Here is a 114,981-nt window from a genome sequence, read left to right as displayed (position 1 = left end):
AGTTGTATACCTCCAGCTTTGGTCACACACCCCGCTGTGTACGCTGTATACACCCGTATACCCCCAACTTTAGTCACAGACCCCCCTGTGTACGCTGTATACACCCGTATACCCCCAGCTTCAGTCACACACCCCTCTGTGTACACTATATACACCCGTATTCCCCCAGCTTCGGTCACAGACCCCTCTGTGTACACTGTATACACCCATATACCCCCAGCTTCGCTCACAGACCCCTCTGTGTACGCTGTATACACCCGTATACCCCCAGCTTCGGTCACAGACCCCTCTGTGTACACTATATACACCCGTATACCCCCAGCTTCGGTCACAGTCCCCCTGTGTACACTTTACATCCATATACCCCCAGCTTCGCTCACAGACCCCATCTGTGAACACTGTATACACCCGTGTACCCCCAGCTTCGCTCACAGACCCCCTCTGTGTACGCTGTATACACCCGTATACCCCCAGCTTCGGTCACAGACCCTCCTGTGTACGCTGTATACACCCGTGTACCCCCAGCTTCGCTCAGAGACCCCTCTGTGTACGCTGTATACACCCGTGTACCCCCAGCTTCAGTCACAGTCCCCCTGTGTATGCTGTATACACTCGTATACCCCCAGCTTTGGTCACAGACCCCCCTGTGTACACTGTATACACCTATATACCCCCTTCTTCGGTCACAGACCACCCTGTGTACGCTGTATACAGTTGTATACCTCCAGCTTCGGTCACACACCCCGCTGTGTACGCTGTATACACCCGTATACCCCCAACTTTGGTCACAGACCCCCCTGTGTACGCTGTATACACCCGTATACCCCCAGCTTCGGTCACACACCCCTCTGTACGCTGTATACACCCGTATACCCCCAGCTTTGGTCACAGACCCCCCTGTGTACACTGTATACACCTATATACCCCCTTCTTCGGTCACAGACCACCCTGTGTACGCTGTATACAGTTGTATACCTCCAGCTTCGGTCACACACCCCGCTGTGTACGCTGTATACACCCGTATACCCCCAACTTTGGTCACAGACCCCCCTGTGTACGCTGTATACACCCGTATACCCCCAGCTTCAGTCACACACCCCTCTGTGTACACTATATACACCCGTATTCCCCCAGCTTCGGTCACAGACCCCTCTGTGTACACTGTATACACCCATATACCCCCAGCTTCGCTCACAGACCCCTCTGTGTACGCTGTATACACCCGTATACCCCCAGCTTCGGTCACAGACCCCTCTGTGTACACTATATACACCCGTATACCCCCAGCTTCGGTCACAGTCCCCCTGTGTACACTTTACATCCATATACCCCCAGCTTCGCTCACAGACCCCATCTGTGAACACTGTATACACCCGTGTACCCCCAGCTTCGCTCACAGACCCCCTCTGTGTACGCTGTATACACCCGTATACCCCCAGCTTCGGTCACAGACCCTCCTGTGTACGCTGTATACACCCGTGTACCCCCAGCTTCGCTCAGAGACCCCTCTGTGTACGCTGTATACACCCGTGTACCCCCAGCTTCAGTCACAGACCCCCCTGTGTACACTGTATACACCTGTATACCCCCAGCTTCAGTCACAGACCCCCTGTGTACGCTGTATACACCAGTGTACCCCCAGCTTCGGTCACAGACCCCCCTGTGTACGCTGTATACACCCGTATACCCCCAGCTTCTGTCACAGACCCCTCTGTGTACACTGTATACACCCGTGTACCCCCAGCTTCAGTCACAGACCCCCCTGTGTACACTGTATACACCTTTATACCCCCAGCTTCAGTCACAGACCCCCCTGTGTACATTGTATACACCCGTGTATCCCCAGCTTCAGTCACAGACCCCCCTGTTTACACTGTATACACCTGTATACCCCCAGCTTCAGTCACAGACCCCCCTGTGCACACTGTATACACCTGTATACCCCCAGCTTCAGTCACAGACCCCCTGTGTACGCTGTATACACCCGTGTACCCCCAGCTTCGATCACAGACCCCTATGTGTACTCTGTATACCCTTAGCTTCGGTAGCAGACCCTTCTGTGTACACTGTATACACCCGTATACCCCCAGCTTCGGTCACAGACCCCTCTGTGTACACTGTATACACCCGTGTACCCCCAGCTTCAGTCACAGACCCCTCTGTGTACACTGTATACACCCGTGTACCCCCAGCTTCAGTCACAGACCCTCCTGTGTACGCTGTATACACCCGTATACCACCAGCTTCAGTCGCAGATCCCTTCTGTGTATGCTGTATACATCTGTGTACCCCCAGCTTCAGTCGCAGACTCCCCTGTGTATACTGTATACACCCGTATACCACCAGCTTCAGTCGCAGATCCCCTCTGTGTACGCTGTATACACCCGTATGCCCCCAGCTTCGGTCACAGACCCCCTCTGTGTACGCTGTATACACCCGTATACCCCCAGCTTCAGTCACAGACCCTCCTGTGTACGCTGTATACACCCGTATACCACCAGCTTCGGTCACAGACCCCCTCTGTGTACGCTGTATACACCCGTATACCCCCAGCTTCGGTCACAGACCCCTCTGTGTACGCTGTATACACCCGTGTACCCCCAGCTTCGATCACAGACCCCCCCAGCTCTCTATCCCCCCTGTAGAACTGACCCACACGGTAACACTGCGGTCATCAGCCTCTCATCTCTCGTACATCTACTGATAACATAAGATGAACAGAATCCAGCCCTACTCACTGAATTCTGCCCGTAAGCGCAGCTCGACACCCTATTAATTCGACATTGGCGCCCCCACTGCTCGGCCGCTGTCCCTGTAATATCCTATAAATATAATAAAACCCAACACTTTGCCAGCTCAAATGGTTTAAAAATATAATAAACCCCATGTGCTTGGAGGCTCAGTTATTAAATGAATCCTTAGTATCCACAACCAGCGCCACCCAATTATGACACACCGATAACGCATTAAATATGGAGCAATCTGAGCCGGGTAACAGCAAGATCAGCTCTCATCCATCAAAGTGTACATCAATGTTTTTCACCCTGCCGCCTCATCAGGAGGCCCAATATAATGATGTCAGCTCATGATATATGATGTACATGTGTCCTCTATCGGAGGGTCCTTTTCAATAGCCACTTGCCCAGACCTCTCCTCAAACAGCCCCTCACTATCTGTTGAATGAACACAAAGATTCAATCGTACTGCACATGCTCCGCACCACAACATGTGTCCCACACTGGGACTCATAGATAGAAGCATACTGGAGGGCGCGTGTCATGATCCCAATGGCAGGGAATCACAAAAGGACAAGCACAAACGAGCTCTTGGGTGATGGAACCTGAGCTGACCGCGACCCTAAACCTAAACACACAAATAATAATAGCCGGGGAACGTGCCTACGTTGATCCTAGACGTCTCGCACCAGCCGAAGATCTAACTTCCCCTATTAGAAGAAACACAGACCTCTCTTGCCTCCAGAAAAATACCCCACAGAAATAGCAGCCCCCCACATATAATGACGGTGAAATGAGAGGAAGGCACATACACAGTATGAAAACAGATTCAGCAAAATGAGGCCCGCTAAAACTAGATAGCAGAGGATACAAAAGTAAACTGCGCGGTCAGCAAAAAACCCTCCAAAAAACCATCCTGAAATTACTTGAACTCATGTTCCAACTCATGGAACATGAGGAGCAATTACAGCCCACTAGAGCAACCAGCAGCAAAGAAACACGTATCTGCAAGCTGGACAAGACAAAAATAAAGCAAAGCGTGGAACAAGAAAATAAAAACTTAGCTTGTCCTGAAGATTACTGAAGCCAGAAGCTGAGGTAACAAAACACTCTGATAACCTTGATAGCCGGCCAGGAAATGACAAGAAAGCCCGGTTAAATAGGAAACTCCCATATCCTGATAGAACAGGTGGACACCAGAGACAGCAGAACACAAATCACGCAGCACCATCAGTAACCACCAGAGGGAGCCCAAAAACAGAACTCACAACAGTACCCCCCCTTGAGGAGGGGTCTCCGAACCCTCACGAGAACCACCAGGGCGACCAGGATGAGCCCTATGAAAAGCGCGGACCAAATGATCAGCATGAACATCAGAGGCAACCACCCAAGAATTATCCTCCTGACCATAACCCTTCCACTTGACCAAATATTGGAGTTTCCGTCTGGAAACACGAGAATCCAAGATCTTCTCCACAACATACTCCAATTCTCCCTCCACCAGCACCGGAGCAGGAGGCTCAAGCGAAGGAACAACAGGTACCTCATACCTCTGCAACAACGACCAATGGAACACATTATGAATAGCAAACGATGCCGGGAGATCCAAACGAAACGACACAGGGTTAAGAATTTCCAAGATCCTATAAGGACCGATGAACCGAGGCTTGAACTTAGGAGAAGAGACCTTCATAGGAACAAAACGAGAAGACAACCACACCAAGTCCCCAACACGAAGTCGAGGACCCACGCGGCGACGGCGATTAGCAAACTGCTGAGCCTTCTCCTGGGACAACTTCAAATTGTCCACCACATGACTCCAAATCTGATGCAACCTATCCACCACCATGTCCACTCCAGGACAATCAGAAGGCTCCACCTGACCAGAGGAAAAACGAGGATGAAACCCCGAATTACAAAAGAAAGGAGAAACCAAGGTAGGAGAACTAGCCCGATTATTAAGGGCAAACTCGGCCAGCGGCAAAAAGGTAACCCAGTCATCCTGATCAGCAGAAACAAAACACCTAAAATAAGTTTCCAAGGTCTGATTAGTTCGCTCCGTCTGGCCATTCGTCTGAGGGTGGAATGCAGACGAAAAGGACAAATCAATGCCCATCTTAGCACAGAACGTCCGCCAAAATCTAGACACAAACTGGGATCCCCTGTCAGAAACGATGTTCTCCGGAATCCCATGCAAACGAACCACGTTCTGGAAAAACAGAGGGACCAACTCAGAGGAGGAAGGTAACTTAGGCAAGGGTACCAGATGAACCATTTTAGAAAAGCAGTCACACACAACCCAGATGACGGACATTTTTTGAGAGACAGGGAGATCCGAAATAAAGTCCATGGAAATGTGCGTCCAAGGCCTCTTCGGGATAGGCAAAGGTGACAACAATCCACTGGCCCGAGAACAGCAAGGCTTAGCCCGAGCACAAACCTCACAAGACTGCACAAAAGAACGCACATCCCTCGACAAGGAAGTCCACCAAAAAGACCTGGCCACCAAGTTTCTAGTACCAAATATTCCAGGATGACCTGCCAACGCAGAAGAATGGACCTCGGAGATGACTCTACTGGTCCAACTATCCGGAACAAACAGTCTCTCAGGTGGACAACGATCAGGTTTACCCGCCTGAAACTCCTGCAAAGCACGTCGCAAGTCTGGGAAGACAGCCGACAAAATCACCCCATCCCTAAGGATACCAGTGGGCTCAGAATTTCCAGGGGAGTCAGGCACAAAACTCCTAGAAAGAGCATCCGCCTTCACATTCTTTGAACCTGGCAGGTATGAAACCACAAAATTGAAACGAGAGAAAAACAGTGACCAACGAGCCTGTCTAGGATTCAGACGCCTGGCAGACTCAAGGTAAATCAGATTTTTGTGATCAGTCAAGACCACCACACGATGTCTGGCACCCTCCAGCCAATGACGCCACTCCTCAAATGCCCACTTCATGGCCAAAAGTTCCCGATTACCAACAACATAATTCCGCTCAGCGGGCGAAAATTTTCTAGAAAAGAACGCACATGGCTTCATCACCGAGCAATCGGAGCTTCTCTGTGACAAAACCGCCCCCGCTCCAATCTCGGAAGCATCAACCTCAACCTGGAAAGGAAGCGAAACATCTGGCTGACGCAACACAGGAGCAGAAGAAAACCGGCGTTTAAGTTCCTGAAAGGCCTCCACAGCCGCAGGAGACCAATCAGCAACATCAGCACCCTTCTTAGTCAAATCCGTCAAAGGCTTAACAACACTAGAAAAATTAGTTATGAAACGACGATAGAAATTAGCAAAGCCCAAGAACTTCTGTAGACTCTTAAGAGATGTAGGCTGCGTCCAGTCACAAATAGCCTAAACCTTGACGGGATCCATCTCAATAGTAGAAGGGGAAAAAATATACCCCAAGAAAGAAATCTTCTGGACTCCAAAGAGACACTTTGAGCCCTTTACAAACAAGGAATTGGCCCGCAGGACCTGAAACACCTTCCTGACCTGCTGAACATGAGACTCCCAGTCATCAGAAAAAACCAAAATATCATCCAAATACACAATCATAAATTTATCCAGATATTCACGGAAAATATCGTGCATAAAGGACTGGAAGACTGAAGGAGCATTAGAAAGTCCGAAAGGCATTACCAAATACTCAAAATGGCCCTCAGGCGTATTAAATGCGGTTTTCCACTCATCACCTTGCTTTATTCGTATAAGATTATACGCACCCCGAAGATCAATCTTAGTGAACCATTTAGCCCCCTTAATGCGAGCAAACAAATCAGTCAACAAAGGCAAAGGATACTGATATTTTACGGTAATCTTATTCAAAAGACGATAATCTATACAAGGCCTCAAGGAACCATCTTTTTTGGCCACGAAAAAAAAACCTGCTCCCAAAGGGGACGAAGATGGACGGATATGTCCCTTTTCCAAGGACTCCCTAACATAATCCCGCATAGCAGTATGCTCTGGCACTGACAGATTGAACAAACGACCTTTAGGAAATTTACTACCAGGAATTAAATCTATAGCACAATCGCAATCCCTGTGAGGAGGAAGCGAACTGAGCTTAGGCTCCTCAAAAACATCCCGATAATCAGACAAAAATACAGGAACCTCAGAAGGAGTAGATGAAGCGATAGAAATCGGAAGTGCATCATCATGAACCCCCTGACATCCCCAGCTTAACACAGACATTGTTTTCCAGTCAAGGACTGGATTATGAGTTTGTAACCATGGCAGACCAAGTACTAGGACATCATGTAAATTATACAATACCAGGAAGCGAATCACCTCCTGATGAACGGGAGTCATACGCATGGTCACTTGTGTCCAGTACTGAGGTTTATTCATAGCTAAAGGTGTAGAGTCAATTCCCTTCAAAGGAATAGGGACTTCCAGAGGCTCAAGACTAAACCCACAGCGCTTGGCAAATGACCAATCCATAAGACTCAGGGCAGCGCCTGAATCTACATAGGCATCGACGGAAATGGATGATAATGAACAAATCAGAGTCACAGACAGAATGAACTTAGACTGTAACGTACTAATGGCAACAGACTTATCAACCTTTTTTGTGCGTTTAGAGCATGCTGATATAACATGAGCTGAATCACCACAATAAAAGCACAACCCATTTTTCCGCCTATAGTTTTGCCGTTCACTTCTGGACTGAACTCTATCACATTGCATTGTCTCAAGTGCCTGTTCAGAAGACACCGCCAAATGGTGCACAGGTTTGCGCTCCCGTAAACGCCGATCAATCTGAATAGCCATAGTCATAGACTCATTCAGACCTGTAGGCGCAGGGAACCCCACCATAACATCTTTAATGGCCTCAGAAAGGCCATCTCTGAACTTTGCAGCCAGGGCGCACTCATTCCACTGAGTAAGCACTGACCATTTCCGAAATTTTTGACAATATATTTCTGCTTCATCTTGCCCCTGAGAGAGAGCTAATAAAGCTTTTTCAGCCTGAATTTCTTGGTTAGGTTCCTCATAGAGCAAACCCAATGCCAGAAAAAACGCATCCACATTAAGCAACGCAGGATCCCCTGGTGCCAATGCAAATGCCCAATTTTGAGGGTCACCCCGCAGGAAAGATATAACGATCTTGACCTGCTGAGCAGGGTCTCCAGAAGAGCGAGATTTCAAAGAAAGGAACAACTTGCAATTGTTCCTAAAATTCAGAAAACTAAATCTATCTCCAGCAAAGAACTCTGGGATAGGAATTCTAGGTTCAGACATAGGAGCATGTACAACAAAATCTTGTATATTTTGAACCTTAGCAGCAAGATTATTCAGGCTGGAAGCTAAACTCTGGACGTCCATGATAAACAGCTGAGGTCAGAGCCATTCAAGGATTAAGAGGAGGAAAAAAAAAACAGCCAGGCTGCAATTAAGGCTAGGCAGCAAACTCTGAGGAGGGGGAAAAAAAAAAAAAAACTTCCTCAGACTACTTTTCCTCCTACTTCAGCCAAAACTTTCGGGCCAGCTATACTGTCATGATCCCAATGGCAGGGAATCACAAAAGGACAAGCACAAACGAGCTCTAGGGTGATGGAACCTGAGCTGACCGCGACCCTAAACCTAAACACACAAATAATAATAGCCGGGGAACGTGCCTACGTTGATCCTAGACGTCTCGCACCAGCCGAAGATCTAACTTCCCCTATTAGAAGAAACACAGACCTCTCTTGCCTCCAGAGAAATACCCCACAGAAATAGCAGCCCCCCACATATAATGACGGTGAAATGAGAGGAAGGCACATACACAGTATGAAAACAGATTCAGCAAAATGAGGCCCGCTAAAACTAGATAGCAGAGGATACAAAAGTAAACTGCGCGGTCAGCAAAAAAACCTTCAAAAAACCATCCTGAAATTACTTGAACTCATGTTCCAACTCATGGAACATGAGGAGCAATTACAGCCCACTAGAGCAACCAGCAGCAAAGAAACACGTATCTGCAAGCTGGACAAGACAAAAATAAAGCAAAGCGTGGAACAAGAAAATAAAAACTTAGCTTGTCCTGAAGATTACTGAAGCCAGAAGCTGAGGTAACAAAACACTCTGATAACCTTGATAGCCGGCCAGGAAATGACAAGAAAGCCCGGTTAAATAGGAAACTCCCATATCCTGATAGAACAGGTGGACACCAGAGACAGCAGAACACAAATCACCCAGTACCATCAGTAACCACCAGAGGGAGCCCAAAAACAGAACTCACAACAGGCGCGCCAAGTTCCAGAGAACATGCCCGGAAATGACGCGAAGTGCTGGAGCGCCCGGGCCAGAAGTGACGCGCATCCTCCATTTCGTGTCATACTCCAGCGCTGGAACGCATGGACCTGAAGATCACTTGCTCCCATACTGGATTGATGTGTCCCAGCATATACCTGTAGTGATCAATGCCAATGTCAAATCAAAAGGAACTGACAATAGATATATGGGAGAGTCTGTGGGGCCATATAGTACCAACAGCTTCCTAAAGTGGGACAGCCACCACCCAGCCCCCTCAGAAAGGTATACCCAAAGGGCAATTCCTTGGATTCAGGAGGAGCTGTGTTGTGAATTCTGTGGCTGAATTCACTCCTGTGGTCACAAGTGGTACTGCAGCTTCTGAGCTTCCTTCCTCAGGTGTTCTGGTGAGCTCATTAGCTGCTTCGTTACTTAACTCCACCTGATGCTGCTATCCTTGCTCCTAGTCAATGTTCCAGTGTTGGATCTGAGCTTCTCCTGATTGTTCCTGTGACCTGCTGCTCTGTATAGCTAAGTGCTTTTTTGCTATTTTGTTGCTTTTTTTTCTGTCCAGCTTGTCTTTTGTTTTGCTGGAAGCTCTGAGACGCAAAGGGTGTACCGCCGTGCCGTTAGTCCGGCACGGTGGGTCTTTTTTGCCCCCTTTGCGTGGTTTTTGCTTTAGGGTTTTTTGTAGACTGCAAAGTTCGCTTTACTGTCCTCGCTCTGTCTAAGATTATCGGGCCCCACTTTGCTGAATCTATTTCATCCCTACGTTTTGTCTTTTCATCTTACTCACAGTCATTATATGTGGGGGGCTGCCTTTTCCTTTGGGGTATTTCTCTGGGGGCAAGTCAGGCCTATTTTTCTATCTTCAGGCTAGCTAGTTTCTTTGGCTGTGCCGAGTTGCATAGGTAGTTGTTAGGCGCAATCCACAGCCACTTTTAGTTGTGTTTAGGATAGGATCAGGTGTGCAGTCTACAGAGTTTCCACGTCTCAGAGCTCGTTCTTTTGTTTTTGGTTATTTGTCAGATCACTGTGTGCGCTCTGATCGCTAGGCACACTGTGTCTCTGGATTGCCTTCATAACACCTTTCATTAGCAGACATAACAGTACTAGGAGCCAACTAATGATTCTCAATAGAGGGAAAGAAAAAGTTCTGACATCATTTTTTTTTCTTTCTCTGCTCTGTGTTCACTTTTTTTTTTCCCCTAGACATTTGGGTGTTTCTGGACACAGGTGTGGACATGGATTTTCAGGGTCTGTGCTCTTCAATGGATAATCTCGTTATAAATGTACAAAAGATTCAAGATACTATAGATCAGAAATCTATGCTAGAACCAAGAATTCCTATTCCTGATTTGTTTTTTGGAGATAGAACTAAGTTTTTAAGTTTCAAAAATAATTGTAAGCTATTTCTGGCCTTGAAACCTCATTCTTCTGGTAATCCTATTCAACAGGTTTTGATTATTATTTCTTTTTTGCGCGGCGACCCTCAAGACTGGGCATTTTCTCTTGCGCCAGGAGACCCTGCATTGAGTAGTGTCGATGCGTTTTTCCTGGCACTCGGATTACTGTACGATGAGCCTAATTCAGTGGATCAGGCTGAGAAAAATTTGCTGGCTTTGTGCCAGGGTCAGGATGATATAGAAGTATATTGTCAGAAATTTGAGAAATGGTCAGTACTCAGTGGAATGAATCTGCGCTGGCAGCTTTGTTCAGAAAGGGTCTCTCTGAGGCTCTTAAGGATGTCATGGTGGGATTTCCTATGCCTGCTGGTTTGAATGAGTCTTTGTCTTTAGCCATTCAGATCGGTCGACGCTTGCGCGAGCGTAAATCTGTGCACCATTTGGCGGTATTGCCTGAGGTTAAACCTGAGCCTATGCAGTGCGATAGGACTATGACCAGAGTTGAACGGCAGGAATACAGACGTCTGAATGGGCTATGTTTCTACTGTGGTGATTCCACTCATGCTATTTCTGATTGTCCTAAGCGCACTAAGCGGTCCGCTAGGTCTGCCGTCATTGGTACTGTACAGTCCAAATTCCTTCTGTCCATTACCTTGATATGCTCTTTGTCGTCGTTTTCTGTCATGGCATTTGTGGATTCAGGCGCTGCCCTGAATCTGATGGATTTGGATTATGCTAAACGTTGTGGGTTTTTCTTGGAGCCTTTGCGGTGTCCTATTCCATTGAGAGGAATTGATGCTACACCTTTGGCCAAGAATAAACCTCAGTACTGGGCCCAGCTGACCATGTGTATGGCTCCTGCACATCAGGAAGTTATTCGCTTTCTGGTGTTGCATAATCTGCATGATGTGGTCGTGTTGGGGTTGCCATGGCTACAAACCCATAATCCAGTATTGGATTGGAATTCCATGTCGGTGTCCAGCTGGGGTTGTCAGGGGGTACATGGTGATGTTCCATTTTTGTCGATTTCGTCATCCACCCCTTCTGAGGTCCCAGAGTTCTTGTCTGATTATCAGGATGTATTTGAAGAGCCCAAGTCCGATGCCCTACCTCCGCATAGGGATTGTGATTGTGCTATCAATTTGATTCCTGGTAGTAAATTCCCTAAAGGTCGATTATTTAATTTATCCGTGCCCGAACACGCCGCTATGCGCAGTTATGTGAAGGAATCCCTAGAGAAGGGACATATTCGCCCATCGTCATCACCACTGGGAGCAGGGTTCTTCTTTGTAGCCAAGAAGGATGGTTCGCTGAGACCGTGTATTGATTACCGCCTTCTTAATAAGATCACTGTTAAATTTCAGTATCCCTTGCCATTGTTTTCTGACTTGTTTGCTCGGATTAAGGGTGCTAGTTGGTTCACTAAGGTAGATCTTCGTGGTGCGTATAATCTGGTGAGAATCAGGCAAGGAGATGAATGGAAAACTGCATTCAATACGCCCGAGGGTCATTTTGAGTATCTAGTGATGCCGTTCGGACTTGCCAATGCTCCATCAGTGTTTCAATCCTTTATGCATGACATCTTCCGTGAGTACCTGGATAAATTCCTGATTGTTTACTTGGATGACATTTTGATCTTCTCAGATGATTGGGAGTCTCATGTGAAGCAGGTCAGAATGGTTTTTCAGGTCCTGCGTGCTAACTCTTTGTTTGTGAAGGGATCAAAGTGTCTCTTCGGTGTGCAGAAAGTTTCATTTTTGGGATTCATCTTTTCCCCTTCTACTATCGAGATGGATCCAGTTAAGGTCCAAGCCATCCAGGATTGGATTCAGCCGACATCTCTGAAAAGTCTGCAAAAGTTCCTGGGCTTTGCTAATTTTTATCGTCGCTTCATCTGTAATTTTTCTAGCATTGCCAAACCATTGACCGATTTGACCAAGAAGGGTGCTGATTTGGTTAATTGGTCTTCTGCTGCTGTGGAAGCTTTTCAGGAGTTGAAGCGTCGTTTTTGTTCTGCCCCTGTGTTGTGTCAGCCAGATGTTTCTCTTCCGTTCCAGGTCGAGGTTGATGCTTCTGAGATTGGAGCAGGGGCGGTTTTGTCACAGAGAGGTTCTGATTGCTCAGTGATGAAACCATGTGCTTTCTTTTCCAGGAAGTTTTCGCCCGCTGAGCGTAATTATGATGTGGGCAACCGAGAGTTGCTGGCCATGAAGTGGGCATTCGAGGAGTGGCGTCATTGGCTTGAAGGAGCTAAGCATCGCGTGGTGGTATTGACTGATCATAAGAACTTGACTTATCTCGAGTCTGCCAAGCGCTTGAATCCTAGACAGGCCCGTTGGTCGTTATTTTTTGCCCGCTTCGACTTTGTGATTTCGTACCTTCCGGGCTCTAAAAATGTGAAGGCGGATGCTCTGTCTAGGAGTTTTGTGCCCGACTCTCCGGGTTTATCTGAGCCAGCGGGTATCCTCAAGGAAGGAGTCATTGTGTCTGCCATCTCCCCTGATTTGCGGCGGGTGCTGCAAAAATTTCAGGCGAATAAACCTGATCGTTGTCCAGCGGAGAAACTGTTCGTCCCTGATAGGTGGACTAATAAACTTATCTCTGAACTTCATTGTTCGGTGTTGGCTGGTCATCCTGGAATCTTTGGTACCAGAGAGTTAGTGGCTAGATCCTTCTGGTGGCCATCTCTGTCACGGGATGTACGTACTTTTGTGCAGTCCTGTGGGATTTGTGCTAGGGCTAAGCCCTCCTGTTCTCGTGCCAGTGGGTTGCTTTTGCCCTTGCCGGTCCCAAAGAGGCCTTGGACACATATTTCGATGGATTTCATTTCTGACCTTCCCGTTTCTCAAAAGATGTCAGTCATTTGGGTGGTCTGTGATCGCTTTTCTAAAATGGTCCATCTGGTGCCCTTGGCTAAATTGCCTTCCTCCTCTGATTTGGTACCTTTGTTCTTTCAGCATGTGGTTCGGTTGCATGGCATTCCTGAGAATATTGTTTCTGACAGAGGTTCCCAGTTTGTTTCAAGGTTCTGGCGAGCCTTTTGTGGTAGGATGGGCATTGACCTATCCTTTTCCTCGGCTTTCCATCCTCAGACTAATGGCCAGACCGAACGAACCAATCAGACCTTGGAAACATATCTGAGATGTTTTGTTTCTGCAGACCAGGATGATTGGGTGTCCTTTTTGCCGTTGGCTGAGTTCGCCCTTAATAATCGGGCCAGCTCGGCTACCTTGGTTTCTCCATTTTTTTGCAATTCTGGGTTCCATCCTCGTTTCTCTTCAGGACAGGTTGAGTCTTCGGACTGTCCTGGTGTGGATTCTGTGGTGGGCAGGTTGCAGCAGATCTGGACTCAGGTAGTGGACAATTTGACCTTGTCCCAGGAGAAGGCTCAACTTTTCGCTAATCGCAGACGCCGTGTGGGTCCCAGACTTCGTGTTGGGGATCTGGTTTGGTTATCTTCTCGTCATATTCCTATGAAGGTTTCCTCTCCTAAATTTAAACCTCGTTTTATTGGTCCGTATAGGATTTCTGAGATTCTCAATCCTGTGTCTTTTCGTCTGACCCTCCCAGACTCCTTTTCCATACATAATGTATTCCATAGGTCGTTGTTGCGGAGATACGTGGCACCTATGGTTCCATCTGTTGAGCCTCCTGCCCCGGTTTTGGTGGAGGGGGAATTGGAGTATATTGTGGAGAAGATTTTGGATTCTCGTGTTTCTAGACGGAAACTCCAGTATCTGGTTAAATGGAAGGGTTATGCTCAGGAAGATAATTCCTGGGTTTTTGCCTCTGATGTTCATGCTCCCGATCTTGTTCGTGCCTTTCATGCGGCTCATCCTGGTAGGCCTGGGGGCTCTGGTGAGGGTTCGGTGACCCCTCCTCAAGGGGGGGGTACTGTTGTGAATTCTGTGGCTGAATTCACTCCTGTGGTCACAAGTGGTACTGCAGCTTCTGAGCTTCCTTCCTCAGGTGTTCTGGTGAGCTCATTAGCTGCTTCGTTACTTAACTCCACCTGATGCTGCTATCCTTGCTCCTAGTCAATGTTCCAGTGTTGGATCTGAGCTTCTCCTGATTGTTCCTGTGACCTGCTGCTCTGTATAGCTAAGTGCTTTTTTGCTATTTTGTTGCTTTTTTTTCTGTCCAGCTTGTCTTTTGTTTTGCTGGAAGCTCTGAGACGCAAAGGGTGTACCGCCGTGCCGTTAGTCCGGCACGGTGGGTCTTTTTTGCCCCCTTTGCGTGGTTTTTGCTTTAGGGTTTTTTGTAGACTGCAAAGTTCGCTTTACTGTCCTCGCTCTGTCTAAGATTATCGGGCCCCACTTTGCTGAATCTATTTCATCCCTACGTTTTGTCTTTTCATCTTACTCACAGTCATTATATGTGGGGGGCTGCCTTTTCCTTTGGGGTATTTCTCTGGGGGCAAGTCAGGCCTATTTTTCTATCTTCAGGCTAGCTAGTTTCTTTGGCTGTGCCGAGTTGCATAGGTAGTTGTTAGGCGCAATCCACAGCCACTTTTAGTTGTGTTTAGGATAGGATCAGGTGTGCAGTCTACAGAGTTTCCACGTCTCAGAGCTCGTTCTTTTGTTTTTGGTTATTTGTCAGATCACTGTGTGCGCTCTGATCGCTAGGCACACTGTGTCTCTGGATTGCCTTCATAACACCTTTCATTAGCAGACATAACAGAGCTGCTCTAGTATCCGGGAAATTCATAGACAAGCAGGTGAGATGTATGGCCGGATAAGGGATAAAGGCTATCCCCAATATATTCTAGATTCAGTCCGCACATTTGGAGAAAATAAGAATAGACAGTCCCTTTTACTGAATAAACAAAAGGAAAAAGAAGGCAGTTCCCAAAATGACATTACAAGGCTTATTGGCACGTTTCATAGAAAACATAGCCACGTCCGGAATGTACTTAGGATGGAGACATTAAGACATCCTAAGAATAAATCCAGACCCTAGGGAGATGGTGGGGACTACCCGCACGATCACCTATAGGAGAGGACAATCTATGAGAGATCATTTTGTACAGTCTCCACCAAAAACCTACATATGGGGGTAAATGGCTGGATAGGAAGACGTGTGGATTCTATAACTGTGGAGACTCATTTCTGTAAATGGATGAGATCCAACAAATCTTTCACAAGGTCATCCACTGGGAGAACAGAGGGACTTCTCAAATTATTAGACTGCGGGCATAGTCTACGTAGTCACATATCTCTGTCCCTTGGATTATCTAGGGAAAATGTTTAGAAGGAGGGAGAGTGAACCTTTGGGAGACATAAATGATCATGATACCCCACTAGCGAGACTATTGAGAGGGACACACTATGGGGAGATGAATACAATCTGCTTCTTTGTGATAGAAGTGGTCAAACCTAGTCCCGGGTGGGAGATCATGGTAGGAATATGCTGAGAAGAGAAATTGAGTGGATTTTCAGAATGGATTCACTTACCCTAAAAGGATTAACCCTGCTTTTCTGTTGGTCAAAAATGACCGACTTTGAACTTCAATATTCTTTAAAATAGAATAGACCCATCCTCATTTAAGTCAATCAACCACAAGTTTCAGAACCACATCTTGAACACCCCAAAAAATACCAAAGTTCAAAATTGGTCTCCCCAGACCAAACAGAACAGCAGGGTTAAGTGTACAGATATCGTATGCTTGTTTTTGTAAACATAACCCTTGTTTGGATCGTTCATCCGGACTTTCTCAAGCCATTTGCTACTTCTTTCCCTTTGTAGAGCCTAGAAAATGGATACCAAGTATCCAAGCACACCACTGAAAGGAGGTATATTAAAAATATATAATTTTATTCAAGGGTTTAATACACATAGTAAAACATCATGAATCAAAAAGTAGCATGAAACATGTAGGAGGAGATGAATAAGAGGAAAATACTGAAGCAAGTAAGAGTGGTGGAGTGGAATAGTAACAGGCTATGGGGAGGTGAATAGTGTTAAATATGCTTATTTTGCACATTTATTTAATCAGGACTATTTACCAGGTGCATTACTCTTAAAGAAAAATGTAATGATATTTTCATAAAAAATGTAGTGGTTTATTGAATTGTCCACAGAAAAACCACATTGCAACAAAACATAAAATAGATGAAATAGTTACGAACAGATTGTCCATTTGTTCCTATCAGTGTTTGTTCCACATCTTTCCCAAAGTTCTGAATGGTAAAAGCTGTCTGTCTGTGTGAAGTCTGAAGTCATCATGGCTACCAGTTGTTCCTTCCTACTGTGAATTGTCTGATGTCCATGGAAAATGATGGTGAAGGAAGGAAGTGACAGCCCCCATGTGACAGCCCCCTCCCTCCTAAGAGACGTAATTATATATGTCCCACAATACCACGTGTTCTCTCTATATGGTGATAACTTATACTCTGAGCTATATATACATAAATAGCTTTTGTAATGTGAGCGAACTACACTGTGTTCAGTACAGAATTGAGAATAAGAATAATTAATAATTAATATTTAACAATTTCCCCTTTTGAGAGTGACAGAAATTGATTGGAACCCTCAAAGTAAACATATTAACAAGATCTTCTTTCTTCTTTTCTTCTTCTTCTTTGGCAAAATAATTTAATGTTCATAATAATATAAATAATAATAATACTGTTATACATACTCAATAACATAATATGTTGCTTAGTATGTTATATATTTTAAATGATTTCAACACTCCAATTAATACGAATTATAGCGCTATTGATATGGTTTCAATCAGATATATATATAATTCTCCCACATGTATTCAGAGGCCCATCCCCCAGTTGCTGAATTACCACCATGTGTCCTACATGAAGCCCCCTCCTACAGTTGCAAAAAGCAGGTAAATCAGGTTTCATTGAGGATTGAGGGGAAGTAACTTTGCCAGTGGACAATAGACTGGTGACATCATTCCCCACACGTGTGGGCTTGACACACCTCCGGTAGCTGGAGAGATACAACAGAGGACATGTGCTTGGGCCCGGTCTCTTGCTTCCTGGACGATCAGTGATGAACTCCTACCATGCTAATGTAATGTATGACTTATGACTTTATTGATTGTGTGTTATTTTGAGTGACTTTATATTTATTATCTTTTATTAAGTAAATTCATTTTAGTTTATTCAATTGCCGTGTGAGCATTTATTTATTCATCACAATTCTTTGAATCTTAATAAAACAAGTGGTGTCAGAAGTGGGATTTTGTCTTGAATAAAAATGTTTGCAAAATTGAATAAGTTTGATAAGACTAGGAAAGCAGTTGAGAGTAGTGCTAGATCCTTGCTGGAATGGGTGTTGTCAGGACCGTGGACCCCAATGGCACAAGAATGTAATAAGTATATGGAGGGACAGCGTTTAGCAAATCTCCAGGATGTGGCTGCAAAATTTGATCTCTCAAGTTATGATGCAAAGGAGCAAAAAACAGCAGCGGCCGTTGGATTTGTCTGTGTCCAGGCACTGCAAAGTTTGCAGGAGGAGATTGATCACTTGCGTTTAGAGCTGCATAGTTATAGAGCAAAGGATCAGCTTGCAATCAGCTTTGAGAGATCAAGTGAAACAACATGACAAAATGCAAAAAAGTTTTGAAGAATATGTGATAAAAAAATATGAATAAGCGCAGGAGGAGACAGCAGCCAGTGTCAGATAGTCATACTGCACATGTTAGAACCATGATTGCACATGAGAAATGGTCAGATTTGTTAGAATGTGATGACTTAGAAAATGAGGTAGAATTGCATGCCAGACCTATTGTGGTAACAAAGACCAAGAGAGAAGTCACTCAGAGTAGGGAAGATAGGATGGATGCAGGAGATGCAGCTGTTGGCGCTGAATCCGCCATGACAGAGGAAACTAGAAATTATACAGCAGGAGAGCTAACAGAATTAGCTACCAGGTATAGGCAGCAAGCAGGAGAGAAATTATTAACATGGATTCTCAGGTTATGGGATTTGGTCATAGGAATTGCTAATATTTGTATTGATCCCATGGTGCGTCTAAAAATGAGACGTGCAAGGGACACTGCTGAGAATTTTTCCCTATTGCATTTGGTGAGGGATTCTGTGGCACAAGTGTATGATCCTCCTATTGAATTAATACCACAAACATGATGGGAGTCTCTTGCAGACGGTGTGCTGAGACTGAGAGAAATCGCATGTATAGGTGGTATAACTCGCAATCCTTTGCCAGATATGAATGATCATTTTGCTATTGTCGAGGATTGGAAGGGGGCCAGTGTTAGAAAAAATAGCTGTTCCTTATTTTTTCAAGTAATAATACGGTGAGAATAGGAAAGGAAAGCAAAATTGAATTGTGTGGATAAAATGTCCATTCAAAAAGTGGTTACAAAAAATGAAGAAAAAGTAAATTCATAAGTTCATAGCACACAAATCAAGTATTGGATTATAAGAGAGAAATTAAGCATAGGTCTTACATATGTCTTTGAGGCATGATGTGGTCCATGTGGAGAGTTCTCAAGAAATGAGAAAGTCTGCCCCCTACTGGTGCTGGGTCTCCCTTATATACGCTTTTGACCCATAGACTTCCATTGGTTACTATCTTTTCCTACCTCCTAAACACATATGGCGACCTACCGCTATGTCCATAGCTCATACCATATTAGCAAAACCTAGTAGCTTGCAAAATATTGGTTCTGTACATTGCCTCATAGTACATTATCTAAATATATTGTTTGTTAGTTACAAGTAACATAAGTAATCCACATATAGCCTAAATATGACAAGTATCCTTTTACTTTTGACATACAGAGAACAGATGTATAAGCCAAGATCTCCTGAATAGCTTGCACACACACACACTACCCAGAGCTTCTGTTCAATAATTAATATCTGTATATACGTTGCATTAATATTATAATTATTAATAAGATTTTACATTCCCCCCTGATTATGATTTGAGAAATATCATAATCAATCCTAAACTCTTTCTCTCACCATTCGTATCACATTCATTCTTTGTTCTGAAAACCTTGTATCAACATCTGTCTTGAATGTCATCTGAATTTTGGCGACTAAAATAAAATTAAATCAAAGATTATATTTTTCTTTTTAGCATTTCTCTTAGAATATCATCTTCCTTTTTCATTTCTGTCTTTATCTTTTTGTAAATATTCTTAATTTTACACATAATAACTATTTGATATATTATACACAGCAAAACTATAATAAATATAATAACAATCGGATTAGATAATACATTTCCTGCTGCCATTTTCGATGAAGACTGTGACCACCTAGTTACTGATTTTCCTAAATTTCTCCACCAAGATTCGCCTGACATACTCGTCCACTCATGTTCAATATCATTTAAATTCTCTTGCTCATATCTGAATACAATTTCAGCTTCTTTTAATTGTTTTGTTAACAAATCCTTGTCTTTATCTCATTTGTCCACATATTCCAAGGAAAAGTATTAATTTGGGACAAATTTAACTGTATTGGAAGGATTTTTAGATTTCTTGAACCTATTGACGTAATATTAATACTTCCTTCCTTCTTTGAGAGAGTTTTCACATTTCCCTCATGTGAGGCAGTGACCGGTGTCATATGCGAGGGTCGCTATGTGTCCGCCAGGATGTGCTTAGAAGCATATTAGATCCGCTGGAGTGCCCTGTGCTCACAGCAAGTTGCCTGTGAGACACAGGGAAGAATAAAAGTAAGTGTGAAATTTATTCAGGAAAACCTGGTATGGGCTTTTATTTTGAAACGGACTGCAGGATGGTAGTGGGTCCGGTCCGTTTCCTCCAGCCCAGATCTTATAGTGGCCCATGGCCATAGAATCTGGAGGATAGAAAAAAAAAACCCAGCAAGAGAGTTTGGGTGTGTCAGTCTGGTCTGGGATTCAGACCTAGCAGGAGGCTTGTGCAGAGCTCCTTCCGTGTGGAGAAACACGGGCCAGGCAGAGCCTGAAAAGCCAGACACCCCAGCGTACACAGGGGTGTAATACGCTCACGGCAGTGGACTGTGGACTGTTGTTATTTTTCCCGCCTGCATACCGAAGGACTTGTTTGTTTTCTTTTCCGGTTTGTGAGTATGCTGTGAAATAAACAAAACTTTGTTTGAACTTTATATGGGTCACTGCCTATTCACTGCACAGCAAGGACATCGCTACATCACACTCGATACAATATAAACCTGCTGTCAGATTTTCAGCATGTACACAAGATGAAAAGAATGCAGAAACAACTTCTTTTTCTGACATAACTTGGAAATCAATCTTATCAGCGCTTACTGGTGTCACCAAGTCATGGATCGTGTGCACATTCTCAACTCTGGCAGGTCATGAGGTATGATTATGGAAACATGAATGGTAAATGACTTTATCCTGTCCAGGTAAATACATTTGTGAAGAAAAAAAAGAGGTTCCAGCTTCTCCAGATAAAATCGAAAAGGCTTTATTGCTATAACATCATTAAAATATGAAGTGCTCCCGAGACATCACCATGACAGTGTAAAAGGCAGGCTACGCGTTTCGACCGACACAGCGCTCTTTATCAAAGCTAGTCTACTAAATAGTGAATGAGTATAAAAAGACCTATGGACCAATAGCATGACAGAAAACAATCATATGATCGGAAAGGTCCTATTGATCCAAAAATAACAAACCCAAACTGATGACAATTCACATAAATTAAAAATAAAGTTTTACTAGACTCAGACGCAATTGCAATAATAACAACGCATATACTAGTGACTTGTCCAGATCTTGTAAGAGATTGAATCAACGGGGTTATCCTAATTGGATGCTGGATCGAGCTTCCAAAATAGTTGCAAATAAACAACAAAATAAACTTATTTCATCTAACGTTTCGCCAGATAAAAATTCTGTCCAAAGCAATGTCGGTAACAAACCATTTGTTTGTTTGCAGTATAGCCCCCAGTTTAATGCAATCAAACATATTATCTCTAAAGCTTTACCTATTTTGTATGAGGATCCCAATCTTAGCCAAATGTTACAAGGGGGGGTGCAATATTGTTGCTAGGAGAGCACCTACACTAGGTAATATTTTATCTCCTAATACATTTGTTTCTCACAAACGATCTCAGACTTGGCTCCAATGCAAAGGTAGCTATAAATGCAATGCTACAAATTGTTCTACATGTAAGAGAATGGTTACAACTAAAATCTTCAAAGATTCCAATAATATCAATACATTTACTATACAGGATTTTATTAATTGCAATACGCGATATGTCATTTATAAAATAGATTGTTTTGAGTGCAACAAATCATATATTGGATGCACAATTAGGAAACTGAAGAACCGTATCTCTGAACATTTGCATGATATTTTACATATTGGTAATATCAACCGTAATATTTCTTCTGCAGCGAAACATTTTATAGATTATCATTTCCGTGATATTAGTTCTTTAAGAGTTACAGGTTTGGAAAAAATCAAGAAGCTGCTACGTGGTGGGGATCTGCACAGAACACTATTAACGCGTGAAGCATATTGGATCTTCAATCTGGGCACGAGATTTCCTGACGGTCTCAACAAGAAAAATGAATTAATGTTTCATTATTGATTTATTATTCAGGTGTGACATGTTCTTAAATTTTCGATTAATTATTGTCTGTATTTCATTCAAATTTATTTTTAATTTATGTGAATTGTCATTGTCATCAGTTTGGGTTTGTTATTTTTGGATCAATAGGACCTTTCCGATCATATGATTGTTTTCTGTCATGCTATTGGTCCATAGGTCTTTTTATACTCATTCACTATTTAGTAGACTAGCTTTGATAAAGAGCGCTGTGTCGGTCGAAACGCGTAGCCTGCCTTTTACACTGTCATGGTGATGTCTCGGGAGCACTTCATACTTTAATGATGTTATAGCAATAAAGCCTTTTCGATTTTATCTGGAGAAGCTGGAACCTCTTTTTTTTTTCTTCACAAGTGTGTTTCATCACGTCTCATCAAGGACGGTGTCCCGTGCTTCTCTGTGGGATCGGTGAGCTGGCTTTTTCCTCGTTTCATCTGCTTTCAGGTAAATACATTACCTTAGAGACAAAATTTAAGCATGAAGAAATGTTTAATTGTTCAGTGTTTGTACCGTCAAATGCAAAATCTGTGTACTGTAATTGATAATATAGCAATTGTGTACGACTAACAGGAATCCCCAGAACAGTTATAGGAACCAGGGATTCTTCTCTTCCCGACACTGGAATCAGTGATGTTCCTACACAAATGTTCTGTTCACATCCTAACCACTTATTTACCCACAAATCTGTATGATTTAATGCAAAATTATATTCTGTAGGCAAATTCCTCATTAGTCCTAAAGGTGTAATTCCACTTTGTAATGCTTGTGCAATCATTTTCAGATTGGTGGAATATTCAGTCTGAATTTCTAGACACGTTTTGGCCACTTGGGATTCCTGTTCACTTTCTATTAAAGCTAAAGTAGCATCTTGTAGATGTGACACGGAAGATCCCAATACAGCAGCACTGTCCAAAACCATCTTTTCAAGGACTTGATTCAAACTTTTCTGAATCTTTACCCCTTTACCTCCAATATATCCCACATTTTCCAAATCTGATTTAAGTGTATGTATGTCCATAGTGTTAATTAGACTTCCTACTGTTCCTAATCCCCCCGAAATACCTTCTAATAACACTCCCCTCTTACTTCTAACTTGTGCTGGGGTTCTTTTCCCATTGTTCTATTCCCATTTCCATGTTAATGAGATGTGATTGACACTGGGGATATCTAGAAGAGATTTCCCAATTAGACATGTTAAAAGTCCATATCATAGTCACAAACACTCCTTCTCGTAATAGGGTTTAGATTGGAATTGGTTAATTTGGAAAGGAGTAGATGGTTGAAATCTTGTCTGTGTGCATACATTATCTACTGCTGACCAAATATTCACATTTACATCTTTACATTGTTTGTAATTATTTTTCGTTAAAACGCAACATTGGTAAAGTCCAGAATCCTTAGGAGATGGATTATCTACAGAAAAAATAAAATTCTTATTCAACCATCTGACATTACCAGATTGACCTCTGTGTATAACATTTGTTGGACCATTTGAAAAACTTCCCAAAATAATCTATCTTTGGTCCATGTTAACAGAGATTCCGAAGGTAACTCTAACATTGTGTTGCATTTTAATGACAAGGGAGACATATTTTTTCTTGACTATCTACTGCTTGTGGGGTGACCCTTACTTCTGGAGCTATGGTATTTGTTACTGTAAAAATTACAGATACCTGTACTTGTACTGGTTCTCTAGTTATCTGGAAGTTCCATGTTTTTACCCAATCTTCATCTCCCTCTGTAATAGAAAGTAATGAAGGATCTAAAATGTTCCCAAAAAGTTGTGTCTTTAACCAAATATCTGTTTTGGATGTTCCAACTTTCCCTTTTGCGATCATATCATTTGTAATATCACCTGAGCACACAGCTTTTTCTTCACCTCTTATCTCTATATTCCAGTGTAACACATCTGAAGGATTACATTCCCATGTGCCTGTCTTATTATTGTGTACATAATCTCCTTGCAACTGTATGAACCCAGCCTCAGGTCCTGTGGTAGCTTGTAATGTTATGTTAGTGTCATGTATGAAGTGTAACTCAATACAGCATTTTACACCGTAACCCATGCAAATGTTTCCGGTAATATCTACTGAATTGTCCGGTATGTCTTCATCTATTAAGTTTTGTACACTTGATCCTCTTGGTTTCCTCGAATGTAGAGTTCTTTCGAAAGGTTCATTCACTTCACTAGTGTTGGTTCCACGATGCAAAATATCTTCTGCGTAGATCACAGTTGAAATAGTACAAAGTAGCAGAAATGTGATTCCCATCAAATAGTAGCTTTTCCTGGGAAATGTCTTCTCCTGAAGGATTGGTGTTGATTCCCTTCCATCAAGGCCATGGTGTTTCGTATTCCAGCTCTTATTGGAATCCATTTCTTCCTAAAAGAAATGCAGTATCATTATTTTGCAATATACAATTTGCACTGATCGACATGTACCCACACTCTTTGTTGTCTGCGGGTATTTTTAACCACATTAGATGCTCGTTGCATAAGAATCATGACTTGTCCCATGGTTTCTATGATCTCAAAGGGACCTTCCCAGTTACTTTCCCAAGGTCCATTCTTCCTGAAAGTTTTGATCATCACCTGAGCCCCTTTTTTGAATTTGGACTCATATGGTGGCTCCATTCTCTGCATCCTTGATGCAGCATGTGGAAGAATCGTTTTTAAATTTTCCTGCAACAATTGCAACCATTTGGACCTTGCAACAGCATCTTTTGAGGTGTGGACAAAAATGGTTCATGTGGAAAAATCAATGGCATTTTTCTTCCTATCATAAGTTCAAAAGGAGTAAACTGAGTTGTGGAAGAAGTTGTTCCTCTCACACTCAACAATACAAAAGGTACGGCATCAACCCAAGTATTGCCTTTGTGCAATAGCATCTTGGCAATTCTGGATTTTATTGTTCTATTCATCCTTTCCACAATACCAGCAGACTGTGGATGGTAAAGTACATGGAACTGTTGTTGTACCCCTAGAATAGTACAAACGGCTTGCATGATTTTTCCTGTAAAGTGACTTCCTCTATCGGAGGAGATCATCCTTGGGATCCCCCAAGTACAAAAGACATGGTTAACTAATGCTCTAGCTGTGGACAAAGCATCATCTTTTCTGACAGGTAAAATTTCAACCCATTTAGAAAAAAACATCTACTACCACCAATGCATTCCTGAGACCATTTTTACCTAATGGTAACGGACCAATGTAGTCGATTTGTAGTGTAGACCATGGACCATCTGCAGGTGCGGTTCGGAGTAGTGGCGGTTTCTGTCCTTTTGGTCTTGGATTAATTTGGGCACAAATGAGACATGATTGGACAACGCTTTGTACTGTCTCTTCCATCTTTTCCCAGTAAAATTTCTCTCTGAGAATGTCTAACAATTTCTGTTGGCCCAAATGACCCAAACTTTCATGATTATATTTTGTGAACTCAGCCTGTAGATGTTTTGGTACAACAGGACGCAACTCCCCGTTTAAGTCAGACTAGTGTTGAGCATTCCGATACCGCAAGCATCGGGTATCGGCCGATACTTGCGGTATCGGAATTCCGATACCGAATTCCGATACTTCCCGCGTATCGGATACCGGAATCAGAAGTTCCCAGAATTCAAACTGAACGCAGCAGCCAATGAGGAATGAATGGAAGTGTGGGCACATCCTGTTTAGCATGGTGGACATGTAAGTACTGGCAAGGCTGTGATTGGCTGCTGAAATGATGTCACTCAGCACTATAAAAAACGCTGCCGCCATTTTGTGCTCACTCTGCTGTGATTTCAGTTAGGGACAGGATGCTGTGTTCTAACTGAGGGCCAGTTGAGATAGCTAATTGCTTTATTTTGCTTTTCCAAGGCTAATTTAGCAAACGCTGTGTTCACTGTTCAGTTCACCTTGCTCTTGCCTTGCAGCGCTGTTTTAACAGCGTTCTGCAAGGTCTCAGTGTGTGTGTGTGTGTGTGCAGCTCACTCTGTAGTCTGTGTGCAGCCATATACCAGGTTGTATTCAGCTCAGGGGGGGTTCACACTGCCTCACACAGTTCTATCCATTGTCCTTTTTTGCTCATAGTGCAGCCTGCTGCACATTTTTTCTAAAAATTCCTATTAGTGTCTTTCCACCCGTCTCCAGCCAAATAGTGGAAAAACACTAGATAGGATAACCTAGAGGGGGGTTTTTGGGCCTTGCAGCGCCGTTTACGGCTGTCTGCACGGTCTCAGTGTGAGCGCAGCTCGCCCTGTAGTCTGTGTGCAGCCACAGCCGGTTGTATTCAGCTCAGGGTTTTGTCACTGCCTCATACTGTAAAATAACTTTTCCTTTTTTCAAATAGTGCAGCCTGTTGAAAAAATTTGTAAAAATTTCCTATTAGTGTCTTTCCACCCGTCTCCAGCAAAATAGTGGAAAAACACTAGATAGGATAACCTAGAGGAGGATTTTTGGGCCTTGCAGCGCCGTTTACGGCTGTCTGCAAGGTCTCCGTGTGATTTAAACTAGCTCTGTAGCCCGATCTGCACAAAAAAAAAAAGTAAAGTTCACCAAACACCACTTAACACTTGTGTAGGCCACATTTTATCAATAATAAAGTCTAGTCCACACTTTACAACATTAGTGTTTCTTACACCTGTTAGGAGGAGCATTTCAGGAATAAGAACACTAAGGCCTTAGTACTTTTCTGCTTATCTTTATCTGTCAACCAAGATGAAGAGGGCAGGGAGTAAGGGTCATGGGCGTGGGCGTGGAGCAGGGAGAGGAGCAGGGAGAGGATGTGGTGATTCTGTGCCTGCTGCTGGCACCGGTGACTCACCATCACCCAGTTTCAGCAGGGAACGGTCCTTCATGCGCAGCTTTGTCAGAGAGCGCCGTGCACCGCTGCTGCGTGAAGATCAAATTGAAGCCGTTGTCGGATGGATGGCAGCTAACGCATCGACTTCAATTAGTGCCACATCCTCTCAGGCACCGAGCACTGGAGAGTTGCAGTGCCTGGTCCTTTTTTGACATAGTTGCAGATGACATTTGTTTTGTCAAATGCAAGCTGTGTCATCAGAAAGTAAAAAGAGGTAAAAGTGTCAGCAACCTCAATACCACAAATACGTGGAAACATGTGCGGACCAGGCACGCGGTGGAGTTCCAAAAACACACTGAAGAGCTAGGCCAACCAACAGCGGCAGCTACCACCTCTTCAGCTCGTGTTGCTTCTTCCTCCAGCTCACGCACAGCTGGTTCGGCTTCCTCCTTGGATCGCCATGGAAGAACCTCTGGCACTGTTGTCCAGAGACCTAGTGTAATTCCACCCACAGCACCACATTCCCAGTCATCCTCACACTCCCAGCCTAGTCTACAGCCATCGGTAGTACACGCATGGGAGAAAAGGCGGGCATTCTCGGCAAACCACCCCCGAGCACAGGCTCTGAATGCAGGCATTGCCAAACTTCTGTCGCTGGAAATGCTCTCATTCAGGCTGGTGGAGACTGACAGCTTCCGTGACTTGATGGCATTGGCAGTCCCACAGTACAAGGTGCCCAGCCGCTTTTACTTCAGCAGGCAAGCTGTCCCTGCCCTGCACAAGCATGTGGAGGGACAAATAAAACACGCGCTACTGAACGCCGTCAGTAGCAAGGTCCACCTCCCCACCGATGCGTGGACCAGTCAACATGGACAGGGGCGACACCTTTCCGTCACTGCCCATTGAGTTAATGTTGTTGAGCCGGGTACAGACCGTGCGAGTGGCGCAGGACGTGTCCTGCCCACTCCAAGGATAGCAGGAATCCAGTCTGTACGCATTGACTCCTCCTCTTACACCAGTTCCTCAGATTCATCGCTGCAGGATCTGTCACAGTCCACCTCCACATGGACCCGTGAACGTTTACCTATGACCGACATGAGCACAGCCGTGGCCAAACGTCAGCAGGCCGTCTTGAAACTAGTTTCTTTGGGGAATCGAAGCCACACAGCGCAGGAGCTCTGGAATGCCCTAAAGCAGGAGCGCGATGTGTGGTTTGTGCCAGCGAATCTCCAGCCAGGCATGGTAGTGTGTGACAATGGCCGAAATCTGGTGGCAGCTTTAGGCCTTGGCAACCTCACTCACATCCCATGTCTGGCACATGTGCTCAATTTGGTTGTGCAGAGTTTTCTGAGGGACTATCCGGATCTTGATGCACTTCTGCACAAGGCCCGCCTAGAGTGTGCTCACTTGCAGCGTTCCAGCTTGGCAAGATCCCGCATTGCTGCTCTGCATGGTCGGTTTCGCCTTCCTGAACATCGCATCATATGTGACCTACCAGGTGGAATTCCACGTTACATATGTTGGAGCGGTTGTGTGAGCAGCAGCAAGCAGTAATGGAGTACCAGCTGCATCAGGCGCAAAGAAGTCGCAGTCAGCGCCGCTCAGACTTCACAACCACAGAGTGGGCCACTATGAAGGACGTCTGCCAGGTTTTGCGTCCTTTTGATTATTCCACGCGGATGGCAAGTGCAGATGATACACTAGTCAGCATGACTGTCCCCCTTTTCTGCTTGCTTCAAGAAACCCTGCAAGGGATAAGGGATGATGTGGAAGAGGTGGAGGATGAGGAGTCACCTTTTCCATCAGGTTCTGGACAGTCAGCGCCACGTGGCTCCTCACAAAGGGGTCAGCAGGGGACCCTTTGTGAGGAAGATGAGGAGGAGTCAATGGACGAGGAAGAGCTACGTCCAGAGGAGGGAGTTCCACCATTGTCCAGTGGTCAGTGTGTACAGCGAGGGTGGGGTGATGAAGAGCGGGCAGAGATCATGTCTCAAGCAGGGGACAGCGTTTCTGGGCCAGTTAGCAGTCTGCAGCACATGGTTGAGTTCATGTTGCAGTGCCTGAGAGACGACCGCCGCATCGACCACATTCTCAACGTGCCTGATTATTGGGTGTACGCCCTCCTCGATCCTCGCTACCGTGACAATGTCGAAAACCTCATCCCGGCGTTGACACGGGAGCGTAAAATGCGGGAGTACCACGACACACTGGTGAATTCCATCATCTTCTCCAGTCCAACTGAGAGGAGTGCTGCTAGTGCTTTACAAAGCAGCTCAGTGCGTCGAGGCAGTGGAGGAGGCTCTGCACAAAGAGGGAGCAGAAGCAGTGCCTCTGCCCAAGGCAAGCCAAGTATGGCACAACTGTGGAAAACTTTTGTGTGCCCGCCCCAAATGTCTACACCATCACCGGCGGCTCCAGTCAGCAGGAGGCAACGGTTCCGTCAGATGGTGACAGACTACATGGCTTGCCCTCTTAGTGTACTCCCAGACGGCTCTTCCCCGTTCAAGTTTTGGGTCTCTAAGCTGGATACATGGCCAGAGCTAAGCCAGTATGCACTGGAGGTGCTGGCTTGCCCTGCGGCTAGTGTCTTATCGGAACGTGTCTTTAGTGCCGCAGGTGGTGTACTAACAGACCGTCGCATGCGACTATCCTCTGATAACGTTGACCGGCTTACTTTCCTGAAAATGAACCAGGCCTGGATCTTGCAGGAATTTGCAACTCCTCTGCCTGATTAAGTAATTGGGTGTCATCCAGGTCTCCTGATGTGTTCATCTTTCTACCACCTGAACTGCTATTCCTGGGCTCCAACACCGCCAGTTGTGGCTCAGAAGTGCAGGCTGCACAGTAAAAACATACGACCCAGTGTTATTGGGTTTCAGTAACGTCAGCTGATCCCCAGCTGTGTAGCCGGCAATGTGTCCTGCGACCGCCACGCTGGCACAACAACCTAAATGTAAGGGAACCTGTCCCCCCCCCCTCGGCGTTTGTTACTGAAAGAGCCATCTTGTGCAGCAGTAATGTTGCACAAGGAAAAGGTAGCTCTTTTATTTTAGCTCCTTGCACACGCAGAACTTAACACTTATAAAATGTGTTCACTGATACCGTTATACCGTCCCGGAGCTGGGACTTTCCTTCATAATGTGACGCAGCACAGATGTCATTCCTACCCCCTTGGTGCCATGCGCTGCCTCCTCAGCGTTGTTTTAAGCTGTCACGGAGTCTGTGCTTTTCTGTTATCCCTTGGCCATGACCAGTTTGCGCTGCCTGTCTTCTGACATAATTTGGTGTCAGGATGGCTGCGCCTGTGCGCCCGTGCTGCACGAGAACCCGCCTCGCAGTGTCTTCTGATTGAATCACACTGCGAGCCTGGGATCCATGGGCATGCGCACTGCATATCTTCACCTCGGGCTCTCGCCCATCTCCCTCCGCCTTCTTTAGACTGTGCGCCGTCAGCTGATCCCTAATAGCATGCCACGGCCGTGACGCCGCACAGTCTGAAGAAGAGGGAAGGAGGGGAGTGAGAGTCGAGGATATGCACTGTGCCCGTCCATGGATCCAAGGCCCGCAGTGGGATTACAATAGACGACACTGCGAGGTGAGATCTGGAGCAGCGTGGACGCACAGGCACTGACAGCCTGACACCAAATTATGTCAGAAGACAGGCAGCGCAAATTGGGCATGGCCAAGGGATAACAGAACAGGGCAGGCTCCGTGACAGCTTAAAACAACGCTGAGGAGGCAGCGCACGGCACCAAGGGGATAGGAATGACAGCTGTGCTGCGTCCCATTACGAAGGAAATTCCCACCTCCGGGACGGTTTTACGGTATAAGGGGACACATTTTTAGTGTTTACTTCTGTGTTTGCAAGGAGCATAATTAAAAGAGCAACCTTTTCCTTTTGCATCCTTATTGCTGCACAAGATGGCTCTTTCAGCTACAAACGTCTTGGGGGGGGTTAAAGGTTCCCTTTCAACTTGCTCCAATCAGGCTTCGGCCTACACTCTGTTCCTCTGCTCCTCCTGCTGTCCCTGGGCTCTAACACCGCCAGTTGGTGCCTGGAAGTGCTGTCTGCACAGTCAACAGTCGCTCCTCTGTTATTGGGGTTCAGTAACGTCAGCTGATCCCCAGCTGTGTGTGCGGCAATACCTCCAATCTGCTCCTCCTGCTGTCCCTGGGCTCTAACACTGCCAGTTAGTGCCTGGAAGTGCTGTCTGCACAGTCAACAGTCGCTCCTCTGTTATTGGGGTTCAGTAATGTCAACTGATCCCCAGCTGTGTGTGCGGCAATACCTCCAATCTGCTCCTCCTGCTGTCCCTGGGCTCTAACACCGCCAGTTGGTGCCTGGAAGTGCTGTCTGCACAGTCAACAGTCGCTCCTCTGTTATTGGGGTTCAGTAACGTCAGCTGATCCCCAGCTGTGTGTGCGGCAAAACCTCCAATCTGCTCCTCCTGCTGTCCCTGGGCTCTAACACCGCCAGTTGGTGCCTGGAAGTGCTGTCTGCACAGTCAACAGTCGCTCCTCTGTTATTGGGGTTCAGTAACGTCAGCTGATCCCCAGCTGTGTATCCGGCAATGTGTCATGCGACCGCCACGCTGGCACAACTAAAATGTAAGGGGACCTGTCTCCCCCCCCCCCCTAGGCGTTTGTTACTGAAAGAGCCACCTTGTGCAGCACTAAAACTGCACAAGGAAAAGGTTGCTCTTGAAATTATGCTCCTTGCAAACGCTGAACTACACACTCATGTAATGTGTCCCCTCACACCGTCCAACCGTCCCGGAGGTGGGACTTTCCTTTTTAATGTGACGCAGCACAGCCGTCATTGCTACCCCCTTGGCACCGTGCGCCGCCTCCTTAGCGTTGTTTGATTCCGTCATGGACCCTGCGCTGTTATGTTATCCCTTGGCCATGCACAGTTTGCGCTGCCCGTCCTCTGACATCATTTGTTGTCGTCCTGGCTGCGCCTGTGCGTCCACGCTGCCCGAAATCCCACCTCGCAGTGTCGCCTAATGTGATCCCACAGTGGGCCTGGTATCCATGGCCATGCGCAGTGCATATACTAGCCTCTCACTCCCCTTCTTCACGCTTCTTCAGACTAGGCGGCGTCAGCTGATCCCTAATAGCATGCCACGGCCATGACGCCGCACAGTCTGAAGAAGCAGGAAGGAGGTGAGTGAGAGGCGATGATATGCACTGCGCATGCCCATGGATCCCTGGCCCGCAGTGGGATTACATTAGATGACACTGCGAGGTTGGATCTCGGGCAGCTTGGACGCACAGGCACTGCCAGCCTGACACCTAAATGATGTCAGAAGACGGGCACCGCTAACTGTGCATGGCCAAGGGATAACATTACAGCACGGGCTCCGTGACAGAACCAAACAACGTTGAGGAGGTGGCGCACGGCACCAAGGGGGTTGGAATGACGGCTGTGCTGTGTCACATTACAAAGGAAAGTCCCACTTCCGGGCTGGTTTGACGGTGTGAGGGGACACATTATATGAGTGTGTACTTCAGCGTTTGCAAGGAGCATAATTTTAGGAGTCACCATTTTCCATGTGCAGTATTACTGCTGTACAAGATGGCTCTTTCAGCAACAAATGCCTGGGGGGGGGGGGGGGGTTAAAGGTTCCCTTTCAACTTGCTCCACTGCAGGCTTCGGCCTACACTCTGCTCCTCTTTGATTCCCTGGGTTTCAACACTGTCAGTTTCCACCTGGAAGTGTTGTCTACACAGAAAAAACACTAGCTGATGTGTCAGTGGGGTTCAGCACCGCCAGCTGTTCCCCTGCTGTGTAGTCGGCAACGTGTCCAGCACAAGCCACGCTGGTACAACAGAACAAAAGCTGCCACCAGTGCAGGCTTCGGCCTACACTTTGCTCCTCTCCTCCTCCTGCTGACCCTGGGCTCAAACACCGCTAGTTTTTGCCCGGAAGTGCAAGCTGCACAGAGAAAAACACCAGCCAATGTGTTAGTGGGGTTCAGCACCGCCAGCTGTTCCCCTGCTGTGTAGCCGGCAACGTGACCTGCAAACACCACGCAGGCACATGAACTGAAATTAAATGACCCTGCCACCCACCCCAAGGTGTTTCTATGTATAACAGCTACCTTGTACAGCAGTAATGCTGCATTTGTACAAGGTGGCTGACTTTTTCTCCTTGCCAACGTGGAACTCAACACGTACAAAATGTGTCTCATTGAGACCATTCCACTGTCCCTGAGGTGTGACTTTCCTTTCTAATGGTACGCAGCACCACCCTTGGTAGCGCTGCCCATCTTCTGACATCATTGGTTGGCTGCCTGTGCCTGTGCGTCCGCCCTGCCCGACACAACCCCCCTTGTTGTCTCATATATTTTGGCTGCGAGGGTGTGACTGATGGGCATGTGCAGTGCATATGTTTGCCTGTGTTCACTCATCTCCTTCCGCCTTCTTCAGACTGGGTGGCCTCATGGCCGCGGCATGCGATAAGGGATCAGATGAGGCCGCCCAGTCTGAAGCAGGTGTAAGGACATGTGTGAGCGGCAAACATACTTACTGCACAAGGCCACGAATCCCAGCCACGCAGTGTGATTTTTTGAAAACACACTGCGGGCCTGGGATTCATGGCCATTGCTAACCGCACCGGCCAACATGAAATGAGGTGAGAAGACACGCAGCGCTCACAGCGCATGGCCAAGGGATCACAATACTGCTGACTCCTGTACAGCAAATAACAACGCTCAGGAATCTGCGCCCAGCACCTAGGTGTAAATTTTGACACCTGTGCTGCGTCTCCTTAAAAAGACAAGTCACGCCTCCACTAGTGTTTGACAGTATAATGGGCTAAATAGTGTACGAGTTTTATTCAGCGTGTGCAAGGAGCAAAATTAATAGAGCAACCTTTTACTTGTGCAGCATTAATGCTGCACAAGGTGTGGCTCTTGTACCTTGCAACACCTGAGGGGGGGTTAAAGGTAACTTTTGAAATTGGTTCAACTAGACTTCGGCCTACACTCTGCTCCTCTCCTCCTCCTGCTGACCCTGGGCTCTAACACCGCTAGTTTTTGCCCAGAAGTGCTAGCTGCACAGAGAAAAACACCAGCCAATGTGTTAGTGGGGTTCAGCACCGCCAGCTGTTCCCCTGCTGTGTAGCCGACATCGTGTCCAGCACAAGCCACGCTGGCACAACTGACCAAAAGCTGCCACCAGTGCAGGCTTCGGCCTACACTCTGCTCCTCTCCTCCTCCTGCTGACCCTGGGCTCAAACACCGCCAGTTTTTGCCCGGACATGCTAGTTGCACAGAGAAGAACACCAGCCAATGTGTTAGTGGGGTTCAGCACTGCCAGCTGTTCCCCTGCTGTGTAGCCGGCAACGTGACCTGCAAACGCCACGCAGGCACATGAACTGAAATTGAAGGAAGCCTGGTGTTTCTATGTATAACAGCCACCTTGTACAGCAGTACTGCTGCATTTGTACAAGGTGGCTGACTTTTTCTACTTGCCCACGTTGAACTCAACACGGAGAAAATGTGTCTCATTAAGACCATTCCACTGTCCCTGAGGTGTGACTTTCCTTTCTAATGATACGCAGCACCACCCTTGGTAGCGCTTCCCGTCTTTTGACATCATTGGTTAGCTGGCTGCGCCTGTGCGTCCGCCCTGCTCGAAACAACGCCCCTCGGTTTCTTATTTATTTTGTCAGCGAGGGTGTGGTTTATGGGCACGAGCAGTGCGCGGTGTTGTGAATTCTGTGGCAGAAGTGGTACTGCGGCTTCTGAGTTTCCTTCCTCAGGTGATGTGGTGAAGTCGTTAGGTGCTGCTCTATTTAACTCCACCTAGTGCTTTGATCCTGGCCTCCAGTCAATGTTCTAGTATTGGACCTGTTTCCTCCTGGATCGTTCCTGTGGCCTGCTGCTCTGCATAGCTAAGTTCCTCTTTGCTATTTGTTTGCTGTTTTTTTCTGTCCAGCTTGTCAATTTGTTTTTTTCTGCTTGCTGGAAGCTCTGGGATGCAGAGGGTGTACCTCCGTGCCGTTAGTTCGGTACGGAGGGTCTTTTTGCCCCCTTTGCGTGGTTTTTGTAGGGTTTTGTGTTGACCGCAAAGTTACCTTTCCTATCCTCGCTCTGTTCAGAAAGTTGGGCCTCACTTTGCTAAATCTATTTCATCTCTACGTTTGTCTTTTCATCTTAACTCACAGTCATTATATGTGGGGGCTGCCTTTTCCTTTGGGGTATTTCTCTGAGGCGAGGTAGGCTTATTTTCTATCTTCAGGCTAGCTAGTTTCTTAGGCCGTGCCGAGTTGCATAGGGAGCGTTAGGCGCAATCCACGGCTGCCTTTAGTGTGGTTTGAGAGGATTAGGGATTGCGGTCAACAGAGTTCCCACGTCTCAGAGCTCGTTCTTGTTTTTTGGGTGATTGCCAGGTCACTGTATGTGCGCTGACCTCTATGTCCATTGTGGTACTGAATTACCTTTCATAACAATACTGGAGGCCCTAAGTACTAATGATTCTCAATAGAGGGAAAAAAGAAGTTCTGAGACCATTTTTTTTTCTCTGCACTGTGTTTTGCCTTTTTTTTTCCCCTAGACATTTGGGTGGTTCAGAACACAGGTGTAGCAATGGACATTAAAGGTCTGTCTTCATGTGTGGATCAGCTCACGGCAAGAGTACAAAGTATTCAAGACTTTATGGTTCAGAATTCTATGTTAGAACCGAGAATTCCTATTCCTGATTTGTTTTTTGGAGATAGAACTAAATTTCTGAGTTTCAAAAATAATTGTAAACTATTTCTGGCTTTGAAACCTCGCTCCTCTGGTGAACCAGTTCAACAAGTTAGGATCGTTATTTCTTTTTTGCGTGGCGACCCTCAGGACTGGGCATTTTCTCTTGCATCAGGAGATCCTGCATTAAGTAATATCGATGCGTTTTTCCTGGCGCTCGGATTGCTGTACGATGAGCCTAATTCTGTGGATCAGGCAGAGAAGAATTTGCTGGCTCTGTGTCAGGGTCAGGATGAAATAGAGGTATATTGTCAGAAATTTAGAAAGTGGTCCGTACTTACTCAGTGGAATGAAGGTGCGCTCGCAGCTATTCTCAGAAAAGGTCTCTCTGAAGCCCTTAAGGATGTCATGGTGGGATTTCCTATGCCTGCTGGTCTGAATGAGTCTATGTCTTTGGCCATTCAGATCGGTCAACGCTTGCGCGAGCGTAAATCTGTGCACCATTTGGCGGTATTACCTGAGCTTAAACCTGAGCCTATGCAGTGCGATAGGACTTTGACCAGAGCTGAACGGCAAGAACACCGACGTCTGAATGGGCTGTGTTTCTACTGTGGTGATTCCACTCATGCTATCTCTGATTGTCCTAAGCGCACTAAGCGGTTCGCTAGGTCTGCCACCATTGGTACGGTACAGTCAAAATTTCTTTTGTCCGTTACCTTGATCTGCTCTTTGTCATCGTATTCTGTCATGGCATTTGTGGACTCAGGCGCTGCCCTGAATTTGATGGACTTGGAGTATGCTAGGCGTTGTGGGTTTTTCTTGGAGCCCTTGCAGTGTCCTATTCCATTGAGAGGAATTGATGCTACGCCTTTGGCCAAGAATAAGCCTCAGTACTGGACCCAGCTGACCATGTGCATGGCTCCTGCACATCAGGAGGTTATTCGCTTTCTGGTGTTGCATAATCTGCATGATGTGGTCGTGTTGGGGTTGCCATGGCTACAAGTCCATAATCCAGTATTAGATTAGAAATCCATGTCTGTGTCCAGCTGGGGTTGTCAGGGGGTACATGGTGATGTCCCATTTCTGACTATTTCGTCATCCACCCCTTCTGAGGTTCCTGAGTTCTTGTCTGATTACTGGGATGTATTTGATGAGCCCAAGTCCGATACCCTACCTCCGCATAGGGATTGTGATTGTGCTATCAATTTGATTCCTGGTAGTAAATTCCCAAAAGGTCGACTGTTTAATTTATCTGTGCCTGAGCACGCCGCTATGTGGAGTTATGTGAAGGAGTCTTTGGAGAAGGGGCATATTCGCCCGTCATCGTCGCCATTAGGAGCAGGGTTCTTTTTTGTAGCCAAGAAGGATGGTTCACTGAGACCTTGTATAGATTACCGCCTTCTAAATAAGATCACGGTTAAATTTCAGTACCCCTTGCCATTGTTATCTGATTTGTTTGCTCGGATTAAGGGGGCTAGTTGGTTCACCAAGATAGATCTTCGTGGTGCGTATAATCTTGTGCGTATTAAGCGAGGCGATGAGTGGAAAACTGCATTTAATACGCCCGAGGGCCATTTTGAGTATCTAGTAATGCCATTCGGACTTGCCAATGCTCCATCAGTGTTTCAGTCCTTTATGCATGACATCTTCCGAGAGTACCTGGATAAATTCCTGATTGTGTACTTGGATGACATTTTGATCTTCTCGGATGATTGGGAGTCTCATGTGAAGCAGGTCAGAACGGTGTTTCAGGTCCTGTGTGCTAATTCTTTGTTTGTGAAGGGATCAAAGTGTCTCTTTAGTGTTCAGAAGGTTTCATTTTTGGGGTTCATCTTTTCCCCTTCTACTATCGAGATGGACCCTGTTAAGGTCCAAGCCATCCATGATTGGATTCAGCCGACATCTCTGAAAAGCCTGCAAAAGTTCCTGGGCTTTGCTAATTTTTATCGTCGCTTCATCTGCAATTTTTCTAGTATTGCTAAACCATTGATCGATTTGACCAAGAAGGGTGCTGATGTGGTCAATTGGTCTTCTGCTGCTGTGGAACCTTTTCAAGAGTTGAAGCGTCGTTTTTCTTCTGCCCCTGTGTTGTGTCAACCAGATGTTTCGCTTCCATTCCAGGTCGAGGTTGATGCTTCTGAGATTGGAGCAGGGGCTGTTTTGTCGCAGAGAAGTTCTGATTGCTCGGTCATGAAACCATGCGCCTTCTTTTCCAGGAAGTTTTCGCCTGCTGAGCGAAATTATGATGTTGGCAATCGAGAGTTGCTGGCCATGAAGTGGGCATTCAAGGAGTGGCGTCATTGGCTTGAAGGAGCTAAGCATTGCGTGGTGGTCTTGACTGATCATAAGAACTTGACTTATCTCGAGTCCGCCAAGCGGTTGAATCCTAGACAAGCTCGTTGGTCGTTGTTTTTTGCCCGTTTTGACTTTGTGATTTCATACCTTCCGGGCTCTAAAAATGTGAAGGCGGATGCTCTGTCTAGGAGTTTTGTGCCCGACTCTCCGGGTGTATCTGAGCCGGAGGGTATCCTCAAAGAGGGAGTAATTGTGTCTGCCATCTCCCCTTATTTGCGGCGGGTGCTGCAAAAATTTCAGGCTAATAAACCTGATCGTTGCCCAGCGGAGAAACTGTTTGTCCCTGATAGGTGGACGAATAAAGTTATCTCTGAGGTTCATTGTTCGGTGTTGGCTGGTCATCCTGGAATCTTGGGTACCAGAGATTTGGTGGCTAGATCCTTTTGGTGGCCGTCTCTGTCGCGGGATGTGCGTACTTTTGTGCAGTCCTGTGGGATTTGTGCTCGGGCTAAGCCCTGCTGTTCTCGTGCCAGTGGGTTGCTTTTGCCCTTGCCGGTCCCGAAGACGCCTTGGACACATATCTCTATGGATTTTATTTCAGATCTTCCCGTCTCTCAAAAGATGTCAGTCATTTGGGTGGTCTGTGATCGCTTCTCTAAGGTCCATTTGGTACCCTTGTCTAAATTGCCTTCCTCCTCTGATTTGGTGCCATTGTTTTTCCAGCATGTGGTTCGTTTACATGGCATTCCAGAGAATATCGTTTCTGACAGAGGTTCCCAGTTTGTTTCGAGGTTTTGGCGAGCCTTTTGTGGTAGGATGGGCATTGACTTGTCTTTTTCCTCGGCTTTCCATCCTCAGACTCATGGCCAGACCGAACGAACCAATCAGACCTTGGAAACATATCTGAGATGCTTTGTTTCTGCTGATCAGGATGACTGGGTGTCCTTTTTGGCTTTGGCTGAGTTCGCCCTTAATAATCGGGCCAGCTCGGCTACCTTGGTTTCACCGTTTTTCTGCAACTCTGGGTTCCATCCTCGTTTCTCTTCAGGGCAGGTTGAGTCTTCGGACTGTCCTGGTGTGGATACTGGGGTGGATAGGTTGCAGCAGATTTGGACTCATGTAGTGGACAATTTGACTTTGTCCCAGGAGAAGGCTCAACGTGTCGCTAATCGCAGACGCTGTGTGGGTCCCCGACTTCGGGTTGGGGACTTGGTTTGGTTATCTTCTCGTCATATTTCTATGAAGGTTTCCTCTCCTAAGTTTAAACCTCGTTTTATTGGTCCGTGTAGGATTTCTGAGGTTCTTAATCCTGTGTCTTTTCGGCTGACCCTTCCAGATTCTTTTTCCATACATAACGTATTCCATAGGTCATTGTTGCGGAGATACGTGGCACCTATTTTTCCATCTGTTGATCCTCCTGCCCCGGTTTTGGTGGAGGGGCAGTTGGAGTATATTGTGGAGAAGATTTTGGATTCTCGTGTTTCAAGGCGGAAACTCCAGTATCTGGTTAAGTGGAAGGGTTATGCTCAGGAAGATAATTCCTGGGTCTTTGCCTCTGATGTCCATGCTCCCGATCTTGTTCGTGCCTTTCATATGGCTCATCCTGGTCGTCCCGGGAGCTCTGGTGAGGGTTCGGTGACCCCTCCTCAAGGGGGGGGTACTGTTGTGAATTCTGTGGCAGAGCTCCCTCCTGTGGTCACAAGTGGTACTTCGGCTGATTCTCTCTGTGAGTTTCCGTTAGTGGAGGAAAGTGGTACTGCGGCTTCTGAGTTTCCTTCCTCAGGTGATGTGGTGAAGTCGTTAGGTGCTGCTCTGTTTAACTCCACCTAGTGCTTTGATCCTGGCCTCCAGTCAATGTTCTAGTATTGGACCTGTTTCCTCCTGGATCGTTCCTGTGGCCTGCTGCTCTGCATAGCTAAGTTCCTCTTTGCTATTTGTTTGCTGTTTTTTTCTGTCCAGCTTGTCAATTTGTTTTTTTCTGCTTGCTGGAAGCTCTGGGACGCAGAGGGCGTACCTCCGTGCCGTTAGTTCGGTACGGAGGGTCTTTTTGCCCCCTTTGCGTGGTTTTTGTAGGGTTTTGTGTTGACCGCAAAGTTACCTTTCCTATCCTCGCTCTGTTCAGAAAGTTGGGCCTCACTTTGCTAAATCTATTTCATCTCTACGTTTGTCTTTTCATCTTAACTCACAGTCATTATATGTGGGGGCTGCCTTTTCCTTTGGGGTATTTCTCTGAGGCAAGGTAGGCTTATTTTCTATCTTCAGGCTAGCTAGTTTCTCAGGCCGTGCCGAGTTGCATAGGGAGCGTTAGGCGCAATCCACGGCTGCCTTTAGTGTGGTTTGAGGGATTGCAGTCAACAGAGTTCCCACGTCTCAGAGCTCGTTCTTGTTTTTTGGGTTATTGCCAGGTCACTGTATGTGCGCTGACCTCTATGTCCATTGTGGTACTGAATTACCTTTCATAACACCGCGGCATGCGAGAAGGGATCAGCAGAGGCCGCCCAGTCTGAAGCAGTTGTAAGGACGTGTGTGAGCGGCAAAAATATTTACTGCTCAAGGCCACGAATCCCAGCACCGCAGTGTGACTTTATGAAAAGGCACTGTGGGTCTGGGATTTATGGCCATCGTTAACCGCACCGGCCAACATGAAATGAGGTCATAAGACGGGCAGCGCTAACAGGGCACTGCCAAGGGATAACACAAGAGCGCAGACTCCTGTACAGCAAATAACAATGCTCAGGAAGCTGCGCCAAGCACCAAGGCGTTATTTGGGACACCTGTGCTGCGTCTCCTTAAAAAGACAAGTCACGCCTCCACTACAGTTTGACTGTAGAATGGGCTAAATTGTGTACGTCTTTCATTCAGCGTGTGCAAGTAGACAAATTAATAGAGCAACCTTTGACTTGTGCAGCATTAATGCTGCACAAGGTGTGGCTCTTGTACTTTGTAACACCTGAGGGGGGGTTAAAGGTTTCCTTTGAAATTGGTTCAACTAGGCTTTGCCTACACTCTGCTCCTCTCCTCCTCCTGCTGCCCCTGGGCTCTAACACCGCAAGTTTTTGCCCGGAAGTGCTAGCTGCACAGAGAAAAACACCCGCCATTGTGTCAGTGGGGTTCAGCAACGCCAGCTGTTCCCCCACTGTGTAGCCGGCAAAGTGTCCTGCAAACGCAACGCAGACACAAAGCTGCATCCAGTGCAGGCTTCGGCCTACACTCTGCTCCCCCTGCTTACCCTTTGCTCCAACACCGCTAGTTGGAGCTCTAGGAAGACAATCTTTAATAGGCAACGCATCGGGGTTCCAGCACCGCCAGCTGGTTCTCGGCAGTGTTTTTGTCATGGGTATTCCCTCGTGCCAAGCCTGGTTTCAGCACCGTCAGCTGTTTCCGGGTTGTGTCAAGCTCGCTGAGACACCTATGCTTGCCCCGTCGTGTTGCGGTCGGGTTAGCCAACTCCAGGGTGCCTCCAGTTTAGGAGCTTCCTATGTCTATGTGGGCTGCGTGAATTGGTAGTCAAGGCTGGTTCTGTAGTGCCAGTAGGCCCAGCTCCCCCTGTAGGACTGTTGGGGTTCAGTAACTGCGGCTGCCTCGCGGCCTAGCTGTTCTCTCCTCTCCTGTGGGCCTTCGGGTCCACCTCCTGGTTCCAGCACCATCAGCTGGTTCCGGGCCGAGCCTTTGGCTTAGGTGCCTCCTCCTGGGTATCCGAGTTCCGCCAACGCCAGGCGGTCCTTGGTAGTGCTTTTAAGCGCGGGCACCTACAGCTTAGTAACCGGGTTCCAGCACCGTCAGCTGGTCCTCGGTCGTGCCATTGGCTCTTACACACTGGGGCAACGCATCCGGGTTCCAGCACCGCCAGCTGGTTCTCGGCAGTGTTTTTGTTACAGGTACTCCCTCGTGCCAAGCCTGGTTTCAGCACCGTCAGCTGTTTCCGGGTTGTGTCAAGCTCGCTGAGACGCCTATGCTTGCCCCGTCGTGTTGCGGTCGGGTTAGCCAACTCCAGGGTGCCTCCAGTTTAGGAGCTTCCTATGTGGGCTGCGTGAATTGGTAGTCAAGGCTGGTTCTGTAGTGCCAGTAGGCCCAGCTCCCCCTGTAGGACTGTTGGGGTTCGGTAACTGCGGCTGCCTCGCGGCCTAGCTGTTCTCTCCTTTCCTGTGGGCCTTCGGATCCACCTCCTGGTTCCAGCACCGTCAGCTGGTTCCGGGCCGAGCCTTTGGCTTAGGTGCCTCCTCCTGGGTATCCGAGTTCCGCCAACGCCAGGCGGTCCTTGGTAGTGCTTTCAAGCGCGGGCACCTGTTATGTCTGCTAATGAAAGGTGTAATGAAGGCAATCCAGAGACACAGTGTGCCTAGCGATCCGTGCGCACACAGTGATCTGACAAATACCAAAAAACAAAAGAACGAGCTCTGAGACGTGGAAACTCTGTAGACTGCACACCTGATCCTATCCTAAACACAACTAATAGCGGCTGTGGATTGCGCCTAGCAACTACCTATGCAACTCGGCACAGCCTAAGAAACTAGCTAGCCTGAAGATAGAAAAATAGGCCTGACTTGCCCCCAGAGAAATACCCCAAAGGAAAAGGCAGCCCCCCACATATAATGACTGTGAGTAAGATGAAAAGACAAAACATAGGGATGAAATAGATTCAGCAAAGTGGGGCCCGATAATCTTAGACAGAGCGAGGATAGTAAAGCGAACTTTGCAGTCTACAAAAAACCCTAAAGCAAAAACCACGCAAAGGGGGCAAAAAAGACCCACCGTGCCGAACTAACGGCACGGCGGTACACCCTTTGCTTCTCAGAGCTACCAGCAAAACAAAAGACAAGCTGGACAGAAAAAAAAGCAACAAAATAGCAAAAAAGCACTTAGCTATACAGAGCAGCAGGTCACAGGAACAATCAGGAGAAGCTCAGATCCAACACTGGAACATTGACAAGGAGCAGGGATAGCAGCATCAGGCGGAGTTAAGTAACGAAGCAGTTAACGAGCTCACCAGTACACCTGAGGAAGGAAGCTCAGAAGCTGCAGTACCACTTGTGACCACAGGAGTGAATTCAGCCACAGAATTCACAACAGTACCCCCCCCTTGAGGAGGGGTCACCGAACCCTCACCAGAGCCCCCAGGCCGACCAGGATGAGCCGCATGAAAGGCACGAACAAGATCGGGAGCATGAACATCAGAGGCAAAAACCCAGGAATTATCTTCCTGAGCATAACCCTTCCATTTAACCAGATACTGGAGTTTCCGTCTAGAAACACGAGAATCCAAAATCTTCTCCACAATATACTCCAATTCCCCCTCCACCAAAACCGGGGCAGGAGGCTCAACAGATGGAACCATAGGTGCCACGTATCTTCGCAACAACGACCTATGGAATACATTATGTATGGAAAAGGAGTCTGGGAGGGTCAAACGAAAAGACACAGGATTGAGAACCTCAGAAATCCTATACGGACCAATAAAACGAGGTTTAAATTTAGGAAAGGAAACCTTCATAGGAATATGACGAGAAGATAACCAAACCAGATCCCCAACACGAAGTCGGAGACCCACACGGCGTCTGCGATTAGCGAAAAGTTGAGCCTTTTCCTGGGACAAGGTCAAATTGTCCACTACCTGAGTCCAGATCTGCTGCAACCTGTCCACCACAGAATCCACACCAGGACAGTCCGAAGACTCAACCTGTCCTGAAGAGAAACGAGGATGGAACCCAGAATTGCAAAAAAATGGAGAAACCAAGGTAGCCGAGCTGGCCCGATTATTAAGGGCAAACTCAGCCAACGGCAAAAAGGACACCCAATCATCCTGGTCAGCAGAAACAAAACATCTCAGATATGTTTCCAAGGTTTGATTGGTTCGTTCGGTCTGGCCATTAGTCTGAGGATGGAAAGCCGAGGAAAAGGATAGGTCAATGCCCATCCTACCACAAAAGGCTCGCCAAAACCTTGAAACAAACTGGGAACCTCTGTCAGAAACAATATTCTCAGGAATGCCATGCAACCGAACCACATGCTGAAAGAACAAAGGCACCAAATCAGAGGAGGAAGGCAATTTAGCCAAGGGCACCAGATGGACCATTTTAGAAAAGCGATCACAGACCACCCAAATGACTGACATCTTTTGAGAAACGGGAAGGTCAGAAATGAAATCCATCGAAATATGTGTCCAAGGCCTCTTTGGGACCGGCAAGGGCAAAAGCAACCCACTGGCACGAGAACAGCAAGGCTTAGCCCTAGCACAAATCCCACAGGACTGCACAAAAGTACGTACATCCCGTGACAGAGATGGCCACCAGAAGGATCTAGCCACTAACTCTCTGGTACCAAAGATTCCAGGATGACCAGCCAACACCGAACAATGAAGTTCAGAGATAAGTTTATTAGTCCACCTATCAGGGACGAACAGTTTCTCCTCTGGACAACGATCAGGTTTATTCGCCTGAAATTTTTGCAGCACCCGCCGCAAATCAGGGGAGATGGCAGACACAATGACTCCTTCCTTGAGGATACCCGCTGGCTCAGATAAACCCGGAGAGTCGGGCACAAAACTCCTAGACAGAGCATCCTCCTTCACATTTTTAGAGCCCGGAAGGTACGAAATCACAAAGTCGAAGCGGGCAAAAAATAACGACCAACGGGCCTGTCTAGGATTCAAGCGCTTGGCAGACTCGAGATAAGTCAAGTTCTTATGATCAGTCAATACCACCACGCGATGCTTGGCTCCTTCAAGCCAATGGCGCCATTCCTCGAATGCCCACTTCATGGCCAGCAACTCTCGGTTGCCCACATCATAATTACGCTCAGCGGGCGAAAACTTCCTGGAAAAGAAAGCACATGGTTTCATCACTGAGCAATCAGAACCTCTCTGTGACAAAACCGCCCCTGCTCCAATCTCAGAAGCATCAACCTCGACCTGGAACGGAAGAGAAACATCTGGCTGACACAACACAGGGGCAGAACAAAAACGACGCTTCAACTCCTGAAAAGCTTCCACAGCAGCAGAAGACCAATTAACCAAATCAGCACCCTTCTTGGTCAAATCGGTCAATGGTTTGGCAATGCTAGAAAAATTACAGATGAAGCGACGATAAAAATTAGCAAAGCCCAGGAACTTTTGCAGACTTTTCAGAGATGTCGGCTGAATCCAATCCTGGATGGCTTGGACCTTAACTGGATCCATCTCGATAGTAGAAGGGGTAAAGATGAACCCCAAAAATGAAACTTTCTGCACACCGAAGAGACACTTTGATCCCTTCACAAACAAAGAATTAGCACGCAGGACCTGAAAAACCATTCTGACCTGCTTCACATGAGACTCCCAATCATCTGAGAAGATCAAAATGTCATCCAAGTAAACAATCAGGAATTTATCCAGATACTCACGAAAGATGTCATGCATAAAAGACTGAAACACAGATGGAGCATTGGCAAGTCCGAACGGCATCACTAGATACTCAAAATGACCCTCGGGCGTATTGAATGCAGTTTTCCATTCATCTCCTAGCCTGATTCTCACCAGATTATACGCACCACGAAGATCTATCTTAGTGAACCAACTAGCCCCCTTAATCCGAGCAAACAAGTCAGATAACAATGGCAAGGGATACTGAAATTTAACAGTGATCTTATTAAGAAGGCGGTAATCAATACACGGTCTCAACGAACCATCCTTCTTGGCTACAAAGAAGAACCCTGCTCCCAGTGGTGATGATGATGGGCGAATATGTCCCTTCTCCAGGGATTCCTTCACATAACTGCGCATAGCGGCGTGTTCGGGCACGGATAAATTAAATAATCGACCTCTAGGGAATTTACTACCAGGAATCAAATTGATAGCACAATCACAATCCCTATGCGGAGGTAGGGCATCGGACTTGGGCTCTTCAAATACATCCTGATAATCAGACAAGAACTCTGGGACCTCAGAAGGGGTGGATGACAAAATCGACAAAAATGGAACATCACCATGTACCCCCTGACAACCCCAGCTGGACACCGACATGGAATTCCAATCCAATACTGGATTATGGGTTTGTAGCCATGGCAACCCCAACACGACCACATCATGCAGATTATGCAACACCAGAAAGCGAATAACTTCCTGATGTGCAGGAGCCATGCACATGGTCAGCTGGGCCCAGTACTGAGGTTTATTCTTGGCCAAAGGTGTAGCATCAATTCCTCTCAATGGAATAGGACACCGCAAAGGCTCCAAGAAAAACCCACAACGTTTAGCATAATCCAAATCCATCAGATTCAGGGCAGCGCCTGAATCCACAAACGCCATGACAGAAAACGACGACAAAGAGCATATCAGGGTAATGGACAGAAGGAATTTGGACTGTACAGTACCAATGACGGCAGACCTAGCGGACCGCTTAGTGCGCTTAGGACAATCAGAAATAGCATGAGTGGAATCACCACAGTAGAAACACAGCCCATTCAGACGTCTGTATTCTTGCCGTTCAACTCTGGTCATAGTCCTATTGCACTGCATAGGCTCAGGTTTAACCTCAGGCAATACCGCCAAATGGTGCTCAGATTTACGCTTGCGCAAGCGTCGACCGATCTGAATGGCCAAAGACAAAGACTCATTCAAACCAGCAGGCATAGGAAATCCCACCATGACATCCTTAAGAGCCTCAGAGAGACCCTTTCTGAACAAAGCTGCCAGCGCAGATTCATTCCACTGAGTGAGTACTGACCATTTCCTAAATTTCTGACAATATACTTCTATATCATCCTGACCCTGGCACAAAGCCAGCAAATTTTTCTCAGCCTGATCCACTGAATTAGGCTCATCGTACAGTAATCCGAGCGCCAGGAAAAACGCATCGACACTACTCAATGCAGGGTCTCCTGGCGCAAGAGAAAATGCCCAGTCTTGAGGGTCGCCGCGCAAAAAAGAAATAATAATCAACACCTGTTGAATAGGATTACCAGAAGAATGAGGTTTCAAGGCCAGAAATAGCTTACAATTATTTTTGAAACTTAGAAACTTAGTTCTATCTCCAAAAAACAAATCAGGAATAGGAATTCTTGGTTCTAACATAGATTTCTGATCAATAGTATCTTGAATCTTTTGTACATTTATAACGAGATTATCCATTGAAGAGCACAGACTCTGAATATCCATGTCCACACCTGTGTCCAGAATCACCCAAATGTCTAGGGGAAAAAAAAAAAAGTGAACACAGAGCAGAGAAAAAAAAAAAAATGGTGTCAGAACTTTTTCTTTCCCTCTATTGAGAATCATTAGACGGCTCCTTGTACTGTTATGTCTGCTAATGAAAGGTGTAATGAAGGCAATCCAGAGACACAGTGTGCCTAGCGATCCGAGCGCACACAGTGATCTGACAAATACCAAAAAACAAAAGAACGAGCTCTGAGACGTGGAAACTCTGTAGACTGCACACCTGATCCTATCCTAAACACAACTAATAGCGGCTGTGGATTGCGCCTAGCAACTACCTATGCAACTCGGCACAGCCTAAGAAACTAGCTAGCCTGAAGATAGAAAAATAGGCCTGACTTGCCCCCAGAGAAATACCCCAAAGGAAAAGGCAGCCCCCCACATATAATGACTGTGAGTAAGATGAAAAGACAAAACATAGGGATGAAATAGATTCAGCAAAGTGGGGCCCGATAATCTTAGACAGAGCGAGGATAGTAAAGCGAACTTTGCAGTCTACAAAAAACCCTAAAGCAAAAACCACGCAAAGGGGGCAAAAAAGACCCACCGTGCCGAACTAACGGCACGGCGGTACACCCTTTGCTTCTCAGAGCTACCAGCAAAACAAAAGACAAGCTGGACAGAAAAAAAAGCAACAAAATAGCGAAAAAGCACTTAGCTATACAGAGCAGCAGGTCACAGGAACAATCAGGAGAAGCTCAGATCCAACACTGGAACATTGACAAGGAGCAGGGATAGCAGCATCAGGCGGAGTTAAGTAACGAAGCAGTTAACGAGCTCACCAGTACACCTGAGGAAGGAAGCTCAGAAGCTGCAGTACCACTTGTGACCACAGGAGTGAATTCAGCCACAGAATTCACAACAGGCACCTACAGCTTAGTAACCGGGTTCCAGCACCGTCAGCTGGTCCTCGGTCGTGCCATTGGCTCTTGCACACTGGGGCAACGCATCCGGGTTCCAGCACCGCCAGCTGGTTCTCGGCAGTGTTTTTGTCACAGGTACTCCCTCGTGCCAAGCCTGGTTTCAGCACCGTCAGCTGTTTCCGGGTTGTGTCAAGCTCGCTGAGACGCCTATGCTTGCCCCGTCCTGTTGCGGTCGGGTTAGCCAACTCCAGGGTGCCTCCAGTTTAGGAGCTTCCTATGTGGGCTGCGTGAATTGGTAGTCAAGCCTGGTTCTGTAGTGCCAGTGGGCCCAGCTCCCCATGTAGGACTGTTGGGGTTCGGTAACTGTGGCTGCCTCGCGGCCTAACTGTTCTCTCCTCTCCTGTGGGCCTTCGGGTCCACCTCCTGGTTCCAGCACCGTCAGCTGGTTCCGGGCCGAGCCTTTGGCTTAGGTGCCTCCTCCTGGGTATCCGAGTTCCGCCAACGCCAGGCGGTCCTTGGTAGTGCTTTTAAGCGCGGGCACCTACAGCTTAGTAACCGGGTTCCAGCACCGTCAGCTGGTCCTCGGTCGTGCCATTGGCTCTTGCACACTGGGGCAACGCATCCGGGTTCCAGCACCGCCAGCTGGTTCTCGGCAGTGTTTTTGTCACAGGTACTCCCTCGTGCCAAGCCTGGTTTCAGCAACGTCAGCTGTTTCCGGGTTGTGTCAAGCTCGCTGAGACGCCTATGCTTGCCCCGTCGTGTTGCGGTCGGGTTAGCCAACTCCAGGGTGCCTCCAGTTTAGGAGCTTCCTATGTGGGCTGCGTGAATAGGTAGTCAAGGCTGGTTCTGTAATGCCAGTAGGCCCAGCTCCCCCTGTAGGACTGTTGGGGTTCGGTAACTGCGGCTGCCTCGCGGCCTAGCTGTTCTCTCCTCTCCTGTGGGCCTTCGGGTCCACCTCCTGGTTCCAGCACCGTCAGCTGGTTCCGGGCCGAGCCTTTGGCTTAGGTGCCTCCTCCTGGGTATCCGTGTTCCGCCAACGCCAGGCGGTCCTTGGTAGTGCTTTTAAGCGCGGGCACCTACAGCTTAGTAACCGGGTTCCAGCACCGTCAGCTGGTCCTCGGTCGTGCCATTGGCTCTTGCACACTGGGGCAACGCATCCGGGTTCCAGCACCGCCAGCTGGTTCTCGGCAGTGTTTTTGTCACAGGTACTCCCTCGTGCCAAGCCTGGTTTCAGCACCGTCAGCTGTTTCCGGGTTGTGTCAAGCTCGCTGAGACGCCTATGCTTGCCCCGTCGTTTTGCGGTCGGGTTAGCCAACTCCAGGGTGCCTCCAGTTTAGGAGCTTCCTATGTGGGCTGCGTGAATTGGTAGTCAAGGCTGGTTCTGTAGTGCCAGTAGGTCCAGCTCCCCCTGTAGGACTGTTGGGGTTCGGTAACTGCGGCTGCCTTGCGGCCTAGCTGTTCTCTCCTCTCCTGTGGGCCTTCGGGTCCACCTCCTGGTTCCAGCACCGTCAGCTGGTTCCGGGCCGAGCCTTTGGCTTAGGTGCCTCCTCCTGGGTATCCGAGTTCCGCCAACGCCAGGCGGTCCTTGGTAGTGCTTTTAAGCGCGGGCACCTACAGCTTAGTAACCGGGTTCCAGCACCGTCAGCTGGTCCTCGGTCGTGCCATTGGCTCTTGCACACTGGGGCAACGCATCCGGGTTCCTGCACCGCCAGCTGGTTCTCGGCAGTGTTTTTGTCACAGGTACTCCCTCGTGCCAAGCCTGGTTTCAGCACCGTCAGCTGTTTCCGGGTTGTGTCAAGCTCGCTGAGACGTCTATGCTTGCCCCGTCGTGTTGCGGTCGAGTTAGCCAACTCCAGGGTGCCTCCAGTTTAGGAGCTTCCTATGTGGGCTGTGTGAATTGGTAGTCAAGGCTGGTTATGTAGAGCCAGTAGGCCAAGCTCCCCCTGTAGGACTGTTGGTGTTCGGTAACTGCGGCTGTCTCGCGGTCTAGCTGTTCTCTCCTCTCCTGTGGGCCTTCGGGTCCACCACCTGGTTCCAGCACCGTCAGCTGGTTCTCGGCAGTGTCTTTTGCTCTTGTACCTTCTGCTCCCCATCCTGGTTCCAGTACCGTCAGCTGGTTCCGGGCAGAGCCTTTGGCTTAGGTGCCTCCTTCTGGGTATCCAAGTTCCACCAACGTCAGGTGGTCCTTGGCAGTGCTTTTTAGCACGGGTACCTGCTGCTTAGTAACCGGGTTCCAGTAACGTCAGCTGGTCCTCGGTAGTTCCATTGGCTCTTGGACCTTCGGCTACCCATCCGGGTTCCAGTACCGTCAGCTGGTTCTCGGCAGTGTCTTTTGCTCTTGTACCTTCTGCTCCCCATCCTGGTTCCAGTAACGTCAGCTGGTTCCGGGCAGAGCCTTTGGCTTAGGTGCCTCCTTCTGGGTATCCGAGTTCCGCCAACGTCAGGCGGTCCTTGGTAGTGCTTTTTAGCACGGGTACCTCCTGCTTAGTAACCAGGTTCCAGTAACGTCAGCTGGTCCTCGGTAGTTCCATAGGCTCTTGAACCTTTGGGTAGCCATCCGAGTTCCAGTTCCATCAGCTGGTTCTTGGCATTTTCTCAGCCTTCTTGTACCTTCTGCTACATTTCCAAGTTGAAGACCCTAAAGTCGACGACCCGGAAGACCACCCCAATGACGACGACGGCGGAGACGACGACGGCGGAGACGACGACGGCGGAGACGACGACACTGGAGACGACGACCCTGGAGACGACGACATGGAAGACCGAGAAGCAGAAGAACAAGAGGCTGCAGAACAAAGAGCAGAAGAACATTAAGCATAACACTTAATATCAGAGCAAAAGATATTATCTAAATTATATGCAGAAGAAGACTAAGCAGTGTATGGGGGTGAGTCCGTTCCTCCTCGTGGTGCCCCTGGATAAAGCCTGATGCTGCAGGCCAAACTGAACGCGGACAAATGTAACTTTTGTGACTGGCAGAACGGAAGGTGTAATCTTCCAACTTTTATAGATAACAACTACGGGAATGCCTGTCACAAATGAGAATATGATGAAGAAGTAGAATAGGAAGAATAATAACAGTTGAATAAAATGAATATGTAGAATAGGAAGAATAATAATAGTTGAATAAAATGAATATGAAGAATGTAATAAAAAAAAAAAAAAGGTAAAGGATGAAGAAGAAGATGAATAAGGTGAAGAAGAAGTTGATGTCAAAGATGCTGATGATGATGAAGATGAAAGTGTGGGAAAAGTAAAAAAAAAAGAAGGGGAAGGGCGTGGAATAGTGAAACATCAATATCTGACAAAATAAAAAAAATATTTACATAGTCAATATCTTTGTCACTTCGAACGTCTTTTAAAAAAACACAAAAAACATGCTATTCTATTTGATTGGGCTAAACCTCTATGACTTTAATGTCTCCGCCACCTCCCCAAATACATCCTGCATTATTCTTAGTTGTTTTCCTTCATGTAGAATGAACCTACAAGGAAAGAAAGGGTTTATTTTAATTCCGATATTTTGGTCCCATTGACTTGCATTGGGATCGGGTATCGGTATCGGCGATATCCGATATTTTTTGAATATCGGCCGATCCAATCCGATACCGATACTTTCCGATATCGGAAGTTATCGCTCAACACTAGTCATGACACAAAACCCCGTTTTCACAAACAAAGGGAGGTTTTAGATCAACCCGGGAAGCAACAAGAGATGTCTCTTTTTCATGTTCTTCTGCAAAAGAAGGGATATGCAGGTCTGTTCTTTGAACTGCTCTAACCTTGAGAGGTTCAGGTTGAAACACTTCTTCTCCTGTCAGGGCTGCCTCTTTGGCTGACCTATCTGCTGTGGCATTTCCAACAGATAATTCATCATCAGATTTTTTATGGGCAGGAACCTTAACAATAGCAAAACCATTAGGGGTTTTCGATGCTATCTCAAAAATTGTTTTCAGTGTGTCACTATGTACAAGAGTCTTATTAGAAGAATCTACATAGCCTCTTTTCCCCAATCTGGCAAATAATATGTCAGTGATCTCACAACATAGGAGCTATCACTGTAGATTACAATGGTACATTGATCATCAGCTTCGTTCAGCTGTAGTACCATTTTTATCACTTCTAGCTCTGCTCTTTGAGCTGAAAAATTACACAGTAATTTGTGTTTTACAACCTGTGATATTTTGGGATAAATAATGGCATATCATGAATAGTAGTGCCCATCTGAATAAAATCTGGAACCATCTACAAAAATTGGTTCATCTGTTGCCTCTGGGTTCCGTCTGAAAAGCGATGGACTAGGATCATGAAAAGACAAAACAATCATGAGTTTGTCCTTCATATTGCATCAACTGAGGAAGAACATATTTGGCCTTATAATCTACCTCAATTTGTTTTGGAGACAATGACAATAACCAATGAGCAAATCTCTGTGACACACCTGGGATATTGTTCTCAAAGAGAAGTTTTAGTGTAGAATGAGGAGTTTGAAAAGTGATTTTGTTGAACACAACAATGTGTTCAGGTGCTTTGACTGCTAAGTACACCTACCAAGTGTCTTGCACAGGTCTCAAAACCTCTTTCAACAGGTGAGAGAAGCTTAGAAAAATAGCCCAAAATTCTCCACTCTTCTCCCTACAACTGTAGCAGCACAGGAGATACAGATGTCTCTGATGTGTGTACTTGCAAAGGAAATGGAGCCGAAGGATCTACTGTGGACAATGCAGGTGACTTTTGTAAATTCATTTTCAATTGTTCAAATGAAGTTTGTTGTTCATCACCCCAAGGACCAAAGTAATTACTATTTTCACCTTTTAATAGATCATACAGGGGTCTGGCCTTGTCTGCAAAATTGTCAATGAAGTCCCTTGAATAGTTCTAACCCTAAGACCCATGAAATGTCACAATGCCTTCTATGATGTTGGAATTGGTAGAGAAGCAGTTGCCTCTATTCTTTCCTGCAGTAGCTGTCTTTTTCCTGGACTCAACAACACTCCCAAAAACCTGACCTTAGTTTGCATCAATTTGACCTTTTTGGTGTTCAATTTCAACCCTGCATCATGCAGCAGCTCAAACAATTCTGTCAGAACAGAAACATGTGATTCTTTATCCTCAGAAGACAACAGAATATCATCAACATATTGCAAAATACAATCTGGTCTAGAAAATCTAGATAATACCTTTTGCAACGCCTGATGGAAAACACTAGGTGACAAATGTGCTCCTTGAAGTAACCTACAAAACAGATATTGTTCATCCAAGAAAGTAAATGCAAACTTGTACTGACAACTCTTTTCAAGAGGTCAGTGCTCAGTCAGAAGGCTAATGAATACAGATTTAAAAAAACTGACCGTCACATCCAAACATAGACTAAGTGTGAACAGGTGCTGAACCTAGAGTCACCAACTCATATACAGTCAAATAAATAAGGCAGCACACTGTAGCACTAAAACATGCAAACATGAAAATTGAACTGCAATACTGCACTAGAAATATGAAAAAATGAGCGTTTAGCGCATAAATTGGCCAATTCATGTGTACCAGGTAGCCACATTAGGGCATCTCTCGTATACCAGGTCCTAAACTTTTTTTAAATCTGTATTCATTATCCTTCTGACTGAGCACTCCGCCTCTTAGCCACAGGTGTTTTAATCGCAGCAGGTCCATTACTCCTCCACAGAGAGAAAGAAATTTAGTCTAAGAGGTTTCACAGGTACCCATTCAGAAGAAGACGTTTATTCTCAGCGAGGAAAGGAAAGTTTAGGACCTGGTATACGAGAGATGCACTAATGTGGCTACCAGCTACCCATGAATTGGCCAATTTATGCGCTAAACGCTCTCATTTTTTCATATTTCTAGTGCAGTAATGCAGTTCAATTTTCATGTTTCATGTTTGCATGTTTTAGCGCTACAGTGTGCTGCCTTATTTATTTGATAGAATCAATTGATTCTGGAGGCAATTTATACGGACGTTGTGGTGGAAGATCTCGCCCTTCCACATTTACAACAACATCCTTCATTGTACCAACCTCATTCCTGAACAGAGCCCAAAGAAAAGGAAAAAGCTGTAAAATTTCTGTCAATACCTCATCACCACCAGTTTCAAGCCACAAACGATCTGTTGACACAACATAATTTAAGCAAATACTTCCAACATGGCTATAATCACTAGGGTCAAAGACTTCAGGTTTACAACCATTAGAATCTTTCCAGATCACTTGATTTCCTAGATCGACTACGCAACCGAATTTCTGCACAAAATCTGTGCCAAGTATATTTTCAGAATCACGACCATAGCAAATGTCAATTCCTGTTTTGAAAGAACTAGGTGTTTCCAACGTCACATTGGTAACCAAGGTTTCTGTAGTTCCACCTTTCCACTAAAACCAACAATAGTACAAACTGGTGAATCTGGTTGTAGCTTCAAATCAAGATTTGTAACATGTAATTGAGCTCCTGTATCAATAAGATATACAACATTCTGTCCTGCTAAATTTCCATTGATAAATGGTCTTCCACAGTCATCCAATGCAACGAGTCACAAATTCCAATGAATGGGGTGTAGGAGTAGTCTGTGATTGTCAGAAGATGGAGGAGATGGGAGAAGACCAATGTCCTTATTAAAAGCACTTGAAATTCTGTCTCTTATCTGTCTGATTAATGGTGCATATGGTGACTGCGTTTGTCTGTTGTCAGTCTGAGCAAGTGCAGAAGAATGTAATGGAGGTGCAGAAGGTTTGGTGGATGATTTTGGCATGAGTCCATTTTCCCTTCCAAGCTTACCTGTTCCTTGTGTACCTGTCTCTGAGTCTGCTCTCAAGAATTTTCTGCACTGCCATTTTAAGTGTCCAGGTATACCACAGAAATAACAATGGATATTGTTCCTTTGTGTAGTATTTTTACCTCCATGATCAATGTAATCTCTGTTCTTGGATGTTCCTGTGGGTCTAGGTTTCAGCTGACTTCTTTCTCATGAACTACAGCTATTTTAGTCAATAAAAACTGTTGCTTCTTGTAATGATGGCTGAGCACAAGCCAATTGCTCTGAGGCAGGATCTAAATATTTGAACTTTTTTACAAAAAATCTGATCATGGACGTTGGCTCCGCATGAGGCCTAAGATCCATCACCATCCTAAAGGCCTGTTCAAATTTTACCAAAAATGCAAATGGGTCATCATTAATATTAGTTTGTACATTTTCCAGAACATCAATTGTAGGAGTGGCTTCGCCGGTTGTAAACAATATTGATTGTTCTTCAAAAAGAGCCTGAAGACCCACCTCTTCCGACAAGCCTACAACCTGCAGTAACCACCGATCGACCAAACCGCTGCATGACCAGCTATACCCTCGCCTACTGTATTCTCACCCATCCCTTGTAGATTGTGAGCCTTCGCGGGCAGGGTCCTCACTCCTCCTGTACCAGTTATGACTTGTATTGTTTAAGATTATTGTACCTGTTTTTATTATGTATACCCCCCCTCACATGTTAAGCGTCATGGAATAAATGGCGCTATAACAATAAATAATAATAATAATAATTGTCTAAGTCAGTCTTCTTTTGTGCTATGCGTCAATTTATCACCATTTAATCTGTGTGTGGTCTGTAACCTTTTTCCCATATGTGAGGGTAACCATACTTTGAATATCTTATATTTTCGTTCATCATTAAGATTGAACTTATCTGTGTTTGATTAAAAAATGTCCGCACTATAAAAGGCATCCATCTTGTCATTGAAGTTTGGAATGTCTTTTACAATTTTCATTAACTGATCATGTATTTTCAGATTAATGCGTGCAGCTCTGTCATGGAATTTTTTTCTGTTGTAGTTCATCTGCTTGTAAATCTTCTACTGAAACAGCTGGATTTTGTATGTCTGGTACAAATGATGCGGCGGCATTGTCTTCCTGTTTGTTTGATCGTGTAACAACAGAAGCCTTTTTTATCTTGGTGCAATTTGGACAATAATTCTGCTCGAGTATCAATTTGATCTTCCAATTGTTCATTATGCTCTGACAATATCAAACAATTTGGACAATCGAAGTAAACCCCGTCAGACTCTTGTGTGTCACCTTGTGTGTCAGTATGACCAATCTCTTGTGTGATAGTACATGCTTTATGGATTTATGTTTCAGTTTTCTCAAAGACTAAATTATTGTACACTCGGACCATGTGCATTCCATTTTGAAGCTTTCTCTGTAACTTGTTTTACTGAGAAAAACCTCTCATCAATTTTAAGATTCTCTGCTTCACATTGGCTATACAAACTAGACCATAATTGTGCATCTGTATGGCTATGAACAAACTTAAACTCTATATTACTTTTCTTAGAATAATCATGAATAAAATCCATTTTCTCACCTATGGAATGTCTTTTCCTCTATTGGATTGATCCAACCGTCAATGGATGGTCCTCTGTGTCTTTACTGAAATCCTCAGACCTCCGTCTGGATGGGACACATGTAGCTCTTTATGGTTGGGGACACAAATCTTCACTCCTCTGTAGGCTCTGTCTGATCCTTGTGACATGAAATAGTGGAATTCCTGCACCTTGAACAACAGGTGTTTAGCAGAGCTCTCCTCCACCTGTGTGCAATCAAAAGGAATCCACCCAAAATAGCACAAAAATCAGATTTGGCTGGGCTCCCCAAAATGTTAGAAAAAATAACACTTTCTTACTTTTTTTTTTTTTTAAAGTAAGAGCACAGTGAGGATAGAAAGGAGAACAATATTGAATTGTGTGGATAAAACAAATCTTGTGTAATGTTTATTCAAAAAGTGATTACAAAAATGAAGAAAAGTAAGTTCATAACACCCAAAAATAAGTATTAGATTATAAAAGAGAAAACAAGCATTCAGTGGTTCTTGCATATGGTCTTGAAGTTGATGTGGTCCGGGTTGGAGTTTCTTAAAGTATGAGAGATCTCCTGAACAAGAGTTAGGTCGGCTTATATACTATTTTGACCCATAGACTTACATTGGTTTCTATTTTTCCTGTCTCATAACAACATAAGATGATCTGCCGCTATGTTCATAGCCTCTACCATATTAGAAGAACACTAGTAACTTGCGGAATATGCATATTAGTTATTTGTACATTACCTCATTTTGAAATGCTTAAGCATATAGCCTGTGACCTTTATGAACCATTTACTATCTCCAAATAGCCACATATTGACAGTTCTGACAAAAGCCCTATAGTTCTAACAAACAGAGAACAGACGTATCGGCCAAAATCCTCAGAATAACTCAGTCCCTCAATATACAGAGTATCTATTTGCTAGTTAGAACCTGCATATGTTAAGTAATCTATATTTTTTATTATTGAATTACTAATATTTTACAGTGTCTTATCCTCCTTCTGGAGTGTGTCAATGACTGCCTTCTAGACATCTGCCCAGTGAGCAGTCTTCCTCATGATTGTGGAGCCTACTGAAACAGACTAAGGGACCTTTTTGAACGTTTAGGAAGCCACTGCAGGTGTTTTTATTCTAATTTACTGACATAATGACTTTTGGGTTTTCATTGGCTATAGGATATAGTCATCAACAGAAATAAACGCTTGAGATATATTAGTCATTACAGAGTGATCTAAGAGTTTAATTTGTTGCATTGAAGAACTGAAATAAATTAACTTTTTGATAATATTCTAATTTAGTTAGAAGCACTTGTATGTGACTACTGTATGTAAAAACAATTAAGAACTTAAAAAAGCTTCTCCCCTGTGTGAATTCTTTGGTGGATAGAAAGAGATGGTTTCTTCACAAAACATTTCCCACATTCTGAAAATGAAAAAGGCTTCTCCCCTGTGTGGGTTTTCTGGTGGCTAACAAGATTCGATTTCTGGTTAAAACATTTCCCACATTCTGAACAGGAAAAAGGCTTCTCCCCTGTGTGGTGTCATGATCCAGTTCTGAGATTATGCTCAGCTCTCTTGTCTCTGGACTGGTCATGTGGGAGTTAATCCTCTCTTCCTCACCCTGGAGCTGGCTGAACTATTTAAGTCCTCTGCATCCATTGGGCCAGTGTCAGCTATAGTTCATGCTGCACGGTTTGAGCTCCTGACCTGATCCCTGTTATTGTGTTCCTGTTTGCCTCTGACTGCCTACACCCGTTTATGACTTGTTCTGACCTCTGGCCTGTACCCCGACTCCATCTCCGTCTCACGTTTTGGTTACCACGTTCCCGGTAGGTTCTGACGTCTTGCTTGTCCCCGACGATTCTCTGCTCGCCCCTTCTGTACCGCGCTGCTATCTCCGTGTATGACCTTGGCTTGTTTCATGTCCCTTTCGTTACCTGTGACACCTGTGTTGTTGCTCAGTGTTGCTGCGCTGTGTGTGCAACCTCCTTTCCTTAGCCAGCACCCCCTGGTGGAGATTGCTCTATACTGCACTACAGCAGCACATCACATGTGGGTTTTCTTGTGGCTAACAAGATTCGATTTCTGGTTAAAACATTTCCCACATTCTGAACAGGAAAAAGGCTTCTCCCCTGTGTGGGTTTTCTTGTGGCTAACAAGATTCGATTTCTGGTTAAAACATTTCCCACATTCTGAACAGGAAAAAGGCTTCTCCCCTGTGTGAGATCTATGATGTCTGACAAGAAATGCTTTATCTAGAAAACATTTCCCACATTCTGAACAGGAAAAAGGCTTCTCTCCTGTGTGAGTTATTTGGTGGGTAACAAGCTGCGCTTTCCGAATAAAACATTTCCCACATTCTGAACAGGAAAAAGGCTTCTCCCCTGTGTGGGTTTTCTGGTGGCTAACAAGATTCGTTTTGTGGTTAAAACATTTCCCACATTCGGGACAGGAAAAAGGCTTCTCCCCTGTGTGAGATCTATGATGTTTGATAAGACCTGATTTATCTAGAAAACATTTCCCACATTCTGAACAAGAAAAAGGCTTCTCTCCTGTGTGGGTTTTCTGGTGGCTATCAAGATTCGCTTTCCTGTTAAAACATTTCCCACATTCTGAACATGAAAAAGGCTTCTCCCCTGTGTGGGTTTTCTGGTGGCTAACAAGATTCGTTTTGTGGTTAAAGCATTTCCCACATTCTGAACAGGAAAAAGGCTTCTCTCCTGTGTGGGTTTTCTGGTGGCTATCAAGATTCGCTTTCCTGTTAAAACATTTCCCACATTCTGAACATGAAAAAGGCTTCTCCCCTGTGTGGGTTTTCTGGTGGCTAACAAGATTCGCTTTCTGGTTAAAACATTTCCCACATTCTGAACATGAAAAAGGCTTCTCCCCTGTGTGGGTTTTCTGGTGAATAACAAGATTCGCTTTGTGGTTAAAACATTTCCCACATTCTGAACAGGAAAAAGGCTTCTCTCCTGTGTGAGTTCTTTGGTGGGTAACAAGATGCACTTTTCGAATAAAACATTTCCCACATTCTGAACAGGAAAAAGGCTTCTCTCCTGTGTGAGTTATTTGGTGGGTAACAAGCTGCGCTTTCCGAATAAAACATTTCCCACATTCTGAACATGAAAAAGGTTTCTCCCCTGTGTGAGATCTATGATGTTTGATAAGACCCGATTTATCTAGAAAACATTTCCCACATTCTGAACAGGACAAAGGCTTCTCTCCTGTGTGAGTTATTTGGTGGGTAACAAGCTGCGCTTTCCGAATAAAACATTTCCCACATTCTGAACATGAAAATGGCTTCTTCCCTGTGTGAATTCTCTGGTGACTGACAAAATCTGATTTCTGGTTAAAATATCTCCCACACTTGGAACAAGAAAATCTATTGTCTGCTTTGTGAAGTTTTTGTTGCTTGAGAAATGACTTTTCTAGGGGAAAACTATTTCCATATTCTGAAAATGAAAATGTCTTCATTGTTTTAGGTGCAGTTTGATTTTTAATGCTTATTTTGTGACTTTGATTTTCCTTAGTAGTCGGTAATGAATCAGAAGACAGGACCTGTTCCAAATGATCAGATGACAGATCTTTGCTGTGAAGGGATGAAGGTATATTTGGAGTAATGGCATTCACTTCAATTGTATCCTGTGGGATCTCAAGATTATCTGATTTAAACATTGAAGATGTCAGCTGTCCTGCTGATTTCCTGGTACGGTCATCTGCCAAGAATAAAACCAATTGTTATTTTAGAAAAAATATCCTTGAATTCTATATTTTTGAACATTTCTACATAAACGGTCTGTAAAAATGGCAAGTTATGCAAAATTATTAAATTATTCACAAAGACAATGACAGTTTACTAGACTGTGCTCAAAACCACATTAAGCATCCATGCTTTTGGCAGTACTATAGTGAGAAGAAACCACTTATTTTATGGCATGTGTATCTCCTGAAGCACAATCTGGGCACTATGTGTTGGGTAATAACTTTGGATATTTGCAATTTTCACTTTCCAACATCTGGAAACTGCAGTGCAGTCAAAATAGTCACTATTTCTATAGATTAATTTATTGAGGGTTATAATTTACAAAATGGAGTCACTTTATAGGGATTTCATCAGATCTGGTTTTCTGCAATTTTGTCATATTAGAGATTCTGCAAATGGTGTGCCCCATCTCCTCTGCGATCTGCTCCTGCAATGTCTGCTTCGGACACCAGACGCGGCTTACTAATTCTGCAGGCGATGCAAGTAACAGAGGTGGGGTTGGAACCAGAAGCTCTTAGCGGTGCAGGCTCTTCCCAGCCACTAAGATTAGGGTGCCTGGTATCTGTAGTACCATCCAGTCTGGCAGTATAGGTGTGTGTGTATTCAGCTGCAGTAATCTCTTCCCTGTTTTAGCCAATTGGAAAGCACCAAACATTTTTTTATCAGATAAATTTGTATTAACGATAACAAGATTTACAACAGATCACATGTTCATTCATACTCATTTTATGTTTTACAGTAAATTAACCCCCCCGATGGAGATGATATCAGGAGCAAACAATAATTCGTCCATAGTTGACAATATCAAACAGAGTTCCAGTTTACCATAAGTTGTATTCTATAATACTATATACTGGTATAACATTAATCCTATCCAACCACGGCTGCCATAATTTATGGAAGAAATCTAGCTCGTCCCTCCTGGTGTAAATGCTTTTCTCAAGCTCAGTTATGTGGTTCGTTTGAGCAATGAATTCGCGTCTGGACAGAGGCTCCTCTCTAACCCAATATTTTGCAATCAGTTTACTTGCAGCAAACGATAATCTTGCAATTACAATTTTTGTCGTATTGTCAGTTAATATTTCCTCCACATACCCTAAAATACATATCAACGGATCCCTAGGGATAACGCACCCATACACCACTCCAATGCAGTTCAACACTACAATCCAATAGGAGGACTATCTGGGACAATGCCAAAGCATATGCAATATGTCCGTCTGAGATTGCCAACACCTTGGACAATCAGAGTTGGACTTCAAAAGCACCACACCTTACTACAGCTTGAAGCATATTGCCGGAATCTGCCAGATACAGCCTTGATCTCCTCTAGTTCAGTCCTCTGTGCTCAGCTCCTGGCTTGTGTATTTGTTTCCTGTTGTGACCCCAGCCTGTTTACTGACTACTCCTATGTCTCCTGAGTTAGTATTTTCTCTGGCCTCTTGGTTCTGACACGGTTATCTGTCTATTCTTCTTCCCATCTTACTCCACAGAACAGCAGGTAACACTTGGCTTCAAGCCTAGGGGTCTCTGTGTAAGTCCAAATCTGTCATGAACCCCAGAGATTCCTGACCGCTGCCACCAATATGTCACGGATTCACACCGTGACCGTCACCCCTACGTCACGGATCGGGGTGACTTTAGGCCAACAGACAGCTATCACATGTGCAGGGGGCTTATCTTAGCTATCCCTCCACTGCTACAATGCGATGAAAAAAAAACACACACAAGGCTATTGACCTCTTAGTTTACAGCAGGGGCTTATTTTAGGTATCCCACTGCTCTTCAATATACCACGAACTGCAGGGATTTATGTGTATCCCGCTTACAGTTCCACTTAAACCTTGCAGCTCTCTGGCGCCCCCCTTTCTGTCAGGTCAGATTAGGTACTGCACCTAGGGTGATTAGTCACCAGAAAGGCTGCCTGTTATGTACTGGCTATTGGGCACGCTGCAGCGACGCAATAAATTACTCCCGCTCAGGCAGGAACAATAATTATCAACACAGCATTCGCTACATTGACACCCAAACGCCTGCACACGGTATTGCTGCCACCAGCTTCGATTAAACGGGTCCGAAGCTAACCCAAAACAGTAGCGTAATTCCCTTCAGGAGACAGGGGTACTTTTTAGAACAGGAAGAACGAACTAGTATTAAATATTATACTCCGTAAAGTTTAGGCAGTGTTTATAGAAAAATATTACAAGGATGTTACAAAAGGAGACAATTGCAAATATGTACAAGGTAATTATAAAAAAATAGGGAATAACATGAGAAATCAACACTTACATGTGTTCAGAGCATTGCAGGCAACCAGGCTAGTGGAGTTCCCATACGTCCCAGTGCATTAGGACTTGCAGTCAGGGCTCTTCAGGTAAAAAACTGACTGCTGGAAGCCTGCCAGAAACTTATAACCTGCAGCCTGTGACATCACAGAAAGGGCTGAGTTAAGATCGCCCTCCTCTTTCTTCAGTCTTGGTAACTCTAACACAAGTTACTCTAATGGCTGTATCTCTGCTACAGAACATGTCATAATCATAACAAACCCAGCATTCATCTCGTATTAACGTGGGCATTCTAATGAGATCAAATATGTCCTATTTGTGATGCATAATTACAGAGAAATCCAAACTTTTTTTACCTGATGGAGTTAGAAGCTCATGTTTACAGCGGTTGACAGATCCACCGAGGGAGATTCCAAATATGTATTTATTATTCTCCTATCTTAAATCGTTTGCCTAATATCTTACAATAGCAGAACAAAGGACCCTCATGGATTCTAGAGTCTTCTAATCCAGTTCTAGATGGCAAAGCTTTCCAATGCAGCTATGCCGGTCATAAATTCCTCTCTTCAATAAAACTCCCCCACATACATTGGCAAGGCAAGGTCTTGCCTGAGTGAAAGGGAAGGGTTTTTTTTAGCCCACATCCTGGGCTGACAAGAGAAACTAAACTTATATGATATTTCATACAATATCGTGACACCTCCCCTTTTGGTGTGCGCTACAGAGGCATAACCCCACGGTATACCTCCATGCGCACCTCAAAAGGTTCACTCTTCCAATTACAGAAAGATGTAATTTATTCCACGCCGAAATTTTGGTCCGTATTTTTTGTAACAGAGGTCTTATATTAAGTTTTTTAAACCTCGTCAGAGGGAGGGCGATTTGTATCCCCAAATATTTAAATTTCAAAACTACCTTCAATTTTGCTGACATTTCCACCTCCCCAGTACCCCTTTCTACTTCATAAATGGGCATAATGCACGATTTGTCTCAATTTATTTTGAGTCCAGAAAATTCCCCGAATTCCTCAATTAATGCCACTGCGTTATCCAGATTCTCCCGAGTCTCCCAAAAATAACAAAATATCGTCGGCAAACAAAGACACCTTCTCCTCCTTCATTCGATAGACAAATCCTTTTAGCTATCGTGCATCCCTTATTTTAGCGGCCAGGGGTTCCACGGCTAGGGCAAATAGCAACGGAGACAATGGGCACCCCTGCCTTGTACCCTATGCAATGAGAAACTATCAGATAATGTATTATTTACTCTAATTTTTGCCACTGGAGAGGAGTATAGCAACCCCACCCAAGATATAAACTTAGGCCCGAACCCAAGGCACAACAAAACAGACCACAAGTAATTCCATTCCACACAAAGGCCTTATGGGCATCCAAAGACACTACTACTCTCTTTCCAGCATTTTCGGCTGGGATTTGCATATTTAAATATAGTGTCCTTAAATTGATTGCTGTAGATTTATTGGGCATAAATACAGATTGATCGGAGCTGCCTTGGACGCATGCTGACAGGCAACATGGGTACGCAGGACTTTGAGTGTCGCTTTTATCCCTAGGGCAGTGATATTTGGCTAATGAGTTTATTTAGAGTGATGTATACTCTCCCACATTAAGCTATATTAAGCCCTCTACTTTTTAGGATAATTGGTATAATGTTTGCACCTTATTTGCACTATGCACTTTTTTGCTATTGCATTGAAGTTTATTGAGGTGGAGATTTATGACCTGTTTGCCCAGCCTGCTTTTTCTCAGTGCCACTGTTTTTGTGTCCTTCACACAGAAGCTCTCTATGTGCCTTGTCATTGATAAGCTGTTTTTATCATGATTTTTTTGTGCTTTTCGTGTAATATCAGGTTTTCAATGAACTGTTATTTTATGAAATAACTCTTTTTGGACAGTGAGTATCTGTAGCCCTATATACCGGCTACTCACTGATTCCAAGATTGTAGACACCTGTGATGCTAGTTAGTGGACACACCACGATTTAACATGTCCCTTTTGTCACATAATTTTCAGGGGTCCCATCATTTCTGTCCAGGCCTGATTCATGAGTTTTAATTTATTTTTTATTCTGTGGAAGCATGGTTGAAATGCAATGTCTGACTTTCATTTGTTCATTTTCATAGATGTTTTATTTCTTATTACTTTTGTCAGATTCAAGTTATTTCTGTGACCATTGTGGGTTTTTCGTCATTAAACGAGGGGTACCAACAATTTTGACCACATATGTACAGATTATAACCCTCCGTGAATTAATTTATAAAATGGAATCACTTTATGAGGATTTCGACTATTCTGGTTTTCTGTCATTTAGTCATATTAGGGCTTCAGCATATGGTGTGTCCAATCTCATCTGGGATCTGTTCCTGCTGTCCAGCTGGAGTAATCTGCTCCCTACTTCAGCCAATTGGAAAGTACCACACCCTACTAAAGGTACCGTCACATTTAGCGACGCTGCAGCGATCTAGACAACGATCCCTATCGCTGCAGCGTCGCTGTGTGGTCGCTGGAGAGCTGTCACACAGACAGCTCTCCAGTGATCAATGATGCGAAGTCCCCTGGTAACCAGGGTAAACATCGGGTTACTAAGCGCAGGGCCGTGCTTAGTAACCCGATGTTTACCCTGGTTACCAGCATAAACGTAAAAAAAAAAAAAACACTACATACTTACATTCTGGTGTCTGGCCCCCGGCGCTGTGCTTCTCTGCACTGACTGTGAGCGCCAGCCGGAAAGCACAGAGGTGATGTCACCGCTGTGCTCTGCTTTACGGCTGGCGCTTACACAGTGCAGAGAAGCACAGCGCCGGGGGACAGACACCGGAATGTAAGTATGTAGTGTTTTTTTTTTTTTACGTTTACGCTGGTAACCAGGGTAAACATCGGGTTACTAAGCGTGGCCCTGCGCTTAGTAACCCCATGTTTACCCTGGTTATCAGTGAAGACATCGCTGAATCGGCATCACACACTCCGATTCAGCGATGTCTGTGGGAGATCCAGCGACAAAATAAAGTTCTGGACTTTCTGCTCCGACCAACGATGGCACAGCAGGATCCTGATCGCTGCTGCGTGTCAAACACAACGATATCGCTATCCAGGACGCTGCAACGTCACGGATCACTAGCGATATCGTTCAGTGTGAAGGTACCTTAAAGCTCAAAGCACACGGCCGGAATCTGCCAGAAACAGCGTTGTTCTCCTCTGGTTCAGTCCTCTGTGCTCAGCTTGTGGCTTCTGTATTTGTTTCCTTTTTGGAAGTGCATTTGGACAGCAAGGTGGCTTGCTGTAAAGGGAACTAGAAAAAAAAAATCTTTAAATCTTCAGCATAGCAAGTGTGAGCGAGCTGAGTGTGAGCTGAGTGTAAGTGTGAACGGTGGTAAGTGTGACTTGTGATTCAGTGACTTTGGATTCAGGGAGTTTCCAAGGGAGGAATTACTGAATTGCTGTCTGATTTTTATTAATACTTTGTATTTATTTTTTATTTTTTTTTATTGAACTGTTCTGTCTGGTGCAATCCCCATTAGGAAATGTGCTCCACTCTTGTTAATGCTATCCAGTGCACATCTTGCCACATGTATGCAGTCCTTGAGCAGCCGATCGAGGGTGCATACTGCTGTGCGAGATGTGAGCACGTTGTGCATTTGGAAACCCAGATTCTGACTCTAAATGTGCAGCTGGCAACACTGAGATCCATTGACAATATGGAGAGGAGTCTTCTGCTCACGGAGCAGACGCTCAATGGGACAGATGAGGTGGGGGGTGGTGGGATGGAGCTGCAGGATGGTGAAGTAGGAAGCTGGGTGACAGTTAGGAAGCGGGGTAGAGGGAAGAGTGCCAGGGAGGCTAGTCCTGATCTGGCACACCCCAATAAGTTTGCTAAGTTGGCAGATGAGGGGGGTGCCAGTAAAGGGGTAGCACTGCTGCAGCCAGGCATGTCCTCTGACAGCCGGAGGAGTGACTGCTCCAGTAAGGAGGGAAATAGGAGAGCAGGGCAGGCCAGACAGGTGCTGGTAGTGGGCGACTCAATTATTAGGGGAACAGATAGGGCAATCTGTCACAAAGACAGGGATCGTCGAACGGTGTGCTGCCTACCTGGCGCTCGAGTCCGACACATCGCTGATCGGGTGGACAGATTATTGGGAGGGGCTGGGGAGGACCCAGCGGTCATGGTACACATTGGCACTAATGACAAAGGTAGAGGTAGGTGGAAGGTCCTTAAAGATGATTTCAGGGAATTAGGCTGCAAGCTGAAAGCAAGGACCTCCAACGTGGTATTTTCCGAAATACTGCCGGTACCACGCCAGAGAGGCAACGGGAGATTAGGGAGGTTAATAAGTGGCTCAAGAATTGGTGTAGGAAAGAGGGGTTTGGGTTCCTGCAGAACTGGGCCGACTTCTCAGTTGGCTACAGGCTCTACGCTAGGGACGGGCTGCACCTCAATGGGGAGGATGCAGCTGTGCTGGGGGAGAGAATGGCTAGAAGGTTGGAGGAGTGTTTAAACTAGGAATTGGGGGGGAGGGTATTCATTTTATAGGCGGGGAAGATAGTGCAGATAGAGACCTGGGCACAAATAAGGAAGATGGGGGTGGCGGTGGCATGGGGGGTGGGGTTAGAACAGTTAATAATTTAAGAAATAGAAGTACAGAGAGGAACATAAAGTGCATGTATACTAATGCCAGAAGCCTCGCCAACAAAATGGGCGAATTAGAATTAATGTTGTTGGAGCATAATTATGACATGGTGGGGATATCTGAAACATGGCTGGATGAGAGCCATGACTGGGCTGTTAACTTGCAGGGCTATAGCCTGTTCAGAAATGACCGTACAGATAAGCGAGGGGGAGGGGTGTGTCTGTATGTAAAATCATCCTTAAAACCCATCCTGCGTGATATAGGTGAATTTAACGAAAATGTAGAATCCCTGTGGGTGGAGATAAGGGGAGGGGGAAAAAATAATAAATTACTGATAGGGGTTTGTTATAAATGTCCAAAAATAATGGAAGCAATGGAGAATATCCTCGTAAAGCAAATAGATGAAGCTGCGACTCAAGGAGAAGTCATTATTATGGGGGACTTCAACTACCCGGAAATAGATTGGGGAACAGAAACCTGCAGTTCCAGCAAAGGTAATCGGTTTTTGACAACTATGAGAGACAATTACCTTTCACAACTGGTTCAGGACCCAACAAGAAGGGGGGCACTGCTAGACCTAATATTAACCAACAGGCCAGACCGCATAGCAAATATAAGAGTTGGGGGTCACTTGGGAAATAGCGATCACAAAATAATAAGTTTTCATGTATCCTTTAAAAAGATGTGTAGTAGAGGGGTTACAAGGACACTAAACTTCAGGAGGGCAAATTATCAACGGATGAGAGAGGATCTTGGTGCAATTAACTGGGACGATATCCTGAGACACAAAAATACACAAAGAAAATGGGAGACATTTATTAGCATCCTGGATAGGACCTGTGCACAGTATATACCTTATGGGAATAAACATACTAGAAATAGGAGGAAACCAATATGGCTAATTAGAGCTGTAAGGGGCGCAATAAGTGACAAAAAGAAAGCATTTAGAGAATTAAAGGAAGTAGGTAGGGAGGAGGCATTAAATAAATACAGAAAATTAAATAAATTCTGTAAAAAGCAAATCAAGGCAGCAAAGATTGAGACAGAGAGACTCATTGCCAGAGAGAGTAAAAATAATCCTAAAATATTCTTTGACTACATAAATAGTAAGAAACTAAAAAATGATAGTGTTGGCCCCCTTAAAAATAGTCTGGGTGAGATGGTGGATGAGGATGAGGAAAAAGCCAATATGCTAAATGACTTTTTTTCATGGAAGTGCGGCGGCGTCTAAAAATCACTAAAATTGACAAATCTCCGGGCCCGGATGGGATACACCCTCGAGTACTGCAGGAATTAAGTACAGTCATTGATAGACCATTATTTTTAATCTTTAAAGACTCCATAATAACAGGGTCTGTGCCACAGGACTGGCGTATAGCAAATGTGGTGCCAATATTCAAAAAGGGAACAAAAACTGAACTCAGAAATTATAGGCCAGTAAGCTTAACCTCTACTGTGGGTAAAATCCTGGAGGGCATTCTAAGGGACGCTATACTGGAGTATCTGAAGAGGAATAACCTCATGACCCAGTATCAGCACGGGTTTACTAGGGACCGTTCATGTCAGACTAATTTGATCAGTTTCTATGAAGAGGTAAGTTCCGGATTGGACCAAGGGAACCCAGTGGATGTAGTGTATATGGACTTTTCAAAAGCTTTTGATACGGTGCCACACAAAAGGTTGATACATAAAATGAGAATAATGGGGATAGGGGAAAATATGTGTAAGTGGGTTGAGAGCTGGCTCAGGGATAGGAAACAAAGGGTGGTTATTAATGGAGCACACTCGGACTGGGTAGCGGTTAGCAGTGGGGTACCACAGGGGTCAGTATTGGGCCCTCTTCTTTTTAACATATTTATTAATGACCTTGTAGGGGGCATTCAGAGTAGAATTTCAATATTTACAGATGACACTAAACTCTGCAGGGTAATCAATACAGAGGAGGACAATTTTATATTACAGGATGATTTATGTAAACTAGAAGCTTGGGCTGATAACTGGCAAATGAGCTTTAATGGGGATAAATGTAAGGTCATGCACTTGGGGAGAAGTAATAAGATGTATAAACATGTGCTTAATTCTAAAACTCTGGGCAAAACCGTCAATGAAAAAGACCTGGGTGTATGGGTGGATGACAAACTCATATTCAGTGGCCAGTGTCAAGCAGCTGCTACAAAGGCAAATAAAATAATGGGATGCATTAAAAGAGGCATAGATGCTCATGAGGAGAATATAATTTTACCTCTATACAAGTCACTAGTTCGACCACACTTAGAATACTGTGCACAGTTCTGGTCTCCGGTGTATAAGAAAGACATAGCTGAACTAGAGCGGGTACAGAGAAGAGCGACCAAGGTTACTAGAGGATTGGGGGGTCTGCAATACCAAGATAGGTTATTACACTTGGGGCTATTTAGTTTGGAAAAACGAAGACTAAGGGGTGATCTTATTTTAATGTATAAATATATGAGGGGACAGTACAAAGACCTTTCTGATGATCTTTTTAACCCCTTTACCCCCAAGGGTGGTTTGCACGTTATGGACCGGGCCAATTTTTACAATTCTGACCACTGTCCCTTTATGAGGTTATAACTCTGGAACGCTTCAACGGATCCTGGTGATTCTGACATTGTTTTCTCGTGACATATTGTACTTCATGATAGTGGTAAAATTTCTTTGATATTACCTGCGTTTATTTGTGAAAAAAACGGAAATTTGGCAAAAATTTTGAAAATTTCGCAATTTTCCAAATTTGAATTTTTATGCAATTAAATCACAGAGATATGTCACACAAAATACTTAATAAGTAACATTTCCCACATGTCTACTTTACATCAGCACAATTTTGGAACCAAAATTTTTTTTTGTTAGGGAGTTATAAGGGTTAAAAGTTGACCAGCAATTTCTCATTTTTACAACACCATTTTATTTTAGGGACCACATCTCATTTGAAGTCATTTTGAGGGGTCTATATGATAGAAAATACCCAAGTGTGACACCATTCTAAAAACTGCACCCCTCAAGGTTCTCAAAACCACATTCAAGAAGTTTATTAACCCTTCAGGTGCTTCACAGGAATTTTTGGAATGTTTAAAAATTAACATTTAACTTTTTTTCACAAAAAATTTACTTCAGCTCCAATTTGTTTTATTTTACCAAGGGTTACAGGAGAAAATGGACCCCAATCGTTGTTGTACAATTTGTCCTGAGTACGCTGATACCCCATATGTGGGGGTTAACCACAGTTTGGGCGCATGGCAGAGCTCGGAAGGGAAGGAGCGCCATTTGACTTTTCAATGCAAAATTGACTGGAATTGAGATGGGACGCCATGTTGCGTTTGGAGAGCCACTGATGTGCCTAAACATTGAAACCCCCCACAAGTGACACCATTTTGGAAAGTAGACCCCCTAAGGAACTTATCTAGAGGTGTGGTGAGCACTTTGACCCACCAAGTGCTTCACAGAAGTTTATAATGCAGAACCGTAAAAATAAAAAAATCATTTTTTTTTCACAAAAATTATCTTTTCACCCCCAATTTTTTATTTTCCCAATGGTAAGAGAAGAAATTGGACCACAAAAGTTGTGGCACAATTTGTCCTGAGTACTCTGATACCCCATATGTGGGGGTAAACCATTGTTTAGGCGCATGGGAGAGCTCGGAAGGGAAGAAGCGCCGTTTGACCTTTCAATGCAAAATTGACAGGAATTGAGATGGGACACCATGTTGCGTTTGGAGAGCCACTGATGTACCTAAACATTGAAACCCCCCACAAGTGACACCATTTTGAAAAGTAGACCCCCTAAGGAACTTATCTAGATGTGTGGTGAGCACTTTGACCCAATAAGAGCTTCACAGAAGTTTATAATGCAGAGCCGTAAAAATAAAACAAAAATTTTTTCCCACAAAAATAATTTTTTAGCCCCCAGTTTTGTATTTTCCTGAGGGTAACAGGAGAAATTGGACCCCAAAAGTTGTTGTGCAATTTGTCCTGAGTGCGCTGATACCCTATATGTGGGGGAGAACCAGCGTTTGGGCGCATGGGAGGGCTCGGAAGGGAAGGAGCGCCATTTGGAATACAGACTTAGATGGAATGGTCTGCAGGCGTCACATTGTGTTTGCAGAGCCCCTAATGTACCTAAACAGTAGAAACCCCCCATAAGTGACCCCATATTGGAAACTAGACCCCCCAAGGAACTTATCTAGATGTGTTGTGAGAACTTTGAGCCCCCAAGTATTTCACTACAGTTTATAACGCAGAGCCGTGAAAATAAAATAAAAAAATTCCCCTCAAAATTATTTTTTAGCCCCCAGTTTTGTATTTTCTCGAGGGTAAAAGGAGAAATTGGACCCCAAAAGTTGTTGTCCAATTTGTCCTGAGTGCGTTGATACCCCATATGTGGGGGGGAACCAGCGTTTGGGCGCATGGGAGGGCTCGGAAGGGAAGGAGCGCCATTTGGAATGCAGACTTAGATGGAATGGTCTGCAGGCGTCACATTGCGATTGCAGAGCCCCTAATATACCTAAACAGTAGAAACCCCCACAAGTGACCCCATATTGGAAACTAGACCCCCCCAAGAACTTATCTAGATGTGTTGTGAGAACTTTGAGCCCCCAAGTGTTTCACTACAGTTTATAACGCAGAGCCGTGAAAATAAAAAATCTCTTTTTTTCCCACAAAAATTATTTTTTAGCCCCAGTTTTGTATTTTCCAAAGGGTAACAGGAGAAATTGGACCCCAAAAGTTGTTGTCCAATTTGTCCTGAGTACGCTGATACCCCATATGTTGGGGTAAACTCCTGTTTGGGCACACGGGAGAGCTCGGAAGGGAAGGAGCACTGTTTTACTTTTTCAATGCAGAATTGGATGGAATTGAGATCGGTCGCCATGTCGCGTTTGGAGAGCCCCTGATGTGCCTAAACAGTGGAAACCCCCGAATTATAACTGAAACCCTAATCCAAACACACCCCTAACCCTAATCCCAATGGTAACCCTAACCACACCTCTAACCCAGACACACCCCTAATCCTAATCCCAATCGCAAATGTAATCCAAACCCTAACCCGAACTTTAGCCCCAACCCTAACTGTAGCCTTAACCCTAACCCTAGCCCTAACCCTAACCCTAGCCCCAACCCTAACCCTAACCCTAACCCTAGCCCTAACCCTAGTCCCAACCCTAGCCCTAACCCTAGCCCTAACCCTAGCCCTAACCCTAGCCCTAACCCTAACCCTAGCCCTAACCCTAGCCCTAACCCTAACCCTAGCCCTAACCCTAGCCCTAATCCTAACCATAGCCCTAACCCTAGCCCTAACCCTAGCCCTAGCCCTAACCCTAGCCCTAACCCTAGCCCTAGCCCTAACCCTAACCCTAGCCCTAACCCTAGCCCTAACCCTAGCCCTAACCCTAATGGGAAAATGGAAATAAATACATTTTTTTCATTTACTTTTATAGCGGGTTTTTTAGCGGATTTTTATGAGTGGCTGCCGTCACACACTGAAAGACGCTTTTTATTGCAAAAAATATTTTTTGCGTTACCACATTTTGAGAGCTATAATTTTTCCATATTTGAGTCCACAGAGTCATGTGAGGTCTTGTTTTTTGCGGGACGAGTTGACGTTTTTATTGAAAACATTTTCGGGCACGTGACATTTTTTGATCGCTTTTTATTCTGATTTTTGTGAGGCAGAATGACCAAAAACCAGCTATTCATGAATTTCTTTTGGGGGAGGCGTTTATACCGTTCCGCATTTGGTAAAATTGATAAAGCAGTTTTATTCTTCGGTTCAGTACGATTACAGCGACACCTCATTTATATCATTTTTTTTATGTTTTGGCGCTTTTATACGATAAAAACTATTTTATAGAAAAAAATAATTATTTTTGCATCGCTTTATTCTGAGGACTATAACTTTTTCATTTTTTTGCTGATGTTGCTGTATGGCAGCTCATTTTTTGCGAGACAAGATGACGCTTTCAGCGGTATCATGGTTATTTATATCCATCTTTTTGATCGCGTGTTATTCCACTTTTTGTTTGGCGGTATGATAATAAAGCGTTGTTTTTTGCCTCGTTTTTTTTTTTTTCTTACGGTTTTTACTGAAGGGGTTAACTAGTGGGCCAGTTTTATAGGTCGGGTCGTTACGGACGCGGCGATACTAAATATGTGTACTTTTATTGTTTTCTTTTTTTTATTTAGATAAAGAAATGTATTTATGGGAATAATATATATATTTTTTTTTCATTATTTAGGATTTTTTTTTTTACACACTTGGAAATTTTTTTTTTTACTTTTTTACTTTGTCCCAGGGGGGACAATACAGATCGGTGATCTGCCAGTTTGCACAGCACTCTGACAGATCACTGATCTGTCTGAGAGCAGTGCAGCGTTACCAAGTGCCTGCTCTGAGCAGGCACTTGGTAAGTCACCTCCCTCCCTGCAGGACCCGGATCCGCGGCCATTTTGGATCCGGGACTTACTGCAGGGAGGGAGGTAGGAAACCCCCGGAGCAACGCGATCACATCGCGTTCCTGCGGGGGTCTCAGGGAAGCACGCAGGGAGCCCCCTCCCTGCGCGATGCTTCCCTGCACCGCCGGCACATCGCGATCATCTTTGATCGTGGTGTGCCAGGGGTTAATGTGCCGAGGGCGGTCCGTGACCGCTCCTGGCACATAGTGCCGGATGTCAGCTGCGATAAGCAGCTGACACCCGGCCGCGATCGGCGGCGCTCCCCCCGTGAGCGCGGCCAATCGCGCTGGACGTAATATTCCGTCCTTGGGAATTAAGGCCCACCCCACATGGACGGAATATTACGTCCAATGGCAGAAAGGGGTTAATCATCGACCTGAAAGGGGGACAAGGGGGCATCCTCTGCGTTTGGAGGAAAAAAGGTTTAAGCATAATAACAGACGCGGATTCTTTACTGTAAGAGCAGTGAGACTATGGAACTCTCTGCCGTATGATGTTGTAATGAGTGATTCATTACTTAAATTTAAGAGGGGACTGGATACCTTTCTGGAAAAGTATAATGTTACAGGGTATATACACTAGATTCCTTGATAGGGCGTTGATCCAGGGAACTAGTCTGATTGCCGTATGTGGAGTCGGGAAGGAATTTTTTTCCCCAATGTGGAGCTTACTCTTTGCCACATGTTTTTTTTTTGCCTTCCTCTGGATCAACATGTTAGGGCATGTTAGGTTAGGCTATGGGTTGAACTAGATGGACTTATAGTCTTCCTTCAACGTTAATAACTATGTAACTATGTAACTATGTGACCGTGGCCCGTTTACTGACTACTCTTGTGTCTTCTGATCCTGTTTTCTGTCCTTCCGGTTCTGACCCAGCTACCTGACTATTCTTCTTGCCATCTAATACCACAGAATAGCAGGTAACACCATGGTCCAAGCCTAGGGGTCCCAGTGTAAGTCCAGATCCATGTAATGGTGTTAAAGGGCGATGATCAAGGCAATCCTTGCGATATGGAAAGCAGAGAAGATAGTGCCAAGCATGTTCATGGTGGAGATCTTTTGAGCTGCCAGTTGACCATGAACAGTGCTCCAAATACATTGTGTCTGCAAACTATTCCAGATAGATCTGCAGTCAAACAGCTAAATGGCTCCTTCCCTTCTGAACATGGCCATGTGCCCAGAGAGTAGTGTACAATCGTATGTAGGGTATTGTGAGAAGCTGGAAAATTATCTGTAAGATCCATTTGTTTTCTATTATCCTTTGTGAATAATTCCAAAGTTATCACCACATAAAGTGACACACGTCAGATTGTAAAAATGAGGCCTGATTAAGAACACAAAACTGGAAGAGGATAAATCAGAGTATTCTGGACACTACTGTAATCAAAAACTGACTATAGACAATAACATCTACTGAAATGCTCAAACTGAACAGTCTCCATCAGTAATAAATGAGCAGCTAGTGGTGAAACCTCTCTGGGGGAATTAGAGCACGGGGCTCGGTGACTTCACAATCTAAACTATCGGAAGCTCCAATATTTTCTGTCAGATGAGTTTCAAGAAGAAATATTACACATTTAAAGAGAACTGTGTATAATAGTGCAGAGCGGAGATGTCTTAAAGGGAACCTGTCAGCAGGATTGTGCTCAGTGACTACAGACACTGTCAGGTTGGTGCCGTTATACTGGTTACACTGATACCTGGTGATGAAATCCGTCTTGTGGTTGTTGTTTAATCTGTATTTGTAGTTTTCAGTTAATGAGATTCTCGTGCTCTGGGGCGGGGATGTGGGCGGGGCTTTATGTGTTGCTCTGAGGTGGGGCTGTGGGCGGGGCTTTATGTGGTGCTCTTATTACATATTCATCTGTATTCGCTTATAGCAGGTCATAAGGACAATGGCGGCGCCTGTGCAATAGCATTTATAAGTAAGAGATAGATGATACTGGACAGGCGCTGCTGGTGTCATTTTGCTGGATGTAATTTTTTTTCTAAGCCTCACAATAGCCACAATATTATAGACATTATCAACAATAATATCAACACTATTATATGCATTATGTAAAAATGGGGGCAGGTCAGTGAGGGATCAGGGACCTATCATAGGCAAAAACCGATGAATATGTAATCAGAGTACCACAAAGCCCCGCCCACAGCCCCGCCCCAGAGCAACACAAAGCCCTGCCCACAGCCCCGTCCCAGAGCACAAGAATCTCATTAACTGAAAACTAAAAATACAGATTAAACAACAGTAAACCAAAGTTGAAGTTGGATCGCCTCCACATTAGGGCAATGGGGTACTCGGATCTGGGCCCTTCTTCTTCAGTACTCAGTGGGGATGTCACAGTGGCTTGACCCAGTCCATGGCCCTTTGAGGGGCGTCCAATAAAAGGACAACAGTTTATAGGATAATGTTCGTGACGCCACCTGTGGTATTCGGTCAGGATGACCGACGCTGCTTAGGAGTCCGCTGGGGTGATGTTATGGCAGCTAGATGGTATACCTTCCTTCAGGTGAAGTGTATCCCCAGGGCTTCCCAGAGTGTAGATGACGGATGGTGAAATAACGAGGACACAGGGTTGCAGTCTCTTTACCTTTTACTGAAGGTTCAGCATCCACAGTCTAGGATAGGGACCACAGGGCAGGCAGAGTCCGGCCGGTCTGAAGGCAAATCCAGAGTCCCCTTGTCCAGGAGGAATTCAATAGCCTTCCCCTTGTGCACAGTAACGTAGTAGGTCCCTACTTGCATAAGCTACCATAAGGTCCTCACTGATGTTACTCCTCTCTATCCCCCAGGTGGTGCGGATAGGACAAAACCCGTATGTCTGATGGGCTGAAGCGTGTTTATAGGGACCCTAGAGATGCCCCAACCCCCACAAGTTGCCACTGTGTCTTCTTAGGTATAAAGGTCGGACAGCCAACTTGGAATTAACTGTCCTGCCAGCCTCTGAAGTAATGGCATAGAGCTCTTTACTCCCTCGGTATTCTGGCCACCGGATCTGCACTTCAGATGGAGGCAGCCTGCTTCTAGCTGGTCTCCCCCTGATGTTTCACTCCTGTTGCTATGACTTCTTTTCTCACTGACTACAGCACAATTCCTTTCGTGTCCTTTCTTGGGATGCTGCCGCATGGGTTGCAGGTGCAGCTCCGTATCCTTCTTCCTCCTCAGACTTCAGTCTGGATCTGACTAGAGATCACCCTAGCCAGTTCGACCGGGAGACCTTTCCTCGTCGGTCTCCAGCCAGGAACTCTCGTCTCCTTCTCGTTCTGACTAACTTTCTAACCAACCCTCCAGTTTTACCCTATGTGAGGAGTGGCATAATAGAACCCTTAGCTCCCCCTGGTGGACTGGCGTGTGAAGTGTGTGTGTGGCTGTGATACCTGGACAGCAGATCTCCTTCATTGCCTTCAGACTTAACATCACTCCCCCTGGTGGAAGAACGACATTACTGCAACGAACCAGGACTCTGGGGCGCTGCACATTCATTTATGGTGGACCATTGGCGCTACTATGAATCCTGACCAGAAGATTAGAGAAAATAATATTGCTCCCCATTTCAGGAGAGATTGTGCAGTAATCTGAATTTCTTAGGATCAAAACCAATGTAATTTATGAGGTGGAGTGAATCCATGAAACCAGGGCTGGAGCCAACACATCTCCTGCAGGCGGGAATAAATGTATATTACAGCCATCAGCCACGCACAGCTCAGAGATATATCATGGCACCGGTGTGATGGGTTTATGTACAGTACAGACCATAAGTTTGGACACACCTTCTCGTTTAATGATTTTTCTGTATTTTCATGACTATGAAAATTGTATATTCACTCTGAAGGCATCAAAACTATGAATTAACACATGTGGAATTATATACTTAACAAAAAAGTGTGAAACAACTGAAAATATGTCTTATATTCTAGGTTCTTCAAAGTAGCCACCTTTTGCTTTGATGACTGCTTTGCTCACTCTTGGCATTCTCTTGATGAGCTTCAAGAGGTAGTCACCGGAAATGCTCTTCCAACAATCTTGAAGGAGTTCCCAGAGATGCTTAGCACTTGTTGGCCCTTCTGCCTTCACTCTGCGGTCCAGCTCACCCCAAACCATCTCGATTGGGTTCAAGCCTGGTGACTGTGGAGGCCAGGTCATCTGGCGCAGCACTCCTTCACTCTCCTTCTTGGTCAAATAGCCCTTACACAACCTGGAGGTGTGTTTGGGGTCATTGTCCTGTTGAAAAATAAATGATGGTCCAACTAAATGCAAACCGGATGGAATAGCATGCCGCTGCTAGATGCTGTGGTAGCCATGCTGGTTCAGTATGCCTTCAATTTTGAATAAATCCCCAACAATGTCACCAGCAAAGCACCCCCACACCTTCACACCTCCTCCTCCATTCTTCACAGTGGGAACCAGGCATGTAGAGTCCATCCGTTCACCTTTTCTGCATCGCACAAAGATACGGTGGTTGGAACCAAGCATCTCAAATTTGGACTCATCAGACCAAAGCACAGATTTCTACTGGTCTAATGTCCATTCCTTGTGTTCTGTAGCCCAAACAAGTCTCTTCTGCTTGTTGCCTGTCCTTGGTAGTGGTTTCCTAGCAGCTATTTTACCATGAAGGCCTGCTGCACAAAGTCTCCTCTTAACAGTTGTTGTAGAGATGTGTCTGCTGCTAGAACTCTGTGTGGCATTGACCTGGTCTCTAATCTGAGCTGCTGTTAACCTGCGATTTCTGAAGCTGGTGATTCGGATAAACTTATCCTCAGAAGAAGAGGTGACTTTTGGTCTTCCTTTCCTGGGGCGGTCCTCATGTGAGCCAGTTTCTTTGTAGTGCTTGATGGTTTTTGCAACTGCACTTGGGGACACTTTCAAAGTTTTCCCAATTTTTTGGACTGACTGACCTTCATTTTTTAAAGTAATGATGGCCACTTGTTTTTCATTACTTAGCTGCTTTTTTCTTGCCATGATACAAATTCTAACAGTCTATTTTGTAGGACTATCAGCTGTGTATCCACCAGACTTCTGCTCAACACAACTGATGGTCCCAACCCTATTTATAAGGCAAGAAATCCCACTTATTAAACCTGACAGGGCACACCTGTGAAGCGAAAACCATTTCCGGTGACTATCTCTTGAAGCTCATCAAGAGAATGCCAAGAGTGTGCAAAGCAGTCATCAAAGCAAAAGGTGGCTACTTTGAAGAACCTAGAATATAAGACATAATTTCAGTTGTTTCACACTTTTTTTAAGTATATAATTCCACATGTGTTAATTCATAGTTTTGATGCCTTCAGTGTGAATTTACAATTTTCATAATCATGAAAATACAGAAAAATCTTTAAATGAGAAGGTGTGTCCAAACTTTTGGTCTGTACTGTAGATTATCACAATCCTCCCTGAAGTTAGTCGGTTTTAATACAAATTGAAAAGTCAGAATAAAGGGAAACTCTGCTATTGTCCAGAAATTCACACTTGGCCTCACTGCACATTTAATGTTGTCCATCATAAAAGTGAAGTTTGGCCAGAAAGACTGGACCTGGTCTTGTAGGGACCATATGATCACATTCAGCAGCACAGAGCGGAGAGAAGGGAGATTCATCCGATAAGATCTCAGGGTTCTAGGAAGCCAACAGCATCATTACCCTCCGCTTTCTCTTACAGGCCCATCATAATATTTTTCTTCAAGTGATTTTCTATCTTGTCAGCACATTCTACGTACGCTGTCATTTGGCTAAACTAAATCTGAGCTAATTATCTTTTCTCCATCTCGCACATCTTCCCTACCTGATCTATCTATCAAAATAAATGAAATCACACTTTCTTCTGTCCCGGACATCCGCTGCCTCGGAGTAACCCTTGACTCTGCCCTGTCGTTCAATCCGCACATCCAAGCTCTCGACACCTCCTGTCGCCTCCAGCTTGAAAATATATCCAGATTCCGTCCTTTCCTCAGCCCTCACTCTACCAAAATGCTTCTGCATGCCCTAATCATCTCCCGCCTCGACTATTGCAAAATCCTCCTCTGTGGCCTATTTTCCAACACTCTCGCACCTCTCCAGTCCGTCCGTAACTTTGCTTCCGGACTAATTAATCTCTCTCCTCCCTACACTCCTGCTTCCCCTCTTTGCAAATCCCTTCACTGGCTCCCAATTTCCCAGTGTATCCAGTTTCAACTACTAACACCGACCTACAAAGCCATCCATAACCTTTCTCCTCTGAACTAATCTCTCAATATCTTCCCTCATGTAATCTCCGGTCCTCCCAAGACCTCCTTCTATCCTACACACTTATTCGCTCCTCACCCAATCGCCTCCAAGACTTCTCCTGAATATCTCTCTTCATCTTGAATTCTGTGCCCCAATACGTCCGACTATCAACCACATTCAGATCCTTCAGACAGAACCTGAAAACCCATCTCTTCAGGAAAGCTTACAACTTGTAATGACCACACGGCCACTTCAGCACCATCACAGCTACTGCAATCTTCGACCTACTGTCTCCTTCCCCATAACCCTGTAGAATGTAAGCCCGCAAGGGAAGGGTCCTCTCCTCTCTGTATCAGTCTGTCATTTTTAGTTTGTTTACTGTAAGTTATATCTGTATTTTGATGTAACCCCTTCTAATGTACAGCACCATGGAATCAATGGTGCTATATAAATAAATAATAATAATAATTTGGCTTTATGGTTCACAGATCTGGGCAGGTAACAGCGTCTCCTAAACCCAGGGGGTAGGTGGAGCTACCAGGTTGTAAGTTCTATAGAAAAGGGCTTTCAATGGCCAAAGTTATTTGAACAGTTTTGGTTGGAGGCGAATGTTGTGGTCTAGAGGCAAAATGGTGATCATGGTAATACGGCCGGACATCACCACCGATGAAGCAGCCACAGCCGGTGATGAGAAGAATCTGTGACCTCTCTGCATTTAGTGGTCACTACTCACCTGGGTAGCCATATGTGGGAATCTCCTCTTTACACCGCTCATCCCCCCTCACATACGTCTCTGTAGTATTAATATGGGTCAGATCTTCACCCTGAAACAAATATTGTAAAAGTCACCGACAGATGGAGAAGTCCCATCTATGATCAGCTCTAATCCTGCCATCTCCACCGTTCTCATTACACAAGTATAAAACATATAATACTGGTGGATAAAACAAGACTGAGCACAAGACCTTCACCGGCGTCTACACATCATAGGGGAGATCTCCTGACACCTTCTCTCCATCTACCTGATGATCCTGAGGAGCACTGGGATCTTCTTGGTTACAGTCCTGTGGAAGAAGAGGACGGCGACATCTCTCTGGTGTTGTCCTCTTACTGGATAGGTCTGGAGGAAACACATACAGGGAGTGAATTCATTCTTTACATACAGATAATTATAGGCCGTGTGTATTTAGTCCTGTCTATTACCTGGAGATGTGAGGGGCTGGGGAACCTCCATTATGACGTTCTTGTACAGATCTCTGTGTCCTTCTAAATACTCCCACTCCTCCATGGAGAAATAGACAGCGACATCCTGACACCTTATAGGAACCTGACACATACAATGATACCGTCATCCCCCGATCCCTTCATAGTGTAACTGTATAATGTCCCAGCATTCCCAGCAGTGTCACCTCTCCAGTCAGCAGCTCAATCATCTTGTAGGTGAGTTCTAGGATCTTCTGGTCATTGATGTCCTCATGGATCAGGGGGTGAGGTGGAGGCCCCGTGATTGGGCTCAGGGGTCTTCCCCATCCCTCAGACACAGGGTCCTGACAGCGATCACTAGAGGTCTTCTTCACCACTGTGTAATCCTGGTAATGGAGAGACACATTAATAAATCTCACTACAGACATTTCCAGAGTCCTCACCTCTCCAGTTCTGTCCATCTGTTATTCCCATAGATAAGAATGATGTAATGTGACGTCATCAGAATCTCTCACCTCTCCAGTAAGCCGGAAGAGGATCTCTAGGGTGAGGTGTAATATCCTCTCCGCCATCTTGTCTCTGTCCATATCCATCTTTGATGGGTAAATCAGGAAAATATTCTTTTGTAGAAGATCTTCACTGAGAGGATCCGATATTGTAGAGACCTGAATGAGAAGATGAGCCGATGTAACATCATAAGAATCCTGTAATAATACAATTACTGGAGATAAGGGAAACATATGAGGAGATTTATTATTTTACAGTATTTAGTTCCCTTCTTTACATCTACTAATAAATCCTATATATTTATGCAGCGCCCCAGAGATCTGGTCGTTGCAGTATGGCACTCTGCCACTAAGGGGAGTGATGGTACGTCTGATGGCACTAAAGGAGTTCTCCTGACCAGGTATCACCAGAACACATTACACTTCACACTCCGGCCACTAGGAGGAGCAAAAGGCTTTATTTATTGGGCCCCTCCTCACACTGGTAAAACTAGGGGTTGGATAGAAAGTGAGTCAGAAGCTGACTGGGTTGGATTCAGGCAACATCCCGTGGCAGGGGGTGTTGCAGGGAGAAGACACAGGGGGGTCCCTGTTAGGCGTGGGAACCTGGCAGGTGCCTAGCGAACAGAACAGAATGTTACAGATCCGCCCCTGCACCTCCTTGCGGCGGTATCCTAAGAAAGAGACAAGAAAGGAAGGATATTGTGGAACAGTGTAAACGAGATCTAGCAAAAAGGAGTACCAGTAGGAGTCGTGCCGTGAGACTGAGGCAACATCCTACTGAGGCACGTAGCCGGTGGCCGGAACACCGCGGGAGTAACTGACTTCAGACCTTACTTCAAACTCCGCAGGACAGTTAATTATAGGTTGGCTGTCTACCTTAAATTTCCTAAGAAGACATAGGGGGCAACATTGGGAGAGGGGCGTCTCTAGGGTCCTGGAGGACCTCCAAGCCTTCCCGTCATACGGGTGCGTCATAGCCAAAATATACCTGGGGGACAAGAAACTAGCAACATCTGGAACTAACGAGAGAGAGAGAGCTGTAGAGAACGAACGAGAACAGCAGTTGTGAGGACTATTCCGAATGCTCAGCAGGGTAGGACTACAACACACAGGCGCTAGTGGTAGGCAACGATTTCCATCTGCGAGGGAAATTCTGGAAGTGCCCATCGGACCGGCAGGTCTCTGATAGCCCTGTTAAACGTGCTCTAGATTGAGGATCCTGAAGTCTTCAGTAAAGAGGTAAAGAGACTGCAACCTTGTGTCCTCGTTATTGCCTGCACCTCACACCATCACCACCTATACGACTGGGAAGCCCTGGGGACATACTTCACCTGTGGGAAGGTATACCATCCAGCTGCAATTCCATCACCCCAGCGGACCCCACAGCAGCGTCGGTCACCCTGACCGAACACCACAGGTGGCATCACGAACCCCTGACAAACTGTACCACCTTTATTGGATGCCCCTTAGCAGGGTCGCGGACCGGGTCTAGCCACCGTGACAGCCTCAGAACCGAACCAGAGAGGCCCGGTACCGAGAACCCGTGGCCCTGTGTCTGGGGGCGATCCATTTAGGCCACAGACAACAAGCAGTTTCCTCCTCGGAGTCGGCAGCTGAATACGTTTCTCATAGACTCATCTTCCATAACGCTAATTCTCGGCTCATTTACCGACCCTGGAATCGGCATTAGCAATACTGCAGGAGATATTCATTACACGCGACATGAGAAATAACTACTTCATGATGAGGACGACATCTTCATCTTCTACTACGGCTCTAGAGACAGATTTGGCCAGAGTCGGTCACTGACTCCATCACCACCGGCCTCTATATGAAGGTTTCCCGTCTTTCCCGCACTGTAATCTTCTATCACGTTAGATCTCAGCTCTGATTCACACACAGAAGTTTGAGGCTTTTAGAAAAGATTTTTTGTTTCCACAATCAATGCGGACAGAAATGATCTGATCCCAAAGTCTCCATGTACAGGGATTTATGGGGTTTATTTCTATTATTTATTAAAAAGAAATTACCGTATATACTTTTTTGGGCTGAAAGTCCCCCTCTCGGCTTATACTCAAGTCATACCCAGGGGTCGGAAAGGGAGGGGGAGCGGGGGATGTATAATAATACTCACCTACTCCAGGCGCGGTCCCTGCAGGTCCCTGGCTTCCCCGGCGCCAGCAGCGTCCTCCTGTACTGAGCAGTCACATGGTACCGCTCATTACAGTAATGAATATGTGTCTCCACCTCCCATAGAGGTGGAGCTGCATATTCATTACTGTAATGAGCGGTAACGGTGACCGCTCAGTACAGGATAAAGCTGCGGCGTCGGGGAAGCAGGGACCTGCACAGCACCAGGACCAGGTGAGTATATCGGGGAGGGGAGCGCTGCGCGATAGTCACCTTTTCCCGTTACAGCCACCGCTCTGTCTTCAGCAGTGACACTCAGGTCAGAGGGTGCGGTGACGTGGTTAGTGCGAGCCCTCTGCTGAACGTCAGTGCTGAACATGAAGTGGCGCCAGAACGAGGAGCAGGTGACTATTGAAAGTGCCGGGGGCCTGAGCGATGGAGAGGTGAGTATGTGATTATTTATTTTTTTTATCGCAGCAACAGCAAATGGGGCAAGTGTCTCTATGGAGCATCTATGGGGCCATAACGTTTGTGCAGCACTATATGGGGCCATAACATTTGTGCAGCACTATATGGTGCCATAACGTTTGTGCAGCACTATATGGGGCAAGTGTTTTGTATGGGGCATCTATGGGGCCATAACATTTGTGCAGCACTATATGGGGCAAGTGTTTTGTACGGAGCATCTATGGGGCCATAACGTTTGTGCAGCACTATATGGGGCAAATATCTTTATGGAGCATCTTATGGGGCCATAATCAGCATTTGTGCAGCATTATATGGGTATATAAGACAATCCCGAAGAGCATTATCGGTGGTGGAAACCAATTATATCTAAACTGAACGTGTGTGTATGTGAAACCACACACTGCTCTATTCCTGTTCAGTATACCACCACCTCTGCCTGGACAAAAGGACAACTGCAATATGTACCAGATACAACAGAAAAGGAGCACCAAGCAGTCATGAAGTCCAAATAACAATAACTTTATTAAATCACAACAATATTAAAACCAGACAAACGATACATGATAGGGCTAAAAAGATGACACTAGGGGGTCACCCGCAACATGCAGAGCCCAAGGCAGGGTGTCAACCTAACACAAAAACAATGCTAGCATACAGGGAACGATATTAGATATAATAGTGTGGCCACATAAAACAAGAAAATACCTTTGGCCATAGTCCAAGAACGCTGTATAAAGACAAAATGTCCCTAAGCTCCAATGAGCCATGCACGTTACCTGATGCAGTTGGTTAGTAATGGAGGGACACCCGACCACCCTGACGCGCGTTTCGGTGTGTTACCTTCCTCAGGGGGGCGCATAGGCAGACAGGGGGCTAAACCGCATAAATAGGGTCCCGAGGATAAGGCGGCGCAGCTGTGTGCAATAGCACTTCCGCTCAGCCTCAGTGAGCCGGGCGCGAGACGACCGGAAGTACGTGGGGCCCCACGTGACCAGGAAGTCCGCGCACGGTCAACAGAGAGTCGGCGGTACAGAGAGCGCAAGCGCACATGAAATATACAGCAAGCGCCGCCATATTAGTGAGGGGCAACATACGGGCAGAGGGGAGCGGATGCCAAGCTAGTAAAGGTGAATATAAATATACCAGGCGCCATCGTGCGATGCATCACAATAGGCAGTTGCCGCACTGCCTATATAAGTATAAATATAGATATGGGTATACAAACTAAATATAAATATATAGGGGACTAATTGGAAAGTATGATCCATAGTGTATCCTATAGGTGTACATAATAACTAGAGAACCCATCACCTCCATCAACATCCACAATATGTACAATATAAAACAGATATATAAATATAATTAACGCATGTACAGATCTACAATAATTTGGAAGGGATACATTCTCCAATAATAATGATGATTTCATTAATTTTGTGAATGTGTGACCAGTTGTTATTAGTGATCATTATTATTGGAGAATGTATCCCTTCCAAATTATTGTAGATCTGTACATGCGTTAATTATATTTATATATCTGTTTTATATTGTACATATTGTGGATGTTGATGGAGGTGATGGGTTCTCTAGTTATTATGTACACCTATAGGATACACTATGGATCATACTTTCCAATTAGTCCCCTATATATTTATATTTAGTTTGTATACCCATATCTATATTTATACTTATATAGGCAGTGCGGCAACTGCCTATTGTGATGCATCGCACGATGGCGCCTGGTATATTTATATTCACCTTTACTAGCTTGGCGTCCGCTCCCCTCTGCCCGTATGTTGCCCCTCACTAATATGGCGGCGCTTGCTGTATATTTCATGTGCGCTTGCGCTCTCTGTACCGCCGACTCTCTGTTGACCGTGCGCGGACTTCCTGGTCACGTGGGGCCCCACGTACTTCCGGTCGTCTCGCGCCCGGCTCACTGAGGCTGAGCGGAAGTGCTATTGCACACAGCTGCGCCGCCTTATCCTCGGGACCCTATTTATGCGGTTTAGCCCCCTGTCTGCCTATGCGCCCCCTGAGGAAGGTAACACACCGAAACGCGCGTCGGGGTGGTCGGGTGTCCCTCCATTACTGACCAACTGCATCAGGTAACGTGCATGGCTCATTGGAGCTTAGGGACATTTTGTCTTTATACAGCGTTCTTGGACTATGGCCAAAGGTATTTTCTTGTTTTATGTGGCCACACTATTATATCTAATATCGTTCCCTGTATGCTAGCATTGTTTTTGTGTTAGGTTGACACCCTGCCTTGGGCTCTGCATGTTGCGGGTGACCCCCTAGTGTCATCTTTTTAGCCCTATCATGTATCGTTTGTCTGGTTTTAATATTGTTGTGATTTAATAAAGTTATTGTTATTTGGACAGCATTATATGGGGCAAATGTGTCTATGGGGCATCTTATGGGGCCATTATTAACCTTTATGCAGGATTATATGGGGCATATTTTTTGTATGGAGCATCTTATGGGGCCCATCATAAACTTTATGGAGCATTATATGGGGCTCCTGATTCAATATGGATATTCAAAAACACTTAACCTACTGATGTCTTAATTGATTTTACTTTTATTGGTATCTATTTTTACTTTTGACATTTACCAGTAACTGCTGCATTTCCCACACTAGGCTTATACTCGAGTCATTAAGTTTTCCCAGTTTTTTGTGGCAAAATTAGGGGGGTCAGCTTATACTCAGGTCGGCTTATACTCGAGTATATATGGTAATCTTTTTGTGCCCAGAACATAGATGTGCACTGCAGGGACGGCACAGATGAGGCTTCAACAAAAATCCTGGCAGTTTAACCACTTGCTGCTGTGAAAAGCAAACATGACATCTAAGAAGGTGACAGAGTTTGGCTGAATGCCCCCCGCCCCCAAGTACTGGATAGTATGGGGCGGCCTAGTTATTACGATACTTACATGCCTAATAATGGGGTCTGGGCTGCAATGTATGAAGGTCTATTAGGCCGGGCCAGAGGCAGCGTCCAATAAGTTACCTTTTACTGCCCCCATACACTTAGATGGTTTCTGAGGTTTCTTTGCATAGTCTGCACCTTGGGTCTTGTCTTGTGTGGTAAATTCCTGCTTCTATGGATCTGGTACTTTGTGCTGGCTCTTGTGCCGCTATGATTAGTGCCTCTGGCTTTCTCCAGCCATTGGTAGGATTTCTACATGTCAGCCACCTCCATTATCTGTTGATGGTACATTCCATGCAGCGGCTTGTCTTGCCATGGCGGTTCATGTCCCTGTTCTTCCTTCCAGATCTGTTGTTGTTGCTGCCTTAGGCTTTCTCTCAGCATCTCATATTTTGGTGCCATTTTTCTGATGTATTTCTGGATACTCAAAAGTAGAAATAAATACTCAATCACCAGTGGCACTTACATGGCTGGAGCCCGTGCTGCAAATAATGAGACAATACCACTCCTTTGTCCCACTACCTATAGAAAATATATTTGCGCTCGGTTCAAACCCTCATAGATTTCATAGATAGCCCGTAGTAGTGGTAGGACCAAGTAGTATATAAATTATAGCAAAGAGTTAGAATCATACTTTGCCTAAATTTCACGTGACCAATAGTGCTAAAATGTAAGTTAAAAAGATGAGGGCACTTGAGTTAAGAACTGAATTAAATTACATGTTCTGCCGCGATGCTAAATGAATCACTAAGTGCTTCCAGTTCTTTAATGCTGTTGTAGCAAAAATCCGTGCTTGGTGGTCGGAGGTTTTCTTCTGAGTGTGGAGACCCTGGCCGCTGCCCCGGCCGGTGGCAAAAGTCACCCAGGAGTCGTCACCAGCGTGGAGCGGAAGAATGATACCGCTGCCGTAAGTAGCCGCTAGGTTCACTGTAGGTACAGGACCTTACGTAACATCACGGTCACGTGATTACTCATGTGACTGGCTATGGGAAGAAAATACACTTCTGTATTTCTGATAGTTGGCTGACTTCCCTTCGTGGCATTTTGATCTTTGTCTACAGTCTTCTTTTCCAAGGGGAGCACGTACTTCTGTTGTTCTTGCTGGTTGTATATGTGGCGCCCCAGGGTCCTGATTATCACAGTAAGATTGCTTTCCCCATGGGGAGAGTGATGTTACGCTTGGAGGCAAAGGAAGGATAACTGTCACCAGGTAAACACAAGAATGCAACACTTTCACACTCGAGGCCACCAGGAGGAGCTTTTAATCCTATTTACTAGGTGACTCCCCATATATATATATATATATATATATATATATATATATATATATATATATATATATATATATATATATATATTTATGGTAGTTTGGAGGGAAAGACAGAACAGTTCTTGCCAGGAAACAGACTGGATCAGTCTGAGGCAGAAGAGGGTTTACGGAGCTGTGTTCTTACAGTGCTGCAGTTCCTGGAAAGAGACTTACAGAAAGCCAACTGTATTGCAGTGAGCGTGTAGGAGACCGAAGCACAGGAGAGAATACCAGCGGGAGACCAGCCACGAGCAGGCTGCCTCCTTCTGAGGCGCAGAGACTGGTAGCCGGAACACAGAGGCTGTAAGGCCCTCTACGACTTACATCAGAGACCGGCAGGACAGCTGAACTTCACGTTACCTGACCGCCTTAATACCTAGGAGACACAGCGACACCTTTAGAGCCCGGTGCGTGCTAGAGTCCCTATAAACAGATTCAAGTCACCAGTCATACGGGTTATGTCCTATCCTATATGGGGGACAGAGAGAGAGAACATCTGTGAGGACCTGATCTGAAGCCATAGGCAGTAAGGTACTACACCACCACAGCGCTAGAGGAAGGCTTTGATTTCCACCTGGACAAGGGGACTCCTAACTTGCCTCCAAGCCGGCCGGACCCTGCCTGCCCTGTGAGCTGGTGCCCTGGACTGTGGCTGCCTGAGGACTTCATTAAACAAGGTAAAGAGACTGCAAACCTGTGTCCTCATTCTTTTCTGCGACATTCACCATCTTCCATCTACACACCGGGAGCCCTCGGGATATACTTCACCTGTGGGAAATTATACCATCTAGCTGCCATAACATCACCCCAGAGGACCCCTTAAAGCAGCGTCGGTCCTCACTGACCGAATACCACAGGTGGTGTCACGAACATAAACTTTATTCCCTTTAACCCCTTTACCCCCAAGGGTGGTTTGCAGGTCAATGACCAGGCCAATTTTTACAATTCTGACCACTGTCCCTTTATGAGGTTATAACTCTGGAACGCTTCAACGGATCCTGGTGATTCTGACATTGTTTTCTCATGACATATTGTACTTCATGATAGTGGTAAAATTTCTTTGATAGTACCTGCGTTTATTTGTGAAAAAAACGGAAATTTGGCGAAAATTTTGAAAATTTTGCAATTTTCAAACTTTGAATTTTTATGAAATTAAATCACAGAGATATGTCACACAAAATACTTAATAAGTAACATTTCCCACATGTCTACTTTACATCAGCATAATTTTGGAACCAATTTTTTTTTTGTTAGGGAGTTATAAGGGTTAAAAGTTGACCAGCAATTTCTCATTTTTACAACACCATTTTTTTTTAGGGACCACGTCTCATTTGAAGTCATTTTGAGGGGTCTAAATGATAGAAAATGTCCAAGTGTGACACCATTCTAAAAACTGCACCCCCCAAGGTGCTCAAAACCACATTCAAGAAGTTTATTAACCCTTCAGGTGTTTAATAGGAATTTTTGGAATGTTTAAATAAAAATGAACATTTAACTTTTTTACACAAAAAATTTACTTCAGCTCCAATTTGTTTTATTTTACCAAGGGTAACAGGAGAAAATGGACCCCAATAGTTGTTGTCCAATTTGTCCTGAGTACGCTGATACCCCATATGTGGCAGTAAACCACTGTTTGGGCGCATGGGAGAGCTCGGAAGGGAAGGAGCGCCGTTTGACTTTTCAATGCAAAATTGACAGAAATTGAGATGGGACGCCATGTTGCGTTTGGAGAGCCACTGATGTGCCTAAACATTGAAACCCCCCACAAGTGACACCATTTTGGAAAGTAGACCCCCTAAGGAACTTATCTAGAGGTGTGGTGAGCTCTTTGACCCACCAAGTGCTTCACAGAAGTTTATAATGCAGAACCGTAAAAATAAAAAATCATATTTTTTCACAAAAATTATATTTTTGCTCCCAATTTTTTATTTTTCCAAGGGTAAGAGAAGAGATTGGACCTCAAAAGTTGTTGTCCAATTTGTCCTGAGTACGCTGATACCCCATATGTGGCAGTAAACCACTGTTTGGGCGCATGGGAGAGCTCGGAAGGGAAAGAGTGCCGTTTGACATTTCAATGCAAAATTGACAGAAATTGAGATGGGACGCCATGTTGCGTTTGGAGAGCCACTGATGTGCCTAAACATTGAAACCCCCCACAAGTGACACCATTTTGGAAAGTAGACCCCCTAAGGAACTTATCTAGAGGTGTGGTGAGCACTTTGACCCACCAAGTGCTTCACAGAAGTTTATAATGCAGAACCGTAAAAATAAAAAATCATATTTTTTCACAAAAATTATATTTTTGCCCCCAATTTTTTATTTTTCCAAGGGTAAGAGAAGAAATTGGACCTTAAAAGTTGTTGTACAATTTGTCCTGAGTACGCTGATACCCCATATGTGGCAGTAAACCACTGTTTGGGTGCATGGGAGAGCTCGGAAGGGAAGGAGCGCCGTTTGACTTTTCAATGCAAAATTGACAGGAATTGAGATGGGACGCCATGTTGCGTTTGGAGAGCCACTGATGTGCCCAAACATTGAAACCCCCCACAAGTGACACCATTTTGGAAAGTAGACCCCCTAAGGAACTTATCTGGATGTGTGGTGAGCACTTAGACCCACCAAGGGCTTCACAGAAGTTTATAATGCAGAGCCATAAAAATAAAACAAAATTTTTTTCCCACAAAAATTATTTTTTAGCCCCCAGTTTTGTATTTTCCCTAGGGTAACAGGAGAAATTGGACCCCAAAAGTTGTTGTCCAATTTGTCCTGAGTACGCTGATACCCCATATGTGGGGGGGGAAGCACCGTTTGGGCGCATGGGACGGCTCGGAAGGGAAGGAGCATCATTTGGAATGCAGACTTAGATGGATTGGTCTGCAGGCGTCACATTGCGTTTGCAGAGCCCCTAATGTACCTAAACAGTAGAAACCCCCCACAAGTGACACCATTTTGGAAAGTAGACCCCCTAAGGAACTCATCTTGATGTGTTGTGAGAGCTTTGAACTCCCAAGTATTTCACTACAGTTTATAACGCAGAGCCGTGCAAATAAAAAAAAAATTTTTTTCCACAAAAATTATATTTTAGCCCCCAGTTTTGTATTTTTCCAACGTTAGCAGCAGAAATTGGACCCTAAATGTTGTTGTCCAATTTGTCTTGAGTACGCTGATACCCGATATGTGGGGGGGAACCACCGTTTGGGCGCATGGGAGGGCTCGGAAGGGAAGGAGCATCATTTGGAATGCAGACTTAGATGGATTGGTCTGCAGGCGTCACATTGCGTTTGCAGAGCCCCTAATGTACCTAAACAGTAGAAACCCCCCACAAGTGACCCCATATTGGAAACTAGACCCCTCAATAAACTTATCTAGATGTGTTGTGAGAACTTTGAGCCCCCAAGTGTTTCACTACAGTTTATAACGCAGAGCCGTGAAAATATAAAATATTTTTGTTTTCCCACAAAAATTATTTTTTAGCCCCCAGTTTTGTATTTTCCCAAGGGTAACAGGAGAAATTGGTCCACAAAAGTTGTTGTCCAATTTGTCCTGAGTATGCTGATACCCCATATGTGAGGGTAAACCCCTGTTTGGGCACACAGGAGAGCTCGGAAGGGAAGGAGCACTGTTTTACTTTTTCAACGCAGAATTGGCTGGAATTGAGATCGGACGCCATGTTGTGTTTGGAGAGCCCCTGATGTGCCTAAACAGTGGAAAGCCCCCAATTATAACTGAAACCCTAATCTAAACACACCCCTAACCCTAATTCCAACGGTAACCCTAACCACACCTCTAACCCTGACACACCCCTAACCCTAATCCCAACCCTATTCCCAACTGTAAATGTAATCTAAACCCTAACCCTAACTTTAGCCCCAACCCTAACTGTAGCCCCAACCCTAACCCTAGCCCTAATCCTAGCCCTAACCCTAACCCTAACCCTAGCCCTAACCCTAACCCTAGCCCTAACCCTAGCCCTAACCCTAGCCCTAACCCTAGCTCTAACCCTAGCCCTAACCCTAGCCCTAACCCTAACCCTAGCCCTAACCCTAACCCTAGCCCTAACCCTAGTCCTAACCCTAGCCCTAACCCTAGCCCTAGCCCTAGCCCCAACCCTAGCCCTAATGGGAAAATGGAAATAAATACATTTTTTTTATTTTTCCCTAACTAAGGGGGTGATGAAGGGGGGTTTGATTTACTTTTATAGCGAGTTTTTTAGCGGACTTTTATGATTGGCAGCCGTCACACACTGAAAGACCCTTTTTATTGCTAAAAATATTTTTTGCAATACCACATTTTGAGAGCTATAATTTTTCCATATTTTGGTCCACAGAGTCATGTGAGGTCTTGTTTTTTGCGGGACGAGTTGACGTTTTTATTGAAAACATTTTCGGGCACGTGACATTTTTTGATCGCTTTTTATTCCGATTTTTGTGAGGAAGAATGACCAAAAACCAGCTATTCATGAATTTCTATTGGGGGAGGCGTTTATACCGTTCCGCGTTTGGTAAAATTGATAAATCAGTTTTATTCTTCAGGTCAGTACGATTACAGAGATACCTCATTTATATCATTTTTTTATGGTTTGGCGCTTTTGTCCGATAAAAACTATTTTACAGAAAAAATAATTATTTTTGCATCGCTTTATTCTCAGGACTATAACTTTTGTATTTTTTTGCTGATGATGCTGTGTGGTGGCTCGTTTTTTGCGGGACAATATGACGTTTTCAGCGGTACCATGGTTATTTATATCTGTCCTTTTGATCACGTGTTATTCCACTTTTTGTTCGGCGGTATGATAATAAAGCGTTGTTTTTTGCCTCGTTTTTTTTTTTTTTTCTTACGGTGTTTACTGAAGGGGTTAACTAGTTGGACAGTTTTATAGGTCGGGTCGTTACGGATGCGGCGATACTAAATATGTGTACTTTTATTGGGTTTTTTTTTATTTAGATGAAGAAATGTATTTATGGGAATAATATTTTTTTTTTTTTTTTTTACACATTTGGAAAAATTTTTTTTTACTTTTTTACTTTGTCCCGGGGGGGACATCACAGATCAGTGATCTGACAGTTTGCACAGCACTCTGTCAGATCACTGATCTGACTAGCAGCGCTGCAGGCTTCACAGTGCCTGCTCTGAGCAGGCTCTGTGAGGCCACCTCCCTCCCTGCAGGACCCGGATCCGCGGCCATCTTGGATCCGGGGCTGGAGGAAGCAGGGAGGGAGGTGAGACCCTCGCAGCAACGCGATCACATCGCGTTGCTGCGGGGGGCTCAGGGAAGCCCGCAGGGAGCCCCCTCCCTGCGCCGTGCTTCCCTGCACCGCCGGCACATCGCGATCATGTTTGATCGCGGTGTGCCAGGGTTTAATGTGCCGGGGGCGGTCCGTGACCGCTCCTGGCACATAGTGCCGGATGTCAGCTGCGATAAGCAGCTGACACCCGGCCGCGATCGGCGGCGCTCCCCCCGTGAGCGCCGCCGATCGCTATGACGTACTATCCCGTCCAGGGTCAGATAAGCCCAGGGCACCTCGACGGGATAGTACGTCTAAGGTCACAGAGGGGTTAAAGACCTTTCCCTTTTACATGAGCACCCAGGGCCACGGACCGGGTCGCCACCGTAACATCCCCCTGTGAACACCGGACCCGGTACCGAGTACCCCACGGCCCTGGCGGGGAGACTCATATAACCAAGCATTTCCATGATTGCTGAGACAGTAGCATAGATCAGGTTATTATTTTTAGTTATGGTGGTGGTAGGTATTGATGCAAGTACTGCTCTATTGGCGTCCTCTAACATAATGTCTGGTGGTGTTTCTTTGCTGAGACTTGGCAGTCGATCTCTGAAATTGATGGTATTTAGTTTATCTAAGATCATCTGATCCAGACCAGCTGCAGTGCTCTCTAGTTGCAGGGTTGGATGTTGTGAATTCTGTGGCAGAGCTCCCTCCTGTGGTCACAAGTGGTACTTTGGCTGATTCTCTCTATGAGCTTCCGTTGGTGGAGGAGAGTGGTACTGCGGCTTCTGAGTTTCCTTCCTCAGGTGATGTGGTGAAGTCGTTAGGTGCTGCTCTATTTAACTCCACCTTGTGCTTTGATCCTGGCCTCCAGTCAATGTTCTAATATTGGACTTGCTTCCTCCTGGATCGTTCCTGTGGCCTGCTGCTCTGCATAGCTAAGTTGCTCTTGTGTTATTTTTGTTTGCTGTTTTTTCTGTCCAGCTTGTTTATTTGGTTTTTCTTGCTTGCTGGAAGCTCTGGGACGCAGAGGGTGTACCTCCGTGCCGTTAGTCGGTACAGAGGGTCTTTTTGCCCCCTTTGCGTGGTTGTTTGTAGGGTTTTGTGTTGACCGCAAAGTTACCTTTCCTATCCTCGCTCTGTTCAGAAAGTCGGGCCTCACTTTGCTAAATCTATTTCATCTCTACGTTTGTCTTTTCATCTTAACTCACAGTCATTATATGTGGGGGGCTGCCTTTTCCTTTGGGGTATTTCTCTGAGGCAAGGTAGGCTTATTTTCTATCTTCAGGCTAGCTAGTTTCTCAGGCTGTGCCGAGTTGCATAGGGAGCGTTGGGCGCAATCCACGGCTGCCTCTAGTGTGGTTGGAGAGGATTAGGGATTGCGGTCAGCAGAGTTCCCACGTCTCAGAGCTCGTCCTATGTTTTTGGGTTATTGTCAGATCACTGTATGTGCTCTGACTTCTATGTCCATTGTGGTACTGAATTACCAGCCATAACAGTACTGGAGGCCTTAAGTACTAATGATTCCCAATAGAGGGAAAAAAGAAGTTCTGAGACCATTTTTTTTTCTCTGCACTGTGTTTTGCCTTTTTTTTCCCCTAGACATTTGGGTGGTTCAGGACACAGGTGTAGCGATGGACATTAAAGGTCTGTCTTCATGTGTGGATCAGCTCACGGCAAGAGTACAAAATATTCAATACTTTGTGGTTCAGAATTCTATGTTAGAACCAAGAATTCCTATTCCTGATTTGTTTTTTGGAGATAGAACTAAATTTCTGAGTTTCAAAAATAATTGTAAACTATTTCTGGCTTTGAAACCTTGCTCCTCTGGTGACCCAGTTCAGCAAGTTAGGATCATTATTTCTTTTTTACGTGGCGACCCTCAGGACTGGGCATTTTTTCTTGCGCCAGGAGATCCTGCATTAAGTAATATTGATGCGTTTTTCCTGGCGCTCGGATTGCTGTACGATGAACCTAATTCAGTGGATCAGGCAGAGAAAAATTTGCTGGCTCTGTGTCAGGGTCAGGATGAGATAGAGGTATATTGTCAGAAATTTAGAAAGTGGTCCGTACTCACTCAATGGAATGAAGGTGCGCTCGCAGCTATTTTCAGAAAGGGTCTCTCTGAAGACCTATGCCTGCTGGTCTGAATGAGTCTATGTCTTTGGCCATTCAGATCGGTCGACGCTTGCGTGAGCGTAAATCTGTGCACCATTTGGCGGTATTATCTGAGCATAAACCTGAGCCTATGCAGTGTGATAGGACTTTGACCAGAGTTGAACGGCAAGAACACAGACGTCAGAATGGGCTGTGTTTCTACTGTGGTGATTCCACTCATGCTATCTCTGATTGTCCTAAGCGCACTAAGCGGTTCGCTAGGTCTGCCACCATTGGTACAGTACAGTGAAAATTTCTTTTGTCCGTTACCTTGATCTGCTCTTTGTCATCTTATTCTGTCATGGCATTTGTGGATTCAGGCGCTGCCCTGAATTTGAAGGACTTGGAGTATGCTAGGCGTTGTGGGTTTTTCTTGGAGCCCTTGCAGTGTCCTATTCCATTGAGAGGAATTGATGCTACGCCTTTGGCCAAGAATAAGCCTCAATACTGGACGCAGCTGACCATGTGCATGGCTCCTGCACATCAGGAGGTTATTCGCTTTCTGGTGTTGCATAATCTGCATGATGTGGTCGTGTTGGGGTTGCCATGGCTACAAGTCCATAATCCAGTATTAGATTGGAAATCCATGTCTGTGTCCAGCTGGGGGTGTCAGGGGGTCCATGGTGATGTCCCATTTCTGTCTATTTCGTCATCCACCCCTTCTGAGGTTCCAGAGTTCTTGTCTGATTACCGGGATGTATTTGATGAGCCCAAGTCCGATACCCTACCTCCGCATAGGGATTGTGATTGTGCTATCGATTTGATTCCTGGTAGTAAATTCCCAAAAGGTCGACTGTTTAATTTGTCTGTGCCTGAGCACGCCGCTATTCGGAGTTACGTGAAGGAGTCCTTGGAGAAGGGGCATATTCGCCCGTCATCGTCGCCATTAGGAGCAGGGTTCTTTTTTGTGGCCAAGAAGGATGGTTCGCTGAGACCTTGTATAGATTACCGCCTTCTAAATAAGATCACGGTTAAATTTCAGTACCCCTTGTCGCTGTTATCTGATTTGTTTGCTCGGATTAAGGGGGCTAGTTGGTTCACCAAGATAGATCTTCGTGGTGCGTATAATCTTGTGCGTATTAAGCGAGGCAATGAATGGAAAACTGCATTTAATACGCCCGAGGGCCATTTTGAGTATATAGTAATGCCATTCGGACTTGCCAATGCTCCATCAGTGTTTCAGTCCTTTATGCATGACATCTTCCGAGAGTACCTGGATAAATTCCTGATTGTATACTTGGATGATATTTTGATCTTCTCGGATGATTGGGAGTCTCATGTGAAGCAGGTCGGAACGGTGTTTCAGGTCCTGCGTGCTAATTCTTTGTTTGTGAAGGGATCTAAGTGTCTCTTTGGTGTTCAGAAGGTTTCATTTTTGGGGTTCATTTTTTCCCCTTCTACTATCGAGATGGACCCTGTTAAGGTCCAAGCCATCCATGATTGGACTCAGCCGACATCTCTGAAAAGTCTGCAAAAGTTCCTGGGCTTTGCTAATTTTTATCGTCGCTTCATCTGCAATTTTTCTAGTATTGCTAAACCATTGACCGATTTGACCAAGAAGGGTGCTGATGTGGTCAATTGGTCTTCTGCTGCTGTGGAAGCTTTTCAAGAGTTGAAGCGTCGGTTTTCTTCTGCCCCTGTGTTGTGTCAACCAGATGTTTCGCTTCCATTCCAGGTCGAGGTTGATGCTTCTGAGATTGGAGCAGGGGCTGTTTTGTTGCAGAGAAGTTCTGATTGCTCGGTGATGAAACCATGCGCCTTCTTTTCCAGGAAGTTTTCGCCTGCTGAGCGAAATTATGATGTTGGCAATCGAGAGTTGCTGGCCATGAAGTGGGCATTCGAGGAGTGGCGTCATTGGCTTGAAGGAGCTAAGCATCGTGTGGTGGTCTTGACTGATCATAAGAACTTGACTTATCTCGAGTCTGCCAAGCGGTTGAATCCTAGACAGGCTCGTTGGTCGCTGTTTTTTGCCCGTTTTGACTTTGTGGTTTCGTACCTTCCGGGCTCTAAAAATGTGAAGGCGGATGCCCTGTCTAGGAGTTTTGTGCCCGACTCTCCGGGTTTATCTGAGCCGGCGGGTATTCTCAAAGAGGGAGTAATTGTGTCTGCCATCTCCCCTGATTTGCGGCGCGTGCTGCAAAAATTTCAGGCTAATAAACCTGATCGTTGCCCAGCGGAGAAACTGTTTGTCCCTGATAGGTGGACGAATAAAGTTATCTCTGAGGTTCATTGTTCGGTGTTGGCTGGTCATCCTGGAATCTTTGGTACCAGAGAGTTAGTGGCTAGATCCTTTTGGTGGCCATCTCTGTCGCGGGATGTGCGTTCTTTTGTGCAGTCCTGTGGGATTTGTGCTCGGGCTAAACCCTGCTGTTCTCGTGCCAGTGGGTTGCTTTTGCCCTTGCCGGTCCCGAAGAGGCCTTGGACACATATCTCTATGGATTTTATTTCAGATCTTCCCGTCTCTCAAAAAATGTCAGTCATTTGGGTGGTTTGTGATCGCTTCTCTAAGATGGTCCATTTGGTACCCTTGTCCAAATTACCTTCCTCCTCTGATTTGGTGCCATTTTCTTCCAGCATGTGGTTCGTTTACATGGCATTCCAGAGAATATCGTTTCTGACAGAGGTTCCCAGTTTGTTTCGAGGTTTTAGCGAGCCTTTTGTGCAAGGATGGGCATTGACTTGTCTTTTTCCTTGGCTTTCCATCCTCAGACTAATGGCCAGACCGAACGAACCAATCAGACCTTGGAAACATATCTGAGATGCTTTGTTTCTGCTGATCAGGATGACTGGGTGTCCTTTTTGCCTTTGGCTGAGTTCGCCCTTAATAATCGGGCCAGCTCGGCTACCTTGGTTTCGCAACTCTGGGTTCCATCCTCGTTTCTCTTCAGGGCAGGTTGAGTCTTCGGACTGTCCTGTTGTGGATACGGTGGTGGACAGGTTGCAGCAGATTTGGACTCATGTAGTGGACAATTTGACCTTGTCCCAGGAGAAGGCTCAACGTTTCGCTAATCGCAGACGGTGTGTGGGTCCCCGACTTCGTGTTGGGGATTTGGTTTGGTTGTCTTCTCGTCATATTCCTATGAAGGTTTCCTCTCCTAAGTTTAAACCTCGTTTCATTGGTCCATATAGGATTTCTGAGGTTCTTAATCCTGTGTCTTTTCGTTTGACCCTTCCAGATTCTTTTTCCATCCATAACGTATTCCATAGGTCATTGTTGCGGAGATACGTGGCACCTATGGTTCCATCTGTTGATCCTCCTGCCACGGTTTTGGTGGAGGGGGAGTTGGAGTATATTGTGGAGAAGATTTTGGATTCTCGTGTTTCAAGACGGAAACTCCAGTATCTGGTTAAGTGGAAGGGTTATGCTCAGGAAGATAATTCCTGGGTCTTTGCCTCTGATGTCCATGCTCCCGATCTTGTTCGTGCCTTTCATATGGCTCATCCTGGTCGTCCTGGGGGCTCTGGTGAGGGTTCGGTGACCCCTCCTCAAGGGGGGGTACTGTTGTGAATTCTGTGGCAGAGCTCCCTCCTGTGGACACAAGTGGTACTTCGGCTGATTCTCTCTATGAGCTTCCGTTGGTGGAGGAGAGTGGTACTGCGGCTTCTGAGTTTCCTTCCTCAGGTGATGTGGTGAAGTCGTTAGGTGCTGCTCTATTTAACTCCACCTTGTGCTTTGATCCTGGCCTCCAGTCAATGTTCTAATATTGGACTTGCTTCCTCCTGGATCGTTCCTGTGGCCTGCTGCTCTGCATAGCTAAGTTGCTCTTGTGTTATTTTTGTTTGCTGTTTTTTCTGTCCAGCTTGTTTTTTGGTTTTTCTTGCTTGCTGGAAGCTCTGGGACGCAGAGTGTGTACCTCCGTGCCGTTAGTCGGTACGGAGGGTCTTTTTGCCCCCTTTGCGTGGTTGTTTGTAGGGTTTTGTGTTGACCGCAAAGTTACCTTTCCTATCCTCGCTCTGTTCAGAAAGTCGGGCCTCACTTTGCTAAATCTATTTCATCTCTACGTTTGTCTTTTCATCTTAACTCACAGTCATTATATGTGGGGGGCTGCCTTTTCCTTTGGGGTATTTCTCTGAGGCAAGGTAGGCTTATTTTCTATCTTCAGGCTAGCTAGTTTCTCAGGCTGTGCCGAGTTGCATAGGGAGCGTTGGGCGCAATCCACGGCTGCCTCTATTGTGGTTGGAGAGGATTAGGGATTGCAGTCAGCAGAGTTCCCACGTCTCAGAGCTCGTTCTATGTTTTTGGGTTATTGTCACTGTATGTGCTCTATGTCCATTGTGGTACTGAATTACCAGCCATAACAGTTGGATCAGGATCTTCAGGGGGTTGCATATGTTGATTTTCCAGGTCTTCATGTGAGGTGGATCTGCAGTGCAGTTGATCCATCTCAAGTTGTGATAATACCTTTCTCTTTATGATATTGTAACGTTGGGTGACTAGTTGTTCTCAGTTAGTGGACATGCAGGTCTTGTATCCATCCAGAGTTTCTTCATACGCTTCATATATCCTCTCCCATTTGGTCTGCTGTTATAATAGCATTTCATCAGATCCAAGTTCTCTTGCCTTGTCCATGTATGGTTTGGTCCAGTAGCCCATTTATCACCAGATTGTCCTGGTTCCTCGACATCGGACACGGACTGTTGTGAATTCTGTGACTGAATTCACTCCTGTGGTCACAAGTGGTACTGCAGCTTCTGGGCTTCCTCCCTCAGGTGTTCTGGTGAGCTCGTTAATTGCTTCGTTACTTAACTCCGCCTGATGCTGCTATCCCTGCTCCTTGTCAATGTTCCAGTGTTGGACCTGAGCTTCTCCTGATTGTTCCTGTGACCTGCTGCTCTGTATAGCTAAGTGCTTTTTTGCTATTTGTTGTTTTTTTTCTGTCCAGCTTGTCTTTTGTTTTGCTGGTAGCTCTGAGAAGCAAAGGGTGTACCGCCGTGCCGTTAGTTCGGCACGGTGGGTCTTTTTTGCCCCCTTTGCGTGGTTTTTGCTTTAGGGTTTTTTGTAGACTGCAAAGTTCGCTTTACTATCCTCGCTCTGTCTAAGATTATCGGGCCCCACTTTGCTGAATCTATTTCATCCCTACGTTTTGTCTTTTCATCTTACTCACAGTCATTATATGTGGGGGGCTGCCTTTTCCTTTGGGGTATTTCTCTGGGGGCAAGTCAGGCCTATTTTTCTATCTTCAGGCTAGCTAGTTTCTTAGGCTGTGCCGAGTTGCATAGGTAGTTGCTAGGCGCAATCCACAGCCGCTTTTAGTTGTGTTTAGGATAGGATCAGGTGTGTGGTCTACAGAGTTTCCACGTCTCAGAGCTCGTTCTTTTGTTTTTGGGTATTTGTCAGATCACTGTGTGCGCTCTGATCGCTAGGCACACTGTGTCTCTGGATTGCCTTCATTACACCTTTCATTAGCAGACATAACAGTACAAGGAGCCAAACTAATGATTCTCAATAGAGGGAAAGAAAAAGTTCTGACATCATTTTTTTTTTTTTTTTTCTGTTCTGTGTTCATTTTTTTTTTTTTTTTCCCCTAGACATTTGGGTGATTCTGGACACAGGTGTGGACATGGATATTCAGGGTCTGTGCTCTTCAATGGATAATCTCGTTAAAAATGTACAAAAGATTCAAGATGCTATTGATCGGAAATCTATGTTAGAACCAAGAATTCCTATTCCTGATTTGTTTTTTGGAGATAGAACTAAGTTTCTAAGTTTCAAAAATAATTGTATGCTATTTCTGGCCTTGAAACCTCATTCTTCTGGTAATCCTATTCAACAGGTTTTGATTATTATTTCTTTTTTGCGTGGCGACCCTCAAGACTGGGCATTTTCTCTTGCGCCAGGAGACCCTGTATTGAGTAGTGTCGATGCGTTTTTCCTGGCGCTCGGATTACTGTACGATGAGCCTAATTCAGTGGATCAGGCTGAGAAAAATTTGCTGGCTTTGTGCCTGGGTCAGGATGATATAGAAGTATATTGTCAGAAATTTAGGAAATGGTCAGTACTCACTCAGTGGAATGAATCTGCGCTGGCAGCTTTGTTCAGAAAGGGTCTCTCTGAGGCTCTTAAGGATGTCATGGTGGGATTTCCTATGCCTGCTGGTTTGAATGAGTCCTTGTCTTTGGCCATTCAAATCGGTCGACGCTTGCGCGAGCGTAAATCTGTGCACCATTTGGCGGTATTGCCTGAGGTTAAACCTGAGCCTATGCAGTGCGATAGGACTATGACCAGAGTTGAACGGCAGGAATACAGACGTCTGAATGGGCTGTGTTTCTACTGTGGTGATTCCACTCATGCTATTTCTGATTGTCCTAAGCGCACTAAGCGGTCCGCTAGGTATGCCGTCATTGGTACTGTACAGTCCAAATTCCTTCTGTCCATTACCCTGATATGCTCTTTGTCGTCGTTTTCTGTCATGGCGTTTGTGGATTCAGGCGCTGCCCTGAATCTGATGGATTTGGATTATGCTAAACGTTGTGGGTTTTTCTTGGAGCCTTTGCGGTGTCCTATTCCATTGAGAGGAATTGATGCTACACCTTTGGCCAAGAATAAACCTCAGTACTGGGCCCAGCTGACCATGTGCATGGCTCCTGCACATCAGGAAGTTATTCGCTTTCTGGTGCTACATAATCTGCATGATGTGGTCGTGTTGGGGTTGCCATGGCTACAAACCCATAATCCAGTCTTGGATTGGAATTCCATGTCGGTATCCAGCTGGGGTTGTCAGGGGGTACATGGTGATGTTCCATTTTTGTCGATTTCGTCATCCACCCCTTCTGAGGTCCCAGAGTTCTTGTCTGATTATCAGGATGTATTTGAAGAGCCCAAGTCCGATGCCCTACCTCCGCATAGGGATTGTGATTGTGCTATCAATTTGATTCCTGGTAGTAAATTCCCTAAAGGTCGATTATTTAATTTATCCGTGCCTGAACACGCCGCTATGCGCAGTTATGTGAAGGAATCCCTGGAGAAGGGACATATTCGCCCATCATCATCACCACTGGGAGCAGGGTTCTTCTTTGTAGCCAAGAAGGATGGTTCGCTGAGACCGTGTATTGATTACCGCCTTCTTAATAAGATCACTGTTAAATTTCAGTATCCCTTGCCATTGTTATCTGACTTGTTTGCTCGGATTAAGGGGGCTTGTTGGTTCACTAAGATAGATCTTCGTGGTGCGTATAATCTGGTGAGAATCAGGCAAGGAGATGAATGGAAAACTGCATTCAATACGCCCGAGGGTCATTTTGAGTATCTAGTGATGCCGTTCGGACTTGCCAATGCTCCATCTGTGTTTCAGTCTTTTATGCATGACATCTTTCGTGAGTATCTGGATAAATTCCTGATTGTTTACTTGGATGACATTTTGATCTTCTCAGATGATTGGGAGTCTCATGTGAAGCAGGTCAGAATGGTTTTTCAGGTCCTGCGTGCTAATTCTTTGTTTGTGAAGGGATCAAAGTGTCTCTTCGGTGTGCAGAAAGTTTCATTTTTGGGGTTCATCTTTACCCCTTCTACTATCGAGATGGATCCAGTTAAGGTCCAAGCCATCCAGGATTGGATTCAGCCGACATCTCTGAAAAGTCTGCAAAAGTTCCTGGGCTTTGCTAATTTTTATCGTCGCTTCATCTGTAATTTTTCTAGCATTGCCAAACCATTGACCGATTTGACCAAGAAGGGTGCTGATTTGGTTAATTGGTCTTCTGCTGCTGTGGAAGCTTTTCAGGAGTTGAAGCGTCGTTTTTGTTCTGCCCCTGTGTTGTGTCAGCCAGATGTTTCTCTTCCGTTCCAGGTCGAGGTTGATGCTTCTGAGATTGGAGCAGGAGCGGTTTTGTCACAGAGAGGTTCTGATTGCTCAGTGATGAAACCATGTGCTTTCTTTTCCAGGAAGTTTTCGCCCGCTGAGCGTAATTATGATGTGGGCAACCGAGAGTTGCTGGCCATGAAGTGGGCATTCGAGGAATGGCGCCATTGGCTTGAAGGAGCCAAGCATCGCGTGGTGGTATTGACTGATCATAAGAACTTGACTTATCTCGAGTCTGCCAAGCGCTTGAATCCTAGACAGGCCCGTTGGTCGTTATTTTTTGCCCGCTTCGACTTTGTGATTTCGTACCTTCCGGGCTCTAAAAATGTGAAGGCGGATGCTCTGTCTAGGAGTTTTGTGCCCGACTCTCCGGGTTTATCTGAGCCAGCGGGTATCCTCAAGGAAGGTGTCATTGTGTCTGCCATCTCCCCTGATTTGCGGCGGGTGCTGCAAAAATTTCAGGCGAATAAACCTGATCGTTGTCCAGCGGAGAAACTGTTCGTCCCTGATAGGTGGACTAATAAACTTATCTCTGAACTTCATTGTTCGGTGTTGGCTGGTCATCCTGGAATCTTTGGTACCAGAGAGTTAGTGGCTAGATCCTTCTGGTGGCCATCTCTGTCACGGGATGTACGTACTTTTGTGCAGTCCTGTGGGATTTATGCTAGGGCTAAGCCCTGCTGTTCTCGTGCCAGTGGGTTGCTTTTGCCCTTGCCGGTCCCAAAGAGGCCTTGGACACATATTTCGATGGATTTCATTTCTGACCTTCCCGTTTCTCAAAAGATGTCAGTCATTTGGGTGGTCTGTGATCGCTTTTCTAAAATGGTCCATCTGGTGCCCTTGGCTAAATTGCCTTCCTCCTCTGATTTGGTACCTTTGTTCTTTCAGCATGTGGTTCGGTTGCATGGCATTCCTGAGAATATTGTTTCTGACAGAGGTTCCCAGTTTGTTTCAAGGTTTTGGCGAGCCTTTTGTGGTAGGATGGGCATTGACCTATCCTTTTCCTCGGCTTTCCATCCTCAGACTAATGGCCAGACCGAACGAACCAATCAGACCTTGGAAACATATCTGAGATGTTTTGTTTCTGCTGACCAGGATGATTGGGTGTCCTTTTTGCCGTTGGCTGAGTTCGCCCTTAATAATCGGGCCAGCTCGGCTACCTTGGTTTCTCCATTTTTTTGCAATTCTGGGTTCCATCCTCGTTTCTCTTCAGGACAGGTTGAGTCTTCGGACTGTCCTGGTGTGGATTCTGTGGTGGACAGGTTGCAGCAGATCTGGACTCAGGTAGTGGACAATTTGACCTTGTCCCAGGAAAAGGCTCAACTTTTCGCTAATCGCAGACGCCGTGTGGGTCCCCGACTTCGTGTTGGGGATCTGGTTTGGTTATCTTCTCGTCATATTCCTATGAAGGTTTCCTCTCCTAAATTTAAACCTCGTTTTATTGGTCCGTATAGGATTTCTGAGGTTCTCAATCCTGTGTCTTTTCGTTTGACCCTCCCAGACTCCTTTTCCATACATAATGTATTCCATAGGTCGTTGTTGCGGAGATACGTGGCACCTATGGTTCCATCTGTTGAGCCTCCTGCCCCGGTTTTGGTGGAGGGGGAATTGGAGTATATTGTGGAGAAGATTTTGGATTCTCGTGTTTCTAGACGGAAACTCCAGTATCTGGTTAAATGGAAGGGTTATGCTCAGGAAGATAATTCCTGGGTTTTTGCCTCTGATGTTCATGCTCCCGATCTTGTTCGTGCCTTTCATGCGGCTCATCCTGGTCGGCCTGGGGGCTCTGGTGAGGGTTCGGTGACCCCTCCTCAAGGGGGGGGTACTGTTGTGAATTCTGTGGCTGAATTCACTCCTGTGGTCACAAGTGGTACTGCAGCTTCTGGGCTTCCTCCCTCAGGTGTTCTGGTGAGCTCGTTAATTGCTTCGTTACGTAACTCCGCCTGATGCTGCTATCCCTGCTCCTTGTCAATGTTCCAGTGTTGGATCTGAGCTTCTCCTGATTGTTCCTGTGACCTGCTGCTCTGTATAGCTAAGTGCTTTTTTGCTATTTGTTGTTTTTTTTCTGTCCAGCTTGTCTTTTGTTTTGCTGGTAGCTCTGAGAAGCAAAGGGTGTACCGCCGTGCCGTTAGTTCGGCACGGTGGGTCTTTTTTGCCCCCTTTGCGTGGTTTTTGCTTTAGGGTTTTTTGAAGACTGCAAAGTTCGCTTTACTATCCTCGCTCTGTCTAAGATTATCGGGCCCCACTTTGCTGAATCTATTTCATCCCTACGTTTTGTCTTTTCACCTTACTCACAGTCATTATACGTGGGGGGCTGCCTTTTCCTTTGGGGTATTTCTCTGGGGGCAAGTCAGGCCTATTTTTCTATCTTCAGGCTAGCTAGTTTCTTAGGCTGTGCCGAGTTGCATAGGTAGTTGCTAGGCGCAATCCACAGCCGCTTTTAGTTGTGTTTAGGATAGGATCAGGTGTGTGGTCTACAGAGTTTCCACGTCTCAGAGCTCGTTCTTTTGTTTTTGGGTATTTGTCAGATCACTGTGTGCGCTCTGATCGCTAGGCACACTGTGTCTCTGGATTGCCTTCATTACACCTTTCATTAGCAGACATAACAACGGACCTTGTTAATCCAGGTGACGTCTGAGCCGGCATGATTCTCTTTGCTCGTTACACTCTCACGTTTATTGAGGTAGGCACCATAGTGTTATGGACCACTACTGGTATATTATGTCCAACAGGGCAGAGCCAGGATTTGAACCCCAGTCTCCCACATTGGTGGCTGTGATTTTACTAAACACAGCACATGTATTGCCGGCTTCTATTATATCTTTTACCGAATGTTACCAACTTTTTCCGATCTTAAGAAAAATGCTCGTGTTACCGATCATGAATCTAAATGTACCATATTCGTGCCGAATTTATGTTTGACGATCGTTTTCTGAACACTAATTATGGCCACCACACAAAATAATAACCCCCACTCAGTATGGAGGCATTTACTGTCCATCACAACCCCAGTATAATGGCCCCTACCAGCCACACATTCAGTATGAGTGTCCCAACAGCTCTTCTCTTAATATGATGCCCCACAATTCCTGATATTTGGGAAAAAACCACACACTACTCAGCCAACCCGGTTCCTGAGGAGCGCTGCTCTGGTCTGTGCGGTGTGAGTACTGAGGCTCCGTACTACAGGTGTGATGTAGTGACGTCATTGTGCCTGCAGTACACGGAGTCTCAGACTCAGAAGTGAAGGATGAATGGTGGATCAGGAGCTTTCCACTCCCTGATTCACTAATCTATTCAGCGGTATCACCGTCATGGGAATGTGGATATCGCAGAAATTGTGATGATGGGAAGGAGAGGGTGACCAATACCACACCCCACCGAGCCCTGTCACTTCATAGGAATCATAGCAACCGAGTGGGCTACCTTTATGGATGATACACTCCTGCCTATCCAACTATCGTATGGTAAATATCTCATAGATCCTGGGTTCATTAGTATCTGCACCAAGAATGAGGCTAAGTGAGTATTTATTAATTGTCGGTGGTCGGAGGTAATCAGTGAGGTTGATGGTACCATATTGTGTATATAGGGGGCAGTACTATGGGAGCATTAGAAAGTGGGGGGATGGCAGTACTGTGGAAACATTATACTGTGTGTGAGGGGATGCCAGTCCTGTGGAAACATTGTCCTGTGTCTGTGGGAAGCCACTATTGTAGGAAAAATATACTGTGTGTGGTGGGATGATCTTACTGTGAGAACTTTATACTGTGTGTGGGGGTATGGCGGTACTATGAGAACATTATACTGTGTGTGGGGGTATGGCGGTACTGTAGGAACATTATACTGTGTGTGGGGGTATGGCGATACTATGAGAACATTATACTGTGTGGGGGTATGGCGGTACTGTAGGAACATTATACTATGTGTGGGGTATGGTGGTACTATGAGAACATTATACTGTGGGGGGGGGAGTATGGCGGTAGTGTGAAAATACCTTTTTACGAGATGCCAGTACTGTGGAAACATTATACTGTGAGCGCCATCATATATATTACATAAGGGGTGTAAAAAGGAGAGTCATAAAAAAGACTCCTCAGGGCTGTGCTGCATTTGTACAAAAAGACTGCTATCTGCCATCCAGACGAGACCATGTGACATCAATGGGAAGAGGGAGGGTTTCCGGAGGGAAGAGTCTAGAGGGTGCACCTGGTCAGGAGACCTTGATGACGAAGTTACTGATATTATAAAGGCCGGAGCCCCAAAGGCAGAACAGATTTGGCGCCAAGCAAAGGAAAGGGGTGCGGGGAAGAATCTGAGGTACCAGCTTATGGTAAAGTGCCCGAGGCAGCTGGGTGTGGGGCAGAACCTGCTTACAGGGCATAATGGGGGCATTACACTGTGTGGGGCCAAGAAAGGGGCCCTGTACTAGGAGAACAATCCGCTCCCTCACTTCCTGTCCTCCATAGTTGGCTCGTATGTATCTATTACAGGAAACAGAACAACAACGTTATGATTCTTATAAAGAGTCTCAGTGCAGAAGGGGTTAATGTCCCCGCGCTCAGTAATGGGGAATCTCCACATACCTCCACCTGCAGAGCCGCACTCCACATATGGTAGAGGCTAAATCCAAGTCGGCTAAGGGACCTCTGCTGACGTCGTGCCCATGTGACCGGAAGGGGCGGCGCTTCTTCCTCCATAGAGCAGACAGAGCAGACATGAGGAAGCTGTGGATGTCATGGCGGGATTTCGTGCAGGATTTGGATTTTGAGTGTTTTGTGCAGGATTTGCCTCTTCCTCCATAGAGCAGAGCAGACAGGAGGAAACTGTGGATGTCATGGCGGGATTTCGAGGATTTTGTACAAGATTTGGAGTGTTTTGGGTCGTTCTCCATAGTCACAGATCAGGTAAGTGGGAGTCTGCCTGGGGAGAAAGGGGTGATGTTGCTTGCATGGGGCTGCATGTGCATGCTGGAGGGGGCTTGCATGGGGCTGCATGTGCATGCTGAAGGGGGTCTGTCTGGGGAGGAGGGGGTGATGTTTGCATGGGGCTGCATGTGCATGCTGGAAGGGGGGTCTGCGGGGGAGATGGTGCTTGCATGGGACTGTGTGCTGGTGGTCTGCCTGGGGAAGCTGGTGATGCTTGCATGGCACTGCGTGCTGATGGTCTGCCTGGAGAAGGGGGTACGTTGCTTGCGTGGGACTGCGTGCTGGGGGCGCTACCTAGGGAAGGTGGTGACATTGCTTGTGTGGGACTGCGTGCTGGGGGTCTGCCTGGGGAAGGGGGTGATGCTTGCGTGAGACTGCGTGCTGGGGGGTCTGCCTGGGAAAGGGGGTGATGCTTGCGTGAGACTGCGTGCTGGGGGTCTGCCTGGGGAAAGGGGTGATGCTTGCGTGAGACTGCGTGCTGGGGGTCTGCCTGGGGAAAGGGGTGATGCTTGCGTGGCACTGCGTGCTGGGGGTCTGCCTGGGGAAAGGGGTGATGCTTGCGTGGGACTGCACACTGGAGGGGCCTGCCTGGGGACGGGGGTGATGCTTGCGTGGGACTGCACGCTGGAGGGGCCTGCCTGGGGACGGGGGTGATGCTTGCGTGGGACTGCACGCTGGAGGGGCCTGCCTGGGGACGGGGGTGATGCTTGCGTGGGACTGCACGCTGGAGGGGCCTGCCTGGGGACGGGGGTGATGCTTGCGTGGGACTGCACGCTGGAGGGGCCTGCCTGGGGAAGGGGGTGACGTTGCTTGCCTGGGACTGCGTGCTGGAGGGGCCTGCCTGGGGAAGGGTGACTGCATGCTGGGGGTCTCTGTTGGAAGGGGGTCATGTTCCTTGCGAGCGGGGCTGTGTGTCTGTTGGGAAGGGGGGCTGCGTGCTGGGGGTCTCTGGGGAAGAGAGGCTGTGTGCTGGAGTCTCTGTTGGGAAGGGGGTCATGTTGCATGCGTGGGGGATCTGTGTGCAGGGAGGTCTACCTGCTGAGTGGGGCTGATGTTATTTGCATGGGTCTGCATGGTGTGGGGGGCTGTTGTCACGTACTGTGCAGGTCAGTGTGTGATGTCACTTGCGGTGGGGGGGTGTAGGGAAGAATAGTGCTACGTGTGAGGGGGCGAACAGGGGAGGGGATGAATGATGATGGAGATCTGAGGGATTGATATTACTTAACATGAGAATCTCTGCCTGATGGTGAGTCGGTCCTGTTGTGTGTTTTTTTTTTTTTTTTTTACATAAAACTTTCTTATTAATATTATTGGGCGCACATGACGTCAGGTTGATGACTGACCCATGACCTCTAGGAGCAAAACTGCGTGATAATGTCTCCAGATCCCGGGCTTAATTCTCTCCTCGCACGCTATTCTGTTCAGTATTAGCCTGGTGGCCACTGGTGTCAGCCACTACTTGAGTTTTCTACATGATTTTTTCTGTTTTATTCTAGGTATTGTGGCTTTTCCCCATCCTGTGTCCCTCAGAGCAGTGACCTCCCTGCAGATGTCATTTCATCACTGGACTTCTCTTCACCAAGTGGAATGCTTGTGCCCCCACAATCCATGTGAGGACCCAAAGTGATGACACTGTGGGTGTCTGATAATGTCGGGCCCCTCCGCCTCCCCGGCCCCGTCGGGGCCCCTCCGCCCCCCCGGCCCCGTCGGGGCCCCTCCGCCCCCCCGGCCCCGTCGAATTATGTGTTAAAGGGAACCTGTCACCCCCAAAATTCAAGTTGAGCTAAGCCCACCAGCATCAGGGTCTTATCTACAGCCTTCTGTAATGCTGTTGCTGTAGATAAGCCCCCAATGTATCCTAAAAGATGAGAAAGAGGTCATATTATACTCACGCAGGCAGTCCGATCTGATGGGCGTCGCGGTCCGGTTCGGGGCCTCCCATTTTGATAGGATGACGTCCTCTTCTTGTCTTCACGCTGCGGTGCGCAGGCGCAGGTTAAGGTCAGAGAGGCCTGGGGCCGGCGCACTGCAGTACTTTGTGCTGAAGCCACAGTGTGAAGACAAGAAGAGGACGTCATCTGATGAAGATAGGAGGTGCTGGACCGGACAGCGATGCCCATCGGACAGGATCGGGACTGTCCCTGGGTGAGTATGATATAACCTCTTTTTCTCATTTGTTTAGGATACATCAGGGGCTTATCTACAGCATTACAGAATGCATTACAGAATGCTGTAGATAAGCCCCTGATGCAGGTGGGCTTAGCTCACCCTTGATTTTGGGGGTGACATGTTCCTTTTAAGCACCACAATACAATTTTTGCAGCTAAAGCACAGGGGATTTTGGTACAAAATGTGTTTTTGCTTTTTTGTCATTAATCTGTCTTTAATGTTTAATTTATTGTTTTGATTTCTTAATCTCTTTATTATTCATTTGTATGTATGCATATATTTATATATCTCTTCTTAATCTCTAATTATTTGACTTGTAATAAACTTGTTTGACAGCTATGAGTTGAATTTTCATTTCTATAATTCTTAAGCGCGGGGTGATATTAGTGGAGGGTAACGCAGTTGGATCTGTATCAGGCTGAGTTTACACATTGCAGGTTATTGGGGAAACGATCTGTAGGGACGTCCTCACCAGTAGACCGGACCCGCACTTCCATGTAGCCCATACAGCCGGACTAGCTGTATTTTTTTTTTTTTTTTTTTAAGTCCATAATTGTTTTTTCTTTAAAAGACATAAGCTGGTTTTCTCTGAGGGTTTGACTGCTGCTGCCACCACTTATGGGACAGCCTGTGACATATTTTCCAGAGGAATAATGTATCTCTGGAATGTTAGGCAATATTCACATTTTAATTTTTTTGTACTAATGGTTTACAAAATTCTGATGACCTGTGACACAGCTGGAATGAATGTCGCATGTATTTGTCTTGCTCCATCAATTAAGGAATGTTCCCCTCAGACCTCCTGGAGACTTCACAACCCTGGATCAGACCTAAATCACAGGACAATAAAACCTCACCCTCCTCATCTATGAACTGCTGCAATATTTCTGGCCACAACTGTTTCCCCCTCCCATATTGATAGTTCTGCATCACTTGTCTTATTTATGGCCAGTTCTGTATAATATGTGACTCTTCACATTTTATCTCGCTTTTGTTAGCATAAAAATGAGATGAGTGCAATCCTGTAAATGTCGGCTGCCCTCGGAGCAATGTTCTATCAGGCTGGGCAGATCTGTATTCAGCTGCAATGTGACTGAGATCAGATGGGTGTGAGCAGAAAACATAGGATGCCATACGGCCCATCAGTGCGACATTTATAAAGATACAATTCTGTAATATGGAAAACTGGAAATGGTCCTGTAAGATTAATAAAAACTGGGCTAGTACACCAATGAGAAGTGGGAACAAATCATCGTGGATCCGTTCTGGATGAGAGTGGGAGCGCTTTCTGTATCCACTGCTGTAAGCCTCCTCCTATACTGAGCCTGATAAAGACCAGAGGAGACTCCCAAGACGCTGGCTGCAATCATTGTTACACTTCTCCTTCAAATGGGTATCAACCACTAATGATTCTCAAATTTAAAATTATTATTTTTTTTTTAATAGAAAAATTTAGACAATTACCGTATACTGTTTATTTACCACCCTTGTGCAGCATGCCGTAACAACCTGATGCACGCTGCCAGTAATGAAGCATGGTTCAGTGTGCCCTAATTCAGCCTCTTCTCTACTGGGAATTATTGTTGGGGGAGTCACATGAGGAGAGCATCAAATGAAGGTCGTGGTGGAGGTGACATAGTTGATCTGGCCCGTTACATGAAACACGTTCCTCTGGTGCATGCAGTCCACGGGATGTTGTGTACCATATCCTAGGCATGAGCACCGCTGGATGGATAGTGAGGCAATAACATGTGCAGACGGTGTTTGATTGGATGGCTGAGAGCGCCTCTAGTTCCTTCCACTGGGTTCACTGCTGAAAGTGCAGAGTTTTCACCTGAGGACCGTGGGCATCTTTCTACCACCTCACCCCTTTGCAAATCGGCCAAGCAGTATCAGCCCAAAGTCATGAAGCAGTCTCTTCTGATTTTTTTTTTTAAACATTTTCTTAACCTGAGCACCACCTGCATCTGAGTTCTAAGTACGAGCTGCAGTAGAGTAGACACCTTAAAAAACATGACAGATGTGAGCTTTCCTCCTGCTCCCTCTTCTGCTGCGGTCTTGACCTCTTCATCCAGCTCACGAACAACAGCCTACCCGCAAAGACAGGATGTGACAGCACCACCACCAGCAGTGTCACCAAGCATCTCCACCCTGTCCCATGGAACTGTTCATCTCTCCATCACCCAAACCCCATAAAGAGGAAATACTCCACTACCCGCCCACAGGCCCTGGTCCTGAATAACAGCATTTACCAATTCCTGGCCTTTAAACACTGCCATTCCAGCTGATGGAGAAAAAAACATTTAAAAAAAATGATGGTGGTGGCTGTTGCGAAGTATGTGGTTCTCATCCACCACTAATGTTTCAAGTTGGCCATCCCTGCCCAGCACACACATGTTGCAACCAAAATCAGGTGTGCACTGTGCAACGCCATCAGTGGCAAGGGCCAGATAACTACCGATACGTGGACCAGTAAGTATGGGCAGGGACGTTACATCTCCCTATCTGCACACTGGGTAAATGTGGCAGCTGGGACAGAGGAGGAAGGCGTTCTAGCGCATGTCCTACATCTATTGTTGGACATTGCTCTGCCCATGTGGCCTACTCCACTTACTCCATCACCTAGCAGTAAGACTAGCACCTGCAACTTCAACACAGCCAGGGGGAAAAGACAGTAGGCTGTTCTCAAACTCATCATTTTGGGGGACAAGTTCCATACTGCGCAAGAGCTGTGGACAAGGAATAAACGAGACTGATGAGTGGTTGGTGCTGCTGGACCTAAATCCAGACCTGGTGGTGTGCAATAACGGGCGAAATCTGGTAGCAGCTCTAGGCCTAGCTGGTTTGACCACATCCCTTGCCTGGCACATGTGTCAAGTTTAGTGGTGCAAATCTTTCTTAAAAATTACCCATATGTGAGAGGTCGTCTGTGCACGATTATGGCGTTCACACCCTGCAGCTGCTCGACGGTCTGCACTGCAGCTTCACTTCTACCTTCTCGATCAGCGCCTCATATGCGACATATCAACAAGGTGGAACTCAAAAGTTGAATACGCTTTAGAGGCTATGTGCGAGCAGAAGAAATACTGGAGTTTCAGCTGCAGCACGCACGGGCGAGTAGTTCTGTGGAACAACACTACACCATGTCGTGAACACAACAGGGTGGCACTCAAAGTAGCTCACGGGCATCACTGGAGCATGGCAGGGAGGACATAGACCATACACCTCCCACAGAGGACAGTTTGTCTTTGCCTCTGGGCAGCCTGGCATGAATTATTATTATTTATATAGCATCATTAATTCCATGGTGCTGTACATGAGAAAGGGGTTACATACAGGGTTATAGATATCATTTACAGTGAACAAATTTACAATGACAGACCGGTACAGAGGGGAGAGGACCCTGTCCTTGCGGATTTATGTTCTATGGGATAATGGGGAAGAGACAGAAGGTCGGGGGTGCAACAGCTCTGGTGGTGGGGAGGCGGCAGAATGGTTATTGCAGGCTGTAGGCTTTCCTGAAGAGATGGGTTTTCAGGTTCTGTCTGAAGGATCCGAGGGTGGTGGCACTGGTGGCTAATCAGACGTGTTGAGGTGTTGAATTCCAGAGGATGGGGGATATTGGGGAGAAATCTTGGAGGCGGTTGTGTGAGGAATGAATAAGTGTGGAGGAGAGTAGGAGATCTTGGGAGGATCGAAGATTACGTGAGGGAAGATATTGGGAGAATAGTTCAGAGATATAGGGAGGGGACAGGTTGTGGATGGCTTTGTAGGTCAGTGTTAGTAGTTTGAATTGGATTCGTTGGGGAATTGGGAGCCAGTGGAGGGATTTGCAGAGGGGAGGAGAGAGGTGGATTAGCCGGGCAGCAGAGTTGAGGACAGACTGGAGTGGTGCAAGAGAGTTAGCAGGGAGGCCACAGAGGAGGGTGTTGCAGTAGTCGAGGCGAGAGATGATGAGGGCATGCACAAGCGTTTTAGTAGATTGAGGGCAGAGGAAGGGACGGATTATGGCAATATGTTAGAGTTGGAGGCGACAGGAGGTGGCAAGAGTTTGGACATGCGGTTTGATGGACAGGGCAGAGTTGAGAGTTAGGCCGGCGTCACACTAGCGAGTTTTACAGATGTATGAGAGGTGTAGAAAATACGGATTGCACACTGTACAATGATTCTCTATGGCAGAATAGTTAAATACGACATCCATACACTGATCAAGAATAAAGACCATATTTTATGCATAGTAGCAGAAATATCTCAGGGCATGTACGATAGGACATAAGCTGGGACAACTGCCAGCATACATATGAAAAAGCTCACAAGGAAAATTGCAGTCAAACAAAGTCCCATTAAAAGTCAAATTTTATTAACAAACCAATGAATAAAAAATCATATGTGAACAGGCCTCTGGAGGCCTGTTCACATATGATTTTTTATTCATTGGTTTGTTAATAAAATTTGACTTTTAATGGGACTTTGTTTGACTGCAATTTTCCTTGTGAGCTTTTTCAAATGATTCTCTATGGCCCAGATCCTATCTGCCGTATTTTATAGATCCGTATTATACAGTCTTTTACCGCCGTAGTAAATCGCAGCATGCTGCGTTTGTCAGCGTATTGCGCAAAAAAAAAATCGCCAATGAAAGTCTATGGGGGCGAGAAAAATACGGCTT

At 45.7% G+C, this 114,981-nt stretch overlaps 1 protein-coding gene across 1 annotated transcript; it reads right to left on the bottom strand.

Moving 5' to 3' along the window:
• Positions 1-56,518: 56,518 nt before the first annotated feature.
• Positions 56,519-107,882, bottom strand: LOC138662953 (oocyte zinc finger protein XlCOF6-like). The gene is made up of 7 exons (XM_069748965.1): positions 107,805-107,882; positions 81,204-81,353; positions 80,895-81,074; positions 80,689-80,812; positions 80,508-80,605; positions 80,219-80,309; positions 56,519-59,839 (listed from the first exon to the last, which is right to left on the bottom strand). Exons 1-7 carry the CDS (start codon positions 107,829-107,831, stop codon positions 58,170-58,172), a joined length of 2,340 nt encoding a protein of 779 aa, XP_069605066.1. The 5' UTR covers positions 107,832-107,882; the 3' UTR covers positions 56,519-58,169.
• Between the last annotated feature and the right edge of the window lie 7,099 nt (positions 107,883-114,981).

The sequence above is a fragment of the Ranitomeya imitator genome, chromosome 2 (genome assembly GCF_032444005.1).
Source record: "Ranitomeya imitator isolate aRanImi1 chromosome 2, aRanImi1.pri, whole genome shotgun sequence".
Lineage (NCBI taxonomy): Eukaryota > Metazoa > Chordata > Amphibia > Anura > Dendrobatidae > Ranitomeya > Ranitomeya imitator.
The sequence above is the reverse complement of the archived record's forward strand: the minus strand, read 5'-3'. Positions and strand labels throughout refer to the sequence as shown.

What these genes read in the sequence shown, in the direction of transcription:
- LOC138662953 (XM_069748965.1), bottom strand. Translation starts at nt 107,831, where the DNA reads ATGTGGAGTGCGGCTCTGCAGGTGGAG. An exon ending in CCAGCCCCTCACATCTCCAG is followed by an intron (nt 80,606 to 80,688) that starts GTAATAGACAGG and finishes TGTTTCCTCCAG; the next exon opens with ACCTATCCAGTAAGAGGACA. An exon ending in GTGCTCCTCAGGATCATCAG is followed by an intron (nt 80,310 to 80,507) that starts GTAGATGGAGAG and finishes TATTTGTTTCAG; the next exon opens with GGTGAAGATCTGACCCATAT.